The sequence below is a fragment of the Rhinichthys klamathensis genome, unplaced genomic scaffold (assembly GCF_029890125.1).
Source record: "Rhinichthys klamathensis goyatoka isolate OS25496 unplaced genomic scaffold, OSU_Roscu_1.1 h1tg000003l_1, whole genome shotgun sequence".
Taxonomy (NCBI): Eukaryota; Metazoa; Chordata; class Actinopteri; order Cypriniformes; family Leuciscidae; genus Rhinichthys; species Rhinichthys klamathensis.
Genome location: NW_026606556.1, coordinates 4,044,969 through 4,189,147, shown reverse-complemented (window position 1 = coordinate 4,189,147; position 144,179 = coordinate 4,044,969). Strand labels below are relative to the sequence as shown.

General features: G+C 39.6%; 1 protein-coding gene and 1 long non-coding RNA gene across 2 annotated transcripts; one reads left to right on the top strand and one right to left on the bottom strand.

The window, feature by feature from the left end:
• Positions 1 to 27,892: 27,892 nt before the first annotated feature.
• Positions 27,893 to 111,166, bottom strand: LOC130084380 (uncharacterized). Its single transcript, XR_008806920.1, has 3 exons — positions 111,106 to 111,166; positions 104,101 to 104,250; positions 27,893 to 28,165 (listed from the first exon to the last, which is right to left on the bottom strand). It is a non-coding gene; the product is annotated as an uncharacterized LOC130084380 (long non-coding RNA).
• Positions 111,167 to 111,313: 147 nt separating this feature from the next.
• Positions 111,314 to 124,947, top strand: etaa1b (ETAA1 activator of ATR kinase b). Its single transcript, XM_056249776.1, has 6 exons — positions 111,314 to 111,641; positions 111,936 to 112,068; positions 112,979 to 113,033; positions 113,120 to 113,226; positions 116,349 to 117,775; positions 124,278 to 124,947. Exons 1-6 carry the CDS (start codon positions 111,476 to 111,478, stop codon positions 124,400 to 124,402), a joined length of 2,013 nt encoding a protein of 670 aa, XP_056105751.1. The 5' UTR covers positions 111,314 to 111,475; the 3' UTR covers positions 124,403 to 124,947.
• Positions 124,948 to 144,179: the final 19,232 nt, after the last annotated feature.

Below are 144,179 nucleotides of genomic sequence, written 5' to 3'. Positions count from 1 at the left end.
GCCCAATTTTTGGGTGAACTAACCCTTTAAAAAGGTACTACCCCCTCTCTCACATGATTTAGTAGATCATTCGTGTCTTACAAAGTTAATAAAAGTCAAATCCCTAACAATAAAAGGGTAGGTTTCATTTGTTAACAATAGTCAACTAAATGAGTTAATGCGCTCTGACAATGAACACTACAGCCTATTAATCTAAGATCATGTGAATTTCAACATTTCCTAATGTTTTAAATCAAAAGTTGTATCTTTTAACATTCGTTAATGCACTGTGAACTAACTGTGAATTAACCAATATTAAGTGTATGCTAGTGTATGTTAGATAATGCAAACGAGTCCTTATCATAAAGTCTTCCCAATAAATGTATAATAGTGTAATTTGCCTTATAGCAAGCACTGTATTAAAAAAAATAAATCAATATTTTATCTTGTGCAACTTAATGTATTACGCAATAATTAACATGCATAAGTAGATGGTAATAGACGGTTCAAACACACTCATTTATCTGTCATCAGGAGAAGAGTAAAAGGATCTTGATGATTTGATGTTCTTTACCGCATTGCATATTTCACTGGATTTCACTGGTGTAATTGCGGATTTAATTTTCTCTTTTCCAGCAGGCTCTGGTGTCACATTCGGAGGTCACGTCTTCTCCCGTCAGCGAGACAGCAGGTATGCGCATCCCATTGTCTGCACAGGAAAATAAAACAGCATCATGTGGATCCCCTTTCTTTCCAGCACACCTCCTGCGCCAGAGCTGAACTCAATCCCACAACAGTGTGTACACTCCCCCCAAACACACACGCCTCCGCTGGGGATCAACACACCACTGCCACCAGCAGACTCAAATGCCCTAACGCATACATTACACAAAGAAAGGTTTACCATGTTACCATGGTTGGATATTAACAATTTATTCAAATTAATGGTCACACTTTAAAGGGGTCATATTATGCCATTTTTGTACAAGCTAATATGATTCTTTAGGGTCTAAATTAAAAGTTTGTAATATACTTTAATTAAAAATTCTCATTAGTATTGTAAGAAAACACTTATTTTACCTGGTCAAAAACAGCTCTGTTTTCAGCACGCCGTTTCAGTGCATATGACTTTAAATGATAATGAGCTTTGCTCACCCCGCCTCTCTGTTCTGTGCGTACACCGTTTGTAGCTCAATAACACAATAACCATAACCGTTGTTCAGTATCAACGTGGGATTATGAATTATATTGAGAACGTCGTACATAGAAAACATGCCGTAATGTACCCTGAGTGTAAACCTTAGACTCATTCATTGTGAAGCGTGCAGTGCAGCTAGCGATTTGCAGATTAATATCAATATTTAGTAATAGTTTAATAAAACGTTACACTCACTTCAGTTGTTCTAGAGGTGCAGCAGGAACACGAATAGCTGGTTCCGATCCTTTTTTCATGAGCAGCTTCTTAGCAAAACCAGCTCATACTGACCCTCCTTTATAAAGCAGTCTGCTGAGAAATGATTCGCGCAAACATGAAAGCATTGACGTTGCTCGTGGGGAATATTCCCTTCGAAAACAAACTCAGCCACTGCGTCTTCAGCGGTTCGGATTTAGGAACATTAAAATGACTGTGTTCGTTATTACACCCAAGAACAGAACACCACAATCGCCTAGACGCCATTCTGCTCATAGACAGTGCTCCAGCATATCAACAATGACCGCGCCGGTCCGCGCAGACTATGATTGACAGCTGGCTCACGAGCGAGGGCGGGTCTGTGTTGAAATGCTGCTGTCAATCAACAATCGTGGGAGGGGCTTCCGACCGTGTGACGTCACAAGGTCGAACGGCTTGATTTGAGGCAGGGGAACACATATAAGGAGATTAAAACAAAAACACTGGATAGATTTTTATCAATATATGATGGTTGTGTACAGGCACTGCCAACACACATTTCAGTACAATCAACTTGTAAAAGTGCATGTACCATTATATGACCCCTTTAACTATGTACTTACACTGAACCTTCCCCTGAACCTAACCTAGGCGCTGTTTACACCTGGAATTAAGATGTGTTTTGGTCGATCAGATCACAAGTGGACGACGCTAAACACCGGTGTAAACGGGGTCTAAAACGTTTTGAGCTTGTCCACTTTCGACCACTTCCATAGGTAGTTGAAATGCATTTGACCGGATTGCTTTTGTAGTGTAGACGATCATGTGATCAAATGTGTTCAAACAGCCACAAAAGATTCTCCGCCTACTGACTTAATGCTTAAACATTATGGGAAGAGCACTAGCCAGACGGGATTTAAACTTTGTCGGCTGGAGACCCAAGTTTGCTTTGAAGGAGAAAAAAGTACCAAGCACAATGTTCTCTCCATTCCTGATTTCTAACACACACTCACAGCGTTCAGCTGGTCTTGCGGCTGTCAGAGCAGAAACTAAAGCTGATGCTCTCCGTGTGTTTTTCCGTCGTCTCTGGTCGTGTTCACGCAAATTGCGTGAGCTTGTTTTGTCCATTAAATTGAAAGATCTGAAAAAAGCTCATACATTGACCCGCCCATAGACCCTCCCCTCGAAGAAATCAGGACAGAAGTGTTTGAAAGTGGACAAAAGAGACGGATTAAAACACCATGTGTAAACGGGTATGTGTCTCCCTCGTCTACTTGTGATCCAATTGAACAAAACACATCTTAATACCCAACACATTCTCATCCCAAGGCGTCATCTAACTGACACTTTTGACCATGCGTCAACATGCCGACGCACATGGTACCCCTTAAGCGTCAATATGAGACGCGCCTCCTCGGGCATCATCGAACTGACGCTTTTGACCATGCGTCTAAATCCGACGCACATGGCACCCTTTAGCATCAGTTAGACGAAGCTTCTGTTATGAGTAGGTTTAGGTCTGGGGTAGGGTTAGGTTTAGACCACTAGGAGGCGCGTCTCATATTGACGCTTAAGGGGTACCATGTGCGTCGGCATGTTGACACATGGTCAAAAGCGTCAGTTAGATGACGCCTTGGGATGAGAATGGGCTGTAATACCAGGTGTAAACAGGGCCCTTAACCCATGCAGTTACCTTATATTACCCAGTAATTTCTAACGTAAGTACACTGTAAGTGTAAGTGTAAGATGAAGTGCAACCCAAAACACATTTGCTGCTATTGAGGTGGGATAAGGGTAAGGTTGGGGACAGGTGTGGTGGTCTGGTTAGGTTTAAGGGTGGGTTAAGGGGTAAGGGTAGATTTGTTGGTCTAATATGAGCATTATGTTTGTCTCTGTGAGGAAGAAGCGAGCACATTTCTCACGGCTGGTGTTGTAGTCATCTTCTCCTTAGCCTTGAGATTAGCTGCTTCCTGACACAGAGCCACAGAGGAAAGAGCCAGCAACGGTCACAACTCACCACAGCGCTGCAACACCACAAGCCATACATCCGCACACACACTGCTTCTGAGCTGTCATGATGAGAGCCGATCGGTAGCAGGACGCATGGTTGTGTGTGCTTGCAGACATCACGCTCAGAGCACAAAACATACTCTACTTAGGGATGTTTACCGTTTAAGCGTTCAGTAGGATGAAGGGCATCTGACACATATCATATGACTTTAAGGTTGAAGAGCGTGGGCAGTAGATGCTGCTATGCTGTTTATGACTTTGCTGGATTTTTGGAGTTTGATTTGGTCGAGACATTGGAACGTTTAGTTATGAAATAGCCAACGCATTCTCATCCTTTGCCGTCATATAGGTGACGCCATATGACATTTCGTCGAAATCTTACGCACATGGCATCCTTTAGCGTCAATATAACACGCACTGTTATGGGTAGGTTTAGGTCTGGGGTAGGGTTACGGTTATGACGCCTTGGGATCTGCGTCTCAAATTCACGCTAAACGATGCCATGTGCGTCGGATTTAGACGAGCGTCACCTGTATGACGCCTTGAGTTCTGCGTCTCATATTGATGCTAAAGGATGCCATGTGCGTAAGATTTCGACAAAATGTCCAAAGCGTCACATGTATGACGCCAAAGGATGAGAACGGGCTGGAAATAGCATATGGCTTAGAGTAGATGTTTGCAACTGGTGGGTTGTTACCTGATCGAGTCAGACAGCAGGGAGAACAGTGCTAAATGCATATAATAAAATGCAACTAATCATATGATCATGCATGCTTAAGACAACTTTAAAAGGAATACATGAAAGGGAGGAGGAAAAGCGTCATATCTTTTGTTGTTGACGTCCAATCTAACATTATAATCTTTTGGCACAAATGCATTTGTCAATACACATGACACCATAGAGAGGCATCTCCTCATCTTTGAAAAACAAGAATAATACAAAAATGCAGGATATATTAGGAGTTTCACTTTTTAGGATGTCAAACTTGACATTTGTCTGCTTGCAATTGCGTATATCTAGCATTTATCTTTAATCTCCTAAATGCGACTATGAGGCATGAAGATTAATATCATAAACATTGACAATATAATTTGAAGAGCTCCATACAAATAAATTTGACTTGACTGACATTTCCACCTGTTATGATGACCCCCTAATTCACACCTCTGTGGTTATTTTGTTGTGGAATCTTCAGATTCTGTAATATCAATTAATGAATTAAAATAATTGATGATGAAATAAATAATTAAATAAATATATTTATAATAATTTACACTTTAGATTAGGGTCCAATTCTCACTATAAACTACGACTTTTGCAAGGTTGCAAGGTTTGTAAGGTTGTTAAATTTAGGTATTGTGTTGGATTAGAGATTAATATGTGCTTTATAAGTACTAATAAACAGACAACATCCTAGTAATATACATGCTAATAAGCAACTAGTTAATAGTGAGAATTTGACCCTAAACAAGTGTTACCTAATAATTAATTAACATGTTATTTTTACACATTTTTACATGTTACAACATGTTTCTATTTTCAAACATTTTTAGTGAATTGAGTAATAAAACTGTAGCCATGGTTAAAACCAGACCATTCTCAGTTGTAACTGAGTTATGGTCTGGCAAAGCGTCATAGACAAATCATTTCCAGAGGGGCGTCACCAACGGACGTCGCGGATAGACCTAAACCCAATTAGAGCGATGAAGGAGATGACGTATGCAGAGCGGCGGAGAAACATCTCCGAGTGTTGTTCTTTGCTCGGTTTTTAACAAAAAGGAAACGTTCAAATCGCTTAAAACAGACGCGATAGCTGATTCCAACGAGTGATGTTCGACGGCGGCATCCATCTTTGTAATGTAGGCTACAAAATCTGCTTCAAAATCCCAGCGCTGTCGTCATTGTGTAAAGCCCGCCCCAACGTTTCTGATTGGTGCCGCGATTTCGGCGGATTGGAAATGGGCTTGAATGAGCTCTTTGCCAGACTAACTTTCAGAGCAAATCTAAATTTGCTGGAGTTTGTCTGGGTTTTCCCAGGCTAACAAAACTGTTAATGCATGCGTGAAGTGACTACAAGACCAATTGCAAACATTAATTGACTAGTTCAATAATTTCCAATAACTGAAATTTTTTCACTGCTTGACAAAACAGGTCTCGTTACAAACTCACGCCGTTGGTTGAACAAATGTTATCCAACCCAACTGGACGACTCAAAAAGATTTCCATTTGTTACCACAACTGGTGCAACAAGTAAAATAATTTCATTGGATTTATTTACAACAACATAGACATACATCTTATATACAACTATATTATAGTTTATATCGCACACATATGGTTTCCACAAAAATTAAGCAGCACAGCTGTTTTCAACACTGATAATGATAAGAAATGTTTCTTGATCATCAAATCATTACACTAGAATTATTTCTGAAGGATCACGTGACACTGAAGACTGGAGTAATGGCGCTGAAAATTCAGCTTTGCATAACAGGAATAAATTACATTTTACAATATATTCCAATAGAAACCAGCTATTTTAAATAGTAATAATATTTCACAATATTTTACTGTATTTTTGATCAATGACTTACTTTGCATCTGCATGTGAACTATCAGTCATTAGAGTATTAGCAGAGTCTCCTTAATATCTACTAACACTATTGTGATGCTCCCCTACAAACATTTTACTGACTATGAGTAACTTTACATATACATGTAGTTGCAAAGATACTTAGTTATTAGAATGTCTAAAGTGGACCATCAAAATAAAGTGAAAATATCAAACTATAGTAATTTTTAAAAGCTAAACAGGTTTTATAATATATTTCTAGAGATATCTCTTATGTGGTTAACAGCCTGAAACAAAGAAGTAGACATACAACTTTGATCATCAGCTGTAATATCCGGGCTTCCTATATTTCACCTAGAAACATGGACACACACACAAGCGCTCCATTAGCGAGCGCAGGCCCAGCCCAGGTCATTTGTGTGAGAAGGGCAGTTCGCATAAAGAACGGGGAGTGAAGTGAAGTGGATCGGCACCCGGTGCTCTCTTACAGTTCTGCCATTACAAGCCATTACAAGTGACCTCTGACCCTTATCCGCCCTCAGATGAAACAGCAAGTCTGGTCTTGCTCCGCTCGTTCAGGAGGAAAATAAAAGACGGGAGGGGGAGAGTAAGTGACCCATTCTTCAGACATGTCCCAAACCCACAGACGCACAGCTCCAGGGCTCTCCCATGGCTATGCAGATGCGAGAGAATGCAAAAAAAAATGAATTTTAATCACCAGAAATCTCCAATTACCGCACAGCAACCTGCCACGAATCTGTCTCCTCGGGACGCGTTCCAGAAATGACGCTTCAGCGAGGCCTCGACACACTCCTCTTCACGGCACACGCCACCCTCGTGCACCCATCCTGACAGCAGACGTATCTATAGTGGATGTCTCCTAATTACGAGACGTCTCCTTTCCTTCCCCACTGGCCTAAAGGAGCCAGACGCATACATTCTGATCCGGGATTGGTCGGCCATCCTCACCGCAATCACATGGCGCAGGGTTACCGTACTGTCCACGGCGGATGCATGGAGTTTGTGTTAATTAACATGGGGCTTGTGCGAGGGGGCTGTGCTGTGGGTAACCAACCTTAGATGAGACTTGGATGTCAGATTCCTTCAGCCATACACACGGTTCATCTTCCTCAAGAGCCATTATTAGAATACAAAGACTGATTTAAAGCACTATCAAATGGGAAAGTGTGTTTGATATACTGTATATGTTCCTGTTAATTTGAATAGATTTGGTTACAGTTTATTTTAAGGTGATGTAGTTACATTGTACTCAAATAAGTACTGAGTAATATCAATTAACTACATAGAGTTACAGTTTGGTTTAGGGTTAGTTACTTGTAATTATCCATGGTTTACTGTTATTACTATAGTAAGTACATGTACTAATGTGTAATTATGTCACCTTAAAATAAAGTCTTACCATAGATTTGGTTGGAATCATTGGTTTTCTCATTTAGATTTTAATAGTTTTTGTGGTTACAATTTATTTTGATGGTCCACTTTAGAGACTTAGCCACTTTGCAACTACATGTCAACTAACTCTCATTAGAGTATTAGTAGACTGTTCGGTCAGGGTTAGGTGTTAGGGCTTTGGGTTAGTAGAATAAGTTGACATGTAGTTGCAAAGTTACTTATAGTCAGTAGAATGTATGTTGGGGAAGCATTACCATAAAGTGTTAGCAGATATTAAGCAAACAGTATACTAATACTCTAAGGCGAGTTAGTTGACATGTAGTTGCAAAGTTACTTATAGTTAGAAGCAGTGGCGGATTAAGACTCTTTGGTGCCCCTGGGCACTGACACCTAGAGTGGATGGGCGTTGAAATGAAACGCTTACGCAGTAGTGTGAATCTGGCGGTAGATCGCGCATCCAAAAAAAACAAAACGTAATGATAATAATGAAAATAATAAACTTTCAACAAAACAATCAGGGAATTTAGAATGTTCTGATGAAAGAGTATTTATAGGCCTAGGCCTATGAATGAATCGCTTGTTTTAAAAGAGAAAATAATATTTGCGTGGTGCCCCCCTGGACGAGGTGCACTTGCCCAATTGCCCAGATGGTTAATCCACCTATGGTTAGAAGAATGTCTAAAGTGGACCATCGAAATAAAGTGTTTAAATAGTTTGTTCTGTTTTGAGCTTCACAACTGGCCCAACATAGCAACAACCAATGCTGTGAGATTGTGGGCGGGACTATCTTTTTGGTTGACCAATGGCTGACAATGTGGAGGTAAACGCAGGAAATCTGTTTCTAGTTCTGTTTGCTGATGCAGGTGGAACAGAAATGACACAGTTTAGCTTTAATAGAGTTAATGAGTTTTTTTTTGCAGCCTGATCTCACGAGAAAATGTAACTATTTTACTTTTGTGAATTGGTTTGCATGAATTTTTATGATTTTTTTTCTCAAAATTGTGCTACTTTTAGAAAAAAAAGCAAATAACTTATACGATCATTAAGATATGACAACATTTGTTTTTACATTACTTTAACTCATCAAAATAAGTTAAGTATTTTTCAACTAATTTTACTTTATACAAGATTCAACCCATTTTTTTAAGTTGAAATTACTAGGTTTGATGGTATAGACTTTTAAAAAGTTGCTGACTTAAATTTTTAAGAACAATCATCGTGGATGTTTAAAGGGATACTCCACCCAAAAATGGAAATTCTGTCATCATTTACTCACCCTCAAGTTGTTGCAAACCTGTATGAGTTTCTTTCTTCTGCTGAACACAAAGGAAGATATTTTGAAGAACGATTGTAACCAAACAGCTGTTTGGCACCATTGACTTCCATAGTAGAAAAAAAAAATACTATGGAAGTCAATGGTGCCAAAGTTCCGATCGTTCTTCAAAATATCTTCCTTTGTGTTCAGCAGAAGAAAGAAACTCATACAGGTTTGCAACAACTTGAGGGTGAGTAAATGATGACAGAATTTCCATTTTTGGGTGGAGTATCCCTTTAAACATCCACGATGATTGTTCTTAAAAATTTAAGTCAGCAACTTTTTAAAAGTCTATACCATCAAACCTAACCCTCAGTGGAGCATAAGCAGATCGTATAAAAACGTGCAAATGAGATTGAATGATTTCATACGATTTCGCCATCAATTCACCAAAACGTAAAATAGTTACGAATGTGTTGGTTTGTTATATACTGAAACCTTTTGTAGCAATGTGTAGCGTTTATAATTAACTTGTGTTTATCATTAATATGCTTCTATGCTAGGATGTAAACTTTTGCTAGCGCAGACAGAGTTTATTTTTAAGAAGGAACAACATTTGACATACAAAATGGGTTTGAACTCATACGTTACAATTAATCATTGTCAAATAAATACTCTCTGTGTTCTAGCTTTTGGCGCTAACGAGAATGCGTTCAGCATCTCAAACTTCAAAACATCGACACAAATCCCTTCTCAAAATCCCCCAGTCAAAAGCAGAGAGCAAAATTCCTTTCTTCACAGTAGCTTTGATATCCTTAGCGCTGGAGCCATGCTAATATTCAAATGTAAATATTAAACAAGGCGAAACAGAGATCTATGCAAAGGCCTTTTGTTCGGAGGCACTGAGAAAGCAGTCACCCTGAAACAATAGGTCAAATTAGCATGCAGCAGCCCCGGAGCACAGGGACGGATCCCCCCTTCCTGCTGGGACGAGGGGTGGGGGGTCACCGCCAAAGATCCGTCTCAGGCAGTATGTCATGCCCATTCACCTTATTCCTCACTTAGAGCACCTATCCAAGAAGATGTGGGAGGGCACAAGACAAGATTAATGTAGGAAATACCTGGTGATCTGACAAATGATGACAGCAGATAATTACCCATGAGCCCTTGAGAGTGGCAACTGAGAGGCCCATCCCCTAGCACGGTTATCTAGTCTCTCTGTTCGAAAAGGAAGAAGATTGTTCCCCTTAACTTAAAGTACACTCTTATTATAAAGTCAAGAACGGCTGCTTAGCTGAAAGAAGATACGTTGTGAAAGTGGAAAATCAATTAAATGCAAGGAAAATGCGAAGGTAGAGAAATTAAAAAAGGCGAGTGAAAAGAAAAGAAATGACGTCAACACCATTACCACATTAGGAATATCGAGAAACCAGCTATACGCATAAAGCCTCAAAAGAAATATCCCTCAAAGTGATCTACCCTTAAAACAATCATGATTATTCTGCATTGAGGCATAATTGCGGTGCCTGTGATTTGCCATTAAAAACATTTCAAAGCAATTCAGAAAATATCTCAAGGACACTGTGAGGTAATGCCTTTGGTTTTCCATCTAGCTTTGAGGTGGCAGATGCAATTATAAAGACACACACACACTCAACCCCCACCCATCATCACAACCTGCATAAACAGAGACGACAACTTGAGATTAATGAAAGGGCCCAATTTAATTGTCAGGCATCAAGATCAAGCTGAACTTAACCAGAAAATACACGAAAGGTTATCTGGCTTTTGAAAGGTTTCTAATTGGTTATGACCAGTATATAATTAGAAAACCCGATCTGTGAAAAGGGCACACTTCATGATCTTTGGAGAATAACAAAAATATCAAATCAATAGAGACTGGACATAAAAAGATTATACTTTGAGGAAAAGACTGACGTACTGCTATGCTTTGGGACATACAATCCAAAAGACCGCCAAAAAAGCCGTCTATTGTGTGAGGTAAACTTTGCTTTTCTTTTCACATCAGTGCGAGTTATACGTTTAACGCGTCACTTCAGTCTAACAGAAAAAAAAAATCATATTGTATATACATCATATCAGTTGACGTAATGGACGTTTGTTATTGTAGCAGTTCAGGAGTTGCGCTGCCATTTCACGAAAGATTCCCGCCACATGCAGCTCCGTTTGATATGCTTAGAGCACACGGCATCGCTCCAACACTGTCAAAGTATCAGCGAAATAAATTCACAAGGGCACTGAAGGTCAGAGTTTTGTACATTTCACACCTGTTTTTTTCCCCCCTTCACATTTCTCTTAGCCTGACACAGGAGTGTATTTCTGGCCAACTCTCCTGAGTTTGAATTGAAGTCCAGCCCAAGATAAGCTGACAGCACCCTTGCTCTGTTGGCTTGAGGAAGGAGAACTTTTGGCAGTCCTGCGGCCCTGTTCGCATCAGCTTAATGGGAAAGAATTTGAAAAGCACGTATCAAAAGGAATCAGAACGCTGCAGGTGTGACCCTGTACATCGTAACACACATATTTGGGCTCATGGCTGCATAATAGTACTGTGATGATGTCAGATGGTAATTCCAAGTAACTTGATGTAGCATGTTCCCATACACTGTAAAATATTTTAGTGTGAAATTACAGTATATTCCAGGTTAATAATTGCATGACTTTCACAGTATTTACACAGTAGGACTTTTCGTGTATCTAAGTGCACTCTTGGAATATCATACCGTATTTCTACAGTGCTTATGTACTATGAAGGTACCCAGCATGCAGTGTGGCATGAATATATTATGCTGTGGAGTTTCTTGATTCTTGTTGGTTTTCTCAACGCTGCTGAACTTATGGTTCACTTTAAGCAGTTTGTGTTGGTTGTTTATTTTGTGATGTTTAGAATTTATCTTTTTTATTATTATTATTTGTTGAGTGTCATCATTGTTGTTGAGTACTGACATCTGTGCATCTGATGAAAGATTAAAAAAAATCTTGTGTTGCAAGATGAAGTTACACCTTTAATAGATTTAATAGATAGATTTAATAGACACCTTTAATAGATACACCTTTAGATAAATCTCAGCAGCTATTGTGAAATATCCATCTACAAACAATTATGAATTTGAAATAAGATATTGGTAAATCTTGATGCTGAAATAATGCAAATGATAGTATAGTTTGACTGACTTAAAAGCAGCCAATTAGCTTATTTTATATTCTAGCTTGTCATTGTTTTAAAGGAACACGCCGACTTTTTGGGACTTTAGCTTATTTACTGTATCCCCCAGAGTTAGATAAGTCCATACATACCCTTTTCATCTCCATGCGTTCTGTAACTCTGTCTGACGCACCCAATGCTAGCCTAGCTTAGCACAAAGACAGAGTTACAGCACGCACAGAGATGAAAAGGCTATGTATGGACTTATCTAACTCTGGGGGATATGGTGAATAAGCTAGAGTCCCAAAAAGTCGGCGTGTTCCTTTAAGAAATGTTTTCATTTGTCACACTTCTGACTTGGTTAGATCAGAAATTTGATTAGGAATATACCAGGTCCAAGAGCCCAAGCAAATTGAACACTGATCACCATTATGGTGACTTCAAAACAAATACAGCATTAAACAATATAATTTCTTACAGTGGCATGGTTAAAGACAACGTTATAACGTAAATTCACAGTAAAAATGTAAATTGCAGTAAATTACTGTGATGTCAGCATCGTTTTGCTGTCGATTAACAGTAATTCAGAAGAGAATGACCCATCATGCATTAATTTCACTGTAAATTTCTGACTACAGTCATTTATTGTAAAATAATAATGACGTGTCCAGTGTGGCCAGCCTCAGTCATAGTGCACCAGTTCAAATTTGATGAATGAGATTTGAGACATTTTCAGTCAATAACTACCGGTACTTACATTTCAGTCTGTTCCTCACACAAACCTATCATATGGCTTCAAAAGACTTGGAATATAGTGCATGTGTCATATGGATCAAATTTTTTGGTTCTTTTGAGGTCATTTTAATCTATTGTTCAAAGCTCCTTTAAAATATTTTCTCTGGTGTTGCATAAAAGAAGGTTTTGAACACCATGATGGTTAGTAAATAATGACTGGATTTGCATTTTTGGGTGAACTTTTCCTTTAACAGGCTAGTCATTCCAACAGACATATCATACTACGCCATTTTAAAGTGAATTAAAGAAACAAATGAGCACACTGTTTATAAGGGAGGTGCTTTGATACCTCAGCATAACTCACTCAGTGACTCCCTTACTTTCCAGCCGTCAGCACCGCTTTGAAGTGAACTTCAGGATGAAATACAGCAAATGAGCCGGCACAGGTAACACCATCTCCACATCAGAGGGATAAACACCCATGAGTTACACGGCCTCGCCAACTAACGGGCCCTTATTTGGGCAACAGTGGAGCCGGCTCCCTGTATAGGAGCCACTGCGGATGCCTCAGTATGAGGAGAACTGTGTGTTTAACACCACACTACTGAATCATACATGCCGGGCGTCACTGGGCGAACAACCCGCGCCTCTAACTTTGTCCTTTCACCACTCCTGTTTGGCTCATAACGCAGAGCTGTGGCTTTGGCTCGTTGAAAAGAGGTCATGAGAAATTTAATAGAACACGGTGGACACGGCATCATTTATTTCGCTGCTTACAGGAGGGTAAATGAAAACTATCCTTCTAACGCGCTCGAATCTTAAGCTCATTAAGCTCTCCGACGCAACACGGGTGGGTGGCGGATGTTCATTAGGATGTGATTAATTGCGATGTCAGCGATTTGGCACAGACGCAAAAAGACGCCTGCGTTTAGGCCGCGAAGGTGTGGATAGATCTCGCAGACAGACTAACGCAGACAACGACAACGTATGCGAAAACGACCTCGTTCCGACATTGACTTTGTCGAGCTGCCATCAACCCCTCCATAACGTCGCAGACAGCACAATTACCCATTCATTTATTCAAGAGCACAAAGAGCATTTTCACATGCACAGCCAAATCGAATTTAAAGTGTTGAGGCACTCGCCGCCTTTTTCCGCCATTTACTTTAAAGTGTAGTAGCTAATGATATGTGTGTGTGAGAAAGAGGGTGATAGGTGGAGACTGTGTGCACATTCTCCTGCTGTGCTGTGAACCTGCTCGCTAAAACAGGAAAAATGGTGCGTCCTCACTGCTGACACAACACGACACGGGCCTTACTGTAGTCCACCATCACCCCACGCAGCTTCAAGACACACCCGGGCCTGTCTGTCAACCGAGACGACCCGCAGAACAACTGAGCACTGAGATTCGTGCATCCTGGACACTTTAAGGTCTGGTCGGGGATGTTTTTGTGGTTGCATTTTCGTCTGAAGCTCAGATTCAGCTTCAGGTATGATTTTTCCTAAGAAAAAAAGAGAAGAGGTTTAATAACTTGCAAGGTGGTGTAAATTAATTAGTGGTGGCACGGTAATTAGGATGTGTGGAGAGATGGAAATGAAATGGAGGCTTCCCTACTGCTTTGATGAACATCCCAGCCTGTCAAACCTCAATGAGCCTGTGAGACATCTGCAGTTCACAGAATATTGGCACTGGACATGTGAGAAACACACACACACGCACACGCACACAGACACACACACACACACACGGTTTCGCTATCTTTGCGGGGACTCTCCATATGCGTAATGGTTTTTATACTGTAGAAACTGTATTTTACCAGGAGCACAAATACACACACAATATATATATACTGTATATATAATTTATACATTTCAATGACACTAGGCCAATTTATAACATACAGGCTTGAATATGAAAACAGATGCTCACATTTTTACATTGTAAATTTGTCCTTTTTTTGAAAGGAGGTTAGGTTGGGCCATGCCCATATGTGTACGTGTGTCCTGTACCGACTTACTACTAATATATTTGCAAGATACAGAAGTTAGTGAAATGATCTGATGTAAAGCAAAAGAACTTTGACTTTTAAAATATATAATTCAACATCAGGTTATTTGCATATGGCCATTCATTAACATGACTTTTTAATGGGTTGTGTACAAAAAAAAAACGGTTTCACTTTATTTTGATGGTCCCTTTAACACATTCTGTTCAAGTAACGTTGCACCTACATGTCAACTAACTCTCATTAGAGTATTAGTAGAGTATTAGTAGACTGGTAGAGTTAGGGTTAGAATAAGTTGACATGTGTCTGTTGGAGAACTATCACAATAAAGTGTTAGCAGATATTAAGCAAACAGTACATAATACTCTAATGAGAGTTAGCTGACATGTAGTTGACAAGTTACTTATAGTCAACAAAATATCTAAAGGGACCATCAAAATAAAGTGTTACCAAAAAAACAAAAAAAAACAATTGTATATATATTTATACTAAAAATAATGGTTTGGTTATTGGTAAAATATATGTTTATATGTCGTGGCTTTGTAATATTTTTCCATTATGATCCGTGATTTACAAATTATTAATCACTTAAATTCTAAACTTATTTTAAAAGGAAATGATGCAGTGCTATATAGACCTGAGATGGTAAAATATGATTTGATCAAAGTTCAGTAGTACAGTAGTAATGTATTTTGTAATAAAATATTAACGAAATCATATCAAATAAAAAAAAGAGTACTTTTCAAATCTTATTGGTGGAAAAGTTTTAAAAACAATACGTTATGAGTGCTGTTTTTTTTTTCAGAGTTAAATACAGAAATGGTAGCCCTGCTTTGATTGAATAATGCCCGCACCTGTGGTGTATAGTTTCATGATCTGAAATGAAAATAGTTAATTAGAGATGAATAAAACATGGCTTGACTATCAGTAGCACAGGCCAGGGGATCAAGTGCTCAGCTAAAGGATCTTCAGATCAATGTTATTGCGATGCACTCAAGTTACTGGAACACAAGCGACAGGAAATGATGATCATTAATAAGAAAACGACTGTTTTACTCTGTGGGAAACACTGATGTACTGAACAGGAAGCGCATTCAGTGATAGGCCTGCTGTAGACTCGATAGCACTTGATAGGCTGATCATTTTATTTTACTATCCTATACACAATTATGTAGGGATTTGCATTTTATTATTTACATAGCATTGTTTTTCCCTGCTGTTCGTGACCCTACAGGAAGAGGCCCACGGCCCATTTTTGGTTTGCGGCCCACCAGTTGGGAACCCCTGATTTAGTATGATAATAGGCCTAGTCACATTTTATCTAGAACTGAACACCAAAATCTCTTGTTCGTTTTCCATCCTAAAACAGCAAAAAGTGCAATAAATAGTGAACACATCCCCAAAAAAATATCAATAAATCATTTTAATGGGATTCACCCACCATGCACCATTTTTGTTGCTGCAGATCCTTGTGTTCAGCTGTGCGCTCTGGGCTTTGGGTGCGCTCTAAATGTGGAAAACACTACAAAGAAGCACAGGGAATAAAAACTACAGAAATGAGGTCATGTTCCTGGATTAGACACACAATGCAAAGGAGGAGAAACTACTAAACGACTCGCAGTATTCATAAAACATTGAATGTTTTTGCATTTTAGATGAATTGTCCTTTGAGACGCAATTCAAATGTGAATTTTAAGAAATTAGGACAAAGTGCCTCATTATCCTCAACAAGAAGAATGAGAACAGCTTATCTCCTTAGTGGAAAGGAAAAAATGCTAAATAGGTTCAAAAGCACTTTTTTTGAGATGATGCTACTGTAAGAATTCACAAATATTTATAAATATATAAATTATTTGTTACATCACAATGTCACACAACCCATTCGTTTTTTTAACGACTTAACCAAAGTACCTCTATTAAGCCTAAAATGTGTTTAATGTCACTATTTATAATTTTGTACCATTTGTGTATAATATCAGTCTTAAATGCAATATATTTAAAGTATACCTAAAATATACTTTCAATAGTTCCACTTTAGCACAGTCATTTATGCTTAAGTTTATCTTTAGTTGGACCTCAGGACTATTTCCGGGATGACTAAAGTGCATTAAGTACAAAATTAGTTGTTCAAATTTAGCAGACTTTAAGTTTACTGTACTAAAAGTATAATTGCAGGGTATTTATATTAAGTACATGCATATTTAAATGTATTCATAGTATACTTAGCATTAAATAAATGTATTTCAAATACATTTTAGTATATTTATATATCACTCGGGTAAGGAGTGATTTGTAGCTGAAATAAGTTTTATTTCAGAAACGTAAAGGAGCCAGGTTGATTCAGTCACATTAAAGGGGTGGTTCAGAATTTTGGACATCGGGCCTCATTTTCAAGTGAGCCTTAGTGTTATTTATCAGTGGAGACAGTTTTCAAAAATTTTCATCCAGTCGTTCCAGTTGCATAGTTCGCCTGTGCTAGGCTAGCGCGAGTCAACGGTAACTGCTAGCCTGCCATTAAAACTGTTTTACCCACTCCACAGTACACCAAAAGCAAATAAATTATAACGCCAGACTATCGATGTAAATGTCTGTTGAGAGAATAATGTTAAAAATCAAACTACCCTTTCATCGCATTGCAATAGTTATACTTTGTTCCCTGAGATATGTTAGCACAGCCTACAGCAGCGGCGGAGTGATATGTAGTTACCTAGGCAACCGAGAGAGGTAGAGAGAGAGAGGTAGAGAGAGAGAGAGAGGTAGTGAGAGAGAGAGGTAGAGAGAGAGAGGTAGAGAGAGAGAGAGAGAGGTAGTGAGAGAGAGAGGTAGAGAGAGAGAGAGAGGTAGTGAGAGAGAGAGGTAGTGAGAGAGAGAGAGAGAGAGAGGTAGTGAGAGAGAGAGAGAGAGAGAGAGAGAGAGAGAGAGAGAGAGAGAGAGAGAGAGAGAGAGAGAGAGAGGGAGGTAGAGAGAGGTAGTACAGGTAGTCCCGACTGTAGTGCTGTTTTTACTTTTCGGCGCAGTGCTACTAACCGGAGCAAAGTAAAATTCCGCCGCTGCTGAGAAACTAGTTCCTGTAAATGTATTGCGATCATTGAGATGCAAGAGTAGTTTGATTTTTAACATTATTCTCTCAACAGACATTTACATCGATAGCCTGGCGTTATAATTGATCTGCTTTTGGTGTACTGTGGAGTGGGTAAAACAGTTTTTAATGGCAGGCTAGCAGTTACCGTTGACTCGCGCTAGCCTAGTGTAACGGAGGCCAGCTAGTAGTTGCTGTGCGAGTAAAACCTCACCCCCCTAAACCTCACTCCCATCCGGGTCACGGCACCAATGTCACCCCTCCACCCGGGTCCTACTCGCCCCGCGATGAGCGGGTCTCGAACCCGGGTCTCCGGCGTGAGAGTCAGGCGCTCTAACAAGGAGGCTAAAGACTGCAGCCTCTAGCATCTGTCGCTAGAGAGCCTTTTGAGATCAGAGGAGTGAGGTTTTACTCGCACAGCAACTACTAGCTGGCCTCCGTTACACTAGCACCGGCGAACTATGCAACTGGAACGACTGGATGAACATTTTTGAAAACTGTCTCCACTGATAAATAACACTAAGGCTATCTTGAAAATGAGGCCCGATGTCCAAAATTCTGAACCACCCCTTTAAAAGATATATTTCATGACTTGAATAAAACCAATTCTATTAGATATTACCACATTGCTGGTGTCTTAATGTGTATGCATGTTTTTTAACACAGTTTTTGACAGATTGGGTTTTGATTTTAAATACAGTGCACATAATTAGTCATGGGTCATGAAATAAAAGAGCCAAGTATAACATGCACACTGAATATGGATGTTTTTGTTGTTTCTCTGAAGAACTTACGTGTGTAAAAGCACAGCAGTGACTCCTGGGAAGGTACATATGGGAGCGCTTGACAAGGGGGTAACTTGATAAATTGTTTTTCTCTTCTCACTCTGCAGTTGTTTCATCACCTTACACAGCTTTGGTTTGCATATACTATGAAAAACAGCTATTGTAATTAAAAAGGTGGCACGCTTCACCTCAGTGCTGTGCTGGTAAATTGTCAGCAGGAAGGGTTGGTTGGGGTCTGCATGCCCTCCTCTTGCTCAGGTCTCTGCCTCTGAGACATCTGCGTATGACAACATGAAGCAAGCACCCCTGCGTCTGAGCACGCGTCACCTCCCAAAGTGAAAGGTTTATCACCTTGGAAACACATCTGTAAGCATCGAGTCTGGCGTGTTAAACATCCAGAAATGGTGTACAGAATAGTTAGTAAATTATATTATTGATCTGCCTTACTTAAGGTGGACGATGACGCAATTTTCTTCTAGAAACCAACTTTGTTGTATTATTTTCATGTTATCACTGTGAAGCTGCTTTGATACAATCTGTATTGTAAAAAGCGCTATAAATAAAGGTGACTTGACTTGATTAAATATGGTGCGTTTCTCCTTTAATTACAGTACCAGTTGGCTTGCTTAATTGTGTTTATTTCATTTGCTTGGGAAGAGATATCTCACCAATTTCAAGTTACATCTGTGCTGTTTGCTGCTTAGCCACAAAAGTTATTGTGTTGTGACAACATTGAGATACATAATTCCTTTATGAGGCTTAAGAAAAATTAAAACAGCTTTGAAGCTGTGAGACAAAAGCGAGCGCAGGTGGACGGAATGAGCGTGAAACCTGAGCTCGGGTCTTTTCTTCGATGTACGTCTGAATCCAGAGGTTCCCGCTGTAGAACATCTGTGTCAGACTTGGCCAAAGCTGGCACGGTCCCCTGGCGCACACCCCGGTTTACATGGCACAGAATCTCAGTTCTGGAGAGGAACTCATCTCCTCACTGGTAGACCGGTTGTCCTCTGTATTTTATTATGTTTTGATTAAATCGAAACGTATTATTTTAATTGAATGTTTAGAGCCAAACCCCTCTGAGTAATAAATTTCCTGCATCTAGCTATCATGTTTCTCCAGTAATTGCATTTACATAAATGATGTTTGATGGAATTATCACGCAGGTTATATGAGCACAGGATAGACACAGAGAATGCTGGAGAGACAGATGAGACATCCTGAATGAATACACAAATCAGCTTTGCCCATTAAAAGCAGGGTAGGCGATTTGTTCCAGAAACATAGTCTCTTCACGTCATGATAGCAATCACTAAGTTAAGTGGTTTAAATGTATTTATGTGTATATATATATCATCCGTTGAAGGCGTGGGACTATAAAATGTTCGTCCAATCATTGCATTCGGTCCGAATGCAATGATACGATGTCCTACCTGCCATTAAACATATGTATTTCCATACCTCAGCGGACCTGCTCGCGCAGACATTGCACTTCATCAGCGCGCTTCATGCTATGCAGAGTTAGACAGACGTCAGTCACTGAGCACCACAACCGAAACAGCAGCCGCCTTCTACAGTTCCTCCTGAACCAAAACAACCAACACTATCAATAGCGAAATGAATCTGCAGCAGTCAGGTGGTACAGGGCAGTGGGTGGGATCTCATTTTTTCAAAGCTAACTTGCTATTGCTAGCCGCTCTGAAAATCGTCTCTATACATTTAAAGGGATACTCCAATTTTTTTTGAAAATAGGCTCATTTTACAACTCCCCCAGAGTTAAACTGTTGAGTTTTACCGTTTTTGAATCCATTCAGCCGATCTCCGGTTCTGGCGGTACCACTTTTAGCATAGCTTAGCATACATCATTGAAGTGGACAAGACCATTAGCATTTCTCATAAAAAAATGACCAAAGAGTTTCAATATTTTTCCTATTTAAAACTTGACTCTTCTGTAGTTACATCGTGCACTAAGACCGACGGAAAATGTAAAGTTGCGATTTTCTAGGCTGATATGGCTAGGAACTATACTCTCATTCCTGCGTAATAATCAAGAAACTTCACTGCCGTACCATGAGTGCAGCAGGCGTAATGATATGACGCAGCGCCTGAAAAAAGGCTACCTTCCGTCAACACAACGGAACTATTTTCAGGCGCTGCGTCATATCATTACGCCTGCTGCTCTCATGGTAAGGCAGTGAAGTTTCTTGATTATTACGCAGGAATGAGAGTATAGTTCCTAGCCATATCAGCCTAGAAAATCGCAACTTTACATTTTCCGTCGGTCTTGTCCACTTCAATGATGTATGCTAAGCTATGCTAAAAGTGGTACCGCCAGAACCGGAGATCGGCTGAATGGATTCAAAAACGGTTAAACTCAACAGTTTAACTCTGGGGGAGTTGTAAAATGAGCCTATTTCCAAAAAAAGTGGAGTATCCCTTTAAAACTAATGGACAATCATTAACTATGCCAAAAATTTGGTCACATTCCTTCTTTACACTTCAAGACTCGCACATTCCATTACAAGAAACTACTATGATGGTACAAGAAGTGAATGTGATAGTAAATAATGGAAATCTATCAAAGCACTGAATTACATCCATATATTGTACCATTTATTTATATGGTCCCAAAGTAACCTAAAAGAACATCATTATTACCAAAAACGTTATATCAGTGTCAGTTTTATTCAGTAAGATTTCATCTAAAACTATACTGAAATACATTCACTATGTTATATGTTTGCATTATTGTTTTATGACACTATATCGCCCTCATAGTCGAATGACCTTTTTCTTTTCTCTTTTTGTAATTCTTATTATTGTCAAAGAAGATTATCATTATATTACAATTACTTCTATACTTAATAAATCGTACTAACATGTTCCCAACGTACTACCATGTTGTACAATTCCTTTTAATTTATGTAAAATATAATTTTGAGTTTTATTTATTTATGCATGCAAGTGTGTATTTATTTGTACTTATTTAGCATCACTGAATGTTTTCTCTCTCTCTCTCTCTTTTTTGCATTATTTTAGAGCGACTCAATACTTGTTGACATCTCAGGACTAACGTCTCAGGTTACGACTGTAACCGTAGTTCCCTGAGAAAGGGAACGAGACGATGCGTCACTTGACGCTTTGGGAACGCCCCCAGCGTGCATGCGTCTGAGCATCAATGTCAACTAGTCCAATGGAAAGAATGAGCGTCACGGGCGGGTGACGTCATGACCAGGAAGGGATAAAGGCTCACCCGGTGAAACGCGGCATTAGCTTCAAAAAGTCGAAGCAAGCCGATCACAGGGAAGCAGGAAGTATGGCAGGGTGACGCATCGTCTCGTTCCCTTTCTCAGGGAACTACGGTTACAGTCGTAACCTGAGACGTTCCCTTTCGAGGGAACTCTCGATGCGTCACTTGACGCTTTGGGAACGAGAATACCCAAAACGCCAGAATTCCAAGTACCTGAGTGTCAGTCTGTTGAAACTAAGCACTATGCACCTGAGAACCCGGGGCAGCATCCAGGTCTAAGCTGTAAAACCTAACGAATGTGAGCGGTGAGGACCAGCCTGCCGCATCACAAACGTCTTGAAGAGAAACTCCAAATAGTAAGGCTTTAGAGGCCGCCATACCCCTCGTAGAATGAGCTCTGACCGCCAAAGGACACGGCAGGTCAGAGTACTCGTATGCAAGTGAAATAGCCTCAACTATCCACTTACTAACCGTCTGTTTAGAAGCAGGAAGACCCTTCTTAGGTGATCCAAAGCAAATAAATAACTGGTCGGACTTCCTCATTGACGATGTCCGATGAACATAAGTATCTAGTGCTCGCACTGGACACAAGAGGTTCAGCCTTTCCTGGTCCGCAGATGTAAAAGGAGGAGGACAGAAAGCCTGCAGCACAATAGGCCTCGGAGTCAAGGTCGGCACCTTAGGGACGTATCCCTGTTTTGGATATAAGAATGCCTTGACCATCCCCGGTGCAAACTCAAGGCAAGTGGGGGAAACCGAAAGGGCCTGAAGGTCTCCAACTCTCTTAAGGGACGAAATAGCTAGCAGAAAGATAGTCTTAAAGGTAAGAAACTTCTCTGAAACCGAATCTAAGGGCTCGAATGGAGCCCTAGACAGGCCTTCTAGTACTAAAGCAAGATCCCAAGCTGGCACCCTAGTGCGAGTTGCAGGCCTTAGCCTCAAAGTGCCACGAAGGAAACGTGTAATCAGGGGGTCTCGACCCAACGATGTACCCCCCACCAGGGCGTGGTAAGCCGCAATGGTCGCCACGTAGACCTTGAGTGTGGAAGGACATAGACCTGACGTAAAGCGCTCCTGCAGGAACTCGAGTACTGTGTTCACAGAACAGTTAACTGGATCCCACTGATGTCGGTGACACCATACAGAAAAAACTCTCCATTTAAGCGCATATAGTTTCCTAGTAGCTGGAGCTCTGGAGCTTAGAATGGTCTCAGCAGCCTCAGCTGAGAGACCACTCTCTATGAGTTGGGCCCCCTCAGAGGCCAAACCCACAGGTTCCAAATTTCTGGTCGAGGGTGAAATATTGTGCCCCCGGCCTGAGACAGAAGGTCTCTCCTGATCGGGATCTCCAAGGGAGGACCGTCTAAGAGATGGATCAGGTCCGCAAAACCAGATCCGACTCGGCCAGCGTGGTGCTACTAGCAGTAGGCTTATTCCGTACTGGCGGACTCGTTCCAGAACTCCTGGGAGCAGAGCAACAGGGGGAAATGCGTACAGACGTAGCCTCGGCCACGTCTGCACCATAGCATCCAGCCCCAGGGGGGCTGGGTGAGTAAGGGAGAACCAAAGTGGACAGTGCGTCGTATGCTGAGACGCAAACAGATCCACCTCTGCTTGGCCGTAAAACTCCCAAATTTTCTCCACCGCCTCGGGGTGGAGTCTCCAGTCCCCTGGCCTCAGCTCCTGCCTCGACAGGATGTCTGCCCCAATATTCTGGTCCCCAGGAATATACACTGCCCTCAGGGAGAGTACCTTCCCCAGAGACCACAGGAGGATCTGGTGCGCCAGCTTGCAAAGCGGACGCGACCGCAGACCCCCCTGACGGTTCAGATAAGAGACCACCGATGTGTTGTCTGTACGGACGAGCACATGATGGCCCCTCAGGTCTGGGAGGAATTGCTTCAACGCATTGAAGACGGCCATCATCTCCAGGCAATTTATGTGCCAAGAAAGATGATGACTCCTCCACCGACCCTGAACCGAGCGGCCTTCCATTACCGCTCCCCAGCCGGTGAGGGAAGCATCTGTCGAGATCGTAACTCGATGGCAGAGAGCTCCCAACACCGGACCCTGGGTTAAGAACCAGTGTTTTCTCCATATAACCAAGGCACGAAGGCATCGCCGCGTGTTCTTGATCATACGAAGTGGGTTTCCCCTCGGGGAGAACCCTCTGGTCCTGAGCCACCACTGCAAAGGTCTCATGTACAGCAGGCCAAAAGGAATCACGTTGGACGCTGCCGCCAAAAGACCCAACAGTCTCTCGAACTGTTTTACAGTGCGTGACTGGCCTAGCTTTAGCTCTTTGGTGGCTGTCAGGATAGCAGCTACACGAACGGGCGATAGAGTGGCCCGCATCGTCACTGAATCCCATACCACACCAAGGAAAGTGGTTCTCTGTACTGGAGAAAGCACACTTTTCTTGGCATTGAGCCTCAACCCCAACATCTGCATATGAGCGAGAACGACACCTCGGTGCCGAACCGCCAACTGCTCTGATTCCGCTAGAATCAGCCAGTCGTCGATGTAGTTCAGAATACGTATGCCCTGAAGCCTGAGAGGGGCTAGAGCTGCATCCACGCATTTCGTGAACGTGCGGGGTGATAAAGCTAGACCGAAAGGAAGAACCCGATATTGGTATTCTTTGCCCCCGAAAGAAAACCTTAGGAACTTCCTGTGCTGAGGGAGGATGGAGACATGGAAGTAAGCGTCCTTCAGATCTATCGTGACAAACCAGTCCTCGGATCTGATTTGAGTCACGATCTGCTTGAGTGTCAGCATCTTGAACTTGAGTTTCTGTACTGAACGATTTAACAGACGAAGATCTAAAATGGGACGCAACCCTCCATCCTTTTTTGGAACAATGAAATAACGGCTGTAAAAACCCGACTCTCTGTCGGGTGAGTACACCTGTTCTATAGCTTCCTTTGCTAACAGGGCCTTTACCTCTTGCTCCATTACCAGAGCCTGCTCGGGATGCACCACTGTGGGCAGCACCCCGTTGTAACGAGGAGGACGAGAACCAAACTGGATTCTGTAACCTTTCTCTACAATCTGCAGGACCCAACGAGAAATATTCGGCAGAAGCTTCCACGCTGCCAGAAAATGTACTAAGGGAACCAGCCTCTCGAGGCTGGTCTCTGGTGTTATCGAGACGGCTAATTCCGGAGCCTGAAACATAATGGCAGGAACTACCTGAACTGGCCGCTCTAAGGCCCCCCTCAGAGGGCGCGAAACCGATGCTGTGCCGCAGCATAGCATCAGCGACTCGCTGGAGACCGCTGCGCCCTGAAGCACCGAGGGTGGCAGGGTTGGCAGAACGGTCTCGTGAGGACCCTGAAATGGAACGGGCACCGTATAATGAGGTGTACACCGCTCCACTTCGGTCGGGGCTGTCCTCACAGGCCTGATGCATGAACATCAGGACCCTTTTTTTTTTTTTTTTTTTTACCGAAGTCTTCTTCGCCTGAAGAACGGTCCTCAGATCCGGCTTCGACTTAGAAGACTTCGGTTGAGAGGGTTGCGTCCGTCTCCAGTCTCTACGTGGAGGTGCACGAGACGCAACACTCTCTTTCTGATGCACACGATATGATGAGCTCGACGGCTGGGGCTGCTCACGCCCAGCAGCCCCAGGGGGCTGGACCCGGCGAGGGATAAACTTTTTAAAAACGTCAGCTTGTTTCTTTGACTCCTGAAATCTCTCGACGACCGCGTGGACTGCGTCGCCGAAGAGACCAGAAGGTTCAAGCGGAGCATCTAATAAAAAAGCTCGATCTTTTTCTTTAATTTCAGACAGATTTAACCATAAATGTCTCTCAGTAGCTACCAAGGCTGCCATAGACCGCCCAATTGCTCTGGCGGTCTCCTTAGTAGCCCTGAGAGAAAGATCGGTAGCCCGACGAAGTTCACGAATATCGTCATGACTGACTCCCTCACTACTATCCAGATCCCCCAGCAGGTCAGCTTGATAAGCCTGGAGCACTGCCATAGTATGCAGACATGCTCCAGCTTGACCTGCTGCCGTATAAGCTTTGCCCACTAACACCGAAGTGGCTTTGAGCGGTCTAGTGGGCAAAGCCGAGGCTTTCAGAGACGATGCGGGACCAGGGGAAAGATAACTGGCTAAATTCTCTTCCGCCTGGGGCATCGCCTCATAACCATACTCTTTCAGCCCTCTTATTCTCGAATAAGTGTTAACTTGAGGGCTGAAAAGACGTGATGAGTAAGGTTTATTCCACGATTTAGATATTTCATTGTGCAAATCGGGAAAAAATGGAAGCCCTCGTGGTGGAGATAATGTGGTGGAAGATAAAAAGCGCTCATCTAATTTGCTTTTAGGACGAGCGCCCTTCTTCTCAGATGGCCATTCAATATTTAATTTCTCTACAGCCCGCGACATAACATCCACCAGCTCATCATATGCTGGGGAAATAAATTGTGAATCTCTTTCCCCCATGTGTGTGCTTTCACTCTCCAAACTCATCGCATCAACCTCCTCGGAGGAAGAGCAATAAAGTAATGGAGGGCTCTCTCCCCGGGCGGAAGAAACCGCAGAGCGTGCTTCCGACACCGGGGGGAGAGCATTGGATCTCTCGGGTAAGGAAGGAGAAAGAGCCCTCGGACCCGTCTCCAACCCCTCCGAAAGTTCCTTTTGCGATCCCCAGGAATGCAATCTCCGCGCTGCCTCAGCAGACGCGGGTCCTGATCCCTGCGGATCGCGAGCCTGCCCACTCTCTTTATCAAAGAGTGACAGGCGAGAGCGGAGCATGCGAAGCGGTAACATCTCACAATGCTGGCACTCAGCCCCCTCGAAGGCTGAGACCGCATGCTCCACTCCCAAACAAACGACACAAAGCTCGTGTGTGTCCCCACCCGTTAAATAACGCGGGCAGGGAGAAGCACACTGTTTGTACACTTGTTTAGTTTCCATCCTTTTCCGCAACAGACAACAGTAAATAGACAGAGACAAAATGACACAGATCGCTTGCTGAGACACAGAAGCTAATGCCGCGTTTCACCGGGTGAGCCTTTATCCCTTCCTGGTCATGACGTCACCCGCCCGTGACGCTCATTCTTTCCATTGGACTAGTTGACATTGATGCTCAGACGCATGCACGCTGGGGGCGTTCCCAAAGCGTCAAGTGACGCATCGAGAGTTCCCTCGAAAGGGAACCCATGTACCTTACATTATCAAAAAAAAAAAAAAAAATGCGTTTATAGTTTTTACCCATATAGTTATAGTTAAAAACCCAGTTTTTAAGCCGTTCCATCTCTATGACTGATAGATCTGGGAAACCCTCCATAGGAACACACTTACCCTGCTCTTAAAATAGACGTCATTAAGGGCAAAGTGATTAAATCAGTGAGAGGTTCACACTGCTGGATTCTTCTGGCCAGGGTCAGTGCCACAGTTATTTTAAGGACGATGCAATTAGAGCAGTGTTAATTTACAAAGGAAATTCTTCTTCTATTTAAACACCAGAGTCGTCCATCAACATCGGGTGTATAATTACAATGTCTAAGTACTCAGTTTCTGCAGTCATTTGAATACAATAAGTATCATGCAGGGGCCGCTATTAATGTGCCACTCAAACCCTGACACCGGCGCAGCACTAATGCAAGTTGCCCCGTCAAACCTGTAAGTAATGGGACGGGGTAAAGCGATCTACTGTAACATGAAGACCACTTGTGGCATATATACACACTACTTCAAAGATTTCAAGTGGATGTCAGCTATTGATGGAGGCTGGATCAGAAGACAATACGTGTGCTTGAAGAAGAATAGAGACGCTGCTGGACCTCAAAGGCTGCTTTTTATTTCCAAAGAGACACGGGTTCAGCACAACTTGTCCTACCTCTCCATTCAATTTGGAGAGAATGTCTACTGGAGACATGTCCATTAGGTTTTATTCTTTTCTCTCAGAAATTTGTAATGGGTTTTATTCTCGACTTGATATTCTTTCTACCATGGAACACTAAATAAAGTGTTTTGTCAGAGGGGCTAAAACAACATTGGACCCCATTGACTTTCATTTGTAAAAGAAAAAAAAAACGGCCCTGAGCTTCCAGAGAAGAAAATCAGACAGATTTGGGCTGATATGAGGGTGAGTAAACAGAATTTTAATGATTGAGTAAACTATCCCTTTTTTTTAGTACATGAAACAATTTATGCACTACAATGGCAAACAGAATGGCACAAATAATGACTGTTTCCATACAGGTTTCTCAAACAAATCTATTATTCGGTCAAAAAGTCATTGCATTTATAAACCTGCGCTGTTAACATTGAAAAATCGCACACTTCCCACACAATCTCTATTTCTAAGGGAGAAAAAAAAGATGTTTTACACTGTCTAAACCCAAGGTTGTATTTTATCCCTGAAGATGTTTGGAGACGAGTAGTCTGCTTAAGGCCTCAGCGCTCAGCGATCCTATTAAGAAGTGCCTTGTAAGAGCTTTCCTCCCCTCCTCTCAGGAAATGGCTGCTGTAATGTCTTTCCCTCACTGTTTTGGAATGCTGCTCAGCTCCCATGCTGGGAAAATAAGTGAGAAAGAGAAAAATGATTAAATCATTTTTTCAGGGGGGCCCTCTTAGAACAACATTGGTTACATTGTCAAAGGCCGATTCAGTGCTTGTGTTACAGAGGCTGACTCACTTCCAGGGAGTTTTTTGAGCCTCGCGCCGCATGTGAAGCCAGCTAAAATACGCCTGGGCTCGGGTGCTTCTTACGGAGATTGAGGACTTTTGCCGACTGCGAGTGGCAAATACGCTGAAAGGATAATTTGCAGCACACGACACGGCTGGAGACCGTAAACTTGTTCTCCTAGACTCCCTCGGAGCGCGGAATCTCTTCTTCCACCAGAGAACGGCCCATTCCAGCCTCCGTGGCTGAAAAATGATATCATAATTAGCAATCTGAGTGAAGGCTGATGTGCTATCTAAGTCCCATCTTAGCTTTTGTCGTGATTAAGGGCATGGTACGATGCCTGGGGGCAGTCTCCTCTTGTTTGAATGAGACAGATTGTATTACCGGTCCCGCACCAGACAGACTAGGGCAGGTAGCCCATCAACAAACTGCTTTATGATGGCGAGACAGCGAGCACGCTAGCATTGTCAATGCTGGCAGCTCACTGGGTTTTGAGTGTCACGTCAAAGGCTTTTTCCCCCCCTCATCTTTGAAATGCCGAACAGGAGGCTGTAACACAACTGCACGGCTTGGCCAAAAAGGGAAAACAAACAAAAAAACTTCAGTCTTGATTATCTGCCTCATCTGATCCAATTACCAGAGAGCTTTTACAATAATTCTAGTGTTATTTTGGGGGATGTTTTAAGGCTCTCCGATTTGATGCTTCATTCAGATTAACTGGCGAAAACATCAGACTGAGAATGCCTCGACATGCACAATGCACCGCAAAGTAATAGCAGGTAGACAACTAAATTAAGAATTACATTGGCTCTGTTCCAAAGCCTAAAACAGCAAGCTGTTTTATGTACACCGACTACACAGGCAGCCACACTCTTAAAAACACAGTTTTTTTGGCATTGATGGAACCATGAAGAACCTATAACACCCATGGAATCTTTCCATTGCACAAAAGGGTCTTTATAGTGGGAAAGTGTTCTTTAGATTATTCAAATGTTCTACACATTAAAAATATGTTACTAAAACACTGTTAAAACGTTTTCCTCCAGCGTTTTTTTTTAAGTCGCCAGCCACAGCCAGCATTTTTGATCATTTTCACAAAAGTTTCATGGCCCCCACAATATTTTGTTGTATGAATATCTGAACATGTAATATATATATATATATATATAAAAGAACAGAGGCTCTGCTTTTATTGTTATTATTATTCTAGCTTAATGCATTCTTTTTTTTATCAACACTTGAACGTGGGTAACTTTCATAAAAAAGCAACATATTGAGCAAAAAGTTGAGAAAAATGCATTTTTGTCAAAGACTACATTCAGATTGGGTTCAGAACGATGATCAAACATAGATGGACTAGATTGAGTCCATCAACACCCCCAAAGTTTGTACAATCCTGTACTCGACATTTTATTCGGTAACATTAGGCAGTTTTGATTTCTATGCCATTTATTGTTGATGTTCGCGTAATTTTACATATGCATATAACATGTGCTATCGCTTTTTTTCTGCTTCTTCTTCGCCTGTGTTTTGATCAGGAGATTCAGTACTCTTTCAGAAGATGTGTAATAGCGCCCCCTACATATAACAGTGAAAACACAGAATGCCGTACATTTCCATCAATGGCGGGAAAAGAGTTGATGCTTGATGCCCAAAATGCTTTTTCTAAGGCATCACTGTGAAACCCCCCTTTTGAAACATTTATTTATTCGAGTGTAACTGGAATGGCACCTCATAACCGACTGATTTAGAACACTCTACATAGGCAGCAACTCTGAGCATCACACAATTGATTTTAGTAGTGTTTACTGTTAGCATGTTGCTAAGCTAACACCACAAACTCCAATAAGCAATACATTTCGGTATCAAAATAATTGTATTTACTGTACTGTATAATCAACACTTCCCTTGCTTAGTCTACCATCTTGAATTGATTATTTCATTGACCTAGTTGCAATGCACTGTGGGAATGTGTTCTCTGCAGAGTCAATATTTAGCATTACGCAGACTACATTTTGACCTTAAGCTGCTAAAAGTTAAAAGACTCCAATAATGCTTGAGGAAGTGGGTCTGGGCATGAGTTAAGATGGGCCGCCCTGTCAGTGGGTCACCCACCGTGTGATCTAACTTTGATGCACGCACGTTTGGCAAGCACAACTTCTGCTGTCAAAGCCTATTAAAAGCAGTTTACATGTGCATGTCCGATTTGATGAATATGTATGTGACCTCCTTCTCTGGCGGTTACCCACTCGGCGGCACAGGGGCCCGGGGCTCCTCGTTGAGCTCGGCTTGCATAAAGACGGCGCTTCAACACTGCCATGGAGCGACTCCCCTGTGCCTGGCCTGACCTTTCACTCTGTGGATTTAACTGGGGGATAATGGAGAGAGAAAGGGTTAGCCTTAAGACAGACAAGAGGTGGAGGTACTGATTTAAAATTCAGGTTCTGACACGCCTTAATGAAATAATCCCACCGAGCTTGTCTGTGTGCGTCTGGGGCGTATCTTGTAAAGGAACGTGGTAGATAATAATCTCCTTTGATTTCTACAATTTAAAAAAGGATCCGTTCTGGAAAACCCAGAGGAAATTGTCTTTACTCAAAGGTTGTTCTTGCATTGCTCAGGAGACTTAATTTAGCTCTCAGTTATTTTTCAGTCAAGGCAAGACACTACAGGCATTTTTTTCTTTGTCTTTTTCTTTTTCTTTTCATTTCATGCACTGATCAATTTTGAGATTTTGGGCTATTTTGCTTCCATAACATGTCTTCTTTCAGACTAGTGTGGAAATAAAACACCCAAAATCAGCCTCGGCTCATTAGAAAAACGTACCTGTGGCAGCATTTTTGCAAAGCACAAAATACCTTACGTTGTGCACGTTTCGCGACAGTTTCAAAGTGAAATGTCCAGTGAGTGGCGCTAAAAAAGTGTTGAATTTTCACTGCCATTGTTTTGTCTCAAGATTCACACCAGTAATGTTTTTTTTGTTATTTTAGTTTTTTTAAAGCATGTTTATAAAGCCCCTAATTAAACTCATGTCTAATCCTGGCTAAATCAAAGCCCTGTCTGTGAAACCGGGCATTTATCTACTTTTGTCTGTAGAGTTCAATTACCATACATATCTTTAATGGCGTTTTCTCAAAATGTGTTCTTTCCATCAGTCCGAACTAACATAGACCAAACTTTCCTGTTGTATTCCTATTTATATTCTGAAGGTTTTTACAGACGTTTTTCCCCCCCTGATATATATCAAAATTAAACAATGTTTAAAATGTTCCAATGTTCAGATTTATGTTCCAGAAATGTATGCAAATTAGTGCATATTCAATTAGCTAATGCATCATATGCATATTAAATGTAAGTACAGAAAACTTGAAAACTAATACAAAATAATCAACTTATTAGGGGATTAATCAACTGGGATGGTGTGTCTATTTTTTTTTTTACCCTAGGGTGTCTTGCCTTGTCTTTCACCTAAAATGACTAGATAAAATAAAAATAGAAAGAAATTTGAAAATTGTTGACATGCACTAAGAATATGGAGCTATACAATTGTGTTTGGTGTGGTTCAAAGTCCAAAAGGTTTTGTTTGTTCTTGGAAGAATATGATGAGAAATGAGCAGTTTGGGATTCTTGAGATGGAATTTTGTGGAAAAAAGAAACTAAGGTGACAATTAGCAAAAAAAAAAAAATAGGTTTGGACAAATTCTGATGAGAAATGTTTGAGGTCATATTGAAACCTCTGACTTTTTGTCTTGGTAGATCTGACAAAGGTTTGATATGTTTCTGAAATATCTTCTGAACTTCTGTGGAAAACATTTGACATAACTGGAGAATTTTTCTATATAAGTCTCAAAAGTCTCTATTTGCTCTTCATCTAATTCATAGTTGTCGAAGAGAAACTGATTTGATGTCATATTCGAGAGATCTAAAGTAAGATTCTTGTTGTCTGGGAATGTGTGAGAAGAGATTATTTACAATACAGATTGTTTCAAAGCAGCTTTACAGAGATAACAGGAAAATGCAACAAAGTTTGTTTCCAGAAGAAAATAGCGTCACAGTCCAGCTTAAGTAAGTTCAGTGATGTTTAATTTTGTTGTAAAAAAGTTATTAAGAGGTGAAACAAGCTGTCGTGTGTCAACTTGTGCCTAATTGATTTGACATCTTATTTACCTTATATACTCTTGATTAAATAACTTGTACAATTGTCTCGAGCTATAAAATGAGAATGTCTTCCATTACAGATGGATCGTCATTAGTGACCTCTCTCATACAGCGCATGGGCAGATGTAATTGGAATCCTTAATAATTGTCACCTCTTGAAAAACTAATTAAACAGTGGCCAAGGTCAGACTGGCTTTGGTAATTAACAAGGGAGCAAGCTGAAGGTAATGATCATCAGCACTGCAAGGGCACATAAAGAGTGTGTGTGTGTGTGTGTGTGTGTGCGCGCGCTCGCGTGCGTGTGCATGGCCAGATGAAGAATAGAACATCAACCCTGCTGTAGGCCTGAGAGAGAGTGAGAGAGAGACAGATGGACTGAGACAAACCTGACCAACAAAAGATAGACAGAATGTGCTACTGCACTGAAAATGAACCGCACTTCCTGACCTGCCCTGAACATGCACAAATTAGCTATACTTTCATAAAAAGTACAAGAGTGAAATGCAAACTGTGACCTAAGCAGTCTGCTATAAACACTGATGTGCATGATCCTAACGTGATAACCTGATAAGGGGTCACATGTAAAAGCAATACCTTAAAATCCCCATATTGATAAAATCAATGCAAAACATGGATTATTTCTGTACTCTGTTTATAGCTTCCTAGCAACATATCAACTTAAATACACCACATTAATATATTATGTATGTGTTTATCATTTTATAAGCTTTCTTAGCATCATAGGAGAGTGTATTTTCTAGTGGCTATAGAAACCTTCAGCAGTTCTTTAGTATAGCACATAATCTCAGTGTCATGTATTAACATGCTGTCAGTCCTCCTATTGTATTACCCCTGAACCTCAAAACATGCAATTTAGTAATTTTCTATACAAAACAATGAGTTTCACTGTGGAAACCAGAAGCTGATGTAACAATATCTTCCTCACTAAAGTACACTTCAAAGGGGACTTGAGGTAGAACTGAAAGTATTAAATATGCATACCAGTTGTAAACACTGGAAACAGTGAAAACGTCCTGTTGTGAGCTTAAGGATAAAGATTGTTCTCGAAAAAGAAGTGCACGTAATTGTACTGAATTTGCAGAAAATTGTTATTTAAAACATTTTAAATCATAATGTTTTAATAATCTTTTGTTGTTTAAAAAAGTACATTTAAGTTTACATTTAAAGTTAAGAATTACAAATGTGTAATTACACATATATTTAAATACATGGCAAACAAGTTTCAATAGAAATTATATTAAAGTATATTTTAGTTTATCATGTAACCATTTTTCAAAGACAAGAATTATGCAAGTCCTACATTACATCTTCATTTAAGTTCACACTATATTAGTTTAAAGTGTATTATTTCTGTAATAAGTACTCTTTTTAAAGGTAATCTAAAGTGCTTTGTTTTCACAAGGGGAGCTACAGTATTCATATATGGTCTGACTTTTCAAAAATTACTTTTGTTGGTGTAAACTAATTCAGTGAGACTGATTTAATTGAAAACAGATTCCATGAAATCTAAATTTGAAGATAGCATAGTCCCTATTAGGCCATCTACTCTAAATGTTTGTATATGATTGCTTTGCCTGATAGCTTAGACAAGTAATCACACACCTTTCCTCAATTACACATATGATTTGATATAATAATAAGTTTGAGGAATGGTAATAGTGATGTTAGCCTAAGCACATCAGTGAGAGATTATGACTTCCCATTGTACTAGTAAATTAACCTCTGTCCCTCTGAGATAAACCTCCATTCCCAGCCAGTAACATCCTCTGACTTTCCCAAAGGCTCAACTGGAAGGAAGTCAGAGAGGGGAAATTACACTTGTCGCTATTAATGTCCCAACGCAGACGTTTCCCAAGCACTGGGGGACAATGTGCTTTCTGTGCCTGTCCGTGACACTGAAAAGGAGCACTTTGTGTGTGGTGGCACCAGAAGAGAAAACATAGCCGCCGGGCCGGCGGCCTATAATGTGTGGCGGTGATTCAGCAGTCAAGTATGTCACACTTATCTATATTTTTGTGTACACAAATAAAATTGGAATAGTTGGGCCATTAGTAATAGAGGGGTGCACACAGGAAGTGCAGGGTTCAAATGGGCAAGGTCATGCAAGCAGACTCCAGCGACCCATCCGTTAGCTTGTCAGAGCCTAGTTACTTCACACTTATTCCTCTGCAGCGTTATGTCATTTATGATTAGCCGAGCAACTCGCTAAAGGCCGTGGTGTCGGACAGCCAAATTCCTCTGGACAAGATTTGTTTTCTTTCCCATTGATCATTGGGGGCCGATGACTGATTCTCAGCAAAGCTGAAATACTGCAGATATTTTCTTTAGAGTTTAGCCATGAGGACAGAGTGAAGAGAAAAGACACAGGGTTCAGTCTCAAGGACAAATCCAGCCAGACAATTCAATCATTTTGCTAGCTTGCTGTCTAGAGCACTGCGTTAAAAGTAGATATATCATTTACGTAATTATTTATTTTCCTCAAAGTCCAGATTCTTGTACCAAAATAGTCATAATGGGGCTTTATAACCATTGTTCCCTTTCAGTCAGTCACTACGAGTTACGTCAGTGACTGACGAAATGGGGGTTTCACTAGAGAGCCCCATCACCTTCGAGTTATTAGAAAACGAGCCAATGGTATGAAAATACCATGGGTCTGCGGAATTTGTATCGCGAACTCCGCCCCACCACGTGGGTATAAAAGGAGCCTCGAATACAATCTCGCATTATGTTTCTGCTACGGAGCCGAAGTGTTTATGTGCTTCTCTTCACCTTCTCTAGAGCAGCGTCTCTCTCAGTCGGTGTTACGGTGTCTCTCTGAATCATGCAGCCGATGAGCTCTCACGACTTCGGCCATATCCCGGGGAATGGAGACTCCATCCCCAGACGGTTCAGCTGATTTGGGAACAGTTCAGCGATGCACAGGTAGATCTGTTTGCCTCCCCAGACACTTCCCATTGCCGCTGGTTTGCTTCCCATTGCCCATTGACACTTCCCATTGCCCTCGGCATGGATGCACTAGCTCACAGCTGGCCACGGGGCCTCAGTAAGAATGCGTTTCCCCCAGTGAGCCTTCTTGCACAGCTCCTGTGCAAGATCAGGGAGGACGAGGAGCAGGTCCTTTTGGTTGCACCTCATTGGCCCAGCCGGACTTGGTTCTCCGAACTGGTGCTCTTCGCGACAGCCCCTCCCTGGCCTATCCCTCTGAGGAAGTACCTCCTTTCTCAGAGACGGGGCACCCTCTGGCACCCGCGTCCCGATATTTGGAACCTGCACCTGTGGGTCCTGGATGGGACATGGAAGGTTTGAGTACCCTACCACCTCAGGTGGTGGATACCATCACTCTGAAGTGGAACCTCTTCATCACCTGGTGCTCTTCTTGCCGAGAAGATCACAGAAAATGCCCGATCAGGTCTGTGCTCTCCTTCCTCCAAGAAGGGTTGGAACGAAGGCTGTCTCCTTCCACCCTGAAGGTTTATGTGGCTGCAATCTCTGTGCACCACGACCTTATGGAGTCGAAAACGGTAGGACAGGTTCCTAAGGAGGTTAAATCCTCCTCGCCCCCCACATATGCCCTCTTGGGTCCTCGCATGACTCCCTTCAAGCCATTGCACTCAGTCGTGCTAAAGTACCTCTCCATGAAGACGGCGCTCCTGGTTGCTTTGGCCTCCATCAAGAGGGTAGGGGACCTGCAGGTATTTTCGGTTGACGAAGCGTGCCTGGAATTCGGGCCGGCTAACTCTCACGTCATCTTGAGACCCCGGCCTGAATATGTGCCCAAGGTTCCCACCACTCCCTTCAGGGATCAGGTGGTGAACCTGAAAGCGCTGCCTTCGGAGAAAGCAGACCCAGCCTTGGTACTGCTCTGTCCAGTACGCGCCCTTCGTGCTTACGTAGACAGAACGCGGTGTTTCGGGACCTCAGACCAGCTCTTTGTCTATTATGGTGGGAAGCTGAAGGGAAAGACTCTCTCCAAGCAGAGGTTGTCTCACTAGATAGTGGACACCATTGTCTTGGCTTACCAGGCGCAGGGCCTGCCATTCCCCCTGGGGGTGAAGGCACACTCCACCAGGAGTGTGTCTTCCTCATGGGCTCTAGCGCACGGCGCCTCACTAACAGACATCTGTAGAGCTGCAGGCTGGGCGACACTTAACACTTTCGCGAGAGTCTACAATCTCCGTGTAGAGTCAGTGTCCTCTCGTGTACTTGCTTCCAGTAGCCAGTAAGTAGGACCTGCTCGGTGTCATCGCTTGCTGCGCCATTCCACTCCACACACTGGAAACGTGCGCTATTTTACTCAGATGAGTTCTCCACAGAACCTGAGTTCCTCCTGCACTGTTGATGCAATTACCAGAGTGCATGCCCGGTTGGTCAGCCCTCGTGATTGGTTAGGTGCCTCCATGTGCATGGTTTCCCGGTTGGGCAACCCCCACATGTGTATTTCCATGGTAAGTCTCCTCCGAGCACATGTCTTTCCCTCGGCAAGACCCCTCTTGCCATCTCGAGGTTGAAACATTCCACCCTGCGGGCTGGATATCTCTGAGTTCTCCATATGCATCCCGTACTCGAGTCATATGTGTATTTGCGCTGTTACATTTTTACTTTAAAATTACATAAAAATAAAATTAAAATATAATTTTATATTGTGTACAGGGCTTAACATTAACAACCGCCAAATGTGGGTGTATTTCAGCAGTGGCATGTAACACGGAGTACTAGCCACTTTGGCTGGTTGAATTTTATGTATAATATATAAATTTTTCAATTGTAGACTTTTAAAAAGGCATCTGAAATAATAAAGTAAGTGCAATGTAGTGTTGTCAAAAATATAGTGGCTGGTAAGCAGTTAAAGTTAATGTCAAGCCCTGCATGTGTACACTATACCAGTCAAAAGTTTAAAATAATTAAGATTTTTCTTTTATTCTTACCAAGGTTGCATTTATTTTATCAAAAAATATGTAAATTATGTGAAATATTATCACAGTTTAAAACAGTTTTTTTTTTCTTCAGCAGAAAATCAGCATATTAGAATGATTTCTGAAGGATCATGTGACACTGAAAACTCGAGTAACGTTGCTGAAAATAATTTTTTTCTCTCATACATACATAAATGCATTATATCCCCATTTACTGTATACAAACAATCTGCTTGTCAAGGTTCACAGGTCAATCTAAGTGTCTCAAAGGTAGGGAAATACCATGGATGGATGGTCATTCTAAAACTCACATCTACTGTACAGGTAAATTACTGTCTACAACTCATATATCCTGCATTGTGAGGAAAACAGGAGCACCTGGAGGAAACCCATGCCAATAGAGGGAGAATATGCTAAACCTACTCATAAAGGACTCAAACTGGAACTCAATTTGAGAACCTTTTTGCTGTGAGGCAACAGTGCTACCAACTTAACCACTGTTCTGCTCTTAGTCAAGAGATCTCAAGATATATATTTTTTTCTTCCGTCTTTTATGGAGCGTTACTGTACATTGTGACAGGCTCATGACACAATTTAAAATGTGCTGCATCTACTGTCAGATCGGACTGAAACTATCAGGAATCTTATAAAAAATAAGTTTCAGTTGTTTGTTCCTAAAATTGGGATCCTCCTTCAGAAAGGTCATGTTCTTATGTCTGTCTGACGTCACAACATTTCTGAAGTTCTGAATGAGCCATTTTTTTCCAGCTTAGTTTCAATGAATGTGTTTTTTTCTCCATGGACAGGAAGTTTTGAATTGTAAAATTTACACTGTTTCTTTGACGAAAGATCAAGGGTATTTTTATCGTTTATGTTAAAACCTCTTTAAAATAACCTTCACACGGAGCAACGTGTATCTCAAGAGCAGAAAAGAGGATAACGGTAATGCTGCAGCCACATTGAGGACACTGACCGTGGTGACCATGGTGACCTCAGCATGAGTCTGATTGGTCAGCGGCGATCCAAGCGGGTAGATATTGCAGCCATCCTTCCTCCTTTAATAAAGAAGCAGCTGTGGTAATTGCCGTCTGTGAGGAGTCCATTATTCATGCAGATATCCAATAAAGACCGTGGGAGGGGATGGAGATGCGGGCGGAACCCGTACATGTTGATCCATATGATTGATTTTTCCTCCTCCTTCCAAACTCAATTTTTCATATTCAATGAGCGACTTGTAGATTGCATCAGTCAATACAGATACGTCTCAATTAAGCCTCACCCAGGAGCTCTCGGGGGTGGAAGCCACGGATTAGGGTGGGCTTCCCAGCTGCCTGCAGATTCACAGAGCCACCCGTAGAGGAAAGGGGAGATAAAAATGACAAAAAACAGGCTAAGTGTTGAGCCCTGATGTATTAACATTGAGATTAATTATAAACTCATTTCTTGGCACATTTCTTCCCCTTTATTAATTACAGACTCTCTCGGCTTGCAGAACTAAACTGTGTATTAATTCTCAGCCTTGGAGGACTGTATATCACCGCTCCAGATCTCATTCTGCGCCGCTCAGCATTTTTTCCTTGTGGACCGGAGAGGATCATTTACAAACATGACATGGTGGTCACAGTGTTCACTTGTGTACTTCATCTTTCCTGCCCCGGAATGGACAGCTATTTTCCTCTGGTCCAAGGGCACAAAGAACATAGTTCGTGCAGAGAATAAATGGGAATGACTTGATGGGACATGGAGGAAGTTTGGTTTGGTGTAATTGTGCACTTTCTATCTGAAAGATAGAAAAAGAGATGGAGATAGGGAGAATCTTTGCAACAGGAAACTATAACTATTAAAAAAGAAACCATAGGCACTTTAAGATGTCTGTGGCATTGTGGAGACGGATACGTTAATTTGTGGTAATGCTATGAAGTCACAGAGAGTCTACAGCTCCCATCCTTTTACAAACACACACATTGATTCTTAAAGCTTTTCATGTAAATATACTTCTGTACTATTTAAATGTACTGGGAAGGGTTTAACTATGCCATTCGTAGGGTGACTTCCCCAAAGACTGTAAACACTGTGGCTTTGTGGCACTTTCTGTTTGTTTGAGTGGACTGACATTGGCTCAACCAATCGCGTGATTCTAGGGTGGGACTGTCTAGGGTGGGAGTGTTTGGGACACCTATTTCAAAACAACAACAAATGTTGACACATTTGGTGAATTCAGAAACGAAAGACGTCAAATTAAAAAAAGGGTGGTGGTGGGGGGGGGGGGGGGGGGGGGGGTAAAGTTCATCCTCTGTATCTCGCCTAGGCTAATAGGTCCTTAACTTAAACACTTAAACACTTAAACACAAATACTTGGTTAACATTTGCCTTAGCAGTGCAGCGCGCTTCAGAAACCCTCCACCTTCCCCAGCTCCACCTGTTTGATTTGCTATGGGTAATTCATGTACGCTATATTGTACGGCAGCAGCATGTCTTATTTGCTCACAGCAGCGTGTCGTGTATGTCCCGTACTTGCTCTGCACCAGCAGCATCGTAGCAGATCTATTCCGCCAAGACCAAATATATCAACATTGTTATACCCATTACCAAGCCAAACACTCCGAGAGTTGCCATGACAGAACCAACATTATCAAAATGTTAGAAAGGGTGCATTACCTAACCTACAACAATTTCTAAATAGCTAGTTGGCTATTAATTAACATTAACCAATAACCCATACAACCTAGTTAATGCCAGACAAACAGGAAAGTTGTTTTAGAGGCAAAGCAAGTTGTTACATAGTGAAAGATAACCAAGACGAATACTGTTTTCCTTTGTAATAAAATGCACTAAGTTGTGCCCAGTAAGATCAGATGTGTGTATTCAGAAACTGAATGGTCAATTTTAATGCTTTGTTGAATTAAAGTAGTTACCCCTAAATAAGTGCAGTAAATGTAAAAAAAAAAAAAAAAAATTCTATCCGGACCTGCCTATAAGCTACTGTAATAACTTCTCAGATCACGGGTAGCGTACAGTATCATTGAAAGAAGGGAATGAAAAGGCAGAGAGAACATAAAAGGATAGGAAATGAGTGCCAGAGAAAGACAGGCAGACGGTCACATTCTCCCTGCAGATAAAATATAAAAGAAGCAACAATTAAATTATGAAAAAGGAATGTGACATATTTTACGAGAGAACAGAAGTAAAACCATGTAACAGTAAGCCCATCTGATATTTGCTGTTTACAGTATCTTCAGGACTGGATGCAATGCTAGAATAAAAATCCGGCTTAACTGTTTTATACAATATTATAATAATAATAATAATAATATATATGAGTCTTTTTGAGGACCTAGTCATTCATCATGTTGGAATCCACCCATGTCTTTATAAATATTTTTAAGTCTTTTTGCAAAGTTGTTACATAGTGACAGATTTAACTGTCAAAATTAACAGAAATGTTTGGAGATATTTCAGCTGCTCATTTAGGTGCAACACAGCCAGAAATAGAACAAAGTTGGGCAGATTTACACACATTTTACTCTTACCGTTAGTTCTACTAGTGTATAGGAATAATAGTATATTTCCAACTCCATCCTTATCACCTCACCATGAACACTGAATAGAGTGTATATGTCGACGGTTATGAGCAGTTTTCTTCAATAAATACTCTTGGTTTTTGCACAGGGGAGGAAGTTTTGAAATCTTATATCCACAGTATGTTTATGATGAAACTATGGTATGCTTTTACGAATGAACAAGAAAACTTGATTCCTCTTGATATGAGCCCTTAATAGAAGAAGAAGAAAAAAAAAAACGGGGTCTAGGAGGAGGAGAATGGATTCTTCCGTCGCACTGCTGTCTCTGGGAGGCGGGCACTTAATCAACTTTTACCAGGTGGTGCTCCAGCAATGTCCGATATGCAGTGCTTGTTATCTTGCTCACAGCCAGCCCGTTCATATTTCCTTTGACATTCAGCCCCAAAGTCCACGTCCTATATGTTGTTCCTTTCCCTCTCTCGGTTCACTTTGTCTCTTTTATGGGTGGGAGGAACGCGGGGTCTCCTTAGTGATTTATAAACATACACATAATAAATGGCCGTCTGTAGTTTAAGCAGTGATGAAGCATTCTGTGCCTGGCCGCCAAGCTCCGATGTGATTTAAAGAGCTGACATTTACAGCAACCAGGCCTATTATTCAGAGTGACTGTCTATGTACAGACTATATTTCACAAAGGGCTGTGTGAAGGTGAGTGTGGACCGGTCCGGCTCGGTGTCATAGTCAGTTCATAGTCTCTCTGTTCCAGGCCCCTGTACAGGAACCCCCTGCACGGTGGGAGTCACGGCCAAACAAGCCCTTGGACTCTCAGCTAGCTTGTTATTGCTAAGATCTACGTAGTGCAATGAGAGATTATGACATTCTTGCAAAAGAATTACAAGGCAAAAAGCTGTGCAGATAAATTTTTAAACAGATAAGGGGATGATCCAGCTGAATGTACAGCTGTGTGCGGGTGTTTGCAGGAAACAGTCTCTTGGTGGTTCTTTCACAATGCTAATCTGTGCGTAAGGTAATGCGAGTCTGTTTTTTGCTAATCCACCATGACGTGGTCCACGTTCCCTGTTTAAACACATTTCTGTATGTATGGTCTTCACAAACAGCAGACCTTTTCTAATCAAGAAAAGGCAGACGTGGTGAACTCCATGAAAGAGTGACAGTGTCCCTGCTAGGGCTCTGCGTCCTTCCATGAAATTCGTTGACTCAGTTTTCAAACATTTCAGTCAAACGTCTGCCAGACGGCCTGGTCGTACCTCCTCTCAAGTTTCCATTCGATTGGTGTGGAACACAAAACCACGGGACAGACCTCATTTTCGCGGCGCCATGTACCGTACATGAAAATCAATACAGCTTAAAGAGAAAACACTCATTTAACGTGTATCTAAAAACTTGGTGTCACTCTCCGGCCCCTAAAATCCTTTCATTCTTCAATGTCAGCTCTTGAACCCTTTGCTCAGGGCAGGTACTACACAAACTTTCAGGCTCTGACAGGGTGATTGGCAGTGTTTTCTGGACAGGAACAGTCTCTGGAACTGCATTACAGGCTCTTGTAACTTAATTCCAGCAGCTGAGTAAGGAAATAATTGAATCGTGCTCCGAAGATGGATCCAGAGAACAGGGCGCAGAAATCAGCTTTGTCCACTATCTGGCTTAACTCACGGGAGATTAGAAGCTAACGACGAGGCTCTGTTGGCATGGAGGCTGATTGTTCCTGTGTCTCTGCAAACTAGAAGAGCACCCTGCGGCCACGGTCCGACCGCTCTGCAGATTACAGCAGCCACGTTTTACATCTCGATAGCACCTTAAATTACACTACCTTGTTACTCATACTGTCTCACAGCCTCCAGTGTCTGCTGTCTTCAGTTTTCTCGTGTGTATTCACCAGTCAGGGCAGTAAATGGAGCTGAGTGCGGATATCAGGCAACTGTGTTTACTGCAAACTCGGCCAAATGGAAGGGTATTCCTTATATGATAATGTGAATCTTGGAAGATGGGTTCACATTTTGGAGAAAAGAAGTCATTTAGTGTCACCAGCTTTAGTTTTGGAAAAAAAACGATGTTACGCTGCTCACTCTGAGGTGAGCTTTAATGAGGTAAAACAGCTGTCACGTTTTATTATGTTGTAAGGGTTTTGTGTTTTGCCTCTGGGTAAATTCAACTCTCTGCCACCCATGGAGCTGGGAAGGAGGTGCCATATCTGTGTGTGTTTATGGAATCTTAGTCAGGTAACTGAGGCAGTTCAGGGAACAGGGTCCGAGTCAGGGTCATGACTTTGATGGGAGTAGAACGAGATTGAGGTTACCCCACAGGGAGGATTGGAATGCCCTCAAATCAGTGAAGTGCAAGCAAACGTTACCCCACACTGACTTTACATTAGAGTGACCCTGCATGAACCCTGACCAATCTCCTCAATTAGCATCTGACAAATGAAAACAAAGCTGAAAGAAAGAAATAAGTCATTTTGAGTTGAGAAAAAAACAGTAGGCCCGAATACAAAATTTCTGTTACCAAGATTATTTTTAAAAAATGTTTCTGAAAGAAGTTTTCAGACCTTGTTACACATGTAGTTACTGTAGTAATAGCTATACGTTATGCATAATTGCATGCAACTAACCCTAAACCAAACCATATTCCTAACCCTAACCCTATAGTAGGTACACGTAGTTAATTATTTTTACTCAGTAATAGTAAACTATAAATGTATAATTACACTGTAACACGGACACCTTAAAATAAAGTGTAACCAACGTTTCTAATGCTCACAAAAGCTGCACTTATTTCATGAAAAATACATTAAAAGATTTTAATATATTACTACAATTTAATACAACTGTTTACTATTTTAACACGTTTTAGAATGTAATTTATTCCTGTGAACAAAGCTGAAATTACACCAGTCTTCAGTGTCTAAAATACTGATTTGCTGCTCTTTTATTATTGGTGTTCAAGTATTAATAATGGTTGTTAAGGCAGTGAAGTTGCCTGTATATCTATGCATCTTGACATTTATAAGTATTAGCATAGTCTTAAAGGCCTGCTTGTGTTGAAATCTTTTTTTTTTTTACCTCTATTAAACTTAAAATAAAATAAAAAAAGGTTTCCCCAACATAAGCTTGGCACTCTGTACATAGGCTCTAAAATGAATACATGCCGATACAACCAAACACCATTACGGAGCTAGAACAATTAAATATAAAGGTTCCAAAATGGGTTTTTGCAGTGATGGCAATCATAGAACTATTTTGGGTTTCCCAAAAAACCTTTCAGTGAACAGTTCTTACAAGAACCATTTTTTTTTTCTTAGTGTGAAGAACATTTGAATAAACTAAAGAACCATTTTCAACTATAAAGAATCTTTTGTGCAACGTAAATGTTAAATGTTCTTTGTGAAAACGTAAATTTCAATAAATAACCTTTATTTTTAAGAGTGAAGGGTTAAAATTTCTTCCTATCTACTAACAGAAGCTTCTCCCTCCAGAACTGTGTGGTAGCTTGCAATATTCTTGCCCAGAAATAAATGATACCGAAACAAGAAGTGGCACATAAATTAAAGTGACAGTGTGATTGATGAGTTAGCAGCCAAGGGAAAGGATGTTTGCAGCATTTTAGGGGGGAGAGGTGGGGGAGACGTAGCCTCGTGCGGCTTGCAGGGAGTGGAGAGCCATCAATCCCAGGCTCCCCTGTGCGGTGAAGTACGCCCCTGAGAGGAGTGGCTCTGGGCTTCTGCCCATCCACCAAATGAACTGCATGCAATATTAAAAGATGCAAAACGAGCCGAGGCTGGACCGCTCCCAGGAAAGCCCACTGGCAACTGACCCATCAGCTACCAGGGGAAATAAACACCTTCCGAAGTCGTTTTCTCCTGTCTGACATGATTCTTTTCTTTTGTTTTGCTGGTAATTGACTCGCTTTTAATGTTTGTGTGCCTTTCTTTTTAAAAGGACTGCACCACTTATTGCTTCTTTAATAATACAAATCCTTTGTCCTGCTGGAAAAATTCAACCTAAACTCCATGGTGGTCTTATCTGGTTTTAGATGGGAAACTAAACCCATCTAAACATTAGGATTAGTTCACTTAAAAACAAAAATTCTGTCATAATTTACTCAGCTCTGAAACAACTTGAGGGTGAATAAATGATGACACAATTTTCATTTTGAACTGAACTATTTCTTTAATGGCACAGACCAGGGGTGTGTTTCCCGAAACCGTCGTTCCAACGAACATTCGCAAGCAGCATCACAAAGTTGTGTGGTTGGAACGACAGATCTCGACCTGTGGTTAGAAGCATAGTTTCTAGTTTGCATGACATTCAACCTTAATAAATCCTTATCTTGAGCAAAATAAGCAAGCTGACATTCAGTACAATCTATATCATTTATTTAAAATACAAACAAATGTAATTTATGTCTTTTAGTTTGTCAAGAGATTTAAAGCACCGTTTTTGAAGACTGCGCATGTGTGAGCGTGCTTGCTAGCTTAAGAATGATACTATAATTTAATCTGGAAATAGAGCAAAATAACAGAGAAAAATTAGAAATTGTCTGTAATTTATAGCAAACTATCTAGCATTACTTCGATCTCAAACAGATTCATTAAAAGAAGTTTTCACTCCACCACGTGCGTGACCTCATTAACCAATGACAATATGGTTTGGTGACCACCTAGTTGATTTCTTCAACGATGCATCGTACTATGTTGGTGAACCAGCGAGTTACGTCATTGTACGGGAAACACACCCCTGGGTGTTAACTCACTGCTTAACCAAGATGCATTGTTGAATAAATTAACTAGTCATTACTGATTCCCAAAACCGTAGTAACATGGTCGCACCTTAGTTGTTTGAACTACATTGGATCAACAATTAAAGATTGTCGTTAATGACGTCAAGCACAGGCGGCGAAGTAATACATTCTGCTAATGATTTGATTCAAGATCACAATTTATGACAGATGTTTATCATAGTTAATTTACATGAACAACAAAAAGCCATTCATTTTATTTTTAAACCATGTTAGCATGCAGTAATTACCTGCTGTACATTTAACTCCCGTACACATGCCATGTAGGTTCAGTCAGAAGCTTTTTCCACAATGTAATTTGAACTGCTTCAATATTTTTATTCGACTCATAGCGGGTTCCCTATCATACTTTGGGGTACCCACATATTTTCACACATGCACACTCTTCAAAAATGTCAGTAAATGGAATTAAATATATAGAATGTATTGCTAGTTTGCTTATTGTGCCCAAGAGCATGATCTCTTGAAGTCCACATGAATCCACAAGGTCATGTGGACCACAGGTCGAGAGCTCTAGTTCCAACCGTGTAAGTTTGTGATGCTGTTTGCAAATGTTTGATAGAACGTTGGTTTCAGGAAACTCTGAAACGGTGAATTATGTTGGTAAAGATGGAATTGGTGACCAATTTGGGGAAAATCACCCCCTTTTTCACAGGTAAAACCCACCTGACCAGCTAAACCACCATTAAAAAGCCAAAATATGCCTTTTACTCTTAACCAGCAATAAACCGGTCAACTGAGCTTTTTAAATGAATGAAATGGCACCGAGGGAACCGTCTCCCCAATGCTGTGGTTAATTCGTGTGCTGCTGTCTGTCAGATACAGATGATGATGACGGCTCATGCAGATGAGGGATGTAAAGATGGAGGGTGGGGGTTCTCGCTGAAGCACTTAACACGGCAGGTGTTTGTTTGGGGCAGCGTTAATGAAACAAAGAGCCTGGATGAGATCAGCGTTCACCTCTGAGAGCGTTACGCCGCTTTTACAGCGTCTGAGATGAGAGCTGTGATGGTAGGGCAGTCACCGTGCAGTTTGCTTTTTACTGCCCATTCTAACAGATGAACAGCATCAATCTTTAGCTTCGCCATCAAGGTACGGCTGAATGTCTGTGGAGGGGGTCTCAGCTCGCATGTAAAAACAACGTGCTGCAATTCACGCGAGGTGCACTATAGGGTGAATCTCAAGAAGAAGAAAAACATGCACATATATATATATACACACACACAAATGCGTGTGTGTGTGTGTGTTCTTGTTAAATAAAAAAAACATGCCTTGTATAATTTTTTTTGCATTTTGATGTCAATATTATTTTATTTTTTACTTTTGAGTAAAAGTTGAGTACTTTTCTCAGTAGTTTTTCTCTTTAGATTTAGATTTTTTTTCTTTCAGTTAAATAAAAAAAATGAAAGGGATTAAAACAAATGCTATAATCTATAATAATAAGCAATGAGCATTTTAATAATGTCAATTATATTTTTGCATCACAGTAATACAATCTGGGAGGAATTGTGCTTAACTGTTGTGGAAAAAATATCACAATGAAAAAAAAAAAAGGTATATTTCCTTGTAAAATATGATTTCTTACATCTTTCTTTAAACTGGGTGAATTATAACTGGAAATGTTCTTTCAGGTTTTCCCATTAAAGGAGAACTCCGTCAATTTTAACATTGAGCTAATTTTTTTGGTAAATTTGGAGTGCTGTCAGTACAGAGAACAACGACAAAAATCGTGTTGCCTACACCGTGTTATCCTCTTTTTAAAATTTGCACCCTGTTGACTTAAATGGGGCAAGTTTTAAACCTGCTTTTAGCCTCTTAACAACCTTAATGTGTCATTACAAGTGCACAGCCATGTGAGTGAACACGGTGAATCTGACTGCAGTAAATGTGAAAGATATGAATAAAAATGATGTTTATTCAGCCAGCTCACATACTCGTATTTACCTCCTGTTTTCGGTCGAAGTCCACAGTAGTCGATTGTCGAGTTCGCGCGCGCGATCATTGGTAACTAAGCAACAGTGGAGACTCAGACTGTCAGCTGTCAGCCGATGACAGTGCTGTGTGGTGTTCTGAGAATATCAGCTCAAATGGATAGTTCACCCGAATCAGATGTTGAACACACAGAGGGGGTTTGATCGCGCGCGCGAGCTCGACAATCAACTACTGTGGACTTCGACCGAAAACAGGAAGTAAATACTGGTATGTGAGCTGGCTGAATAAACATAATTTTTATTCATATCTTTCACATTTACTGCAGTCAGATTCACCGTGTTCACTCACATGGCTGTGCACTTGTAATGACACATTAATGTTGTTAAGAGGCTAAAAGCAGGTTTAAAACTTGCCCCGTTTAAGTCAACAGGGTGCAAATTTTAAAAAGAGGATAACACGGTGTAGGCAACACCGATTTTTGTTGTTGTTCTCTGTACTGACAGCACTCCAAATTTACAAAAGAATGAGCTCAATGTTAAAATTGACCGGAGTTCTCCTTAAACATATGCAAATCAGGCAAATAAGACAACAAGCAAGTAGTTAATCCTTTTCAAACATGCAAAAAATAATAATAATAATAAATTTGCAGAAATTACACTCATCTTCTAATATAAACATTTGTATGCACATATTCCCTTAAACTGTACACATAACAGACGTTTAACCATAACCCAACTGGGTACGCTTTTCAATCTGCCAACTACCAGATCTGACTGGCAGTGATTGTTTAGTTAAAATAAATACCATCTTTTTTTGTGAACTGGCAAAAAAACACAGTTAGTAGTTTTGCCTTACACGCCACACTTTAAAAACAAACCTAAGGAAATTTTGTAAATAAAAAGTGTTTCGAGTTATATATTCCTTGCCTCGGTGACAAATTGAGATGGGGATTACTCATAAATCAAAAGCAGTGTTCTCCTGCCTTCAGAGGAATTGCCTGGTGAGCAGACGTGATTTAAGAGTGGGTTCAGGCTACAGCTCCACTCTTCCATCCCCTGGGAAACAACAAAATCCCAGCACTGCTTCACACTTATGCTCACACAGTCTGTTGTGTAGAGAACAATGCACAGATGACAACCGCCAGTTTATATGTTCTACTGTGAACTTGCTGTTATTTATTTATTTATTTGCTTAAATACAGTTGATCCCTTATGAGAAGTATAGGCTACACTGAAGGAAGGTATCAGATGGTACTAATCATTACCATACAGGAATACCATGGTGTCAGTGTCGGGGAGTAACTATGTATTGCTATCTTATATATGGTGTTGGAAAATTCTATTCATTTCAGTGAATTAGATCTGTTTAATTGAATCCACACAGAAATTGTATGCTATTTTTATTATAAATACTTAGTAAAATGCTATTTGTATGTAATGTTTTTGACTATAAAAATATTTAGGCCTAAATTTTATATTTATGCATTTAAACTACAAATAACATTTTCATTTGGATTACACAGTTTTAACATAAACAACTGAATAAACTTATTTTGATGCATATTTACATAAATGAAAGAGGTACGATTTTTTGTAATAGTACTAATAAACGAATTGTTTGAAATACGCAAAAACCAGGTTTATATATTCCATTTATCAATTGAATATAGCTTGTTCCATATATTTTAACCATGATCATACTTTTCAAATAAATAAATGTAATTGTTTTCACAACGAACAGAGTTGCGCTGATTCTAAGCAAAAATATGAAAATGTGATTTTATGATTTAAATAAAATCAAATAGATGCAAATTGTTAATGAAAAAGTATGCCATGATTTTTTTTGAGTATAGCCATTTGACTTGTTTCATTTATCTAAGAATGACAAATATGCATCACATTAAGTTTAGTTATTTGTTTATGTTAAACCTGATACATTTTCTATGCTATTCAAATACATAAATCTTAAATTGAGGCCTAAATATTTGTTGTGTAATGAAGGGTGTAAATGAAGGGTTTTCTGAAGGGTTTATCAGCTTATTTAATATTGGAAACAATATATACATATAATTTTATATATATATATATATATATATATATATATATATATATATGTGTGTGTGTGTGTGTGTGTGTGTGTGTGTGTGTGTGTGTGTGTGCGTGTGTGTGTGTGTGTGTGTGTGCGTGCGTGCACCAGTTACCTAGAATTGCAGACATTTTAAGGATTTTTCCTCATTATTAAAGACAAAGGAGTCACAGATTTTTTTTCTTCTATTTTCCCATAACAAAAACAGCAATGTCCCACCACAGTTTAAAACTGTTTTATTGCAGAATTGTGAACAAATATGCAAACAGTCATTGAAGAAAACCTAACAAGAGATACAGTACGTAAGTCAAAAATACACACAGATGGAGATAAGTTTTGTGTAAATGGAGGGTACAGCCTCCTTAGCATCAGTTTAAACCTTGACCATGAGTGTTTAGGTGAAAACACTAGATTTTGGGTCGTGGTGGTGTGGCCCTGACCCTGACCTGTAGGACACCTGTCTGTGTGCAGGACACATCAGCCGAATCTGAGGGCCTCCTGCTATAAATCAAGCCCTGCGTGAGCTTCTGTATTTGTTCAGTGATTAAAAAGCACCAGGAAGAGTGCGAATCCAAGGCTGACAAAAACCTAATGAGACGGGACACCATCAAGACCTGTTAATGATTTACTCGCTACTAAACTGCCCAACATGTGGGAATGCATCACCCACACAATCACATCTACACACACTCTGAAACTATTAAAACTATTAAAGAGTTCAAGAAACTCATTAAATACATGCCAATACATATCATAACAAATAATGACAAATGAACCATTGTGTGCATGTGGGCGGTGATTAAGTGGATATGTCAAGTTTGTAATTGTGGGCTGTGCAAAATGACAACTGAACCTGGTGAACTGGTGGTATTTTAATGCGAGAATTAAGGGAGAGAATGCTGCACTAATTAATATTCACATCTGTAAGAGCACGCACATTAAAACCGATTCAACACAATGTATCCGACACCTTGTTGAGACCCTGTGCTGCTATTAAATATATTCACCAAGCGCTATACTTGCATATTAACATACAGTATGAACACATACTGTAGACAGAAAGACCTATATGATTTTCACATATCCATGATTTTCACTGATTTTCAATACTGTTTCACAAATACTGGCTACTCCGATAGTCGCGGGTATTTGGTAATCCCAAATTTTGTATTTGTTAATCTCAAATTTTGTATTTGTTGTTGTTTTTTGGTTGTTTTGTTTTTGGTTTCTTGATGATGTTCAATATGTTTCTCAATAAATGAGTTAAAACAAAATAAAAATTCAGAGGAACCATCTTTGCAAGATTTACAATATTTAATTGAAAAAAAAAAAGTAGGGCTTTTTGCATTGTGACATTTGTGACACTTATATTTCACACACACACACAATTGTGAAATTAGTCCATTGACACAGCAAACTGAATGGCCAAATTGAGCATTAAATCATTATGATATTCACATGTTGTTTAATTCATATCACCAGCAAATTCATCATAGTTACAATAAGGCAGTTTTTTCTCATTCTCTTAGCTATAGTTTAAGCACATACTGATGAAAAAGTCATTGAGGGCCCTGATAAAAACTGATCTAGAAAAATTAAATATTTAGTTTGGACTTAATAATATCGTCTGGTTTTACAGTACTAATGGCGTTTTTATTGACCAGGCCCTTAATGGAGGCAGGGCATATTTGATGCCGCTCATTTAAAGGGGATGTGAGTAAAAGACGGATCAAACCTGACCATAAAGCCTCAGTAAGCTAGCGGAAAGAAGCAGATGTCACGTACTACCCATTCAGGTCAGGCGAAGTGATCAGAAACAGAACATGAAAGAGTCTGAATGATTAAAATCATTATCCATACCACACAGAGTAAAATATACCTTGTTTTCACTCACCTTCACTGCAAAATATGCAAACAGAGTATCTGAGCTACACGCCTCACCTCCAGCCCTCCTCTGGTCATCAGCAAGCAAAAAAACACAACAAAGGGGCCATTTCTACAATGACCTTGGCTTTGACATCATGTGCCGGTAGAAAGAAATGAAGCCATTAGACTGAGGCAGCGCTAGGCTATAAATCAAGCTATTTCCAATAAGCTGCCTTAATGGTCATCCATCATGAAGGTGCGTGAGGCAGGGCGAGGCGAGATCCAACCCGGCAGTGCGGGGTAGCCGAGCAGCCCGGGCAGGCCAGAGACATAAACAATAATAATCCCCATCTGATGGCCTTGCAGGGAATTTAGGAACCCACTCCTGCCTTTTGTTTGTCAACGGTCATTTTTAGAGGGGGGGAGAAATGGATTCTCATTATCAGCAAACACAAGTACGCATACAGGCACATTGTAAAACTGAGGACAGATTATAGTAGAGGGGCCAGGACAATGAAGGACACAGCAGAATGAAAGAATTTGATTTACTGCTGATCTGGGAGGGACTGACATGGTGAAAAGAGACTAAAATTGAGAATGACTGTTTGCTGGCATATCAAACAAGCAGCAGGTGCTTCATGTAAGTTTGTGACGCGTGATGGTCTATATTTTCCAGTTTGAGAGTTGGCCAGAGGAAATTTTATCGCTCAGATGCTTTTTCATAGCTCAAAATTCCTTGTAGGAGAAATAAAAAAATAGATACACATAAGACAACTGTTGACCTACATATAGTGTGTACACAACTAAGATTACTAGAGTCTTTTTCTCAGGGGAAAAATCTGAGAAGCAGGACACTTAAGTTGTAGCATCTGGTCAGGCGAAGGAAGAGGAGTTGCATGAGTAGACAAAAGCAAAAGCTTTGGCATGCGCACAAAGACAATACTGGACAATGATTAGAACTAAACTGAGGGCTTAAATACAAAGAAGACAAACTGAATAAAAATAGGTGCAAAAGTGGTTTGGGGGATCTAGCAAACAAGAAAAAGGTCCATTGGAGGAGGGGCAGGAGAAAGAGTCCATGGAGGAACGGGAGGAAGAGTTCATGAAGGAACGGGAAGAAGAGCCAATGGAGGAAGGGGAGGAATAGTCCACAGGGAAGCTGGCAGAGGGAGGGACCACAGAGCAACCAAGATAAGGACCCGGAGGAAAACTGACGACGGAACTGATGGAGGGAGAAGCCAAGGAGCAACCCAGACCCGAGCCATGAGGAGGAAAGCCCACAACAGAACCGATGGAGGAAGGAGCAAGGGTGGAGCCTCAGCAGTGAGTCCGGGCGGAACTAAGCGGATTCCAACAGAGTTAGAGCCATGAGAGCAGGAGACCCGGGCTGAATCAAGGGGCCGAAGACATAGGGTGACACCGCAGGTCTAAAGGTTCAAGGCGGAGCCGACGGCTCATGGGACTGAGGTAGAGACAGGGGCTCGGAAGACCGCGGTAGAGCCGGAGCAGGAGGGAAGGTGGAGCCCAGTGGAGCAGAAGGGGTGGAGGACTGAGACATTACCGGATGCCTGGAAGCCTGTGGTGAAGTCAGAGGGATGAGGCACGAGGGAGCCTGCCGGAGCCAGTGCAAAGACGGTCCACGGTGAAGGCGAGGGATCATGGAGCCAAGGTAGAACCAATGGATCAACAGACCAAGGTGAAATCATGTGCTCAGAGGACTGAGGTGGAGCCAGTGGGTCCATACATCAAGGTGGGGCTACAGACCAGGAAGCCCAAGCCAGACAGCACGGCGGTGCCACCAAAGGCAGGCCCGAGGCGCTGAAAGGCGCTGGTAGAGGTGGAACTGAAGAAGTCGGCGGAGTGAAGAAGGTGAGTGGCTGGAGGGAGTTGGGAGACGAGGGGGAGGGAGGATGTGCGGGACCAGCAGTGACAAAGGAGACTGGAGACTGGGAGGAACCAACACCGATGAAGGAGACAGGAGACTGGGCGAAACCAGTGGCAATGAAGGAACGTAATCTGAAGAGTCATAGGAATAGACAAATGTAAAAGTTTTAGGCATGTCCAAAAAGACAATACTGGACAGTGAGTAGAACTAAACTGAGGGCTTAAATACACATGAGATAACAAACTGAACCAGAGAGAGGTACACAAAGCAATAGCAGTAACCACGGCAACAAACTAGAGCATAAGCAGTAAACTAGAAAACAGAAGGACAGCACAGGAAAGAATGTAAACTGACATAAGAACATGTCTCAATTCACTCTTCCTTTTAATCTCATTGCCGCTGAAGATAAACAATTAAGATATTATTTAAGATTTTTTTCTTAAGAATGAATTTCTTTACCCTAGGGTGAATTTGTTGAGATATGAGCTCTGGCTTTCAATGGAAGTCTTTGGAATCTTTGCAATAGCATAATTTAAAACATTGTTGAGATTACTGGGGTTTCCTTCTGATGAGAACATATTGACAAGACATTTTTTTCCCCATTTTCTTATTGATGATCAAGTTAAATTAAAGCTATTCTAAAGATCATTCAAGAAGGAGAAATCTGTGAACTTATAGATTGTTATTAGAACAAAAACTGCTGGCTGATGATGATGATAAGCTAGTTTTTGACAAGATCACTGCACTTCACTGCAAGGAGAACTGGACCGCAATACAATACTGGTCTGTTTTCTGGTCTGGAGAACTCTGTGAAAGCTCTCTTTGGAGCTCTAGGGAAAGATATTTCCCAGGTTGCCAAAACCCCAGGCCTCAAAGCCAAACAGTGCAGTTGGGATGTTTTCCACAAAGTCCCGACAGGCATGTCAACAGGAGTGAAGAAGGCCCACCACACTGACCTTCTGCTGACAGCATTACTGCAATTCATTACATTTACAAGCTGCAATTTCGGTCTGAGCATTTCACTCACCCTTTTTGTTCTACTTTCTGTTTCCTACTGTCTCTTAGTTCCTGAAAACTGGGTGAAGTCTGACCAATGTGGCAAACCAGTGTCAGCTAGAATTCACTCTACAAAATAATTCTTATTTTTTTTCTATCTTTAAATGAAACCTGGGTTATTCTTGCGCATGCAGGGCATCGTATTGCTCTTGCATAGCTTAGGAAACATTTCTGTTTCTTTAAAGTCTTTTCCTTTAAAGTTGGAAATTCACTATTTATCTATTTATGTTATTGCTCTTATAGTGAACAATTCATCAATGCATTAAAATGGCATAACTCATTCTTTCAGTGAAAAGATGCATCTCGGGAAGTTTGCCATATACTTCTCCAATCTTTCACGTAGTAGCTCACTTAAACCCAGGCCATCTTATTGTCGACCGCAAGCTCGCATTCAGATCTGAGATCTAATAATAGTGAGGAAAAGATCTGCAGCTACTTCTGTTACAACGCCATTTTAAGGAATAAGATGTTTCTTGATCTTGATATACCTTACACAGATAAAAATATAATTTACACAAATATGACAATTAAAATGAACGTGGAAAGCATAGACATAAATAATTTTCTTAGAAGAATTTGATGAAAAAAAAAAGTTTATATTCGAATCTTTATGCTGTGACGCGACACTTCCAAATTCCAAATTCACAACCACTATATTCCCCAAGACATGAAAGAGTAATACTGATAATGATATGAAAACTGAGAGGCATTTTGTAGCAACAGAATGCTATAAAAATACAAACCAAAAATGGTGCATACTGTAGGTGGGTAATTGGTTGTATTTTATTACTGATGTATCACCAACAATTATGGGAATTGTGATTTCGCGGAATAGTGGAATATGGGTTTCGTTTTTCTGCACAAACTGTTTTCTGGCTAAATTGATCAATGTTTCTAATCTACGGTAGCTATACCAAATAAACAGTCAACATTCACAAACATTAAAAAAGTACAAATAGCAATTTGCTTCCAACCATGATTTGAGTTCCCCATTGGTGAGTGTGATGGCGTTCACGTGCGCTTCCCTAAATCAGCACATGTTTCGGGCCTTACTCAACACAGAGCTCTGAAGCGAGTCAGTGGAGGCTCTTTATGGACTCTTTGTGCTCATAATGGGGTTATGCCTCTCAAACCGCCACATGCCCCCGCTTAAACCAACAACATCTGCTGCAGGCTACCCCTCGCACTCGGCCGAGCTCGTTCTATACATCTCGAGTGCGCACGTTTTGCGACGTGTGTCAGGAGGAGAACATTAGCGCAGCAGCCTCTGTTGTATTCACAGTGGCTAATCCCTGCTCCGCTGCGCTCTAATCCCTCGCTATTGAGCTTTCTCTTCTAGCTTCCTCTGGCCCTGGCTGCCAAGGCACCGGTCACTTGTCTCCTGTTATTCACTTTCCCTCTGGGGAGCTCCACTCCCTCTCGGAGCTGTTATACGGCCCATATGTTGTTGTTGTTGTTGTTGTTTAATCCTAGGGCAATTTGACGTGCGTATCCATGACAGTGTCTCGGCCGGCGTCCAGGACTTGTGGCAGAGGTGTGGGTGATTTCCTTTAGCCAAGGGGGAGCTGGGAGGAGAAGCCAGCCCTGACAGCCCTTCACACAGCCTGCGCAGAGCGGGCAGCCACCCAGACGCACACCCACCCACAAACACACACACACTCTCACACTAACAGACCATCTGAACACAGGCAGCCAGGCATATTAGATTGGGTTACACTTGACATACGCAACTGGGAGCCAGGGAGTTTGCAAATATGGCATGCCGAAGGAAGTGTAGCAAGATGCCACAGTGCTTACACAAACAAACAATGCCTGCAGAGAGAGAGAGAGAGAGAGATGCGATCCGCGAACAGCTTGCATGCTCTTTCCCTGTCTTTATTAATAAATAAAGGCACTCTTCAGTGTCATTTAAGATGGTTAAAGACTCACTGCCGGTCAAAAGTTGGAATCTTTAAAAGTTTTTGTAACATATTATTACAATATTAATATTATTCAACTGATTTCTATTTTTCTATATTTTTATTTATTTATGTGATGGCAAAACTAAAAAAAAAAATTAGCTGCCATTACTCCAGTCATGATCCTTCAGAATTCATTCTAATATGCTGATTTGATGCTCAGGAGAATTTTCTATTGAAAACAGTTGCTGTTTAATATTTTTGTGGAAACTGTAAAACAATAGGCTACCATTCACACGTTTGGGGTAAGTCAATTTTACATGCATATTAGTTTCAGAGAGAGGCAGAATGTGACATGAATGTGACAGTGCCTCCACATCACTGTGATTGCCTGATTATTCTGTCAATTTAACAATCGTGATTATGATCGATATCATGATAGCAACTAGTTCACATATCCACATAAATGGGGCAATGTAGAAATATCACCACTGTCATTCCGAATCAAAAACTTTGAAATTGCTGATGATCTGTGATTGATCCAGTTTTCAGCTCAGTCAAATTAAAGGTGTAGCTCTACGCTTGCAACCTTCATGACACTTGTAGTGTTTACAGAGGATTTGTTGACCAATGGTCAGGAAAAATAAGTTAAAAATAGCCAAACTTCTGGTTAATGGTCACATAAAAAGGCTACATAAAATAGGCTTTGAAATCTTTTGTTGTAGTTATTTATTACTGTAGGCCTATTATTTATTTTATTAAGGGATGTATAAACATATAAAATGTATTGGTCTTTGATGATTAGCGGGGCTTATTCACCAAATAATTGTGTAACATATTCCCTAACTACCAATGTCCATATAAATGTATTTCCCTACATATGTAGTTTAAAGGTACACTATGTAACTTTTGGCCCTCTAGCGGGTGATTCCTCGAGGGTTGAAGATTTAGCTTCTCCATGTCAACCTCTCTCGTTGTGACAACTAACCTCTGCTACTCCCACACCAGACACGTCAAAGTAGCCGGAGCAACTTTTTTTCTATTTACGAATATGACAAGACACGTGTATGCAATATAAAGCGAAAAACCGGAAAACTAGGTATAAAATGTAAACACTTACAACAGGCTTGCCATATTGAATTAGGGTAAGAAAAAAAAACATATTCAGGAAGACCGAACCCCCCCCCCAAAAAAAGTTACATAATATACGTTTAACAATAATATAAATATAAAATCAAATTATAATGAAAACAAAAAATATTATAGTATTCAAATATATATTATTTATATTAAGTATGTATTAAAACAAATGACTAGCTATATTGTTTGCTTATTAAACAATGTGGTAAATATTCTTATATTGTAAATATAATAAAATCAAACAGAACTGGAACATTAATTTATTACTAAAAAGACCTAGATAAGGGACTTTGCCTCCTCATTTTTGGTCAAACCCATGATAGCAAGTGCCATGCATTAGCAGTTTTTACAGTAAATTCCTAATAGCAAAATTGCTCCAGTCATATCCATTCGATCTTCAGAACAAAAACAAATTCACTCTTCTTTAGCTTTGTGCAAAAGGCGTTTGATGTTTAAGTCCGCCAGAGTGATGCTCATTTCCATCATTTAATGTGTTAGATTACATAATTACACTTCCAACAACGAAGTGCAGCTGTGGTAATTTAAACTTAATTACATTAGCTAACACATTTCTTAAATTTAAATAATTTTCCCAAATAACATATCTTATCTCTAGAGATACAGATGGCAATGATTCAATTACAGAGAGAGGGAAAAAGTGGAAGAAACACTTTAGAAATGTGGAGCGCTGCTTCCCCCTTCAGAGCTTTTAGAATAAACCTCTTTGCCCCAGATTTCACTTTTATTTTTTTCCCACCCTTTTCCCCCTTCCATCATCAAACATTAACGCTCCGTCTCACGGGATGGTATACCGAGACTGCCGTTTTATCGCTCAAATTTCCAACCTTCTGTCTCGAAAAACAGTCACCCACGGCCATTCTTTACAAGAGCTTATGACTGTAGCGAGAATGCCCTTGCAAATGTTCCTTTTATTGTTAAGAGCAAGTTCACATAAAAATGCTGTTTGCCAAGTTGAAAACCAGTCTATCACTGCAATGGCACAGAGCTACTCCGTCTGTGTGCGACTCAAGATGGCCGCCGTAAATCAATAAACTAGATGTAATCTGTGGTGTCCAGAAAGCTGTGGCAAAATTTGGAGTATAATGCCGCTGGTCTTCTATTGTCATTCAGACACAGGCTGCATCAGGAAGAGGGGCTTGTGCGCACCTGATAAGGCCGAGCCCAGAGTGAGTCATAAATCAAGTCAACCAGCCGCTATTCCACTGATTTCACACAAGAGTCCCTGCTAGTCAACAAGCGCACAGGAGCACAGAGACAGCGAGAGAGGCGCTCACAAATGATAGATCTGCAATTTGCTTTCTTATCTCATCGGGCAAGAAGTTTTTCTTTACAAAAGCCTGACCTTCAGTGAATAAACAGCCCCATACAGAAAACACACATGGGGCAGCATACAAATTTAGTGAGCCTTTTACATGAATCCTCCTCCACTGTTGTTTACTAGGTCAAACAGGACGAAAGCGACAAAGATCGAGGCGCATATGCGAGAGCTTTACTCTATAATAAAACCAAGCGTGTGTTGCAGCAGAAGCATCTTGATTAAAGCTACTATTCAATACAAAAATGTCTTACTATACCTGACAGATAACTTGCTTTGTTGTAGCATTTAATTTCTCTGTTTAAATAAGCATTACATTATATCGGGAAAAAAAACACAATTCTATTTTGTATTTTTACATTAAAAATGTCATTAATGTTCCGCTTCAGGGGCTCCGTTAAACTCAATGGGCTTTAACTTTACCTGTTGGTGTCGTTGTTGCACATTGTTACTTCAGAAAAAAAAACAGTGATTTATAAAAATGTTAATGTCACATTGTGTAAGTTTTATTTTTGTAATATGAATTATTTTCTCATCCAATTTTTCGAGGAGGCACTACTACCTCCCTTGCCGCCTCAGAGGAAATGCCCCTGATATCTTGGTGTCTTTGGAAACCACTATACGCCTTTCAGTCCTTATGGGAAGTCCCCATGAAATCAAAATTGAAATTTTTTTATGGAATATCTTAGTATTTATTATTAAATATTTATCAGTGCACATAATTATAAAAAAAAAAAAAATCATGTGCATAACTCCCCTTCCCTCTTGCTCTTCTCTTCTCTGATGATGTTTAATGGTGTGAGGGCGGGACAACCTGTCACTCACATGAGATCAAAATCACCTTTATTTATATAGCACTTTATATAATACAAATAGTTTCAAAGCAGCTTTACAGTGATAACAGGAAAAATTATGCATTTCAGCTATTATTGAACTGAAGTCAGTTCAGCTTCGGTTCAGTTTCGTTGTGAAGATCATCGATTATTAAATTAGTTTATTTCATCTATAAAGATGTTCTAAAAAAACTGATGTCATTGTCCAGCTCAGTTTAGTTACTTCTCATACAACAGTGTCAATGCAGTCAGATCAATAATATTGTTGAAAATTAAGTGTCCCAACTAAGCAAGCCAGAGGCGACAGTGGCAAGGAACCCAAACTCCATCAGTGACAGAATGGAGAAAAAAAAACCTTGGGAGAACCCAGGCTCAGTCGAGGGGGCGAGTTCTCCTCTGGCCGACGAACGAAAAGTGTATGATTATGATTCAGGCTGCATCACAAGTCAGAATTCAGATTGGGATTGGGATAGCATTCAAATATTCATCCAGTTTCTTTTGCTTGAAGATCGATTCATCACGCCGGTATGGAGCTGAAGCTGGCCGTAGGGTCTGTATGGAGGACCTGTCTGGTTTTTGTATCTGTGCCGATGACTGTCATGTCGACGAGGCCTTCACAGGGGATTGTTTAGTAGACACGGTCTCTGTTGACATTCAGGGTTGCGTTTTGGTAATTTGAGAGCATATGTCGTAATCTAGATGTATTTTTAAGATGAAAAAATGCGGTTTTACAGAATCTAGAAATTTGGCTTTCAAATGAAAGTTTGGTATCAAAGAGCACACCCAGGTTCCTAACCCAGGCTCTTCAAATCCTCTCCCATGGCCTCATGGGATAGAAGTGTCCATCAGATGCGCACTGCAGAATCTCACTAGAAGTCATCTGGATCATTTTTTCCTGCTGTTTTATGAATACTGTTAATTCGGAAATACTACTTTTTCACATACTGTTTATCCAACCCGATCTCACGGCAATTCGTACGAATTTTACGAGGTGGCTAATTCGTAGAAATTCATACGACCTCACTCGTACGAGTTAGTACGATTTTTGCCAAATCGTACATATTTTACGAGTTGCCCAATTCGTATGAATTCGTACGAATGACTTACCCTGACCCCGCCCCTAAACCTAACCATCACGTGGGTTTAGACAAATCGTACAAATTCGTACGAATTAGCCACCTTTAAATCACTCGTACGAATTTGTACGAATTGGTCGTGAGATAGCGTTGGTTCTACTATATAGTAGAACAGAATGCGACATCAGATGTGGCCTATATGTTTCTCTCTTTTATACAGTCTTACAAAGACAGGAAAATTAGCATAGCCTGTGTAATTTATTCTAATTATAATTCTTTTTGCTGCCACAGTGAATGATGGGAAGTTTTGGTCACGTCATAAATATATATTATTTTCTGATGAGCTTTATTGCTAATGATTATTTATAATCAATGCTAAATTTGCATCCAACATTTTTAATATTATTATTATTATACTCTCAAGTCAGGGAGAAAATCCACAGTTTTCCCACTGGTAATTTTGACATTGTTGTGCCATTCATGTATGCTCAATCATTCTGACACGACTTGAAGGTAATATGTAACAGCCTGTGAACAGGCTTTGTAAACAGCATTTAAAAAAAAAAAGAGTAACAGCACACAAAACAAGCCAATCAGAAACGCTCTCTGCCTATCAATATATTTGTGTGTTCAGATTTGCTGACATTGGAACATGATTTGAACAAGTCTTTAGAATGTGAAGAGAGGGCGCTAGGTTACTATGGGGGAAGCAAAATGCCTGAAATTGCTTACAGCTATAAGGGGTAAAAACTATTTGAAAGATTAAAGAAAAGACTGTATTGCAAACCCTAGCGTGATTGAAATGACCTCACCAGGTTTCTCATCTCCTTGTTCATATGCTAAAAACCGGCAAAAACAGCACATAATGAGCGTTAACATGCGTAATCCTCTCTGTTGCTGTGTGTACGCTCTTGTCTGTGTCTCTTGACGCCCACACTCCCAGAGGGATTAGCTCTGTGTGTTATAGCGCAGAGATGCTAATTTCAACCATCCGAAATGTCTCTGGCTCTATGTCATACTGTACAAAGCTGCATTTAATATGCATTTAATAAAGAGCTTTACATAAAAATAAAAAATAAAATAAAAATCTATTTCAAATAAATGCTGTTCTTTAGACCCTCTATATTAAAGAATCCTGAAACCATCATAGTTTCCATAAAAATATTAAGTAGCACAACTGTTTTCAGTTTAACAATGATAATAATAAGACATTTTCTTGAGCAGCAAATCAGCATATTAGAATTCTGAAGGATCAAGTGACACTGAAGACTGGAGTAATGATGCTGAAAATTCAGCTTTGCCATGAATGAACTGCATTTTTTAAATTACGTTCTTTTAAATTGTAAAAATGTCTCACTATATACTCAATGGGACAGATTTACTAACAGCTTGTACCAGTGCAAACCCTCGTTTGGGGTTAAAAAACTACTGTCAGGATTTACTAAAGACACCCAGTGAAAAATTAGCGCTGAAAAGGTGCGGACACAGTTATTTTTTTTCCGGCTGACCTTATTGCATATGCATTTGTAGGAGTTTCCCTTTCAGACGCAAAGCTTATGGGAGGGGAGTATTTAAATGAATTACGCAAGGGGATTTACTAAGGTTTGCGCTAGTCAATGTACTGGTGTTTGAGCCATTATTTACCGCCCAAAAAAAGCACGTCTTAAACCAGACGCTACCTGGTAGATTGCGTTGGTCATTAGGGAAACTATCTGACTGCGTCTGTAGATCACACGCAGAACTTTCCACTTCCATCGGCACTGTTTTGGAATTGCGCTCTTACGCTAATTTGCCCCGTTTAGTAAATCTGCCCCAATATCTCAATATTACTGTATTGCAATATTTATAGTGCTGTCAAACGATTAAAATATTTAATCGCGATTAATCGCATTAATGTCATAGTTAACTCGCGATTAATCACAATTAATCGCACATTTGTATCTATTCTAAATGTCTCTTGATTTCTTTTTGTCCCATTATTTTTTCTCATTTTAATGCTCTTATCAACTTGGAAAAGTGGATCGGCTTGCTTTGTGCAAATGTTTTTTTATTGAAAACAACATTGGCATATACTGTGTTCAATTTCACACTAACATTCTCACTTGGAGCAAATAATCTCTCACACAGTGTAACACTGTCCATCAATAAAAGGGTGAAAGAAATACTGACGAGGTCCTGATATTGACGAGGGGCTGGAGAATTCGCATCAGCTGTGTGTGTGTGCTTGGTCATCAAGTGGTATTTCAGACTGGAAATAATGCGATGATAGCTCAGTTCACAACGACATAACACACAGATCACTTTGGTCTTGTCAATGGGACCATTTGACAACTTTTTAAAAGTAAACTTTTAATTCAGAATCTTATTGGCATCCATTTCGGCGTCTCGCGCTCGTCATCCACTCAAAACGTAACGTTAACCAACTATTTGGCCGGCTCGCAAGCCCAAACGAGTGTGTGCGGCGTGCCTGTTGTTTTGTTTCCGGTCTAGCTAGATCCGCTTGCGCTTTGGTCGACGAAGCAACAAAACGTCCTTGCGCGGCGCAAGCCATTGAAATGAATGGGTTTCATAGCGCAGCGCCGCGCATGCCGCGTCCTGTTGCAAAAGCATGTGAAAAAAACTACAAAGTTTGCTAGGCCAAAAAGACCGTTAATCGCGCGATAAAAAATTAACGCCGTTAAAATGGGTTTGCGTTAACGCCGTTAATAACACGTTTAACCGACAGCCCTAAATATTTACCTTACTGTATTTAGATTGTAATATATTACTATATTACAATATTTTTATTATGGTTTGGATCAAAATATGCAGCATAAGACACTAATTTCAAAAGTGGAGTAGAAAAGTTTAGCATAGAACAGGGAGTGTCCTGCACATGCCCAGCTAAATCTTAACATGCATTCTCCCTCAGCCAAACCAAACGCAGTCTGTAATGATGCAATTGCCTGGGCGCAGAGCTTGAACCAATCTAAAGGCCGTTAGCTTAAGGACAGTTGGAGAGCTCTTTAAAGGCGCTGTTACCCCAGACTGAGGCTGGAGATGTGAGGGTTCGACTACTCCAGCCTCTTCCCATGAGGCACAGTACAGATTGGAACCTTCTGGCACGCTGATGATCACACATATTACTTACAACACAAAAGCAGTCCAGACATCTGACATAGATTACAATCTAACAGTCAGTGGCAATAAATGCTCTCCAACATCCCCCTCTGAAGAATGTCATTGGGTAAATGAGGAAGAGCACAGTGTGCAAGTGAGAGAACGCAAACTTTAAAAGAAGTTATTATTATAACATCATGTGTCCAAACTGGCATTTGCAGAGCTTATGTGCCAGTAATGAAATTTTAATAAGAGTCAATTACACACATTAAGTAGACACCATGGAAATCTAGCGGGGTCATTGGCAACACAATATTCTAAAGCCCGTATGCTGTTACATTGCATCAGCATGGGAAGTTCAACAAATGTGTTAATTGCTGGGGTCCTTTCATGCAACGCCAAGCGTTTCGCAGTTGAAAGCCTTATACCATCTATTATATAAAAACTGTCCTTCTAATATGCTTATTACATCATGTCTACAGCAATTGTCATCAAAGGTTTGGCTCTCTATGTGACAGACCTGCTCCTATGGCTCATTAAGTTTCATGTTCAGGCGTTTGCTAAGCGAGATGAGATGAACAAAGGAAACCAAAGATAGTCGATCTTTAAAGTTTTGTGACATTCTAGTGCCTTTCCCCTTGGCTTCATTTCAAAGCATGGCTCGCTCGAATTAGAAATGCTAACACCATTCATGGTTTTGAACATTCTTTTCTTTTATACTACACTATAATTTGAAACCAATAATTTTACTGTTTTTTTTTTAAATCAGACTTTTGTCATGTTTTCCAGTAAAAAAAACTTTAAACACCTCTCAAAAAAAGTTGTGTAGCTTTCATTCCATTTTTTATTAGCTTTGAGGTCATCTCTCTTTATTTTTTTTTCAGAAATCACAAAAAAAATGTATGCCTAATCCCGCACTACAAAAGTTTTTGTCCAATCAAATGCTCCTGATAATGAGAAGGTCCCTTGTTGATGAAAATGCCTTGTTGATACTAGAGGTCAGAGGAGAATGGGCCGACTGATTCAAGCTGATAGAAGAGCAACTTTGACTGAAATAACCACTCGTTGCAACCGAGGTATGCAGCAAAGCATTTGTGAAGCCACAACACGCACAACCTTGAGGCGGATGGGCTACAACAGCAGAAGACCCCACCGGGTACCACTCATCTCCACTACAAATAGGAAAAAGAGGCTACAATTTGCAAGAGCTCACCAAAATTGGACAGTTGAAGACTGGAAAAATGTTGTCTGGTCTGATGAGTCTCGATTTATGTTGAGACATTCAGATGACAGAGTCAGAATTTGGCGTAAACAGAATGAGAACGTGGATCCATCATGCCTTGATACCACTGTGCAGGCTGGTGGTGGTGGTGTAATGGTGCGGGGGATGTTTTCTTGGCACACTTTAGGCCCCTTAGTGCCAATTGGGCATCGTTTAAATACCACGGCCTACCTGAGCATTGTTTCTGACCATGTCCATCCCTTTATGGCCACCATGTACCCATCCTCTGATGGCTACTTCCAGCAGGATAATGCACCATGTCACAAAGCTCGAATCATTTCAAATTGGTTTCTTGAACATGACAATGAGTTCACTGTACTAAAATGGCCCCCACAGTCACCAGATCTCAACCCAATAGAGCATCTTTGGGATGTGGTGGAACGGGAGCTTCGTGCCCTGGATGTGCATCCCACAAATCTCCATCAACTGCAAGATGCTATCCTATCAATATGAGCCAACATTTCTAAAGAATGCTTTCAGTACCTTGTTGAATCAATGCCACGTAGAATTAAGGCAGTTCTGAAGGTGAAAGGGGGTCAAACACAGTATTAGTATGGTGCTCCTAATAATTCTTTAGGTGAGTGTGTATATGTATATATATATATATATATATATATATATATATATATATATATATATTTAATTATACCTTATTGTCAACCGACTGCATGAGGTGTTTTAAATTAGATCAATTTACTTGAGAAGCAAAATTGCATGGGATAATAAAACATTTTATTAAGTTGCTTTTGTATCTAGTGAACACTCTTTTTTATAAAACAAAACTGCATGCATTTAGCGGAACGATTGTGCTTCGGCTCTGCGTGATTGTGCGGATCAATATTATTATCCTACTGCTCAAAAAACATTCACTGCTAGGCTTAAGAGAGATAACCATTTTAGATGGAAAGTATCTCAAGCTGACTAGCTGAAGACAGTACTGTAGCTTTACTCATTGATAGACACGGTACTTCCTTGAAATAAAATTTCCGTGTCGCCTTTGCAACATTTCAAATCCCTCCGTTCTCGCCATCTCCGAAAAGCCAAGCCAATGTTGATTCTTGTTTTATTACAAGCTCTGTCACGTTCTCTTTTTGCCAGCAGACTCTCCTCTGTTCGGCGTTTGTTTAAAATGGGTGATTCGCAGAGGTTGGATATTTAGCTGCTCCATGTCAACCTTTCTTAAGCTTTTGTGATGACTAACCAATGTCAATCCCTCACTATACACAAGGTATACAGAGCCACTTTTCTGTATTTACAGATATTAAGAGACACGTATGCAAGTTTTCCATGAAAACCATCCCAACAGGTCTGAAATATAAACACTTATTACAAGCTTACCATAGTGAATCAGGGTAAGACAAAAACACGTTTTGGAAGAAGTATTGATGATGTATTGACTTTAATTTTTTTGTTAATTCCGAACAAAAAAAGTTAGTGTAACTTTAAAAGAAGAAAAAATATCAGTGTCATAGGAAAAAATAAATGTCATTTCCAACACATTATTAAAAAACGGCTTAATATCACTTACTATTTTGTTTCTCAAATAAATGTATATTATTTAAGGATGTTTAGGTTTTGGGCTTTTTAAAACCTGAAAACAAGAAAAAAAATACTGTTGTCTTGCAAAGTTTGTTCATTGTTGCATTTATATTCCTGAACCACAAAAGTCATGAATAAGATGAATCCTAATCAAAAAGGAAGCATAGATTTTTTTGTCAGTTAAAAAATTCTTTCCCAATCTCCTCCCTGGAAATAGAGGATTAGCTGAAACACAAGGACAATTACGTTGGGCCTAATGTAAAGACCACGGGGACTAGGAAAATAAACCAATCGCAGTTCTCCAGAATCAATCTGGTTTACTTTAAAAAAGCCCTCTGAACTCATGCCAGCTCCTTCCATCCAAATAATTTATCCCTGCACAGCCTCATGTTTTCACCTTTAAAACATCGACAATCAAGGAGAGCGTTCTTGTCCCCCTCTGCTTTGTCTTTTGTTCGCCGGAGTAAGGTCGACTGAACATCGCACCTTACAAGTAACATTAGAAATATCTAATTGCGCAGAGGAATGCAGGTCGGCCTTTTGAAGTCGCTTGTTTTCTTAGCACTTAAGTCTATGGGAAAGACTGCGTGGGCCAGCTTGTCTTTCAGCTTCTTGATCCGCCTTTTTTCACCATCAACCCTTTTACAGCTTTTCTCATTACAGCATTTGAAAAACAGTGTCTGAGGAGCAGTGATGCATGAATGAATTATTTAGACGGAGCAGTGGATAGGCCTGACAGTGTGTGCGGAGTTTTAGTGCGGTGCAAGCGAGTCCTCCGAGGCACATCAGAAGGGGCCGAAAGCCATAATGTAAACCCACTTTTATACCGCCGAGGGAGGAGCGGGACTACAGCTGTAAGCTTTATTTAGTAAAACAGACAGTATTTAAAGACGAGCCAAGTCCGCGGGATTTCGGAGGGTTGACGTACTGCATTTCCAGTGTTTATTATGGACAAGGTGACTGAGATCTGAAGCGAAGGATTGTGCAAAGAAAATAGTTCTATTGCCGTTGCTTTGTTTAAATGTTTGAAATTGGTAGCCATGGAGAACATCTGAACGATTAGCAGTCTGTTGTCTGAGACAATATCATTGAATCATTCATCACTGCATACTTAGCTTGACGTTAGTGAGCGCATGTCCACAGTACTCAACCCACGCATTCTCCCAGGGCTAAAACGCAACCATCTCCAGAAGTAAATGACTACAGCTAATCACATAATTGCTACATTTTGACGTCGTATTATAGTTCTTAAAGCAAGAGTTTATTGCAATTTTGATAAACAAATGATAATCAATGACAAAGCTCCAAAGCTGGTGGAGTGTCAGATTTAAAAATGATGCATTGATGCGTCATGCTAACAGGTGTTAGCCAAACAACTATAGGGGCCGTTCAAACAGAACTCATTTTTTCCATTCCACTGTGCTACTTTTCCATTATTTTTCAAAGTAAACACGCTCTAGAACGACGTCTTTAACCGTTGTGCTCGCATCTCGAGTCTTTTGCAGCAACTCGCGCATGACACGGCATTCTAACAACACGACGCTCAAGTTAAAATAAGTTCAAATTTTAAAGAACGCAACCTTTTCTCATTCTACTGGCCTGGGTCTCACGTTCAGCAAAACGCATTCTGTGTGAACCGGCCCTAAGCCCTCACAAGTCATGTGACTTAAGGTAATGAATCTTGACGAATAACTGTTCATTCATTCATTCAAAGATCCTCCTTTTGTGTTCCATGGAAAAAATAGCAGCATAGCAGTTGGCATGAGGGTGAGTAAATAATGACAGAATTTAATTTCTTGGGTGAACTATTCCTTTAATTCTTTCTTCAGTTTATCACAACCGATACAGCCGCACAATAAAACTCCATGTGCGGCTTCAACACTTCAGCTGTTTAATGATCTGTGGTTATCTGTAAGCCTTTTAAATGTTCACTGTGAAAATTGCATTAGCCTAGTAAAGGTGGAATTATGCTAATGTAATTAAAAAATGGCCTGCCAAGCATATGGAATTTACTTTTAGAATCGAGTATGTACTTTTCTTGCCCTCGCTCCAACAATGCTGGAATATACTTGAAACCATCTGATTAGATTTATTCCGCTTTGGTTTGAAGTCAAAGGGTGTTTCTTGTGATTTGCATTAAGCAATAAAACTCCTCAATCTGATTTCTCCTCTTGATTCTGGAGTCCGCTGCTCAGATAGCTGAGGGTTGGCACAGCATGGCTCATGGTCTATTTATAACTGACAAGGTAACAGTCGGTGTGGTGGCATCTGTGTGCCAGTGCCCAAGCGCTCCCAACCCTCTGACAGTCTCTCTGGCTCAGGTGGTGGGCACTGCCCTACCGTATGACAAACACAGCTTGGTAGAGGGCAGCTGAACCCGTGCCAGGCATCCAAAAGACACGCGCCAATGAAGAGAACAGCTCCTAGATTTAGGAGCTTGTATGGCATTATTCATTTTACTTTCAATTTGTTTATTATAAGTATTATGCATTTACTGATATTGTCTTGATGTGACAAAGAAACTTGTTTGAAAACAGTTACAGGTTTTGCAATTCTGTTTACTGCTGCTAATGGCACAAAAATGACACACTTTACCTTTAAAAACTAATCACTGTCTTCCCTTTACTTTTCCATAGAATTACTCATTGGATTGATGTCATTCTGCGAGGACTCATTTAGAGCATGTATCATGCATCACTTGACAGACTTCTTTGTTTGCTAATCATATCACTGGGATTTGAACTCACAAAATCTGTTGAAACATGTAAGGCTGGCTAAAAACCAAATCAAAACACGTAGTGTAACTGCATAAGAACAACAACACCAGAGGTCATAATGAAGGTAATATTTGTATTTCCAAACTGCAACTGCATTAATTCAACACAGAATTACACAGGTCCTGATCACACTTGCGGGGTATATTCTGCGATAACGACCAGCTGGATTTACATTAACCCTTACTTGTTGTCTTACAGACAGTTTTATTTTTTTATGATCTGGCATAGAATCTAAAAACGCTAAAAGAGCCAAAAATAATAATAATTGCATGATCCACTGGGTAAGAGCAGACCATTTGCAACTACGCAGCTCAGATCTATTTGGTAAGCACTGCAGTGCATTATCTGAAGGGTGTTAATGAAAGCACAGTTGGATATGTCTTAAATTAATGTAAAACCAATTGAATAAAATATATATATACAAGTTTAGAAACTTAAAGTAATAACTTAATAATTGTATCCCTTAAAACTAATCTTTGATCACAAAACTTACATATTTAAATGTTGTTGTTTTTTTACCTGGGGAAAAAAATATTCCTGCTTTAAAATAGCTTGAATGTAACTCTACACCCTTGCCTCATTTAATATACGTGGTTCTATGAATATGCAAATTAACCCCACCTCCACTCACTCACACCAGCTCAGAGATCCACTCGTTGACAATCACACGTTGACTTGATTGGTTACAAGGTAGTTTGTGACATCAGAAACAGCAGCGATTTCAAACCACGTTTTTGAGACCATCTTTGGTTCACTGCAGTTTTAAGGAGAAAATACTCAGCAATGGTGTTGACTTATGCATTCGTACATGGTTTGTCTTAAAGCATATTAAAAACACCACATAGACATAAACAACATTAAAAGCTTGATTTTCACCACAGAGGGACATTACGAAACATAAGATCCGTGCATTAGGCTTTCCACGGTAAGTTTAACAACGTTTGGAGCTCATCCCTGAAGAGAATGTGAATTTACACCAGCACTGGAACAGCATGCTGTGCTGTAAAATTTCAAGACTGCCCAGACAACTGTGCAATGCTTATGGCTCTCTCGTTTCATTAATTTCTCTTTTGTTTTAATTGATCTTTATTTCCCCTGATTATGAGCGTAATTAAACACCAAAAACGAATTCCTGGTCCATACCATCTGCCTGGACAGCCAGACTTCCAGAAGGGCATATGGATGCTGAGATGCTGGGCATGAACCATCACCATTCCCATCACCATCACCTGCTTCCAAGAGCGTTCTCTTGACATGCACTCCATCAACAAGGTCATTTTTAGGACATTATTAATGATGGTAAAAATACTCCAAAAATACATTACGGTATTAAAGCAAGTCTAGTTAATCATGTGTATTTGTTGCACTAGTAATTTGTTATTAAAGATGCCTTTAAACAGGCACCAAAAGGATGAATGTAACAAGCCCTTTATAGCAGCACTGATGTAACATGTTCACATATTTGTTGTGTTGACTTTGAACCTGTAAGAGTAATTAGAAACTATGAGTAGGTCTAATTATAGACATCTTTTGGCACTCGGGATGGCTGCTCATAAAATTTTGTCATTAAAGCTTCAAATTGAGCTCTCTAATGCCAAGCTATGTCGTCGCCAAATTCTCTGTTTTTGTGTTTCCGCTAAGTGGTGGCTTATTTGATTAGCTAGGATCTGTTTAATGAGCCAGCGATATGAAGTTAAGCCTATTCAAAGCTAAGAAGAAATCTCCCATTAGAAAGGAGAAACAGTGCTATCAACTTTTGACCTCCACAAATTGAATAAGTTGAACAAGTCATTCGAGTAGCTGAGACTTGGACTAGCTAAGTCCCCATTTTCTCAGGCTTACATTACAACCATATGGCCACTTCCAAGACTGAGTGTAGTTTTACAGAAAAGCACCAACGCGTATTGCTTTTCCTTCTCAAAGCATCGTACACAAAACTTTGTGGTCATCTTGGAAAATGTGTTAATTATCTAGAAGGCAAAAAGAAGTAGTTGATAATGATTCAAATCTAAAAACTGAGGCCATTAAAAACGGTTTTACATTTGGATTTTCTAGAATTATATCCGAACATTTGATTTATTTTCCCATGTATTATATATCTTGATTTTTATTGTTCTCACTCAATATGCCACAAATCGAGTTATGAACTTGACCAATCGCCGCTCTGCTGCTGTGACTGTTTTATGATTGGGCAAGGTCAGGGATTTTATTGACCCGATAACCCTTGATTTAAATGGACGTGCTTGAGGACTGGAGGAGGAAGCTAGAGTAAGAGCCGGAGAATTCGACAAAACTCTTTCTTCTCCGTGGCATCTGCCAGTTCCACAGCTCATAAATGAAAACCGACATGGGCTAATTTCTTCCGGAGGTATCTCAAACGCTTCCTTCACCAATCACGCCTGGAGAAAAGCGTATAAAGCTGGACTGAGACAGACGGAAAGCTGGAAGAAAAACAGGGAGAGGGTGATGGATGGTGCGAGAGACTGGCGCAAGGTTCTCTGAGACTTCCCCCACCCCCACTCATACCATCTGTATTGGGTAGATACATTCCTGCTCTTCTAAAAGAGGTTGAAGCAATTTCCTGGGATGCTCACTGAGCAGATTAGAGATGAACATCAGCGGGCAAATTAACAGTAGCGTGAGTACTTCAGCTCATAAAATTATGTTTTTCTAGAAGCATTAGTAGTACACCTTTTAGAAATAAATAAGGTACAAATACGCTTCAGATTGATGTTAAAGGGAACAGCGAATGTGCAGTTGAGGTAACACCCCAGCAACAACTTTTTTCTGATAGTGAAGACACTATCTGCACTGATATAGTGCTGTTCCATGCACATTTAGGCCTTGTCCACACTAATACGTTTTCGTTTGAAAACGCATCTTTTTCTCTCCATGTTGGCCTTCCGTCCACACTGAGACATTTTCGTATTGTAGTGTGGACTGTGAAAACGGAGGCATTTGAAAACGATGACGCATGTTTAGTCATGTGGCGCACATTGTACCAATAGATATTCATGTTTATACCAGGTAGTGTGCCTGTTATGTGCTATTCACTTTCACACAGTTGCTAAAATATGTTACTTTGCACACGATTCATATCACAGTCCTGCTAAGATGACAGATAATGTACTCGCATTTGCTGTCCTGCAACAAAACATGAGAGCAGTTGCGTTTTAGACCAAACACATAATGGTGAGTGAGTGCGACCTGGACGCATCAGTGAATGGTATTTTGTTAAAAAAATAAACTGATCCTGCCAGAAGAATTGCGTGATAACTTTATGTATTGTTCCGTCTGTATCATTTCAGTGAGCTTTTATGAGGGTTTACATATGCGCAGTACGTTTTCTGACATTTCAGTGTGGACGATAAACTTTTGGAAAACGCTTGAAAACGCTAGTGTGGACGGAGAGCGTTTTGAAACAAAAACAAATGTATCTGGATTAATGTAGATGTGGCCTTAAAGTCATTTCTTACATTGAAAACATGTAAAATAGGCTTATTGTTGATTGTAGCAACTGTAATTTATCAAATAATGATCATATGATGGTGAAGAGTCCCAGTAAGGTATGCCAAACTGCAGTAGTCTATCAGCGGCGTCTGACAAAACCAACCTGCAAGATGGGCAGTTGCGGTGTGTGTAAATTGTGTTCATCCCAAATTCTTTGCCCATGTTTGCAGCTGTTGCATTATTCTTTTAGTAAATAGCATTGAAATGTCATTATATGCAGCTATTACTGGGTAACACTTTAGAATATGGTTCCTTCATTAATGAATAACTACACAGGAACAAACGAGTAACACAATATTAACAATCTAGTAACTACTATTAACTAACAAGAAATTCTGATTAACAAATTAGTAAGTAATAGCACACAGATGAAAGTGATAGTTCACTATTAACTAATCAATAACCACTTTTTTTTAATGCTTCCCAGAGAACTACTGTAAGAATCATGGTAACTAACTAGTAATTATTCAAGTGTTACTACATACTTCTAAAGGAATGACTAATTATTTGGATCCGTATTCTAAAGTGAAGATCATGGTAACTAACTAGTAATTACTCAAGTGTTACTACATACTTCTAAAGGAATGACTAATTATTTGGATCCGTATTCTAAAGTGAAGATCATGGTAACTAACTAGTAATTACTCAAGTGTTACTACATACTTCTAAAGGAATTACTAATTATTTGGATCCGTATTCTAAAGTGAAGATCATGGTAACTAACTAGTAATTACTCAGGTGTTACTACATACTTCTAAAGGAATTACTAATTCTTTTAAGCTTTTGAGGTTTTTGGTGAAGTTTTAGATAGTAATTACCATAGAAGTATGTAGTAACACTTGAGTAATTACTAGTTAGTTACCATGATCTTCAAATACGGATCCAAATAATTAGTAATTCCTTTAGAAGTATGTAGTAACACTTGAGTCATTACTAGTTAGTTACCATGATTCTTACATGAAAAGCCAATCCTAAAGTGTAGAATCTTCTAATCCTTCACAAGATATGTGCACACACGTATATGAGCTAGAAGACATAAATAAAAACGAGGTAGGTTAAATAATAAAATCATTGTATGGTATTTGGATGGCTGATAACTCAATATGTTCCAGCCGTCACCGTGACTCTGGCCAATTTTCTGGCATTCCTCTGGACTGGCATTGAATCACTACAGGACAAGTAAGGTCCCGACAACTGCATTTAAAAAGCCATTTCTTTAAAATTATTCAGTTGATAAATAGTTCTCTAGGAGAGAGCAGGCTAATTATTTCCCAAATCAAAAGTCTGCTATGCTATTACATATTGATAAACCTTGTGCATTTGTTTACAGTAGCAGTTATTAATGTTAATGTAGTGCTAGTCATTTGTCCTGCATTATTAGTTATTAATTAGTTTTGCATTAATTATTAATAATTTTCAGTAGTTCTCTGGGAAGCATTAAAAAAATAGTAGTTATCAATTAGTTAATAGTGAACTACCACTTTCATCTGTGCACTATTACTTACTAATTCGTTAATCAGAATTTCTTGTTAGTTAATAGTAGTTACTAGATTGTTAATATTTTGTTACTTATTTGTTCCTGTGTAGTTATTCATTAACGAAGGAACCGTATTCTAAAGTGCTACCTATTACTGTAACTTTAAAACACCTTGCTTAATAAAGTAAAGTGTGACTTAGTTAGCTGGGAAAGGACAACTCAGAACCATTTTAAATGGTTTTCTGACTGCTAGTAGTCTGACATTCTCCAGACCTTTGACTTCCTTCATCACATAATTAGGAAAATTGCTTTTTGCAGACCTAAATTAGTAATGGTTCTCTTTTTCCCATCCTCTGACAAGAGTAAAACTACAATAAGATGTTAGCTCTTACCCCACTTACCGTCACTAGCTCCGAACCATCAACCGATCCAGCCTGATGCGGTCTTTTCATATAATGGTCTAAATGAGCTCAGCCATTGTCTGCTTCATGGCTGCATGTCTTTGATCATGGAATGATCATAGCGGTGAGTTCTAAGATTCGGGCAAGTGCCGACACACTTGTGGAGATGGTGAGGCGGCCCATTTGAAAATAACCCATCCAACTTTCATCTAACAGGCCTGACACCCACTAAAGCTCCCTGTTCATCTAACAGCTTCCCCCTCCACAAAATTAAATTGGAAGCAGATGGAACGGACCCGCAATGCTTGTCCTGTCAGATTGTCATGGCACATTTGGAGTGATTTCTCTGTGGTTCTGGACAAGAGGGGGTTATGTGGGGATTGGATAGGGGGGTTGAAGAGGGAAATGTGGAAGCCCCTTCTGCCAAGACATCAGTGTATGATCACACAGCTGGCACCGGTCTAGAGAGAGTCCACATACCACCTTATGGAGGAAGCAGCCGGTGTTCCACCATCAGTATGGAAGGTTCTTTGTCATTTCCATCCTCATAAACTTCAAAACTTCCTGTCAATTTGAATCTCTGTTTAGTTTTGTAGATGCCCCCTCGAGGTTTATGTCATTGCATTGGGGATTGGTGGTGCAAAACGTCCAATACTGAGAATAATAGCTCATTCTGACATGTCTCAATGTGATCTCTGGGGATACTGTGATTTCCATATCCTTCGTACTGTTGGAACCGTCACTGTCAAATCTGCTTCTTTTTTGTTTTTTTTAGGCCCGCTAGAATCAGAGCAGTCCCAGAGCATTGAGTCTCGTCTGCCATTATGCTTACCTATCCCTGAATGCTCTCCATACATCCATACGCTGTGCTCTCTGATGCGTCACGGCCGCATGCTTTTAGAGGGTCTATCTCAAACAAGGTCAGCAGGGTTGGAGAGAGAGGAGGTCTGGAATGTACAAGCTGATGTTATGTGTGCTTTGCCATGGTTGTGTAGTTGACAGGTGGAGTTCTGATGACGGGGTGAGAGAGAGACCAGTACACCTCCAGTGACCTTCTGTAGGCCTGACCCCTGCCCCAGCCTTCCCAAAAGGCTCCATGGGGGTCACAACAGCTGAACTAAGGAGATGTTCCCAGCAGTGGTTAGAATATGTCTGAGAAGATCTAAATGGATGATGATTAACATCTGCATGAATTAAGGCTTCTAATGCAACTTAAAAATGAAAATGTTATCTATTTACTCAACCTCATACCATACAAATAAAGGAAAGGCTGATTCATATTGCCAAAAAGGACACAAAATGTTTTGCAATTTTGGAACCAGTATTGCAACTAGTATTGATGACATCAACACCAAGCCCCATTGGTTCCAGATTGCCACATGGCCAATTGTGAGAGATTTCGCTAAAGCCCCGGGTATACTTAAATTTCCGCGTTCCACTCCGTCTCGCACACAATTCAGCGTGCAACCCTTTCAAAGAATACTCCGTTGGCCGTGAGCACGGAAAGACGTGTTCGACACATGCGCACTATTCAAGTCACTCGCACATGCGCTGTTGTACAAGCACCATCCGCGCAGAAACAAAAATTAGACTGCATGGACAGTGTGTGCGGATGTTTGTGGACCCTCCTGATGATGGAAATGGCATCACACTGACAGTTTGCGGATCGTCGTAGAACGTGGATGGCCGAAGTATACTTCGGGCTTAACTAATGTGACCGTTTGCCAGATTTGTCAAATCCTCACATGTAACGAATGGCTTCAGAACACTTAGAATACAGCTAATCAGTTGTATTAAATACTTTTATGACATGTATGTAGTGCTTTGTTTTGTAGCATGGGAAAGAGAAGCCCCAACATTCTGTCTAACATCTTAAGTGTTCCACGGAAGAAAGAATATAACACATGGAATGTCATGTGTGTGAGTAAATCATGACCAAATTTCCATATTTGGGTGAACTATTCCTTCAGCACTTCAGTTTGAAAGTAATGCGTTTTAGATCTTTATCACAGAATTCAGAGAGAGTAAATTCTGTAGAGGAGTTAGACATTGCAACAGATTTCCATGGATTAAACTGGAAAGCTTAATAATCAATTAGAAAGCAAAGTAGAAACTGGTTCTGTTGAAAGAGATTTCAGTACAGAAAAGCAACGCAATGCTCCCAATAGGATATAATCCGAGCAATTTCCTGCGAACATGCAGTAAGTGTGATAACATCTCCTCCTTCAACGTTAACAGGTAATGAGTCCCCTGACATTCTAGGGCTTGGTCTTGAGTGCTTTCATCACATGGCAGAGGTCTCACACTGTGCCAGAGAACCACACTGGAAGTTTGATTCCAGTCGGTAATGTTATTTCCGCAGGTGCCATTAAGCTCTAATAATTGGCAGAATCATTAACATATCATTAACACATAAGCTTGGACTTATATTTGAACCATTTAATGAGGCTATCATTCAACATTAATAGATTTGTTATCGTTAGTAATGACTTTGATGTCATTTGCCATTCCCTTAGGTCGAAGTGGTGCGAGAGTCACTTTGCATAATGTAGGTATCAGACTGCGCCTGTGTGAACGAGAGGTCCTCTGGCTGTCCCTGGACAGAAAATGAATGGTTTCCTTCCAGGGCTGGAGACAGAGCCGAAAACCAGTGATGGCACACACATCACCGTATAGATCCAGGGATCCAACGGCCTGGCCTCGTCCTCACAAAACACCTGTCTATCCCCCAGCAGGGCCAGCAAACCCCCACGCATGCCTCAGTCCTTCAACCACATCCATCAGGCCTCTGTCGGAGAGTCGGCCATGGGCCAGAGCTGCTGGCAGGCCCGTGCTCTGCTCCCCTGGCCCCCAGTACTGCTGCTCTCCACGCCAGAGCTTTTAATGGCACTCAAGGGCAACTCGGAAAGATATGGGCCTGAAAAGCCGATGGGCCATACAATGAAGCACCTCACTGAGCAGTGAATGACAGAGCTGATGTCATCTCTTGCATGTTTTGGTGCATTTTTTTTGTCTGACAGTGCTCAGGAGTAAAACAGGAATGAAATGAAGGATCTAATTTACAGCATGTATTACATTCTGACACCCACATCACTCCCACGTTTGGGTTTACTGCGTCCAAGCCTCTTCAAACCAAGAAGAGCATGAAGAAAAGTCTTTACCGCAGTAAAACCTTATGAAGACCAAGCGTGACTTCCTTTACCCCTGGATTAGGACGCAATTAATCCCACAAAACGTTGGCCTTCTCACTTGAGGGGACGATGACTGATTGAAACAATGCCATGGCTGGAATTAGCTTGCGTTTCAGTACTGAAGGCAGAGCAATCCTTTGATTAGGGTCTGAGAAGACCTCTTTGGATCACGCATGAATGCACAGAGACATTTCTGGAAGTGAGGCCCTGTCATTTTTCTTTTTCCTCTGATGTGAAAAACAGGTAGGTGTTTTTTTTTCCCCTCGCCTCCTCTTCTCTGACGGCACAGTGATGGATTATATCGCAGTGCTTAGAAACACATTGTTTTCTTTAGCACAGCAGGGTATTCTATTTGCTGGGTCTCCCCATGAAATATTATGCATATCTATCATTGGCTAGATGCCACTGCTATGCAATTCCAAAAGGGAGCATTTGTAGGAGAATGCAGCTTTCCTTGACTCCCAGCAGTGCACAAATGAGTACAAGGTGAAACCTGGGCGCTGATGTTAAATGGCGCTAGCAGAGGGATGAGCAATTGGAAAGTTTGTGCTCGCAGGGACGGTGAAGGAACAGAAGAGTTCAGACTGTTTGCCATATTGCTATAGAGGCCACACACACTACAGCACAAGAGATTCATGTGCACTGACAAAAACAGTTACGGGTCACAACATTCAAGCTGGCGCTGAGAGTCCAAAGCCTTAAGATGCTTCATGTAAATCTATTGCATCAACGTTACCCATTATTTTCATGTATAAGAGTACATGTTTGGTTACATAGCAAATTGCAGCAAAAACTTCTTAATACCACGTGAAGATTCCATGTCAGAGGTCAACAACTGGTTGCTATAACAAGACCCAGGTTTGCTTCCACTGCAAAAAAATTCTTAAAGGGACAGATCACCCAAAAATTCTGTCATTAATTACTCGCCCTCATTTCATTCCAAACCCATAAGACTTGCGTTCATCTTTGGAACACAAATGAAGATCTTTTTTGATTAAATCTGAGAACTGTTCTGTACTCTCCGTTGACAGCTATGCAACTGACACTTTGACTCTTCAACAAGTTCATAAAGAGATTGTAAAACTAATCCATATGAATTGAGCGGTTTAGGCCAAATATTCTGGAGAGACTCAATCGCTTTATATAATGAACAGATTGAATTGAGGCTTTTAGTCACATTTAAACATACATCAGCGAACATAAACAGAAGCTCAAATGTGCTGCGTAACACGAGAATGAACCTCATTGGTTCTTATGTAAAGCTCAAACGTGCTGCGTAACACGAGAATAAACCTCATTGGTTCTCGCACATCAAGCAAACATGCTTGAGCTTCTGTTTACCGCAACTGATGTGTGAGTTGATGAATGTTTTTATGTTTGTGTTCCGAAGATGGCCGAAAGTCTTACGGTTTTGGAACCACATGAGGGTGAGTAATTAATGACAGAATTTTCTATTTTGGGTGAACTATCCCTTTAATGTGTGTAATTTCTGCTCCACTATGGACCAAATCTGAATTGCAAAAATAAAGTTGTCAAACAGGTTTTCCAACCACTCCCACTATCTTCTATTGGTCAGACGAATACACAGCCCTGTCACAAGCTCGAGCATGTAAACCTAAACACGGAAGTGTTTTTTTTTTTTTCCTGAAGAATTTAAACTGTTAATTTCTTTATTATTATTTGTTTAATGTTGGGAAACATAACCATCAAAACATTACAATACTGTACAGTTAAGTGTGACTCCTCAGACCTCAGACTAGGAAGTAAATTTAGACTAGACCTCCAAGAACTGTAATTGTATCCCCCTGATCTATTTTGTGTGTTCAGTTATGTCTACGTCACAATGAAAAGTTTCAAAAACAATACTTACACGTGTTAAGAAAAAATGACTAGGAAGCTAACCAAGCCATTTGTGTCTCGTCTGAGTTTGAAAAATACATTTAGGCCTGACACCCGCTCCTCTGTGCGCCTGGCTGGAGCCAGCTTGCCGTCACAGGGGATGTACTCCTCTCTAGCCGACCAGCTCCATGAAAGAGAGCCTTGTAGCACTGGGATCATTCCAGCCCTTGGGAGAGCTCCGCCTGAGCACAAGATGGCTGCTGCACAGGGCTGGGAATGATCGAAAGCCTTTCAAAATCCTCACAGCATTTGAGAAATGTCTCTGAATGCATGTGTGTGTGAAGTTACAAATGAACTTCGTTCTTAAAAATGTGATTTTAACAGTTTGGTAAACCGGGCAGCCCCTCAGTCAATTAGCGTTAGCGCAAATGTTGTGAGTGAATGTTTATATGTTTTGTTACATAGGAAACCACGGCCGTTGAGGGGCAACAAGGCCACTTTCTGGCACAATGATCAAATGGAAGATTACCAAGGAGGGATTATTGATCTAAATCCTCCTTTTATGATCTTAAACAGTGAGTAAATAAGAGTGGGGTGCTTGTTTGCTGCTGTTGACAGCACTTATGCCATAAGCACTTTGTGGGTGCCTCGTTTGAGTCGGATGAAACTGTTTGAAAGGGCTGCTTTATGGCATTTCCTCCTCTTTATGTATCTCTGGAGAAGCTGAACACATATACACTCGTTTTGACATGCTTTACATGTATTGCTCCGGGGGATGAAGGTATTTAAAAACAGTACAGTGACAGGCCTGCGATGATGAACGTGCGGTACATGTCGAAATAAATTGGAAATGATCTGCAATGCAAACAAGACCAACGACCCAGTGAGAGCAGAGGTTTTTGTCGACTGTGCATTCAAACTTTAAACTTACACTGCCCTCGTGAACTATTGTGGCTATTTGCAAACAGATGCGTTTGCAAAACAGTCAACCTAGAGGAACGTTGTATTGTTCGTTGGTTGCTCTTGCAGGAAATTTCATTTTAAAATCTCCTTTGTCTTGACCTAAAATACCTTTGCAGAAATTAAAACAGACGCAAATGATACATATATTATTGACATCCAGGAGACCAAGGCAAGATGCAAAAGAGATTTCATTTTTGACTTGTCTGGAAAAGGTTTAAGCTCACAATGTGCTTTAAACATTATTAGGTGTTAATTCATAGTCTGTGAATTTGCGAGGGATTGAATAGAGCTTATTATTATGTTGACTGCTCTGTGTCTGTGAGACCATTTTGAAAAGCAAGCTCTATTTATGATATTTCTGTGTTGGCTCCAGTGTGTGTGTGTGTGTGTGTGGTTATGGGTCTGCTGTTCCTGTGTGAACAGCAGACGAGGGATCTGAACTTCTGACCCGTCCCTGAGGTGGGGGCCCTGAGGCTTCAGCAGAATCACAGAGCCCATCTACCCCAACCATCCTTACAAACGGCCATGCAAACTCTCACACACATTACACTGGAATACATTTTCACTATACACGCATGCCATTTACAGTTCATGTATGTATTTAAATGCATATGCATGTGGCTGGAATAAATCAAATTATCATAACACATTATATAAAATGCTTATCTATGAAAACAAAATACAAGATTAAAATCAAGCAATAAAATTACAATTACTTAAACGTTGTGATCTGATTTCACGAATGTATGTGTTAAAATTCAAATAACAAACAAATGGTAAATTCACACAAGCACAATTATAAACAAAATAACGTAATATATTGTTTAAATGACATGGCCCATAACAGATTTAGTAGCAGTAATATGAAATATAACTGTATTTACAATCTATTTTATTTCTTACAATTCAAATAACAATATACAGAAACTATAAAAAATGCTAAACTCACATAATTAAATAATAAAGAAATGTGCTTATTATAAACAAACTATTGTTTAGATTATGTACTGTATGTTGGCTCATGCTATATATTTGTAGCAGTTGATTTCATATATAATAAAAATAACCAATGTCATAATCGTTTAAACATTTAGCTATTTGTCTAAATCAAATCAGATTTGTGTGCACTTTGCAAATATACTAAAATGAATAACATTGCGAATGTATTGTGTTTATTTATTCATGTATGCACTGCATTTGTTTGTTAGTGTCTATAATTATCATTCAAAAACCCGTTCTGAATTTAATTTGCAATGCATTATTCCTTGCACACATTTTTTTTTTTTAAAGGAAAAACAAGTAAACAGCAAGCCTTTCACAGTACGAGTCTATGTGCAAAAAACAAAAAAAAACTAATTGAATATAAATATTGAAATTACAAAACAGCTGCATGAAATCTCATCTGTTGAACATGAATTTTCTGTGCGACAAGAATTTTCTTTCGGCGAGCTCCATTTTTATTCTCGCTACACAAACACAGACGGTCATTGACAGACACGGCAAGGGAAAGGATTGGAAGACGGAGAGTGGGAAAGAGGAAGAGAAGTGGGAAAGAGTAAAAAGAAGGTAGGGGTTGAGCAGAACATGGTTCCCAGAGTGTCAGCACCCCCTGCTGGTTCTGTATCACCCTGGGCTAAAACTCCTGACCCCACGACCCTCCAATCTGCCCTGGGCAACCCTAGAGCACAGGCCCCTCTAGCACACTGCTTTAAAGAGAGTGTGTGTGTCCACTGTCTGTTTACTTCAGCCTGGGAACACGGTGAACGGAGCTGTAGCCATTGCGGCCAACAGCTCTCTCCTCTGATAACCCCTCCATGGATCATCTCAGCACTGAATTCTGGGATGAAGGGGAATGATGAGAATAGAAAAAAAAGCATGAGCTGTGGTGTTTGTCTGCGAGCACTGTGAACGTGTGTGTGTGTGTGGGGGGGGGGGGGGGGACGGGGAACATGCCGATGATCTGACGACCCCAGATGGAGCGGCGGGGCTGCTCTGTTGTTTCATTATCAGCGAGGTTCACGTTCGGCAGAGGCGCTATCATTATCCATCAGCCTTAATGAGACAATGCCACTGCTGTAAAGGTCAGGCAATTATTGTGTGCGAGACTTTCCATGAGAGGCAGCTAAAATGGGGAGATAAAACCAAACACACACGCACACACACACTCACACACACTGGTAGTGGCAATGCAGCCATGACAGTCTTCAGGCAATCAGCACAGCACCTCTAGAACGCACAGACCTTTAGGTTTTCAAGTGCAGGTAATGCCACTTTTCTTGGCTCTCCAATTCAATTACATTTAATGAATGTTACATTAACATAAAAGGTGGATCTGTAAAAGCATAAGAGGCGGGAAAATGGAAGAAAATAAGCCCAGTATACATCTAATATTAAACAAGTCAGCTCTTCTAAAAAGATGCAAAATAGTTTTTGAACAACGCGGAATTCCGCTTTTTCTAGGTTATTTTTTTATGTAATTTTTTTTCATATATGCATTTGGCAGACACTTTTATCCAAGGTGCACATTTTATCAGTTCATAGGTGAAAAGTCCGATAATTAAGATTTTTTTTATGTTTTTGAAAGAAATATTTTCTGCTCACCTGCATTTATTTGATCAAGAAAGCAAAAACAGTAAAATTGTGAAATATTACTTCAATTTGAAATAACTATATGACTATATTTTAAATTGTAATTAATTTAGAAAAGGTGAATTTTCAGCATCATTACATCTTCAGTGTCACATGATCCTTCAGAAATCATTCGAATATACTGATTTGCCCTCAAGAAACATTTCTTATTATTATCAATGTTGAAAAGAGTTTTGCTACTTAATATTTTTGTGGAAATCATGATACAGTACAAAGAAATGAATGCTTTATTCAGCAATATTTGTTCTTTATTCAGCAATGCTATTCTTTGTGACAAAAGCAACAAAAACTGAACCAAAGAGCCATTATTAATAATTGAGCACCAATAATAATTAATAAAAACTGAGCACCAAATCAGATTAGAATGATTTCTGAAGGATCATGTGACACTGAAAACTGGAGTAATGATGATGAAAATCACAGGTATAAATGACATTTTAAAATACCTTCAATATTATATTTCAATATAATACATTATAGTAATTTAAATCAATATTACTGTTTTATTTTTGATTAAATAAATCACCCTTGGTGAGCATAAGAGATTTTTTCCCAAAAACATAAAAAGAAACTAAATTATTCCAAACATTTGACCTGTAGTGTATATGAACTGTCTATATTTCATAAATAATATTTTAAGAGCAGTCATAATTTATTTTATGGTTGTTTTTTGTCACAATTATATCAACCGTTCAGTGTTGCAGTTTAATTAAAAGATGCGTGGTGTAAAATTTAAAAGACAAAATATAGAAATTAGAGAGAGAAAAATAAATTAGAACAAAAAATGCTGGTATAACCACGGTATAGTGCCATTACAGCATGAGAAACTCTTTGTTGAGTCTTGTCATCTTTAAATGACTGTATTTCTTGACGCATGGCTGTCCAACCATCTCTCTAGAGGCTAGATCACATGAACTGAGTGATTAAATGATGCTGCACTGCACAGAAAATGATGTCTTATCCTCTTAAACGTAACAATGTCAGCAAATATGATATCATAGCTGTTATTTAGAAGTATTTATTGGTAGGAGCAGGTGAGGGAGATCAGGCGTTTAGCAAGTGCTCTCTTAGTCATCAGATCAGATGTGGTACATAAAGGCTCGCTGCCAAAGTCTGTAACAGGATCAGTGTTAAACCTTTAACCTCTGACATATGACATCACCCCCATGCCGTTAGCCTGTTAGCATTACATAGAGCTCTAGCACAGATCTGGCACTGACGGCACCAGCGCTAATTTCTTCATGTGACATAACTGCAAGCATTTCCTTTGAAGAACATAACCCATGCACACACATCCATTAATGCCACACACACCGAGAGATGCCAGAGAGAACAGATCCATTTGCATTTCACCCAGCCTTGGCTTGCTTCTTCTGGCTGACTGATGCATTAATGGCAAACAATATTTTATCTAGACACTTGCAACAGCGTGACTTTTCAATGGCACATTCTTTATGTGAAAAAAGTCTACTTTTAATTTTGACATTACCTTGAAAGCCACAACAAAACATAGTCTATGTGCAGTAAAAATAAAAACACATGATGCATGAGGTGTAAATGGTAGTGTGTATAGTGAAAAACTATAGAGAACTAAAATGAAAATCTAATTGTATTGCCGAGAGGTTGCTCTTTCTTAGCTCAGAAGGCTTAATGGAGTTTCCAGATCACTTTTATTGAAATAAAAATAGAAACAAAACTAATTTATGAGTCGAGAGCTAGTAAATGATTGTGTACAGCATAGCATTGGTGGACTTTGGTGAGAAATCTTTGACTTGTGATTGCTATATGCGGAAAAAAAACGGCCACAATTTCAGACTCTTCAGAAAAATCTAGAGGATATAAATATGAAATATTTCTCAGAGAGAGAATAGAATGCCAGTTATCATAAAAACAGACCATATTTACTTTTTTAATTCATCACATTCCTGATCATTTTGTGAACAATTCACCATTGAATGTTATGAATGAATGACAATATGGGTTTTATGAATGAATGAATGAATGAATGAACGAACAAACGAATGAATGAATGAATGAATGAATGAATGAATGAATGAATGAACGAGCAAATTAATGAAGTAATGAATGACATTATGGGTTTTACAAATGAATGAATGAATGAATGAATGAATAAATGAACGGATGAATGAATGAATGAATGAATGAATGAATGAATGAATGAATGAATGAATGAATGAATGAATGAATGAATGACAATATGGGTTTTATGAATGAATGAACGAAAGAATGGCATTATGGGTTTTATGAATGAATGAATGAATGAATGCTTTTATTGATGGATGAATAAACGAGCGAATGAATGAAGGAATGAATGAATGACATTATGCGGTTTTACAAATTAATGAATAGTTCGGTTTAATTAATGCATATGCTTGTTTGTTTTCAAAATGTTATATCCAAATTGACAGCCCATTCTCATCCCTAGGCGTCATGAAACTGACGCCTTGGGAATCATTTTGACCGTGCTTCAATATTCGACGCTTTAGGCACCCTTTAGCATCAGTTACATGACGCGATCCTAGGGCGTCATCTTGCTGACGCTTTACCTTTAACATCAGTTAGATGACGCTATCTAATCCTAACGCTACCCCAGACCTAAACCTACCCGCGTCATCTAACTGACGCTCAGGTAAAGCGTCAGTAAGATGACGCCCTAGGATCGCGTCATGTAACTGACGCTAAAAGGTGCCTAAAGCGTCGAATATTGAAGCATGGTCAAAATTGTCATTTTAGTGACGCCTTGGGGTGAGAATGCGTTGAAATTGAATATCTTGCACTGAAATTAATTTCCTCACCATCTGTCAACAACACTTTTCACAATCAAATGAATTGCTGATAGTTAAAAATCAGGTCCTGCCTGAAATGTGTTTCACTTGGAGCTACATCAGATTTCAGGAGAAGAACGGTTATGGTTCATGTTAAGCAAAAGTCTCCATTGACTCTCACTGCAATAGAGACAACTACGATATAAAAGAGGTCGTTTGAGATTGTTTGGTCCCATGGGACCGATGACACTCAATATTGACAGTGGCCAATAAAAAGATCAGAACCTACAAGAAGATATAATGTCAACCCTAGAGTAATGGCAACAATTGTGCAAAAGCAGAGAACCAGCCAGACCAGGAAGAGCAAAAAATAACTCTCCAACTCAGTCAATGGCATTTACACAGCCACTGGCAACACAGGGACAGCTTTATGCAGACCCAATGGTTACAGTATTTTAACGGCTGGATTAATGGGGTGGCAAGAGGGGCAATAAATTGGTAATATAACCACCGAACATACTTGCCAGGACAATTAAGATAATACAACTGGAAAAAGAGGGCCTATGAATCCCGGCGTAAGGAGCGATGTGGCCATTATGACACACACATGCCCTTGAGGCTCGGTGGGGAGAAGAGAGAGCTGGCTGAAGATAAAGGTGAGCATGTGACCGCCATGACTACACTGACTACACAAAACAGATGCAGGAAATGTTTGCGTTTCTTTTTATTTTACTATAATACTTAAAACTGCATCCCAACTGTATAAACCTGTCAAATACTGGGTCTCTGTGATGTATCAAAGTCATCATTTTGAGCATCACAACGAAGCAATGCTGTCTCGACCAATGGCGTCTGTTTAGGGTGGGGCTAATCTGTTTGTCTGTCCAATGGCAGACCACTTTTGCAAACAACATAAAAAAAATATAAGAGTAATTTATCATTATAAACAACTGGACAAAGCGTATGGTGGACACAGTTAGCTTAAGAATACATTGTAAAAAGTGTTAACCTGCAACTGTTATCTTAAAGAGCTATTTCTACCTGATTTAACCAGTTTACCCATAAATGTTGGGTTTCTGTGTTTTATGGGGACGTTCCAAATAGACATAATGTTTTTATACTGTACAAACTGTATATTCTATCCACCAACCCTAAACCTATACCCATCACAGAAAACTTCCTGCATTTTCAAAAAACACAATTGTGTATGATTTATAAGCCGTTTTCCTCATAGGGGCCAAAAATAAATGTCCCCACAAGGTCAAAAATGGCTGGTATTACTATATTTCAGGGGACTTTTGGTCCCCGCAACTTCCCATAGGCATAATGATTTTTATACTGTACAAACTGTATAGTCTGTCCCCTTTCACTAACCCAAATCCTAAACCTACCCATCACAGAAAACGTTCTGCATTTTTATATTTTCAAAAAAACATCACTTAGTATGATTTATAAGCTGTTGGTTCCTCATGGGGACCAAAACATGTCCCCAAAAGGACAAGGATTTTGGATATTGCCATCTTTGTGGGGACATTTTGTCCCTATAATGTAGGGTTTACCAGGACCACACACACACTGTTTGTTTCACTATATAAAAAAGGGCATTTGGCCCTCACAAGTATAGTCTCACACACACATGGTATCATGATGATTTCAAAATATTGTTTGTATGTGTATCATTAACAAAATTAAATATTAATAACATGATACCATGGTAAATGAAGTTAAAATTAATGTCCATAGGATCTGATACCATCACTGTACTACGCCACAGTATTTTTTCTTTGGTAAGGTAAGCTACTGGTAACTGTGTTGCTGTGTTGAACCTAATTAATCCTCGGCAAACATACAACCCCATGTGGCTTTGAGTATTAGACTTCATAGAGCAAAACTGAACATTTGCCAAGTCAATCCCAACTTTAACCTCTTTTTCACTTAAATACCTGCCGGAAGCAAAGGATCACATATCTCAATGACGACCGCAGACTCTTTAATGTAGTCTGGAGGTTTACACTAAATACCTCGGCAGGATCCTTCAATCAATGGAGCTTTCGCTGATAATTAATCCCGTGCCCCTGCTGAAATAATGGAGGCACTTTTATGGCTTCATTATACGATTTATTTATATTAGACCAAAAATACGAATCGCGGCTTGATTCTTAATCATGTTAAGTGCTGCTGCAAGCATGCAGCTAGAGCCCGTTTCAGAGCGTTCTCCGGAGTCATTCTTTACACCTTCAGATAACATTTCGCTTCAGATTCTGAGCTATCCGTAATGAGCACATTTCTCAGTGCTAGCCATTTGTGTATCTAGAAACAAAAAAAAACGAATAATAAGAAAGTGAAAAATGACAACGAGAGGCCGTAATTAAGATGAAAAGACTATCTGTGATACTTAATGAAGATACATACCCATATTTCTCAAACACAATGCTAATTACTGGGTAAGATTCCATTAATCGTTCATGAATTATTAAGCTCCATTAACCAATAAACCTTGCGCATAAAATAATTCAGAATTGCCAGAGCATTGTGGGACAGGTAAAGACACACTCTCTTTGCTTTATTGGTTGGAGCTAAATGCGAGAATGCAACAGTGACTTCATTAATTCAGCTCAGTGCTAATGTGTCAGAGATTGATTAGCCCGCGACGGAATATTGAAGATAAAGCTACAGGAGAAGACTCCCACAGAGAAATATAGTGGATGTCTAAATGATACCAGAGAAAAGCACATGTCCAAAATAAAATCAGTGCATCACCTGCGTCAAGACTAAGATTGAAAATCAACACTGAATTAGTTCAAAATAAAACTCATTTGTAACTGACACGCAAATGTTCCTACAGTCACCTTGACTGAAAAAAATGTGATGTAAAAAAACATATAACCCATGTATAACAATATAACCCTTGCAGACCCTCAGGACTGTATGTCAGGGTCAGTGTTTAAAAGGTCGTATTTTAAAACTTAATGATTGAGATGTGTACACTGTCATTCAAATGTCATTACCAGCTATTTTACAAGGTAGTGATTTTGTATGAATAAGCACAATGTGATTTGTATAGAAATATACTTTTTTTGAAGTAGATGAAAGCCCATCTCTAAACTGTCAGTGAGGTTTGAGCAGATCATATGAAAGCGTATGAATGAGGTCATACCAATTGATACAAATCACCCATGAATTGCCGAACTGACAGTCGAATCTCACTGAATTATCTGCACAGGGCAAAGTCAGAACTGCACTGTCAAACCTGAAATATGTGTCTGCACAGCGTACGTGAAACGCGCTGATGACATAAGATGTCTGCGTGAACAGGCTGCGGCTGCGCTGTGGTACGCAAACACACATTGACTGACGGGGAACACATGCTATCATTTCATTCGGACCGAATGCAATGATTGAACGAACATATTATGGTCCTACACCTTCCACAGATGATATACTGTATATTTATAAAAAAAAAAACATTTAGACCGCTTAACACAGTGATTGCTATCAGGATATGAGGAGACTTTCTGTAGAGAATCGCCTATTGCACCTTTAACGTTAGTTAAATTAACAATGAACAATAGCAACAGAAGTTATTACTCTAACGTTAGTTAAAAAAAAATCAACTGATCATTGTTAGTTCATGTTTGTTCAGGTCCATTAAAAAATACAGTTACTTTTGAATTTAATAATGTATCAGTAAATATTGAAATTAATATTAAGATTAATGAATGCTTTCGAAGTATTTTTTCATTACACTGTAAAAAAATTCTGTTAAATTTACGGGAAAAAACTGGCAGCTGTGGTACGGTAGCAACATTTCAGGTTTTACAGACTTTTAACCGTATATCATTTTACAGCAATAAACAGTATTTCATTATCTGATATAATGTTAATTTACTGACCTTTTGAAGTATTAATATCTGTTTTGTTCCATTGTAATACACTGACAGTCAACAATCACAGCAGTGATGAGAGTCACATGATCAATCAAAGCTCATCATAAGCAGCTCTTCCACAAGTTATATAGAAGCTGCACAGTGTCATTCACACAAACATTAAACACCATCTTGGTAACATGTTGAACTTTAAAAAATGCAATAAGCATTCATTTAACAACATTAAATGTAACATAAAATCCTAATGTACATAACTGATTAGAAAAAAACTAAGAAAATAATGTAGAAACAGTTAGGCCTATTTAAAAAAAATACATTAAATGTGAAGGGTCACGCAGGGAATTGTGGGAATATCAATTTACATTTTTTTCACTGTAAATTATACAATGACTTGTTCTTTTTCACTTCCAAAAACTGTAAATTTAACGGTATTTTACAGTAAAATTACATTAAATGTACCATTATATATATATATTTACCGTATATAGTAAGGAAACTTTCTGTTAACCAATTAACAGTTTTTCACTGCATCTTTTACCGTTAAAATCACGATCATTTTTTATAGTGTAGCCTTATTGTAAAGTGTTGCAACAATAATAAAGAATCAGAACTTTTTCAATCAATGTCTAGGCTAGTGTCACCATGTCAGTTGTGTTTGTTAGTCTCGTTTTAATGGACTTTTATTTTGTTTTCATCAGTCACATGGGTTCCTTTGTTTGAATTTCCTGCCACTCCTTTGGTTACTCACATGATTAATTTGTTGTGTCATTAATTTACCTTGTTTGTGTCAGTACTTAAGCTTCTTCTTTTCCTGTCTGGTCTTGTTTGTGTCAAGAGTGTTTGCTGCTACCTTTTGTTATTATTGTACCCTTTGGATTACCATTAAAACTCTTCTTTTTTTTTTAAGTGTTTGGAATTATATTCTTCATCATCAGTCTGTGCAACATTGTTGTCATCGGCTAGGACAGGATGTTTTAGTCCAGATTAAAATGTAAAAAATGTATGTCTGAAAACAAATAGCTTTTTAAGTCTTTAATTTGATGCTGTGATGAACACCATTGCAAATACAAATATTGGTTTGAAATATCTAAATAGTGTTCAGAAACAAGAGGTTGCGCAGCTACATTGTTTACAGGGATTGCCGGGGTAACGTCTGCATTTCTGCTCTTCCATGAGTGCCATCTTGTGAGAGAGTGAATGTGCATTTTCCATTGAGCACGTATCCTTCACTTGTTCCGCCATGACTCATGTATGTTGGGGTTGTTCACATACACGCAGTTTTGTACATTTTAACCAGTTGATGGAAAAGTATTCTTAAAATGCATTCTAAAAATCTGAATAAGCTAATTTGCAATAATTATTCACAGTATTTTGGAGTGCACATGATTAGAACACCGTGCATGTTAATAATCGTGATATGTCATGTTACAGTATATCGGCACATGTCTAGTCACCACTTTATGTCCAATGTACTGCTAGTAATGCATAAGACATCTTGAACGAGGAGAGTCGGCTTAAACAGAGCTGATATGTGCGAGGTGCATTTCCAAGAAGCATTCCTCACTCGCTAAGAGTGGAGCCCGGAGGGAACAACTCTGCAGATGAAAGAATGAATCATTAATGCTCGGGCAGTAATGATCCCCAAAGTTGGCGTTATTGGTAAATTATAATGGATGATGCTGTGTAAATGTCTTCCTGCGCTGGCCCTTAGCTTCCCGATCCAAATTAAAGCTGAGTGCCTCAGAGTCAGCAAGTAGCGGCCCGGCACACGTGCAGGATTGATTTTCTTATTTTCATGTCAGGCTCGCTCCAAAGAATGAGTTTTAAATCGGGGTGAGTTATTAAGGCATTGCCTTCAGCTCGCATTGAAGAAGGAGAGCGGGGGCTGGGGGTGAGGGATGAGATTAAGGAAAGGAGAAACAAAACAGAAAAGAAAAGAAAAGGCATGTGGTCGGTAGCCGGGCCGGCTGCGGGACTGAATGGCACCTGTCACCGGATGATAAACGACCTCCTTTGCCCTTCAATTCCCGCCGCTGTCAGTCAGGGTGGGGTCATTAATCTTCATCGCAGGCTTGTCAGGTCAGGCAGGCGAGTAGAAGAAGAGTAGGAGAACAGGACAGGGCCGCATCAGACAGGCCTGGGTCAAGATGGGACGAGCAGGCCCCCGAACAAAACCTCGGAGCTCTTATTGTCAGCCGAAGGCCTCGTTTGCATAATTTATTATGATTCGCTGAGTGGCCCCCACCCATCCGATGGATCTGCGAGGTGAGAATAAGGTCTGAGGATGTGCAGACAGATGGATAGTGGGCCGTAGCTGCCAGCCACATGGAACCCCGACCAATCAGAGATGGGTCGCAGCCCCCACAACCAATCACAGATGTGGCACTTCAATTACAGCGTAATAAAGGAACATTCATCATTCAATTAGGCATCTGTCATGAATCCACAAAAGGGGGAAAGTTCCAAGCCAAGACATGGTTTGGGAAAGCAGGGACAGGGACAAAATCTACTTATAGCTGAAGTCTGGGGGGCGAGAGAAGACAATATTGAGGGAGTTAATTGCAATGCCATGGCAATGACAGTGTTATGACTGATGTGCAGCTGTTATATAATGAGGCGACATCAAGGGTCGCATATGTGAGTCCACAAAAAAGTTTCATGAACAATAAACAGGAGAAAACCTTACATATACAAACTATGATGGAGGATCCTTCTGTCGTCAGATTGACTCTTATTGTGAAATATAGATCACCTCATTTGAAGGACCAGATAGATATTCAAACTTTTTCCTTTTTATGCATAAGTGCAGCATCAGCAGTGCCAAACCGAATTGCGATCTATTTTTCCAAACAATAGAAGACTGGGGGAGTGTTTGAAACTTTTTTATCCACTGATAATCCTTCAGTCATTTGTGCTTATGTTCAGATACAAAATGGCGGATTTGGATGACATCATTGAAACCAAGCAGCATTGGATCACATGCGTCACATGATCAATCACAACATATTACAAAATACAACAGCAAATTATTATTTTTTTAGTTATAGCAGAAAGGAAAATAAACGAAATATTTGCATAGATACTGAAACTTGCATAATTAATTGACAGCATCTAAATTGTTAGAATTGTACTTTCTAACAACATTTGTTACATAAACAATTGTTTATGAGCGCTTTAAGGTTCAAGAAGAATTTATTTAATGTATTTATCTGGTTTTACATTATGTATAAAATATGTATGAATAGTAGATTGTGACAAAAAGTATTGTCCCTGTAAATTAATCTGCCTATTAAATGTTTTATATTGTTGAGAAGAGGTAAGGTTTAGGATACATTCTTAAAAATAAAGGTTCCAAAAGGGTGTTTTCACAGCGGTATGCCTTAAAAGATCCATTTTGGGTTACCCAAAGAACCTTTCACTGATCAGTTCTTAAAATAACCTTTTTTTTCTAAGAGAAAAGAATATTTATATAATCTGAAGAAACTGTCCTGCTATAAACATTTAAAAAAAAAAAAAAAACATTTTTGTACAATATAAGGTTAAATGGATGCAATAAAGAACCTTTCCATCCTTTCCAGAGTGTTAGGGTTAGGGACTCAAAAATATCTACAGAATTGTTAAATGTACCTTATAAAAATATATTATATAAAGTATGCATATTTTTTTTTTTAAAGCTGTGCAAACATAAACACTTTTAGATGTTGTCGATACATCCATATTGGACGTTTCACTTTTCAAGCTACGTGTAAATGTTATGTGCACATAGTAAAGCAGATTTTTCTTCAAAAAAAAACTAATACGGGTTTGGAACAACATAGGAGTGAAAAATAATGACAAAATTTTGAGATGTTGAGTAGTGATTTCTATCTTCATCTCAGCAGACACACGACGACTCAAATTTCCGGCATAAAAGTGAAACTTCAACATTATAACTCTCTCTGCATTCCCAGCTTTGCTCTTCCAATGAACATCCAATAAAAGTGTGAATCTGTCATATTGCGTTTCCAGCTTTTTGTTTTCCCGCCGTCCCGCTGACAATAGGCTAGGTAACACTCAAAGGCCCAAAGATGAAAGAACAACCAAAGCTAGACGGAAATTCAGACCGGCACCCATCTGTTGAAGAGACGAAACGAGTCGAAAAGATGAATGGAGAAGCCAAATGGAAGAAACAGACGAATAAAACAAACTGATGAGAGTAAAGAAAGGGTAAATAATTGATGAGCTCTGGGTTTAGAAGAGACTGCTCATTAATATCCTCATGTAGCTTCATTAAGGAGCGAAACAACAAGCTTCTGAACAATGGTCCTTGGTATTCCGCTTAGAAGTCAAACGCTGCCCTTTTTTCTCTCGCTCTCTCTCTCTCTGATGCCAGGTGCTTCAAAATCCCAACGGCCCGTTCTCCAACCTCCCCTAACCTCCCAGAATTCCCCCGGCACACATTTACCTCCCCAGCCAGGAGAATGAGACCTTGTAAATAATATATCAAGATAAATGATAATTGCTGCGTTTTTCGAACCCATCATTTAATGAGCCCCATTAATTAAAAATGAATGCAGCTGACAGTGTTTGTCGGAACACATCTGATGTAAACACATCGTGGCAGAGACACAAAAAGCTCTACATTGGGAATAAATCCTTCTTCCGTCTGCCTCGACACTTCTCGTTTCTCTGCTATCGGTTTTGCTGCACAAATGAAGATGGAAACTATCTGATCCTACGACTAGCATGTCTCTGAAAATGACATGAAGACAAAAGGGGTCATCTGAATTACATGTGAGGCCTCAAGGACTAGACGTGCTTCACCATTTTACTCTGGTACAAATAAGCCAGCTGGATAAAATATCACATCGTTATTGGATCAGCCTGCATTTCCATAACTGTTCCTTGAAAGCAATGTCAAAGCAACCCGAAATGCCGCTGCAGGCTGCGACTGCGAGCCGGGGTGAACTTCAGTGACTGAGTCGCGTCACCGTGTCCCCGTCAGACTTCAAACAGCCCCTTGGACATGTATCGCATGCAGGACCCCCGAGAGACCGCTGATTGAATTCTGGCAAACAGAACTAAACATCTGCTTCAAACAAAAGACATCTGCATATTTCAGATTTGTTTTTCATAAATTAAAGCCGCAACCTGCCAAAACCTGGGCGCAGTAGTGTGTTCTTGTGTATAATTAGATAAAGTTTACAAGCTTTGAAAGTTGGAAATTAGCATGAAGCATCAGGGCTCACCTGGGAGCCGGAGTCCCACAATGGGAGCAGTTTTCCGCCTCGCTCCTCTATCATTTCGAGGAGGAGGGAAAATGCAACTGAAACCTTTTTACCGTGTCTCCTATTCAGTCGAATATAATGTTGTTTTATTCTAAATAAATAATGTTGCTAACTTACTGTACCATGGTATAGTAATGCCGAATTTAGAGGAAACCAGGGCACTGTAGGCTGAGTTGTCACAATTGACATTAAATATACTGTAATTTGTTACATCCAAATTCATGTTTTTCACAAAAATAATATTAAAATATTCCTTACAAGACAAAAACATACAAAGTTAAAAGATTATTTATTATAAAGACCTTCCCATGCTTCATTAATATATTAATTTAGACATGCTACTATCCAAAATGCTACTATTTAATTTGAACTTTGCCATAAAAAGCTAAACTACCATATAAAATTAGGTTACACTTAAGATAAAACTAAAAACATTTTGTTAGTCGATGTTTAATTTACTTTACTTACTTTGAATAATGACAACTTCAAAATACCCTATGTTTTTTCCCGACCATTGTAAAAATGCGCTTAAAATAAATAACATGGTTGTTTCACTTTTTCAAACACATGGCAAGTTGCCTAAATTTGACATAAAATGTAACAACATGCCCAAATTTTAAATGTACCTTATTATTCAGTCATGTAAGGCAATTCCCTTCAATATATAAAGCCTTCGGTGTTACCTAAACAGCCTCAGCAAAAAAAAATTTTTTTTTTTTTTGAAAAAGAGAATAAACCATTAAACTACAGGACTTTTCACTCAACATGCTAGTTAGCTTTATCTATTCTCTGCCTCTAAAATGGTTTAAGGTTCTTCATAAATTACATACAGACAATATAGCAAGTCATATGCTTTCAAATAATATAAATTACACATAATCTTTCCAAGAATAATGTTGTAAAAGATCTATGACCCTCAAGCATAACATGAAACAAAAAAGCAATCATCATTGTGTCCCTTGTCTACCAAATACAAACATTGTGTTATTTGTGCCCGGTTGAATCCCTCTCCCTCTCTTCCTGCAAGGCTCTGATAGTCTCTTGTACTCACTTTATGAGGTCAGATAGCGGGCTGTTGCCCTTGTAAAAACGGCTTCAATTATTCAGTGAAGTCAAGTTCTGGTTTATCTCCCACTTGTTCCCAGGCCTGAGAGGGATGGTGCGCGGGGTGGGAGAGAGGGGCATTGTGGGCCATGTCCCTCTCAAAGCCCGCCTGCTATTGGTGTGTCTGTTCAACAGAGCTCCTGCCTCTAATTACCAGCCTATTTGCAGTGGCTTCAGATATAAATAACTCAACAGCTGCTCCGAGTGGGTAGAGGAAAGATAACAGCAATTGTGGAATTATAGAATCAATCCCCCCCCCCCCCCCCCCCCCCCCCCCCAAAAAAAAAAAAAACTAACACTGGCCCTCTCCATCATCATCCTTGATGTGACCGTGACAAGTTTCCGTCAAACCGGAAAGTGTCTGTTCACACTGAAAGTGAAAATGTTGCACAACCAAAGGGAGTCAGAATATATTTGATGTATAATATAGAGTTGCACCATATCCTAACCAGACATGACACAGTAAAGTGACAACTGAATAAATCTCTCTCTTCGATGTCATTCTGAGTTTTTGTCCTATCCAGCCATGATCACAATGACAGGTAGTGTTTTTTTTTTTTTTTTTTTACATATTTTGGTTTTAGTCATTGTTTTTTGACAAAAATATTCTTAAAAATTTAGTCAGTATTTCATCATGTCAAATTTTACTTTACATTAATCATTGTTAATATTTATCAACAATACATTTGAATAAAAAAAAAAAACATTACAGTTTCGTGGAGACTTAAGCATTTTTGTATCCCCGCCCACGGGCAGTCGGATCGACAGAGGGTTATTAATGCTGCCTTTATGTGCTCTCTGAAATTTCCTACTTCCCACTTTGTTGCATTCAATCGCTTTGTTGTTGGAAAGAACAGGACTCATTTAGGACACCAGGTTTATTGTTGCCTATTTATTGGGACAATCTTATTAAAGCCAAACGGAAATTTAGCATTTCATTCACTGACAATTAAACATTCACCACACTATCTATTGTCATCTTGCTGACGATTCTGGGATTTCAATCAAATACAGGCTATTTTTCCAGTGTATAAAACATACAATACGCTTCAGATCATTCATACGTGTAAATATGCACTACTTTAACGACTAGACAAGCCGATGTAGCAGTTGTGAAGAAAAAAACTAATAAAGAATAGCAGTCACAACAACAATTGTTTTCCCCTCTGCCATGTTTTGAGTTTATGGCCCACGCAACTCGGGAACTTGGGTATCAATTATTCAATTATTCCCAGCATCCCAGTGGAAAATACGATGCTGAGCGTTCAAAAATGAGCGTTCATGCAAAAATTTTAACTAGGAAAGCATATTTATGATAATTCCGATAGCATGTGAAGGCAGCATAAACAGTTATTGAAATGGTAGGTTTATCATTGAAAATTGTATCGTACTATGTCGACTCTTTAAGCAGCGTTATGGTTAAAATGAAACCCTATGGCAACAGCTTTCTTACCTGTAGCCGACAGCGTTTGGCGTCGAGGGTTGGACGGAACTCACTAAACGGCAGTTTCTGTCAGATTTTCTCCTCCGTTTGGCCTAAAACACTGTGTTTGTTGTCATCCAGTTTGAAATGTTGACCACAAACACAGGTTTTTCAGATTTCCCGTTGTGTCGTCTCTCCGTATTCTATCCCGATTTCTTTGCAGCCTTTATAGCCACGCGCTGGATACTTCACAGGAAACCGAAAGTAACTCACTCCCGCTAAACGCTTACTTTTTTAATTCTTGCACCCCGGAAGAATACAAGTCGACACCATGACTAAAAGTTTGCTAAGAAGTATCCCCTACTAAAGCAAGGAGCCTGGTCAAGCGTTTCCATAGCAGACTGGTGGGAGTGGCCTTGAACGGCAACATGCCTGGTGCATTATGGGTGTTAAAGTTTTCTTATTTGACAAAAGTGAAGACAACGATATTTTTATCTTTATTTTCTATAGTCAGGTAGCAACTATTTAAAAAATTGCTTTTCTACTGTATAGGCAGCCAATTAAGTTTTATCGAAAGCCCATTTTGCCAGAGGTGAAGTACCCCTTTACCATTTTGCTTGTTTAGGGCACTAAGGCCTCTTTCACACCTACCTTGTTTGGTCCGGACTTTCGGACTTTTCAGTTTGGTCCGAATCAAAATTACAGGTGTGAAACCTCCCCCGGACCACGGTCCGGACCAAACAGATGAAATTTGGTCCGACGAAAAGAGGTAGTCTCGGTCCGGATCAAACTGAACAAAGGTTTGTTCGTTTCTAGTGTGAAAGCATTTCTGTATGGTTCGGACTTTCAGACCTTTTACAGGAAGTTCCGGTGGTTCCCGCTTAGCCGAAAAAACAGAAGGTGGCAGGAAAAATGAGCCATTGTACGGTGGTAGCACATGGGGAGAGGAGGAGATGAGGTTAATTGAAGTATGGTTTGATGACATAAGAAGTCAACTCGATAAAATGTTCGCACGACGAGGACGTTCATTTGGCGAATTTGAACTATAGTTGGTGCTGCAGGTAATTATGCCATAAAAATAACAATATAGTTGCAACGATATGGGTCTGTTCATTCATGTTGTCAGTTACCCGCCGAATTGACAACACGCTGACGTCAGACGCACGTCCATTTACAAACCAATCAATGTCTTTTTTTTTTACAAACCAATCAATGTCAAGATGCAACCCACATAGATGATGACGACAGGACGCAAGTATGTCACGTAAAGTTATTTAGTGCGCTCGCATAATTGCAGTGTGAAACCAAACCAAAACTTTCTGAAAGTATAAAATGTATCAAAACGTGAACTTTGGTTCGGACCTTGGTGCGGACTTTCAGGTGTGAAAACGCCCTCAGTGGATCATGATTTTGGACCAATGGAATTTCACAGGAGGCTGAGGTACCCAGACAGCACAGAAATCAAAACCAAGTGACCAACAAAATGTCATGTTGCTCATCACAGCTGATTAAGACTGTGTGTGAATGCTGTGGTAAAACTGACACATTGTCTTTTATTATTCATGTTTTAGTTCCTTGAAAATGAACATACTTTCATTGAGATTTCGTTAAGTATTGTATTCTGTCTCTTATTGGATCCTCTAATTCCAGCTAATTGCCAATAATAAATTAACAAGAGCTGGCATCCTCTTGCCCTCCACTGTGCTTGAAAGCCTACAATGATATCCAAAGAAACTGTGGCATACAACATGGCGATTTGTAATAAAAGTCTGGCTGAGCGTTCTCCCCAGCTCGGTGATATGCCTCCAAGGGAGAGCTACAGGCACCATTTAATGCATGTTTGCAGAAAACTACTCTAAACAGGCTCAAATTGAGAGGTGATTATATGGACGATGTGGGACCTGTTATAATTACTTCAAACCGCTGTGTTGGTGATAATCTATGGTAATTGCAAATTTCTGAGCTTGAGCGCCACATGTATTATCTTTATGATGAAAGAACGAGATACACATCCTTGGAGATGCTTAATGCATGATGCTTGCACTGGAGATGTAATTGTTTCACCTTGTAGAAAACATCAGAAAAAGCGGTCAATAAACAAATGCCGTCCATGTGGACACCATTGCAATCTTCACTCTAATTTAATTCAAAATAAGATTAGATATGTTCGTTTTAATTAGATCAGTTCGTATTGCTATAAATGGCATAACGACACTTAACATAATACCTATGTAATCTCTAGAGGAACAACCCACAATTTTCTGATGATAATGTGAGTGGTGCTTACCTGTGCAAAACTCACCGCCACAATTCAGGGTGATTTCCGAAACTGAAGAACCTGATTTCACCAAGTACAACATTTTCATGGATCAACATCTTTGTTGGTCCTGGAACAACATTCCAATCCACCAATCAGGTGTGAGGGACAAGTTTACAGTTTATGTCAAATTTAGGCTTACACTCTAAAAAATGCTGGGTTGTTTCAACCTATGTTTTGGTCAAATATGGACAAACCTAACCATTGGTTTAAATTTTTAAACCCAACGGTTGGGTTTGTCCATAATTGACCCAGCATTTTTTAGATTGTACAAGTGTTATTACATCAGTGTTATTCAACTATCATTTCCCTCTGATTTTAGGGATACTTATGGGTAGGGTTAGGGATATGATTCAGATAAAAATTTCAGACATGCAGGAATGTTGTTCCAGGATCAACAAAATATGTAGTTGATCTACAGGAACGCGTCTAACTCGGCAAAATCAGGACGTGCTCCAAGAACTTTCCTAGGCCTAAAATGGTGCATTATTTATTTATTTGTAAAATAATGGATTGATATGAGTTTATAAGTAACATACACAGTTGTTCTAATTAACAATTCATTTGCATTGATTCAGCTGAGGTATTTTATGTAAATTAATGTAATTAATTAAAATATTCTAGCCTCTGGCTCAGGTCTCTTGTCTATGTGTAAGTCTATGGGATTCTTGTGCCCATTGTATCAACCTTTTGACAAAACCTATAATTTTTATTGTTTTGCAAATTAATAGCACACCTCTCAAATAGGGTTTTCTTTAAATTGATTGGTGCAGATGCTGTATACTCTTCGACAAATGGGTATTTGTGCCCCTGAACAATACTTACAATGATATTTGCCTTAGCAAACACCACTAATAGTAAACACAAACACAAAAGTTGGCCAATTAAATTGAAAGAGTTCAGCGATTCAGTGTTCTCACTTGAGCAAATTAAGCTTTGATCTTTCTCCTTCTTTAAGCAATGCCAATTACTGTGATTGCCCTATATTAAGGAGACATTCTTGACATTAATTACAAGAGAAAAAAAGGAGATAGTCCAATTAAGATAATAAATTACATTGACCGCCTCGCAACAAATGCTGAGTTTGTCAAATCTGTTATTTTACGAGGCTCTGATGGCTTTTATACGTGTTCTCTCTCCTTCGCAGGTGAAAATGGCGTCAAGTGGCTCTCAAATCAAGTGTGCTCATTTATCAATTGAAGGACATGTTGATCATTATTACTGTTTCTTAATTCCCCTGCATTAACAAACAAAGCTTCAAGGATATATGTAGGATGAATAAAAAAGGATCATCCATTTTCCCCCTATTCAGGGGTCTAGCCAACTTACATAAAACTTAATTCACTCAATAAGGAAAATATGTTGTTATTTACACATTCACATATTTCTAAACCCATATTTCTATTCTATTTTAAGCATTTTTTTCCGACCACATCTGTCAAGCTCCAAAAAGGTACATGCATGAACTAACAGAGTTGTCAGTGGCATAATACATGGTGCGACACCTCAGAGTGTTATTTTTCAATTTGAACATGGATGCAAATGAGATTTCAAAAATGACTTACATTTCACTTGTTTGTTAATAAACTTAGGATTAATGTTAACTGTTTTAACTTAAAAAAATAAGCACAGAAAAAAAAGCAGGTGATTTAAGTAAATTCAGGTAAAAATAAGGCAAAATTATAGAGGGATTGGAGCATTGTGTTCCAGTTTAAGGATGTCAGACAAGCGCAGAGCGCATTTCAAAGTCTAGAGGAGACGGTGTGTTTGTGCATGTGCGAGGGAGGGTGGGTTCGGGTAGCACCCTGGGATTCGCCGATGACAGGATGCAGGAATCGGAATACGGTCCCTCCCGTTGTCTGAGAATCCAGTGAGGGTGTTTGCCATATGCTCGTCGTTTCCCAGGGAAAAGGAATCAGAGGATAAAAGCGACAGCAGCTATGAGCCTTTTCAATATGTTCAAAGCCCATATGAAAATTACTGTACACAAGTCTTCTACAGAGGCCAATTTTAGATCAAAGCCTGAACAGACAAGAAAGTTACAGATGACGAGGAGAGAGAAATTCCAGATAAGTTGTGCTGTGCTGTTTGTTTGAAATAATAGAATTAGTCTTACAAAATAAAGACAATGTGAAAGAAAATTATTCCCTTGAAAAAGGAAAGAAAACAAGATCTCAGTCTTAGATAATAGTCTTCTTATAGCAGGTCACTATACCTAGTCGTTGCTAAGACATTACTAGTTGGTGACTATAATATTCTAGCAGTTTGCATGGGGCATTGCAAGGTGGTAGTTAAAGTGTTTTGGATGGTCGCTTAGGAGTTGCTATGCAATTGATGAGGTCTTCTAGGTGGTTGCTTTGGTGTTGCCAGGCAGTGGCCGAGGCATTGTTATGGTGTTAATAGGTGGTTGTTGTTCTGGGGCGTTGCTAGGTGGTTGATAGGGTGTTACTAGGCAGTCGCAGGGGCATTGCTATGGTGTTAGTAGGTATTTGTTGTTCTGGGTTGTTTGTTAGGTGGTTGGCTGTTACTAGGCATTTGCTGGGGCATTGCTATGGTGTTAGTAGGTGATTGTTGTTCTAGGTCATTTGCTAGGTGGTTGATAGGCTGTTACTAGGTATTTGCTGGGGCATTGCTATGGTGTTAGTAGGTGGTTGTTTTTCTGGGTCGTTTGCTAGGTGGTTGATAGGCTGTTACTAGGCATTTGCTGGGGCATTGCTATATGGTGTAAGTGGTTGTTGTTCTGGGTCGTTTGCTAGGTGGTTGATAGGCTGTTACTAGGCATTTTCTGGGGCATTACTATGGTGTTAGTAGGTAGTTGTTGTTCTGGGTCGTTGCTAAGTAGTTGCTAGAGTGTTACTAGGCAGTTGCTGGGGCATTGCTATGGTGTTAGTAGGTGGTTGTTGTTCTGGGTCGTTGCTAAGTAGTTGCTAGAGTGTTACTAGGCAGTTGCATGGGCATTACTAGGGTGTTAGTAGGTGGTTGTTGTTCTGGGTTGTTTCTAGGTGGTTACTAGAGTGTTACTATGCAGTTTCTGGGGCACTGCTATGGTTTTAGTAAGTGGTTGTAGTTCTGGGTCGTTGCTAAGTAGTTGCTAGAGTGTTACTAGGCAGTTGCATGGGCATTACTAGGGTGTTAGTAGGTGGTTGTTGTTCTGGGTTGTTTCTAGGTGGTTACTAGAGTGTTACTATGCAGTTTCTGGGGCACTGCTATGGTTTTAGTAAGTGGTTGTAGTTCTGGGTCTTTGCTCGGTGCTTGCTAGAGTGTTACTAGTCAGTTGCAGGGGCATTTCTATGGTTTTAGTAAGTGGTTGTTGTTCTGGGTCTTTGCTCGGTGGTTGCTAGATGTTGTTCTGGTTTACTTATAGGTGACAAAACTCCATGGAACAGTTTAGAAAATGATGTGTGATCATATATACAATGCATATCATTCTAAAGACTTTTAGGTAAAATGTCATATATGACGACTAAGGTCTATTGCTCAAATTTCCCTCTTCATTCAAGCATCAATTTTGTTTCTCCTAAAAATACAATTAAACATAGAAATACATTAAGCAATTATTGACATTCAATAAAACTATGCTGCTTTGGAAGAATTACTTGAACAGAATAAATAGTAAGCAGCACACACACACACACAAAAAGGTAAACTAAATTAAATAGGTTTTTTTAAGTCGTTTAACCACAATGCTGTCCATGAGTAATGACTGAGATATTAAAGAAATGTTTTTTTTTTTTTTTTGTGCTTTTTCTTTCCTGTAGAGACCGTTTTCACTCACCTTGAATGCAGTGCAGTTGGTCGGGTTGAGAGCAGCCCACTCTGCCTCGCTCTCCTGCACCATCTGGCCTAGTTTTTGTCATTGCTTCCCCTGGAGAGACTGACCTGAGCAGGAAAACACTGCAGGAAGCAGCTGCCACCCTGTGCTCACCTGCAAGGAATCCACACATAGTGACAAAAGTTTTGTTGGCAAAACAGAACAATGTAGACTTTAGGGTGTGCAATAGTAAGAGTAACTTTAAAAGTGAGCTGCTTCCATTGCCATCTGTTTGCTCGACAGAGAAAAATGGCTGGATTTATTAAAAAATAATAATGTTTCATAATCCTAAAAGGGTTGCTCAAAGAACAAAAGGAAATGGTGATGTAAAAAAGTGATGTAAAACAGCTGTGCACATTGTCTTTAATCAGAGGGGCTTGATTTCAGATTTGGGATTATGATTTGCTTCCTTTAATATGCCTGTCGACAATTCTCAAATTTGGGTCTGTTTCTGTAGGAAACCACATCAAAGCATCAAACACGTTATTGTTTCCTCACACATCAGGCGACATGCTAATTTCGCAAAGAGGCAATTAGAATTGGTTAATAGCAAGCACACTGTGTATTAATCTCAATGTCTCACCCATGGCCTGCATATTCATATAAATATAACATGACTTGTCACCACTCCTGAAATTTATTGGTTTTCCACCTTCACAAATTAAGAGTTCCAATTTATGAATATTTTAGCACATGTGCGCTCTGCGGGACATTTATCACCGGCGTCGCTATTCTAAACAGAATAAATGAGCAGTCAAGCTGCCGCGCAGCCGGACGTTCCTGTGGACAGATTAATGAGGGAGCAGGAGCGATGGGGCAGCCGGGCAGGTTGGGCCTCCCTTGGAGGGGAGAGGGTGGAAGCACTGTGAGAGGAGGACAGAAGAGAAGTGATACAGGAAGAGCTGAAAGCGCGACTGAGATCCACGCCAGAGATTCTCGTCTGATCTACATGCACTAAAATGTTGCACGTCGAAGACCTCCATAACTGTCTAATTACCCACAATTCTCTTTGTCTAATTGCATCACCCATTTCTAACCTTAATGATTTTCTACTGATGTTATGTCAAAAATAATGCTGAAATGTCAAACGAATAATGTAATATATATAAAAAAATGAATCATCAAAATGTTGGCATAATTCCAAGAATGTTGCAATACCAAACAATTGTAATGCTAAAATAATGTAAAAGATATCGAAATGTCAAAAGACTGTTGTAATACCAAAAAAATATTGATAAAAGATAGTTAAACAACAATGTTGTAATGACAACGTTTTGTAACGTCAAGAATCGTGCAAACTTAATTTCAAAAGCATGTCGCAATAGTAAAAGAATACAGTCACAATAATGTTTAATGCTGTTATGCCATAGATTTTTTTTGTCAGATAAATGTCATAATGCCAGAAGAATTATGTCAAAACTGTCATAATCCAAAAAACTTGTAAAGCCAAGTGTTGCCATTCCAAAGAATGTCGAAAAAAATCTATTGAATACCAAGAAAGTTGCACAAAAAGGTTGCAATGACAAAATAGTGTAACGTTAAGAATCTTGCCTTCTTAAAAGAATGTTGTGACACCAAAATGTCGCAATAGTAAAAGATTTTCATTATCATAAACAAATGCCATAATAATGATGCAGTGTCAGATGATTGTCAAAATCGTACAAGAATGCTGTAATCTCAAAATAATGTTCTAAAGTCACAGTTTTCACAATGCCAATCAATGTTGTGATGTAAAAGTCCTTGCTACATATGTTACGTGTACTTACTGTATAGTATAATCAGTAAGGCAAGGCAAGGCAAGTTTATAGCACATTTCATACACAATGGTAATTCAAAGTGCTTTACATAGAAGAAATTAAAATAATCAAAACAAATAAGAATAATTAAAACAGTTTAGAATAAAAAATAAAGTACAGTAAAAACAGTCGGACGAACAGTGGCACAGTGCTCATTCAGTAAATGCATAGCTAAACAGATGTGTTTTGAGTCTGGATTTGAATGTGACTACTGTAGGAGCACATCTGATCTCCTCTGGAAGCTGGTTCCAGCTGCGGCTGGCATAATAGCTAAAAGCAGACTCACCATGCTTAGAGCGAACCCTTGGTGTTTCTAGCTGATGTGATCCTAATGATCTGAGTGATCTGTTAGGTTTATATTCAGTGAGCATATCTGCAATATATTGAGGTCCTAGGCCATTGAATGATTTATATACCAGTAATAATACTTTAAAATCAATCCTAAATGTAACTGGGAGCAAGTGTAAAGACCTGAGGACTGGTGTGATGTGTTCAGATTTTCTGGTTCTGCTCAGGATCCTGGCAGCAGCGTTCTGTATGAGCTGCAACTGTCTAATGGTCTTTTTAGGAAGGCCAGTGAGGAGTCCATTACAATAATCCACCCTGCTGGTGATAAAAGCATGCACAAGTTTCTCTAAGTCTTGATTGGAAACAAAGCATCTAATTCTTGCAATATTTTTCAGATGATAGTATGCTGATTTAGTTATTGCTTTGACATGACTACTGAAACTAAGGTCTGACTCTAGAGACACACCAAGATTCCTGACTTGATTTTTAGTTGTTAGACCCCTAGCGTCAAGGTATGCATTCACCTTGAGAACTTCATCTTTGTTTCCAAACGCAATGACTTCAGTTTTGTCTTTGTTTAACTGAAGAAAGTTTTGACACATCCAACTGTTTACTTCATCAATGCATTGGCACAGGGAGTCAATGGGGCTGTAATCGTTAGGCGATAGGGCTAAGTAGAGTTGTGTGTCGTCTGCATAGCTGTGGTAAGAGATTCGGTTCTTTCTCATTATTTGGCTCATTGGGAGCATATATAGGTTGAACAGGAGTGGCGCAAGAATTGAGCCTTGAGGGACTCCGTATGTCATGGACGTCCACTCAGACTTATGGTCTCCTATACTCACATAATAACCTCTCCCTTCTAAGTATGACCTGAACCATTTTAGAAATATCCCAGAAAGCCCCACCCAGTTTTCCAGCCTGTCAAGAAGTATGTCGTGATCGACAGTGTCAAATGCAGCACTGAGGTCGAGTAGTACCAGCACTGATAATTTGCCTGTATCAGTATTTAAGCGAATATCGTTTATTATCTTTATGAGCGCTGTCTCTGTGCTGTGATGCGATCGGAAACCAGATTGAAAATTGTCAAAGTATCCATTCGAGATTAAGAATTTGTTCAGCTGATTGAAGACAACTTTTTCAATGATCTTGCCTATCAAAGGAAGATTTGAGATCGGTCTATAGTTGCTTAATATAGTCTTATCCAGATTGCTCTTTTTCAGGAGGGGCTTGACAACTGCAGTTTTCAGGGAGTTTGGAAAACTACCAGAAAGAAGTGAGGCATTAACCACTTTTAGGAGATCTGCTTCTAAACTGTTTAACACACTTTTGAAGAAAGATGTGGGAAGTGCAGTAATTATGCATAATTACATGCAACTAACCCTAAACCAACCCTAATCCTAACCCGATAGTAAGTACATATTGTTAATTCACATTACTCAGTACAAAGTATAATTACACTGTAACAAGGACACCTTGAAATAACGTGTAACCTAAAAGGCATTGAGTAATGCTAAAAGAATGACAATGTCAAAAGAGTAAACTTAGCCAAGAGGTGTCTTGTCATTATATCATGTTCTGCTGCTTTTGAGAAGCGGCATGAAGGCATTCATCCATCCAGAACAAGCTGCCACCATGCGGAACAACGTTCCTAAAGTTTACTTTGTGAGAAACCCATCTGCTATGGGAGAAAGCATCACTCGACAACAGCCTCAGCGGTGCCTCAAAACTGTGTGCCTTATTTCACAGACTCCCACCCAAAACACCTGGCACAGACAAGAGTGAGATCATTTAGATAAAAGCTGGCAGAGGATGTGCATCCTGGATCCCTTCCATATCGCCGAGTCCCGCCACATGCTTGGTGTCATCCTCAAGGTTTCGCCTGCCTTGGGGAGCGAGAGCCCAAGATAAGAGAAAGAGAAGCCCTCGGTGGTGGTAATTATTTCTGCAGCTTCAGTTCTGTCCCGCCCCGGAATGCTCTCCGCTCACCTGGCTCTCTCTACCACATCAGAAGGAGGACGAGAGCTCGCTCTCCTCCGAGAGAACCGCAGATCCGCCCGGCTTTTCATAAACACTGGCAGCTGCTCCGGCAATTAGCCATGCGCTCCGTACTTTTACAACAATGCAATCCTCCCTGATCTCCACAATTAGCCTCTTAATTGGGTCTAAACAACCAAGGCGGAACAGATAAATAAAAAAGCGGAGGAGAGCGGAGGGGTTGGGCGGCTGAAGCTCCAGAAGCCAAACGCTCTCCCTCTGCGGCCTTTGGCATTTTGCCGTCTGTGGCGGAAAGGCGACGGAAAACACTGCGGATGAAAAAGAGAAAACAAGAAACTCAGCGTGACACCTCATATTCAGATTGAAAGTGACATGTCTTTGCCCTTTACTTCCTCTTTAACTATCCAGCTCTGTGAAATGCTAACATTTCGTGTGACAGAGGGTGTTATGGTGACTTTTAAACACGCTGTTCAGTGCCTCGTGATTTTGTGAAGATGGCTTATATATGACCCGAAAAGCACACTTGACAGAACAATCACCATGTCTATATATATCTTCATATGGGGATCCGATTCTAATCTGTTAATTAATGATGCTCGCATGTCATTATAGAGCATATTCCTCATCATCCCTTAATTAACATTAATTTAATGTCTAGACCCACACTACAAATTATGATTTTAATAGTTTTATACAGCTTTCTGTATTTGGTGAATTGCACCAAATCTGGAACACCAAGAACATATTTGGATCGTATTTCACCCCTTAATTTTTTTTCAATTATATTTTACATTAAGAAAATAAAGCATGTTTTTGATCCATTAAGACTTTTAGCATTGTGACAAGCACGTTTCCCCATACATTTTTATTACTATAATACAAATTTTATTATAGGGTGGTGGGAGCTACATTCTCATTATCCATTTAATAAAATATTATTTAATTTGTAAAGTATTTGCAAATATTTAAGTAAATGAGACTTAAGTAATGAGATTTACAAAAAAATAAGTTAAGGGTACTTAATTGTTGTGTGCTTAAATTATGTCACACTGGTCCTAAAATTAGCTTTTTTTTTATATATGCAAAAATACAATCTATTTTTTTTTAACGCAACCTGGACTTATTTTTGTGAGATGAATTTACAAGGCAGGGTTTGGTTCTACAGTATAGTGGGCGCGAATATTGGATCACTAGAGTTTCCTTATATTATTACAAATAGAAAAGTTGCAGGCCCTTAATATCAGTTGCTTATATTGCAGAGAAACATATTAATGCCAGAACATCCATGCTGCGTAATCTGACAGATCATGTTGTTACAGTGCATTAACAACAAAGCAAAATGCAACACCAGAACTTGTCCATGACACACTACTGTAACTGCAAGTTCCCTTGCTTTCATAGAGGCCTTTTCTTGTCCATTTATTCCTGAGGAGCATGTCTCAACTAAAGGTTTTTATTTTGACTAGTGGTTCTTCTCAGCAGGTAGAGTTTGATGCGTGTGTGTGTGTGTGTGTGTGTGTGTCAGCTGTGAGTGCTGACAGCAGTGTCTGGCCCTCACACACACCACTCCAGCAGGGGAGCCCGACCGCACCGTACAGCATTTCTATATCAGCAGCACACTCAGTGTGCAGCCTCCACAACATTACACACACACACACACACACACACACACACACACACACACACCTCTAATAAAGAATACAGGCACCATCTAGTGCTTTCAATTGGCAAAGACTTATAAATACAAAAATACATATTGCACAAATCAAACTTCAAGATATAGGATCGATCTATCTATCTATCTATCTATCTATCTATCTATCTATCTATCTATCTATCTTTCTATCTATCTATCTATCTATCTATCTAAATTACTAAATTCTCTATTGAATAGCTAAATAAAGAACAGTATAGAGAACAGCTGTTTTACAAATTCAGACAGCAATATTTACAAAACAGAAGCAGTGTAACGTCCTAGAATAATCCAGCTTCTAAATAAATCTTACAGCTTCAGGTAGTGTAGTAACCAGCGAGAGTATGATGGCATATTTGATGAACTTTACATAGTCATTGAACTGAACTGAACTGAACTAAACTGAACTGAATGATCACCGAACTGACCTCAGCTGACCAATGACACTATTATCTTTTTAGAGCTACTGTACAGCAGAAATAATCTCGGTTTGCATCATTATTTTCTGTTTATCCATGTAAAGCTGTATTGTATAAAGGGCTTTATAAATAAAGGTGACCTGACTTGACTGACTTGCTGAGGGATAAACATCTCAATGTCTGAAGTGTGTCGAACACAGGCATGTAATGCTCCACTGAGGACAACCAAATGGATGGAAATGCCATTTTAACTAATAATTGTAAAGAACCCTTCACTTAAATACTGATATTATGTTTAACACTGCAAATGACTGTTATTTTTAGTGAACAAAAATCAAATAGTGTTGTCTGATTCTACAACAAATGACTCTCAGTTGATTATATTAAGTTCTGTCAAGTTAAAAATAATTTAAGATATTTTATTAACATAAATAAATGCAATATTTTTACATTATAAATAAATTATTTAATAAAGAAATGACATGACATATTTTACCAATAACTTTTTATTATTTAGCAATTACTGTTTTTATTATTATTAAATAGGCAATTTAGTTAGGCGATATTTTATGTAAGCCTGGCTGGCCTATATATTAATTATAGCAAACCTCACTCATCATTTTTACTAGGCCTACATCAATGATACTCCATCAATACCTTGCATTTTACTTTGTTCTTATTATTTTTAGTGTCAGCACATCTGCTATCACATTCATAATATACTGGTTTACTCTTTCTAAGCCCAAAGGAGTGTATGCACGTTATATTATTAACTTACCTTACACGGAGGTTACATTTACAGGATGGATTGTTCATTATTAGGCCTACTTAATATTATTTTTCTTATGCCCCCGACAACTGGTTTTAATATTCTGTACGTGGTCAAACTGTTTGTGGTCTATTGCAACAAAAACAAAAAGTACATTGAAAATGTAAAGTCTCACGAGATGTCGCGAGATTCCAAGAACCAATCAGAGACGCGTCTTCGTGTAAACGTACAGAAAACATGGCGACGATGTAGGAGAGCACTCTTACCTGAGTAGCCAAACACTTTTAGTGTTTAAACCAAATATCGCAAACGTTTTGCAGCTATTTCAAACAAGTTATGACTACTGAAGCTGTATTGTTCATATTAGTTCAAATAAACCATGACCGACAAGAGAAACATCACTGCGCGACATATATCAGATGCGAGAGAAAATCAGAGCAGAACTCTCAAACTTTCCCAGAGGAAAATGAAAACAAAGACTGGAATGATCGGACTCAAAAAGTCACAGTCTCCGTCGTATCACACTTCATACAGCTGTCGCAAAGGTAAGTAACGTTAAGTTTGTAAGACACCAGAACGCGTGACAACGCATCGGAAAGCAGATGTTTATCCTACAGAAGTAGCGTTAACTTACTGTTGAAGTGTCATGGTGCATTACCGTGCGACTGAACGATTTATGTATAATCTTATTTGCATGGCACTCCAGTGTGCTTCAAAGAATAGCGTTATTCTACAGTGGTGCATGTCCAAAAAACTCATGCTGCTACTTGTTAGTGTCCACGTGATTTTTTTTTTCATACAAAGTATAGTGTTGTTGACATTTTTATCTTAATTATCAGATTTTACAACCCCAAAACGTCGACCAAGAATCAGATTCAACGGTTGTTACAGCGGAGATTCGCCTAATGAGACTGAATCCCCGCAAGACATCATCTGGGATCCCAACTCACCCACGCAAAACGTGAATGGCAAGTGTGATCATGAAACTTACACTAGTCAGTATTTTCATTTTATTTTATTTTTTTCAAACTCTTGTATAGCGATTAGGGGTTGGTGGTATGAGCAACAATTTTGTGTTATGGCTTGTTTTTATTTTGTTTTTTTTTAAGGTCACAGTAATGATATATTTGAATATAGCTGTATTCTATGGAAATTAAATTAATTGTTTAAATATTAAATAACCATCTGGTAATGTCTATTACTGGACAAACTGATTTAATTCTCTATTTAAATCTCATTTGATTTTCCTATTCATTTTATGGAGGCAAAACAAAAAGATTTTTCATTACTAATGATGTGACATAAGTGCACCAACAGTTGCACATTACATAAAACTTAAAGTCGTTATGAAATAAAAAAATACACTATTTACTTTGTTAGCGCACATTACTATTCTTGTGGTGAACAATTAACCCATGCAAGTTAATACACAGAAAAAAATAGTTTGTTGTAATAATCTTTTATCAAAATCTAAAAATGTGCTTCCGCTCTGGAATGGCGTTCCCTCTCTGATGATGTCAGTTTGATGGCTTGGGTAGAATATCCTTAACCACTTTCCTCCAACCGTCAGTCTTCTATGAGCGAGAGATGGAGGTGCCGTAACATAAACCCTGCCCTCTCTTTAATATTGCGTTTGACTTGAAAATGTCACGACCACACTGAGTGTAAAGTCGGTTGCAACTTCCGGTTCACACTGACGTGAAGTTCAAAATTGTAAAATTACAAGCTTTTTACACCCCATCGTTGTATATTGTTGTATAAAATCCAACTTTAGATAAATTTGTAAGTGGATTTGCCACTGTGCATAATACCACCTTAAACAGATAAATGTCGCTCTCTTAATCAGTAGCAGTACTAAATATTTGTAACCATTCACAGGAAGAGGAAATGCGAAAGTCATTGAGATATCGGAAATTGTCAATAGGATTGCACCAAAAGTAAGTATTGAACAATATATAGCCAAATAAAATGGAAATGATGTATGTCATGGTAATGTTAATCTAACAGTTATTCTATGTTTAAGGTTGAGAAGTCTAAAGAAAGGGACTCGGTGCTCCAGTGGATTGGAGACAGTGCCATACCCTGCACTCCAGAGATCAGACAGCCCAGAGTCAGGAGAATCTCAGCACGGTACGTGTCGTCTAACCACTAACAGGCTCAACACTTAAAAGGTGCCATAAACCTTTTTTAGACTAGCATGCATACAATGTCTCTATTACCTGACAGGTGTGCTGCAACTGTATGACTCTCTTCACCATCTTTTCCCATTTCACCACTGGATCTGTGTTCGCAGTGACTTTGTGCGAAATAATGTGAATATTCTGAATGATTATTGTATCGTAATTTTTTGTTTTATTGTACCTCCGAGTCATTGAAAATTGAGTATCTGCCGATAACGAGTTCCGATCCGATACTTGTATTTTTCTAGTGATTAAGTTATTAAATTCAATCCACAGGGCCATGCACAGAGTTTCTCAGGGGGAGGAGCTCAAATGTAAAAAAAAAAGTCTATCACTTTAAAGTAATGTCAATATGACAACAAATACAGTATGTTTATATTATTTATATGTGCAATAGGTAGAAAAATTGCAACAAAAAGGAAAAAAATAAGTGGAGATAAGGTTATAAAACATGATCGCGTTGTCAATGCCAGTCTGTCAGTCATGTCCAAAGCTAGACGCAACCCATAGCAATGTGTCATAACATAATTGTAGCTGAGACTGTAAGAGTTTGGTTCGTGTTGTCAACATGGAGAGACGATGCTGTTTTCAGTGCTGCGAATCCACTTTAGCTGCTTTTCTACCGTCGGGCCAAACCGTTCTCTTTGCTTAAAACCGTTCCCTTCCGTGCTGATCCGGACCAACCGCTACGGATATGGTACCTTTCCCTCGTTTTCCACCTCTCTTTTAAATCCTTTACGGTGTGTGTCCACTGACGCAGAGTAAGTGCTTTCTATTAATTCCTATGGAAGCTCAATAGCTTGTTTTCATATGACGTCACGCCACTGCGTTGCCATGGCACGAAATGCAAATGGAGGGCAGGAAGTGATTTGCTGTATTTAGAAAGCACTATAACAAACTCAAAATGCCTATGTTTTGCGTCGTTTGTGGTTACTTAATTCGATCAAACCACAAGGAATTTTTATCGTGTACCAAAAGTTGTTGTTCATAAGGGGGGAAAATGCAAGAAATTGACCGAAAAACTCGGAGGAGCCGAATGGGAAAATGCCCGTGTGTGCAGTGATCACTTCGTCAAAGGTGAGTTAATACAACTTAAGTGGCTATGTTTGAGTAACGTGTAACGTTTCCGAACTTTGTAAAGTCAAAGAATGTCTGTAAGACGAGGTAGTTGCTGATATCTACCGCCTCGATGGCAGGAAAATCTTCCAATTTAGTTGAAAAATCGCTCCTCTTCATAACGTAAGGATCACGTCCAACACATGTTTGATTTTTTGTTTATATCTTTCTCTTGTAATAGCGTGTAAAGTAGTACAGTACGGACTTTCCTCCATCTCGTCCATTGCGCTCTTCACTCCCTGCCCTCCATCTGAATTTAGCGCGTCATCATAATCACGTGACTGAAACCCAGCTATTTAGGAATTAGCGGCAATTCAGGGGCGGCAATTGCTTGTTTTCCTACATCTTGAAACTTTCAGGTTTATAAATGGGGGTAATCTTTGAAGGATGAACAAATAATGTTTTGGTAATCATATTAAAAATAACATTTAAATATATATTTATATAATATTTGAGTTTTGAAGTGCAACATTAAATCCATGTTCATTCACGGCACAATGTTTCTCCTGGTTCCCACGTCAGCGCTGTTTGATCTAATAGAGATCTACGGTTAATAACGGAGAAATTTGAATGCTTCTCACTAGATCCCGCAGCAATGTTATTACTTCAGTGGCAAATTCAAATGTTTTCTTTATTGGATCTCTCAGCACAGTGTATCTTGATCTCGCGCTGCACAGATGTTGCTGGTCAGAACTGATAAATGGTCCGTTAAGCACAATATAATGAGTAGCGCAGTTTCGTTCCGCTTTCATTATGTTTCGTTTGCCATTTGATGTTGAGCAACGTTGTGGTGGTCGCGCCGTCGCGGATTTTGTCTGCAGGAAAAATGGTCCTAGGAATCGTTCGGTTTGTATGCGTACCGAACCGGAAGCCTCGTACCGAAACGGTTCAATAATTACGAATACATGTACCGTTACACCCCTAATTTACATATATCCGAGTCCTGATCGGGAGGTAACTTCCGATTCCGATCGAGTCTGAAACCACGTGATCGGGCCGGGACATCCCTAGTAATAATGCGCTTCATGGATTCTCGTCTGTGGAATGCGCCACTTCTGGTATTTTGCTGGTTAACTCAACACGGGTAAATTGCAATCGAGGATTTTTTCAAATCGATTACTCGACTTTAATCGAGGAATCGTTACAGCCCTACTACTAAATCTACTAAAGAGCAGTGAGTGATTTTCAATGTCTTTTGTTGATTAACATTAATGACACAAAGTGACATCAGCGTAATATTCCTGCTGCCATCTAAGACTGAATGCACTGATCCAATATACTGTTACACATGCAACTTATTCCCAACTGTTTATGTTCACATAAGACATAACCAACCATGTTTAAGTGAATACTCACCAAGCCAGGCATTTTGACATATTTCTGTGTGTATTTAACTGTTTAGGCAGCGAACCCGAAGCTCAAAGTTCACTTTTCTTGTCCGTGATCCACTCCGTCTTGGACCGCACAGTAAGCTAATATAACAGTTTCACTTTCGCAGCTTACTGCAGTTTTAATAACTCTTTTTTTTATCAAGCACGTCCAGCAGTTTAACAACAGTAGACTGCATTTTACGACAATCACTGATCTAGCTGATCTGGACGTCAAGTTTGTACTTTTAGGGAGGAAAGAATGCGCTGCGAAGGAAAGAAATGCGCTAAAATATCACAGCCCTAGTTTCTTGCTGTCATTGTTGTAGCGCTGCTGTCGTTGCAATGTATTATCTGGTAGAACTGCCAGACTGAAGCAATTTTAGCTGTGCATAGAAAAATATCACGTGTTTTGCGTCATACGATCGGCCTTTATAGAGACCACCGATCAAACTATATAAAGCTATTATCAGCCAATAACAATCGGCGCCCAATCAATCAGTGTACCATTATTGTTTTGGCATATACACTGATTTCAGAGATTTATGATTTTTCAGATTTACATTAATTCGCTATCTTTTTCCTTTAGGCAGAGCAGTGTTGAGGACCTTAAGAAACTTGCCAAGCAGTTTGACATCAATATGACTCGTCAGGACAAAGAGAAACAACAGGAGAGCACCGAAAAAAGAAATAAACTCAATAAACTACAAAGTGATGGTACAGCGACAACAGAAAAATCAACATCCATCCCGGTCTCGTTGGAACAACGAACTGGCTGCTCATCTCTAGCCCACCAGGAAGAGGAAGAGCTTCATGCGCTGTTTGATGGTCCCACTCAGCACGTAAGTGGGAGACTGAGCCCGCCATCAGCAAACTGCACACCAGAAAGCAGTGCTGAACCTGTAGCTCAGGCTGGACAGAGCTCAAGTTCTGCAGCAATCAAGAATGCTCCTGTGGACGCACCTAAAGCTACTGAGGCGAAGTTTGATGATGACTGGGAAAATGATGACCTTCTGAATGACACATTTATGCTGGAAATGACACAGAACCCAGTGTCTTTGAATGTAGCTCAGAAACCGAGCACTGCTCAGCCCAAGTCTTGCTCTAAGAAATGTAATTTTGAGGCCAAGGTTAATCCCTCTGTATCTAATGGCAGAAACATCTGTTTTGAAACTCAACAGAGCACCAGCAAAAGCAGCACCTTTACCAAGACACTCCCTGATGTCAAAACGTCTAATCGAAGCACTTTTAGTTTGAAGCCACCTGCTTCTGTCCAGAATCATACTACTGAGAAGCTGCTAAAGACTTCTTCACCTGTGAATCAAGAAAAACCGCAAACACAGCCATCCCAGGGTACAAAACAAGTAGAGCTTGATGGAATGACCAAAGATGGTGGAGTTTCAAGTCAGTCCTCTTCTGTTCAGTTTGATGGGGTTTCAGAGGAGGACATGAAGTCTCTGTTTGATTCCGATAGTCTGTGGAATGACGAAGACGACGATGATCTCCTTTTTCAGGCTTGCGATGATGTGGAAAAGTTATCGGCCAGTCAAGAACAGCAAAGACGCAGCGAAAAGTACAAAAATCTTGCACGTGACAAATCAAGAAGCTTTGCATCTAAAGCACCTTCCTCTTCTGACACCATTTGTTCTCAGGACATGGGCATCAACAGCAGGGGCCAACCACAAGAACCCACAAAATCCACACGCGTATTTGCTCGCTCAAACTCAGTACCGTGTACAAGTGGCAGCTCTGGATTTAAACAGGGCTACGGTGTGTTACCGACAACTAAAAGTTCCAGCTCTGTATTAGGGAGTCATAGTGCTCAGCACTATGGACATGCACAAAACAAACCGAATCAAGTGAAAAGTGCCTTAGGATCCAGGCCTGGTTCTGCCGGATCCATCGACACCTCAAAGACTGTTATGCCACACAGCGCAACAGTAGGGAATACTTCTAACTCCTGCCATTACACGTTCAAAAGACATCTGTCTGACTCCATGACACTAACCAACAAAGGTAAGCTTTGTACGCTGTGGCACTGGCACCTGCAGCACATTAGCTCTGAAATTGCATCATAGAATACTCCTACAGGAGATGACTGTAATAGGCAAGTTTGCTTAACCTGTTAAAAGAATAGTTCACACATAACTGAAAAATCTGTCATCATTTACTCACCCTCATGTTGAACCAAACCCGCATGACTTTCTTTCGTCCGTGGAAAATTAGGAATTTTTTTCAAGATTATTTACATTGCTCTTTTTCAATTCAACGAAAGCACAAACCAAAGGACCATAAAATTATCTTAAAAGTAGTCCAATAGATTTGTACATTATATGTATAGTACATTCCAAGTCTTTAACTGCTACAAATGTTGGTTAATGAACCATTTTTTTTTTATCAGCGAGAACAAAGATAACGGAAAATATGCATAGTGACGATAATTAAATACATTTTAATTAAACCATACTGTTTATGAAAATTACAAGAAAAAAAATAACACTGCAAGATATTAACATTGCACAGATACACTATATAGGCCTACTGTATTTGTGTGTGTGTGTGTGTGTGTGTGTGTGTATATATATGCAAGTAGGGATGGGACGGTATGAAAATTTCATATCACGATTTTATAGTGTCCAAAATAATCGTGATTATCAATATTATCACGGTTTTGTTAAAATGAGATGAAAGTGTTCAAAAAGAACTGATGCTCACACTGAAAACATTTCAACAAGTTTTATATTTGAAAATCAACAAACAACAAATAAATAAGCAGCTCTATGCACCTTTTTTTAAGCAAGATTATGCTGTTCAATAGCAACGCATTATTACACAGCGCACATCTATGCATCACAACGGAAGCGCGCTCTTGTTTCATTCAAATACAACTTGCCGTCTTGCGTCTCCGTTTTTGATTGTAAACAATAAATCAACTCTGATTTCATTTTCAATACAGAGTTTGCTAATATTGTTGTGATCATCTTGTCTGGACGATTGTTTTGTACGCTGTACAAAATGGATTTATAAACAGGCAAGATTTAACACATTAATCTCAATTCAATATGTCCCCGTAATTATGTGGTAAAAAAAAAATCGGTGTAATCTAGGGCTGCACGATATTGGTAAAAAATCACATTGCGATATTTTATTTTTCTGCGATATATATTGCGATATAAAAACAATTTCACCAGATTACTTAAATAGCTTTATTTGGAAAGAATGAATCATTCTAGAATGACTTGGGTGGTTTTGTCATGGAGTAAATCTGCATAGAAACTAATATTAATAGTATGTTAACTAATGTAGTTAACTAGACTTTAATAAATGGAACCTTATTGTAAAGTGTTTCTGATTTATGTCTCTTGAGTTCAGTGTTGGACAGATCAGTTGTTTTAACCATTCATTAAAGTGAATCGGTTCAAATGAGTCATTAGTTCGCGAATCGGACGTGTCATTAACGGACCACATCGCACAAGATTTGTCAACACAGAAAACATTTCATCACTGGATGAAATCCATCACTGAGTCAACTCAACTCAATTCATTAATATGCGCGAGGGAGGGAGAGCGAGAAAGACAGTTTGAAGACGGTGAGAGTGCGCGCGCGCGACCGGGGCTTTCACTCTCTCTGCTCGCTCTCTCAGTTAAACAAGCGCAGCAGTCAGTCTTTACATCAGTCACCGGTCAAACTTTGGCGGGACAAAAATACGCTTTAGAGGCTGACAGAAAACAGCGCGCAAGTTCCAGTCTTCTTGCGCTTTATGTTTAAACTGACAGGACTTGCAAATTGATAAACTCTCACATGATGGTTGAACTTTGCAATTAATCCACGAATCACAAGCGTTACGGGCCGGAGAGCTGCTGGCACGTTGCCTACTGATCAGGGGCGTAGAATTTAGTAGGGACGATAGGGACGTGTCCCTACCAATATCCAGTGACACTGATATATCCCTAGCAATAATTTCAATCAAAACTTTAAATATATTTATATATTGATGTCCCCGTCCCCACCAATTTCAAAATCAAACATACGCCACTGCTACTGATCATGAATCACCATCAACTACGATCCATACTTGACATCGTACATATCTGCGATGTGACTATCGTGGATGCGCACATCGCGATATCGATGTTAAAATGATACATCGTGCAGCCCTAGTGTAATCGGTGTACAATGAATCTGTACATTACTATCCCTTAAAATGTCACTCTTAATAATAGTCTGGTTTGAAGTTGTCCGTTCGTCTTTGGCTCAACTTGCTGCAAACTTTTCTTCGCGGAAGCTTCACGTCTATTTCAAGTGACTGAGATAAAATATTTCAACTCAACAACATTTTGTGCCCAATTATTTCCCAGACGTAGTTTTGGTATTGAGGTCAAAGTTAACTTGCCTTGCGTTCGCTATACAACAGTGGGTGATGGTCACACAAGACGACTCGGCAGATTTTAAGTGTTTCTATTGCAGCGACTTTTTGTTCGGCAGACAGGGTGACCATCCTCGATCAAGTTTCCCTCAGGACTTTTGTAAAAGCCAAAATATGACCACACCTCAGATTTGGTCCTCTTAAAAGGCTGGAAAATCTCCCGAGCACGGTCACTGCCTTCCGCCATTCCTTCTCGAGTCAAAACAAAACATTGCGCGCTGCGTCAGACTGTTGCTGGCTGGACAGGATTTACAGTGAGTTATTAAAATCGCGATACTCAAACACGGTTTTAATGATAATTAAATTTTAAACGATAATACTAACCGTCAGTTCATTTTATCGTGGTTTATCGTGAAACCGGTAATCGTCCCATCCCTATATGCAAGTAAAATATAGTAGTTTTAGGGGCTGTTTACACCGTTTTCAACTAAAAACTTAACTTTTAATGCGTTTTGGGTGCCTGAAAATGCAAACTTTTGAAAGCGGTCTCCGTTTAAGTCAAGTCATCTTCATTTATATAGCGCTTTTAACAATGGATTGTTTCAAAGCAGCTTTACAGAGATAAACATATAATTTAAGGTAACAGATTGTTTTGGCGTTATAGCGGTTCTTGAATAATGTTACTTCCAGCTAAAGTTAACTTTGATTGATTCACCTCCGTCGAAATGATCAGACTTTAAACGCGAACCTGTGATTAACGCTGACGGCGTTCACATGCACATTCAGAATTCTATAGTTATGTGCTTTTTAAAATATGTGCGCAGGTTTGTAATTCATACAACCCAGCCTAAACAAACTACTTTTCTTGCCTATAAATTTTGATACAGAATTTTGTTTTATTTTATCACTTCGGGGTACGCGAGCCGGAATTCACAACGCTTTATCTGTAGAGTGGGAAAGGGATCCTCCATAGGGAGAGGATAGTGGATACTTCAGCACTGCATTGTCATCGGGTCCAGGCAAAGCTCCCTCGTCAGATCTGGACACGGCCTGGATCCGGCAGGCTGCGGGAAAACCTCGGGATAAACAAAGACACTAATATTAGCGTAGATGCCATTCTTCTTATGATGTAACGAGTACATCTGGATTTAAGGGAAGTGTTCCCAGTTCCGGCTGACCTAATCTATGCAGCCTAACATTGAATTTATAGAAGTCTATAATGTATTATGTGTATGCTAGGTCAAAGAGATGTGTTTTTAGTCTAGCTTTGAACTGACAGAGTGTGTCTGCTTCCCGGACAATGGTGGGAAGACTATTCCAAAGTTTTGGTGCTAAATAGGAAAAGGATCTACCGCCAGCAGTCGATTTAGATATTCTAGGTATTATCAACTGGCCGGAATTTTGAGATCGCAATAGACGTGAAGGACTATAATGCGTTAAGAGCTCGCTCAAGTACTGCGGAGCTAAACCATTTAGTGCTTTGTAGGTAATCAACAATATTTTAAAATTTATACGATGTTTAATAGGGAGCCAATGCAGTGTTGACAGAACCGGGCTAATATGGTCATCTTTCCTGGTTCTGGTAAGAACACGAGCTGCGGCGTTTTGAACTAGCTGTAGTTTGTTTATTAAGCGTGCAGGGCAACCACCCAGTAGAGCATTACAATAATCTAGCCTTGAGGTCATGAACGCATGGACTAATTGTTCCGCATTTCCCAATGAGAGCATATGGCGTATTTTAGATATATTTTTAAGATGGAAAAATGCAGTTTTACCCTGTTTAAACAGCAAAAACACAAATCTCTGAAGACGCGGATCTGTGTCAATTGGGGATCGTTTTGATAATGATGTCGTCTGTACGCGAAAAACTTATCAGTATTAAGCATATCGTTGTCGTGTAAACGTACCCTTATTGTTACAATTAATCTAACCATGATCAGTAATTTTGGGAGGTCAATGACATTATTGGAGATGGGACACTAATGATTGACCACAAGTAAACTAAACTTGCTAGTGGGTTTAATTAACTTACCCAGATGTGTGCTATACATATGAGATTAATCAATACATTACAGGTTGCTTCTGCACAAAATTATGCAAAAGAACAAGTGAGTGTAAAGTTGAACTAAGTTACAAGGTAGTCAGAATGTGTAAGTCACATTATTTCTGTAACGGCACACTAAAATGGACAATGAACAACTGAACTAGGACTCACTATATTGTATTACAATAGTATACTCATCAGAACGCTGTGTTATCATGTAAATGCTGCTGCAATTTTAAATTAATATATAAAATGTTTGATTATTTGGTTTAATTATCATCAAATAAATGCTATTTTAGGTAAAGGATTACATCCATTTATTTCATCACTTACAAAATTAGGACAAAAAAAAAGTGATTATTAACTGAAAATATTGTCCTTGGCGTCACTCTTAAATCTTCTTTTCACTTGCACATATTCAAACATGGCTGTTCTTGAATGTTTGTGAGATACTCCAAAGCCGTTGGTGTCCGTATTTCAGTGCTTTTAGCGTTCTCTCAGAAAAGTTTCGCGTAGCGTTCACCCAAAACAGATTTCAGTAAGTTGTATTGTATCTTTCAACATACCTTCTGGTGGTCATTCATGTTTATTTTGTGTTATAACTAGTAGTAAAGCGAATTTACGACTTTTTTTTTTTTTTTTTTACTCCGCCCTACTTGATTATGTCCTTGGAAAAGAGCAATGAAAAACATTCTTCAAATATTTTTCCTTTAGTGTTCCTTTGCAGAAAGACATGAGGATGAGGAAATATTTTTATTTTGGGGTGAACTGTTACTTTAACTGTCACATTGGCTCTGACTGTCTTCTAATCTACTTGCTGTTATAGTAAAAGGGTGTAGGGAAAGTTTGAGTGCTGAATTAAACATTGACTACGTTTACATGCAGCCAATAACCCGTTCAAAACCGGGATATTAGCAATAACCCGGTCACGCACGGCCATGTAAACACCTGCAAAAACCCGAATATGCTCATATCCCGGATTTTAAAAACCGGGATATGATACCTGGGGTACCCCTTTTCTAACCCGAATTTTTGGTCATGTAAACGCGCATCGGCATATCCCCATAGTGATTTGTGTTCTGCGCATGTTCTAGTTCTGTAATCTTCAAGGAATCTTGGTCTTTTGAGTAGAGGAACTTCTCGGCGCATACAAAAACCCACGTGCAGTAACGTTATACCGGAAGTAAACATGGCGAGACGCAGCACAGCATACTTTTGGAGCGAGGTCAGTACCAGCACCAAAGCGCAAACAAAGGCGATCGCTATCTGCCCCGAACTATTCATTATCCGCGTGCTGCTGCTGTTGTTGTTGTCTTTGGATACAGGAAGAAGAATCGGAAATGACGCATAGTGCGTCTTAAGGTTGTCCGTACATCTTGACGCTAACCGTGCGTCGCCGTTTACATCGGGATATTGCAATTCCATGTATACAGGAGAAACTCTCTCTGCTCACCTAAACGGGTTATTCCTAATGTTTCAGAAACCCGAATAGTGACCTTAACCCGACCATAACCCGAAAATTGGCTGCATGTAAACGTAGTCACTGAAACTCCGAGATTACAATTCATGCTTTAAAAGTTTTACATGTCCCAGTTACATCCCACAGAACCGTAACCCAACTAGGGCTGTCACTTTACGTTCGAAAATCGATTGCACAATCGATTCGGACCAACCAACACAAGTTTCGAAAACGAAAATAAGGAATCGATTTTAACGGCCTTTTTTTTTTTACACCAAAAATGTGTTTTAGGTGGACAGATCAATACAGTATCAGAACATGTAGGATGCTGGAAAATAACAATGTCTTTTCTGCTAACCAAATTCGCTATTACTTCAATGCAAGTGAACAAGCGCGCCGTTATTTGTTGCTTAGTGACGTGTGTGTGTGTGTGTGTTCAAGTAAGCCAGAAATGCGCAGATTCTGTGCAATACGCTGTATTTTATATATCATGAGGACTCACGAGTTGCGTGTTTGCACTAAATCCGCGCAGATGGAAAATCGATTTTACAATCGATTCAATGAACACTTATGTCTCAAAAATCGATCAGGATTTTTCCACAAAAGTGACAGCCCTAAACCCAACTTTGTTTTGTTGTTGTTTTGCAGTTTTTATTTCATCCCATACGACAGCCAAATGTTCAGCTGCCGAGATTGAGAGGAAGAAACAGGAAGCGATTGCGAGAAGGAGATTACGGATGCAGGCTAGTCAAAAAGATGGAACCCCGACATAGGACACCACAGGGAAGCTTGGACTGTACTGAATGTCAGGGATGTTCTGGCCTGTAAAGAACTAAATTATGTAATTATGACACAGTAATGGTAGCAATGAAGCCTGGGAAGCATATAGCCTGGAGATCATATTTCAGTCCTTCAAATCCTAATTTAGAGTTGAACACTAATTTGTCTCTTTGAAGGAAATGTTACTTGAAGATTTCTCATGCTTTTCTGAATAATGTACTGCAGTGTCATATCTGTCTAACTGCCAAACTAAATGGCTAGAGTTACAAGAGAAAGCGATTTCTCGCACATTACGGTTCCGTTATTACAACCCAGTATTGTCAGTAAAATTTATGGCTGATGTCTGCAAGTCCTCACACTTTTTTTTTCTTTTTTTTCAAAATTTGATGAAGCATTTCTAACCATGTGTCATCTGAATCGTGAAAGAAAAGAAACAGACTTTGGATTATGCCTCATTAAATGCTGTTACAAATGTAAGGTCACTTTCCATTGGTCAGTATTAGGTCTAGTTATTAATGGGGAAAAAAATACTTGAATTTCCGTCTAAAGATCCTGGAGATCTTTTTTTTTCTTTTTACTTGTTGTCTTTGTTCTATATTTTTTTGTTAAACACAATTGTGTCAGTATTAAAAGAAGCTAACAAAGAAGAAGCAAAAGTTATAGTGTATTGTTGCTTCCAAAAGTCTCGAATAAAACATTGTGAATGTTGACTGACTGCAATCTTTGAGTCTCTATCAGTCTAATGACATATTGAATCGATAATTACATCCAGAAATAGCAGTTCATATGTCAAAACCTCATTCATAACTAATTACCTTCTTAATGTGTAATGCTCTTAAAATGTAATCTTTTAAAAATTACATTTTCTATGCTTATAATAAAAAATCCCATCCACACCTGGTTTATTGTGTGTCACAATGTTAGTCATTGTGTGCCTCGGGGAATGTCGGCATATCATTGGGATCCGGCCCTTCTCAGGTGGAAGCCACACAGGTGTGTGTGCGTGTTTGTACTCTGCCGGTCGAGGCGCAGCATAGCGTATTGTAGCCTAACCCCCCCTCCACCCCTCCTCTCCCGCACAATTACTGTAAATCAAATGCCACAGTAATTTGGCAAGAGGACGAGGACTTTTTTATTACTGTGATTATGGTTATGATGATGACTACAATTTATTCCAAGCAGATGATGAAAATGCTGGGCCCTACAGGTGTTGAGTTCATACAATATAGAAGTTGGTGAAGGATCTTTCTGTAATGTGGCATTATCAAGCTGCTGTGGAACAGAGTAATGGGTGTTTCTGTATTTTTGCGTCAAAAAATGGAGAGCAATTACTGATTATTGTGATGGATCCATGCCATGCAGCGAGAGCGTACTCTGGTATCAAGCTGTAGTAATTACGTCAAATTACTGTGTCTCGGTGCCAGATGCAATTTGCATTTCAGCATACTTGTTGGTTTGGGAAGAAACAAGATAACGGTTCTCAGACTAAGCAAGAAGGAAACTCTAACTGTAAATTAGTCCGGAGACTAAAATGTTCGTGAGCTGATGATAATATGGTGTCTTAAAGCTTAATGTACAGTGATGACATTGTGCTTTCTCAAAAACTAACAACACCTAATCCCTTTCACTCAATAGTGTCCAAGGTAGTGTCATGCCCCCACTTACCAAAGTCAATTCAGCCTGAGGGAGTTGACGAAAGCTCTGACAGTGTTATCTGTGCGTTAACAACATTAGGACACCGTATGGGTGAAACTCACCAAGTTTAAAGTTCCTTAGAACTTTGACGGCTTGGGGAATTATGGATCTTAAAAGGACAGTACATGCAAAAATGGTGTTTCTGTTATTCACTGTCATGTGATGCCAAAATGCTGTTGGAACACGAAAAGAGACATTTTGAAGAATCTTTATGCAGTGCTTTTCTATAAAATTACATTTTATACATTCATTTTGTACTTTCATTTAATCAAAATGTTATTTATAGTGGGAAAAATGTTCTTATCAACATGTTCTTCATACAAAAAATATATATATTTTAAGAACTTCGCTAAAATGTTCTTTTGGGACCTATGTATTGCTGCAAAAAAAACGAAAAAACAACAACTTTTGGAACCCTTTTTTTTAGGGTTGTTTTTTTAGTCACCCTCATGTCATTCCAAAGCTGTAAGATCTTCGGAACTCAAATGAAGATCTTTTTTGATGAAATCTGAGAGATCTGTTCATAAAGTGATCATGTCTCTTCATGAAATTTAGACTAAACCACTCAATTCATATGGATTAGTTTTACGATGTCTTTATGAACTTTTTGAAGCCTCAAAGTGGCAGTTGCGTAGCTGTCAATGGAGAGACAGAAATCTCGGATTTCATCAAAAAGATCTTCATTTGTGTTTCATTTTGTGTCTAACGGGTTTGGAATTACAAAATATATATATTTTTTCACAATACACCCTTTAGAGTGTATTTTTCTATAAAACTACAGTTTATTGACCAGAAGTGGGCCATAAGAAGCGTCTATATAAGGACTAAGAAGATGAAAATTGAGAAGATCATCAGTCAATTTAAATTTCAGTCTTCAGTCTTGTCCCACAAATCTTTCAAGTGACTTAAACGACATGTTCGCTAATTCTTACCCAGCTCTGTATTGTTATGGTGTCAGTAGTATAAGTAAATGGTATAAGTATAAGAATATGTGTACTCTTCCTCCATGTCAAAAGTTTGCTGACAAATAAAAGAGATCTGGGTGCAGGTAAAATGGTGAAAGAGTACTCATGTGTGTGTGACTGATGCCAAAATCATCATATCAAGTGAGCTTTTCTTTTTTGGTATTGAACACGTAAAGAAAACATTACACAATAGACAATTAGATGGTATTCCCATTTCCCATCCACTATGCCATGCTAGTTGTTGTCATAGCATCGTCCGTTGCAGATTACGACACAAAGGTATGACTAATACACAAAACAGCGGAGCGGGGGGGCACAGGGGGGCTCCAGTTGTCATCAAGCTAAATGAACTGTGAATATTTTCACAGTGCGTGTCATTAGCAGCTTAGATTTGTTTCAACAAGGCTTACCTGAGGGCTCTATTCATTGGCCCCCAGGTATGAACGGGCTAATGCACACACTAAAGCAGAGCCTTCTCCCCTCCACAGGCATCTCCAAACTGAAAGAAGCCTCATGTTTTCTCCATTATGAGAGCATTCCTGCACAGACAGGTCGGCCAGATTGCACAAGGAACATGCTGAATTCACTCATTTGAAAAGACCCTATAGCTGTTATTCTAGTATATTTTTGGAAACATTTCTAGGATATGACAAACCTGCAATTGGTTGAACAGTTTTTGATTCTAACGTTTGCCTTTGCTTTCTGGATGCATTCTGCAAATCTCTTTTTGGTTCCATATTATACATGAGTCATTGCTTCTGCATATATAACCTTTGGTTGCTAGTGTTGCGAGATATTAGTAGTCGATATGATTTGTGTGTTATATTCCAAGTCTTCTCTTGCTGAAAAAGAGCTTTAGCAGTTATGGAAATAATATACTTTAAAATAATGTGTGTGAACTGAATGTAATGTTTTCCGACACTTAATTGCATGTTATTCACAGTTAAATTAAAATATAGTAGTTTAAATGCATTTTAAATGCAAACAGTACTTAACTTATTTATATGTAATTTTAATAACTTTGTCTTAAAGTGATTAAAGTAAACTATCGAATGACCTGACAAGCATTTAAAGTAAACTTGAATGTAAATGCTTTAAAATGTACTTTAATATAAAACTTTTGATTTGACATTATTACAAAGTGCGCTTTTAAAAAGGGTACTTAAGTGTGTTAAGAAACAGTCACAAAAGTGTACTCTTACTTAAGTTGCCTATATAAACTTTTAAGAATTGAAGTACCTTACAAGTGCGTGCTCAGTACAATTAAACTTCTTTTTCAAGTCAAATCATCCAGTAAGAGTTGACAAAAGGTGCTAACCTCTGACAGAGTGTGTTATTTGGATGTTAACATTAAGCCACAGTAAGCATGACATTTGCCAAGTTTACCATTCCTTAGAACTTCAACGGCCGGGGGAATTACAGAGCTTAAAGGGACAGTTCACCCACATATGCAAATGCTGGCCTTTTTTACTCAACATTATGTAGTTCTGAACCTGCGTGCTGGTATTTGTTTGTGAAAGACCAATGAAGAAATGTTTGAGTATGTTCACGCATTTACCATAAAAGTGGTCAATGTTACACATGCACTATAAAGTCTTCTAAGCCACACTAAAGCTTTGTGTGAGAAAAACAGACCAAAGTTTCTATTCACTGAACATCTTTCCATCTGCTGCAGCTCTTAATTCTCTTTCTGCATATGCGAATTGGCATGTGGTGTTTTGTTATGACAAGCGAGAGCGCATGTTGACGTCCAATGTCAATGGCTTCAAACCCCGTGTGACGGATTGACGTATCATGAATTAGTTTGTCACAAATAAAATAAAATGTTTATCATTTATCAAATGAGATTCAGATGAGGGGAATATTTTCAGTGTTCATTAATTACTTAAACTTTGTTTTGTCCAGTGTTATTTTAGTATCATTGATATACTAATACTCTTACAGTTTTAGTTAAAGGGGTCATATAATGGTACATGCACTTTTTCAAGTTGATTGTACTGAAATGTGTGTTGGCAGTGCCTGTACACAACCATCATATCGAGGGCTTGGAGCCAGAGGGGCGTAAGTGGCTTTTGACAAACTTTACAGGAGAGACAAAACAAAATTTTGACCACACTTCAATCACCTGTATCATTACCCTTAAACCACAAACATTGCAACCACAGGCATACTTACATGAATGAGTATTTAAGTAAAAAATGTATGGCATATTAACACAATGAACATGTTCTAAAACATTTTAAAATAAAAAAATATGTCAAAAACGTCAGATACGCCTTTTTGGCACCAAACATTTCCAAGTCTTTTATGGACATATTGGGCGTATCTGCTGAACAATGCAGAAAATAATTGATCAAAAGGGGAATTGATTGAATAATTAACACTTGAATCACACTTGAACAAGTAATTATTTTTCATTTAACTCATTCATTATTTTTTTTTATTTTTTTTTATTATTTTTTTCACCTTTCCATTCTGGGCATCTGCTGAACACTACAGACTGTAATTAAAGTCACTGAACTTGCTAAACACACTTCTGATTGGCAATTCATGAGTTGTTCAATTGATTTCATTACAATTCTTTTTTTTTTCAATACTCTATTCAATTGACAGTTCTCTCGTGTTCTTTTTGCTTTTTAGTTCTTTTCCCTCACCTTCCTTCCTGGAACATGAATGCCATGTGAATTAATGTAGCCTTGGCCAGAATTTCTTAACCTTTTACGTTGGTTTCTTGTCCAATTTTCAACATCTCTCTGTCTTTTTCTTCCTTTTTGTGGTGTGTTGGCATCCTCTTCCTGGCCACTTTCAACCCCTCCCTCCTAAACAGGCTCAATGTCTACTGTCTTAGTCCCTCGATCTTCTTCTGTCTCCATGTGTCCCTCATCAATTGCATGATCTGTGTCCCTGCCTGTCTCTCTTTCCCCATCTTCTGCTGTCTCCATGTGTCCCTCATCTCTCTCCCTCATCTCATGCTGTGTCCCTAAATTATATAATTAATATTTATTAATATCCTACATAAATGCCCTGATACTAATAATTCGGGGTAAGGATTAGATAAGGTAATGTTCTAACTTATTTTCTATGCAAGTCAGAACTCACTTCCTTCATCTGTCTCCATGTGTCCCTCAAGTTGATCTCTCTTCCTCACCTCATGTGGCTGTGTCCCTTAATGATTAACACATTAATATTTATTAATATAATATCCTACATGAGTGCCCTGAATCTATTAGTTCAAGGCTAGGGTAAAGTAGATTATGAGAAAGTTCAAAAGAATATTCTCTGTCAGAACACAGGCACAGTTAGCCAGATCAGACCAAACCAATGGGATTAACGTTAGCCATGCTAGGCTAGGCTAACAAGGTAAGGCTCTCAAGGCATGATTATGTCTTACTGTCATCACTCTTGTGAGGAAATGCATTCAAACAACTCTGACTCATCTTCAACTTCTTCAATATACACTCACCTAAAGGATTATTAGGAACACCATCCTAATACTGTGTTTGACCCCCTTTCGCCTTCAGAACTGCCTTAATTCTACGTGGCATTGATTCAACAAGGTGCTGAAAGCATTCTTTAGAAATGTTGGCCCATATTGATAGGATAGCATCTTGCAGTTGATGGAGATTTGTGGGATGCACATCCAGGGCACGAAGCTCCCGTTCCACCACATCCCAAAGATGCTCTATTGGGTTCAGATCTGGTGACTGTGGGGGCCATTTTAGTACAGTGAACTCATTGTCATGTTCAAGAAACCAATTTGAAATGATTCGAGCTTTGTGACATGGTGCATTATCCTGCTGGAAGTAGCCATCAGAGGATGGGCACATGGTGGCCATAAAGGGATGGACATGGTCAGAAACAATGCTCAGGTAGGCCGTGGCATTTAAACGATGCCCAATTGGCACTAAGGGGCCTAAAGTGTGCCAAGAAAACATCCCCCACACCATTACACCACCACCACCAGCCTGCACAGTGGTAACAAGGCATGATGGATCCATGTTCTCATTCTGTTTACGCCAAATTCTGACTCTACCATCTGAATGTCTCAACAGAAATCGAGACTCATCAGACCAGGCAACATTTTTCCAGTCTTCAACTGTTCAATTTTGGTGAGATCTTGCAAATTGTAGCCTCTTTTTCCTATTTGTAGTGGAGATGAGTGGTACCCGGTGGGGTCTTCTGCTGTTGTAGCCCATCCGCCTCAAGGTTGTGCGTGTTGTGGCTTCACAAATGCTTTGCCTGCATACCTCAGTTGTAACAAGTGGTTATTTCAGTCAAAGTTGCTCTTCTATCAGCTTGAATCAGTCGGCCCATTCTCCTCTGACCTCTAGCATCAACAAGGCATTTTCGCCCACAGGACTGCCGCATACTGGATGTTTTTCCCTTTTCACACCATTCTTTGAACAATACCCTAGAAATGGTTGTGCGTGAAAATCCCAGTAACTGAGCAGATTGTGCAATACTCAGACTGGCCCGTCTGGCACCAACAACCATGCCACGCTCAAAATTGCTTAAATCACCTTTCTTTCCCATTCTGACATTCAGTTTGGAGTTCAGGAGATTGTCTTGACCAGGACCACACCCCTAAATGCATTGAAGCAACTGCCATGTAATTGGTTGATTAGATAATTGCATTAATGAGAAATTGAACAGGTGTTCCTAATAATCCTTTAGGTGAGTGGATTCATCAGTTTGTTTCATAATATTCATCAAAATCGTTTCTGCCTCAGACAGTTCCATGTCTGCAGTTGTGTCAGCCATTTTGAATGCAGTTTTAGGGCACCAACTACACTTACGCCCTTCTGGCTCTGAACAAAAATGTGGGTCCTACATGTATTTTTCAGAGCCAGAAGGGCGTAAGTGGACTTACGCCCTTCTGGCTCCAAACATTACTCACACTTTTGTGTTAGGTCTGTATTGTTTTGTTGCTTTATTCAATACAGTTTGATCTCAGATAGGTCTTTTTGGCACAACTAGATAGAGCTCATCAAGACCTTTAATTTGATATATAGAACTCATTTTCGCCCAAAATGCCACTTACGCCCCTCTGGTTCCAAGCCCTCGATATAATGATAAAAATCCATCCAGTGGTTTTGTTTTAATCTCCTTATATGTTTTCCCCTGCCTCAAATCGAGCCGTTCGACCGTGTGACGTCACACGGTCGGACGCCCCTCCCGCGATTGTTGATTGATAGGCGCGTTTCAACACAGACCCGCCCTCGCTCGTGAGCAGTGGTGGACAGTAACGAAGTACAAGTAATTCGTTACCGTACTTAAGTAACTTTTTAGCGTATCTGTACTTTACTTGAGTATCATTGTTTTGTGAGACTTTATACTTTGACTCAACTACATTTCGAAGTGAAAAACCTTACTTTTTACTCCACTACTTTCCTAAAACCTGTCGTTTCTTTTTACGTTCCTTTCCACGACATACATGCGTGACCAGTGACAGGTCCAAATAAGTGCACGTGCTCCTCAAGTGTACCAATCAGAACACATCGTGTGTCGTGCAGTTTGGGCGCTGCTGCTGGCTGCGCCTGCGCTTTACTGTCTATTCATTTGCCGAATTTTCGCCGTCACGGTTGTTATAGCCAACGCAATAATCGAAAAAGCGCCAGATATTGAAATTGAGCACCCATGGCCATATTTAAGCGAACTATTTGAAGTAGTGGAAAGGAAGAACGAATCGTTCATTTTTAAGTGCCTTCTCTGTCTGCCTCAGAAGCATACGATTTCTTCTTTCAAGAATTCGCCGTCCAATCTAAAGAAACACATAGAGGTAAGTAATTTTCAGTTTGACTGTGAAATTAATTAAAGGCTAATATACCTGTCGTTTTACCCAAACTGGATATAATACGCTCATACGTTGTGTTAATAATAAACGTGGACATCAGTTGCATTGTGCAAGGTTAAGCTAGGAAACTGCAGACTAGTAACATTAGCAAAGCTCATTAACACCAAGGCACTTGGCTAGAAATACAAATAGCCTAACGTTACCCCCTAAAAATGCCATTTACTTGACAAGCTCATTCATAGAATGTGTAGTATGTCTAAAGAAATTCAATGTAAAATGATGAAAATGCATTTAGGCATTTTGGCTTCTATTTGACTAGGTTTACATGCAAGGTATGATTGATTGGTAGCTACTTGAACAGTAGCCTGCGATTGATGTAGGCTAGCTAGTTATTCAGCCTTCTCGGCAGCCTACTGTACATGCAAAAAAAACTATTTTCAAAATTATGAAATTGAGATATATTGCTGTGAAGATATGATGTTCATCATGTGTTGTCCCCCTTTCTGTCCAGAGAAAGCATTCAAATCACTTGGAAAGATACAATGCCCTGACAGCCCCTCGAAAAAGAAAAGCTGAAAACCCAGTTCTCTCCACTTCCAGACAACTGAAATTAGGAGAAACGAAGATTGTGAATCAAACAAAGATAGACAACGTAGTCATACATTTTGTAATTCAGAGTCTTCAACCATTTACTGTGGTAGAACAGCCTGCGTTTCATGCTTTAGTGCAAGAGCTACAGCCTAATTCACGTGTGATGTCCAGAACTACATTGCGCCGGAAAATAGAAGAGGGTGCCCAAGAAATGAAGAGAAATATTAAACAAGCAATGTCCTCCATTGAATTCATTGCCACAACGACTGACTGTTGGAGTGCAAGAAGGAGAGGATTTCTCGGGGTCACTGCCCACTGGGTGGATCGAGATTCATTGAAGAGGTGCTCTGTGGCACTTGCTTGCCGGCGGATTAAAGGGCCACACACTTTTGATGTGTTGGGCAGTGCATTGAATGACATCCATTCCGAATTTGGCATAGAGAAAAAAATTGTTAGAACCACCACAGACAATGGGTCCAATTTCATAAAGGCATTTAGAGAATATGGAGAGCAACAACAAGATGAGAACAATAACTGTGCCTCCAGTGAGACTGAAGAGGATGCTTGCAGTGATGATGATGAACAGGAAGAGGAAGGTGTTGATGTTGACTTCATTGAGGTAACACCAATCTTAATGGAAGATGATGGCCTACAATTTCAGCTTCCAAAGCATCATCGCTGTGCATGTCATCTATTAAACCTTGTTGCCACAGTTGATGCAGCCAAGGCCAATTCCAGTGACTCCTATAAAAGACTGTCACGATCAGCTTTTGCGAAATGCAGTGGCTTATGGAACAAGACATCTCGATCCTCCACTGCTTCAGACATCGTAGAGGAAACATGCAAAATACAACTGATCCGGCCAAACGACACACGATGGAACTCATTATTGCTCTCTGTTGAAAGAATCGTGAGAATAATCAAAGATGAAGGAGAAGGGGCCCTGAGAAATGGAAGCTCTAGCGTTAAGTTCTGCCAGGAAGACTCAATTGCTGCGTCACTTATTACCTTCTCATCTATCCAATCGTGTCTAAGACTTGTGGTATAAAAGACCAGTACTTACACATGTCTGAGTTCGCAGATGCTGACGCTTTCATGCACCTCCATCCTCCCCACCACCACCAGGATGGTCCCTTCCCCTCCATCCACCATCCTCCCCACCACCACCAGGATGGCCCCTTCCTATACCTCACGGGGGGTCGGCTGCGCCCCTGCCTTCGTCTTCAGGCAGGAAATGCAGAGTCCGGACCCTCGGATTGCGAGCTATGGACGGGGCCTACGCCAAAGAACTTTATTGCTTGCTGGGCTATCAATAAATGTATTTATTGTTACAGTATTTATTCTCCCGAGTCTTTCTGGTAGAACTGTATGCACTGCACTGAAGTTGCCAATGTAAGTGTAACTTTTTTTAAATATACCTTTCATTCCAATATGTAATATTGGAAAATATTGCTTAACTATTCAGTTGCTTTAAGTAAGGGGAAATGGAGTACAATTATAGTCCGAGCAGCGTCACCACTCATCACACACACACACACACACACACAATCACTCACAGACAGACACACAAACACACACTCTCTCACAGACACACACACACAATCACTCACTCACTCACAGACAGACACACAAACACACACTCTCTCACAGACACACACACACAATCACTCACTCACTCACTCACAGACAGACACACAAACACACATTCTCTCACAGACACACACACACACAATCACACACTCACAGACAGACACACAAACACACACTCTCTCACAGACACACACACACAATCACTCACTCACAGACAGACACACAAACACACACTCTCTCACAGACAGACACACACACACACACACACACAAGACTTAAGTGTTCTTTATGTTTGTTAGGTTGAGTTCAGTTGAAATTTCCTTTCTGGAGGAATTTGCCAGAACCATGGGTCCTCTCGCCAAAGCCCTCAACATCCTTCAAGCTGAGACGGATGTTCAGATGGGATGGCTTCTGCCAACTCTGACGCTCCTCATCAATAAGCTTGAACGAATCCACACAAATTCCAGGTAGAGATTCTTTCACCCCATGTTATTAAGGTGTATTCCTTATCATACACAATTCAACTCCCTTAAAACTTCATATAGCATACGTGTAGGAAGTTAATGTGTGCCATTAGTAAAATGATTAAAAAGAGGCCTTTATGAACACATTGACCAAGAACACAATAGATGTAAGACCGTCAAATCATATTTAACAATTAAGTATTGGGATGCTTGTTGTTATTGTCATTGTCTCAGTATAAATGCATGCTGTAAATGTTGTGATATTGTACTGTATCAGTTTCTCTCCCCCACCTTACAGGTACTGCAAACCTTTGGTGGATGCAGTCCTAGAGGGACTACAAAAGCGCTTTAAAGACATGATGGCTGAACCAGAGTTTATTGCTGCTGCCATCCTACTCCCAAAATTTAAAACAGCGTGGACATCTGATGAGGACCTATTAAACCTAGGTATGTTACTACGTATGTACATATGTTTTGTTGCATTTTAATTACAGATGTCATGCGCTTAGTTCACAAAACAAAAGTAAACAAAAAAAACTAAACAAGCACATTTATATAAGTTTATTTACTTAAAAGGGTGGGGGGTTGTGACCTGGATTCATATATATGCCTAAAAGTCAAGTTTGACTCAACCTAGACTGAGTTGTGGCCAGGGAAGTAAAGCTGATCTAATGTGGCATAGAACTGATCTTTGCCCTCATATGTCAGCTTTAGCTGCCTATCCATAACTATGCATATTGCTCCAAAGTAGTTCATTCTTTTTCCTCTGTACTGTACACCGGAATTGCCCTATCATTTATATAACATGATTTCTGGCATCTGTCCCAATATATGTTGTATATTAGGACTTGCCTACATCAAGGACCATCTGGAGGAAGAACGTTCACATCAGTCACCACCAGCCAATGGATCGAGTGCTTCAGATGATGATGACTTCTTTTCAAGCATGAAGACAACTCATGGGCAGGAAAGTGTTAAACAGCTAGAAGGGTACCTTGCCTCTAAAGTAGACAACAAAGAGATACTGCAATCTTATCCTGCGGTTTGCAAATTGTCTCTTAAAATCAACACTGCCTTACCAGCTTCTGCTGCATGCGAACGTCTCTTTAGCACTGCTGGACTGATTTTCAGCCCAAGAAGGGCAAGATTGGATGCCAGAAATTTTGAAAATCAGCTCCTTCTCAAACTAAACAAAAAATATTTTAGCTTTAGGTAGGTCATACAGTTAACACTACTATTTCTGTTATTCTTCTGTTATAGCACATCACTACTAGTTAGTAGTTCTACATACTACGCAAGTCTTCAGGGAAATCTGGTGGTGTGTTAGTTTCTGTTTTTGTGTGATTTATGCAAACACTAACATTTGTTTTTAGAGTGGACATACAGTGTTGTAAGGAGTCATGTTTAGTAAATTGGAAAAAAGACCCTGTGTAAACTTGAGTAAATATGTTTTTGCAAGTTATTGCACAGCTGTGAAATAGTAAAGGAGCAATGTGCCATGTGATAAAGGAGTAAGATTTCTACATTACTTCAAACAATAAATTGTTAAAGAAATACATGTCTAATGTGGTTTCCCCCAACCCTATTTATTCCTAATCATGTGGTTTCCATTTAGTATGATGTGCTTATGATAATTTCAAAAGATATCAGTACCAGATATCACAAATACAGAACATAGTATTTTCAGAGTGGTGTTAGTGGGCTTTTTTTTAACCTTAAATGACTTGATTGAGTGTATAAAGGACATAACAAGACATTGGAACTACATTACACCAAATTACTTTTACTTTTGATACTTAAGTACATTTGAAGCCAAGTACTTTTATACTTTTACTCAAGTCGACGTTTAAAGGGAGCACTTCCACTTTTACTGGAGTAATATTTACACTAGGTATCTCAACTTTTACTTAAGTACATGGTCTGTGTACTTCGTCCACCACTGCTCGTGAGCCAGCTGTCAATCATAGTCCGCGCGGACCGGCGCGGTCATTGTTGATATGCTGGAGCACTGTCTATGAGCAGAATGGCGTCTAAGCGATTGTGGTGTTCTGTTCTTGGGTGTAATAACGAACACAGCAGTCATTTTAATGTTCCTAAATCCGAACCGCTGAAGACGCAGTGGTTGAGTTTGTTTTCGAAGGGAATATTCCCCACGAGCAACGTCAATGCTTTCATGTTTGCGCGAATCATTTCTCAGCAGACTGCTTTATAAACGAGGGTCAGTATAAAGCTGGTTTTGCTAAGCAGCTGCTCCTGAATGAAGAATCGGTACCAGATATTCGTGTTCCTGCTGAACCTCTAGAACAACTGAAGTGAGTGTAACGTTTTATTAAACTTTATATTAATATTTATATCTTTGCAAATCGCTTCACGATGAATGAGTCTAAGGTTTACACTCAGGGTACATTACTGCATGTTTTCTATGTACGACGTTCTCCATATAATTCATAATCCCACGTTTATAATGAACAACACGTTATGGTATTGTGTTACAAACGTGTACGCACAGAACAGAGAGGCGGGGTGAGCAAAGCTCATGATCATTTAAAGTCATATGCACTGAAACGGCGTGCTGAAAACAGAGCTGTTTTTGACCAGGTAAAATAAGTGTTTTCTTACAATACTAATGAGAATTTTTAATTAAAGTATATTACAAACTTTTAATTTAGACCCTAAATAATCATATTAGCTTGTACAAAAATGGCATTATATGACCCCTTTAATAATTTGAATTTTTTGTCTTTTTTCTATATAGTTTTTTTTTGTATAGTTTTAAGTATTTGGTTTTAAGCATTAGTCAACTTTAACTAAAACTATATATATATATATATATATACACTCACCTAAAGGATTATTAGAAAAACCTGTTCAATTTCTCATTAATGCAATTATCTAATCAACCAATCACATGGCAGTTGCTTCACTGCATTTAGGGGTGTGGTCCTGGTCAAGACAATCTCCTGAACTCCAAACTAAATGTAAGAATGGGAAAGAAAGGTGATTTAAGCAATTTTGAGCGTGGCATGGTTGTTGGTGCCAGACGGGCCGGTCTGAGTATTTCACAATCTGCTCAGTTACTGGGATTTTCACGCACAACCATTTCTAGGGTTTACAAAGAATGGTGTGAAAAGGGAAAAACATCCAGTATCCGGCAGTCCTGTGGTCGAAAATGCCTTGTTGATGCTAGAGGTCAGAGGAGAATGGGCCGACTGATTCAAGCTGATAGAAGAGCAACTTTGACTGAAATAACCACTCGTTACAACCAAGGTATGCAGCAAAGCATTTGTGAAGCCACAACACGCACAACCTTGAGGCGGATGGGCTACAACAGCAGAAGACCCCACTGGGTACCACTCATCTCCACTACAAATAGGAAAAAGAGGCTACAATTTGCAAGAGCTCACCAAAATTGGACAGTTGAAGACTGGAAAAAAGGTTGCCTGGTCTGATGAGTCTCGATTTCTGTTGAGACATTCAGATGGCAGAGTCAGAGTTTGGCGTAAACAGAATGAGAACATGGATACATCTTGCCTTGTTACCACTGTGCAGGCTGGTGGTGGTGGTGTAATGGTGTGGGGGATGTTTTCTTGGCACACTTTAGGCCCCTTAGTGCCAATTGGGCATCGTTTAAATGCCACGGCCCACTTGAGCATTGTTTCTGACCATGTCCATCCCTTTATGGCCACCATGTACCCATCCTCTGATGTCTACTTCCAGCAGGATAATGCACCATGTCACAAAGCTCGAATCATTTCAAATTGGTTTCTTGAACATGACAATGTGTTCACTATACTAAAATGACCCCCACAGTCACCAGATCTCAACCCAATAGAGCATCTTTGGGATGTGGTGGAACGGGAGCTTCGTGCCCTGGATGTGCATCCCACAAATCTCCATCAACTGCAAGATGCTATCCTATCAATATGGGCCAACATTTCTAAAGAATGCTTTCAGCACCTTGTTGAATCAATGCCACGTAGAATTAAGGCAGTTCTGAAGGCGAAAGGGGGTCAAACACAGTATTAGTATGGTGTTCCTAATAATCCTTTAGGTGAGTGTATATAGTTAACGATAATAGCCCTGTTCCTCACATATTGTTTGACTTAAAGGATAATTCCGGTATTTAACACTTTGAGTCTATTTTCTAGTTTGTTTTGGATGAACTAGAGTGGTGGACTTAGAAATGTTGACGATGGGTCCTGTCTCGACTTTTTGACTATTTTAGAATCGCCTCTGACCGCTTCAGAGTGGATGTCTATGGGCATGCTCAAACATGTCCTTAAAACAACCCTTAACGTTCGTTTTCAAAACTGTGCAACTCACCGAGTGGTTAGTGGTGTTCGTTGATGATTAAAAACAAATATATCGGCGCAATGTATGCTTTCAATCCGTGTTATTTGCTATAGTGGAACTATTTTTTCAGATACCTCACAACCGCGTATAAACTTCCGCTCGATATTTGAGTCTGAAGCATTAGCACACTCCCGACCACTTGATGGCGACAACCACTTTGCCGCAGTTGCTCAGCTCACGCTAGCCTTCTGAGAGACGGAGAACCGAGCGAAAAGACTACAACCAAATGTAAACAGACCCCTTTCCGTTTCCGGTAGCGCAGTAATATCAACGAGCACTGAGTCCTCCAGCAGACATCAATACGATTTTAAAAAATGGCAAATAAAACACGACAGAAACTGTATTTCGCTACGCTACTTGTTTTGGAACATCAACGAACACCACTAACCACTCGGTGAGTTGCACAGTTTTGAAAACGAACGTTAAGGGTTGTTTTAAGGACATGTTTGAGCATGCCCATAGACATCCACTCTGAAGCGGTCAGAGGCGATTCTAAAATAGTCAAAAAGTCGAGACAGGACCCATCGTCAAAATTTCTAAGTCCACCACTCTAGTTCATCCAAAACAAACTAGAAAATAGACTCAAAGTGTTAAATACCGGAATTATCCTTTAAGTAGACTTAAATATAGTGCACACAAGTCATATGGATTCATGTTGAATCCCCTGATTTGATAAGACCCCAGTCGCCATATTTATTTAAAAAAAAAAATTTTGGGAAATGACAAATATTTGGCACCAGTTGAACTTTTTCCACAACAGATTGCAGGGCATGCATTGTGTCACTCTCAGAGTTTATTCTTTGTGCGTACCCATGTTCCTGCAGATGGGCTGCAAACCTCTTCTTGGCTCTCTGTCCTGCATGAGTCATTGCTTCTTCTCTAGACTGTAGCTTTTGGTTGCTAGTGTTTTGAGGTTTATGTTTTTCTTTCTGTCTTTATCTGATTCCTCATCAAGATATTCCCCTATCCAACTCTATTAGGCTTACTGATAAGAACCCACAGACCGAAGCCTATATTTCCCTTAAACATTTCTCCATTGCACAAACTCTGTCTAACAAATAACCCTGTCACTGCATTCCTTAAGCCTACATCTGCCAACACCTTCTCGCTACAATGGCCTCAGTATTTTTTTTATTTTTTTTTGGCATGCCATCATATGGCGGCGTGGGCTGTAATGGTGTGCTGACAGGTTTAGGGTGAGGTAATTTTTTTTTTATACACCAGATCAGCCCCTGAGGAACTGAGCAGGCCTGTGGCCTTCAGCTTTTAATCAAACTGACTTATTATGAACTAATTGTTGATATAAACTTTTAACGGATTGGACAAATCACTTTCCGTTCAGCGCATTGTCATTTCTGATGTGTCTTTCCAATGCACATTTGGTTTTGATTGCGTGAGCTGTGGTGTGTGTGTTCCGTAATGATGCTTAAACACTGGCGGTGTGTGTGAATAAGGCTTGCTCATGCTGAGCAGTGCTTCAGTTCATTATGTGTTAGAAGACTGCATAAAGAAGTCTCTGATTGAAATCCCAGCCGTCCGTTACACACACACACACACACACAAACTCCTTGGAAAATGCACCAGTGCTCAGGTCCGTGGGCTTCCCGTCTGCACTCCTCTGCTTTCCTCTCCGGTCCTCTTTCGCTCAGGTCGACTTGACTCCCATGTCCCACCTGGACATGACACATCCTGTAACACCTCTGTGTGAAAGCCTCTTCCACCTCTCCAGTCTTCCATCAGTGGCAGCTAATGGAGGTATTTGTTACTGTCAGCTCATCTGGCCTCCATTACACCCCTCAGTATTTGCTCTCCTTTTGGCCAAGGCACTGTTTTTGTTTTGCAGCTTCATTATGCTCTGGTTTTGCAAATTTTTTTTTTATGTGCATTTTCAGGACGTCCAGCTCTGGAAAAAGAGACGGGATTGTTTTTGATGCTCTCTTCAGCCTGCCAGCATTATGACCTTGAAAAGAAAATCCCCCTAAAATTAGGTCTATGGTTTATTATAAAGTCACAACACGCACTTGCGTGCTTCGACATGATCCTGATGACCTACGCATACTAGTTTATGTAGCTAGAGGTATCATGCTCATTCAAATAAGCTGACTGTAAATGTATATTACAAAAAAAATGCACATATATATATATATATAGGTTAGATCTGGCTGAAATGCACATACATGTGACATATGCCAGTGATCATCATGCATTTTGGTCCTCTTTAATGCTAAAATGTGTACACTACACTAGTGCTGTGTGGATTACTTACAAACTGTAATCCATTACTGAAAACAAATTACATTCTGAAAATTTTAGTTAGTATTAACATAAGTTTTGTCATTTTTATTCTTTTTTTTTTTTTAGTATTTGGTTTAAAATATAAGTCAACTTAAACTAAAACTATATATATATATATATATAGTTAATGATAATAGCCCTGTTCCTCACATATTGTTCGACTTAAATATAGTGCACACAAGTCATATGGATTCATGTTGAATCCCCTGATTCGATAAGACCCCAGTCGCCATTCGCTATAACACATTACATTACACATTTTAGGTAATATAATCTGATTACTTTTTGATTACTTTTTGAACATATTTTAAAATGAAAACAATTAGATTAAAACACTTACTAAAAAATATGTTACTTGCTGTGTGACTTCTCAATTTTCCATGTAATTATAGATGTACAAGTTTAAATTAATATAGATATATAGCCTATAAAAGTAATATAAATAGGTAAAGCTATAAAAGTGACTATGTAAGCTTAAATGTTCAATTCCCTCTATATACCTATATCAACTATAAAAACTAACTTCACAACTTTTACTTGCACTGATATAGCACTTTTTTTTTTCTTTTAGTTGTCCTCTTTTATGGCTGTGGACAGCTCTTCTTGCTGTGTAAATTTATTCTTAATATTCTATATAGATAGAAGTACATCCTTAATTTGCACACACACACACACACACACACACACACACACACACACACACAGATAGAAGTGCATCCTTAATTTGCACACACACACACACACATTTTTTTTTTTTTTTTTTTTTGCCTAAGCCATCAGTGGCTCAATCAATCAATTGATCAATCAGTAAAGATATAAACATGCATGAGGCCCCTGAATATATGTGCATCCTCACGCACAGACATATTCCAACTCACAGGGACACATTAAACACACACACACACACACACACACACACACACACACACACACACACACACACACACACACACACACACGCAAGGCTGCATTCCCCTTCCATCAAGTAAGCCAGTAAAAAGTCTGTGACTATGATCAATGTTTATTGCTCTTGGCACTTCGTCAGAAGTTCCCTTACCTGGATGTGGCTAATTAATCGTGTCAGGCACAAGAAGTGCAAAGCAACTCATATATGGAGATGAGATCAGCAGTGGAGCAGAGCAGAGAGGAGACGGGCTGGGCCGAGCTCTGCTGACTGGAGATCAGCCTCTGCACCTGAACAAAAACCGTGGCCTTACAGGCAAAGCGGGAGTTCCCAGTCCAATTACACAAGCTGCAGGCTCATGCAAGTATGCACTAACAAATAAACAAACGAGTCTGCGATGCTAATAAAAGCGCTGGCTCTGTTAGAAACTTTTTAGAATCACTTCTTGCCATTACAACTAGCAGGTTAAGAAGAGTGTGATCATTTGTCATGTGTATGAAGGGCACTTTCTGTGAATATGTTTCACTTTCCTACTGTCCCATTACATTTTTTAAAAGCTTTAGAGGCACCATTGTTGTATTTTTAGTTATTTATTTTGTGAACTAGATTGAGGCCCTTAAGATAGTGATTTCAGTGTCCCACATTTTACATTCAACCTTGTTACCATTGTTGTGACCTAACAATCATCTATCATTGTAAAATATTAAATTCTATTATACTACAATGTTTTTGTCTTTATTGAAAGCATGTACAGTGCTGTGTAGTAACTGAATACATGCAATCTGGATAACGTAATCAGATTTAAAAAATGAAATACTTGTAATTTGATTATTTTACAATACTCATGATCAGAATACAGTTACTTTTTTATTGATTACATGATATTATTCACACAATGCCAGTAGACATAATTTTTTATTGATTCTCCCTAATTCTTCTTTTTCATGTTCGAAATTTTCCTTTCCAAAAAAGCATATCGCTTACATACATTCTTCTACTCAAGTCTTCTAGTTTTGTGAAATTGCCACATTACATACTATAATTATCACTCTTTGAGTCATTTAACCATGTGTTGCATGTAATGTAATGTTTATTGTTTAATGCACTTCATGTTGTTGA

What these genes read in the sequence shown, in the direction of transcription:
- etaa1b (XM_056249776.1), top strand. Translation starts at nt 111,476, where the DNA reads ATGACCGACAAGAGAAACATCACTGCGCGACATATATCAGATGCGAGA. An exon ending in TTCATACAGCTGTCGCAAAG is followed by an intron (nt 111,642 to 111,935) that starts GTAAGTAACGTT and finishes CTTAATTATCAG; the next exon opens with ATTTTACAACCCCAAAACGT. An exon ending in CATGACACTAACCAACAAAG is followed by an intron (nt 117,776 to 124,277) that starts GTAAGCTTTGTA and finishes GTTGTTTTGCAG; the next exon opens with TTTTTATTTCATCCCATACG.